This window comes from Xenopus tropicalis, chromosome 3 (genome assembly GCF_000004195.4).
Source record: "Xenopus tropicalis strain Nigerian chromosome 3, UCB_Xtro_10.0, whole genome shotgun sequence".
In the NCBI taxonomy this organism is placed as follows: domain Eukaryota; kingdom Metazoa; phylum Chordata; class Amphibia; order Anura; family Pipidae; genus Xenopus; species Xenopus tropicalis.
In genome coordinates this window covers 58,728,655-58,865,627 of record NC_030679.2, presented here as the reverse complement: position 1 = coordinate 58,865,627, position 136,973 = coordinate 58,728,655, and the positions used below count along the sequence as shown (strand labels likewise).

General features: G+C 39.0%; 3 protein-coding genes across 9 annotated transcripts; all 3 read right to left on the bottom strand.

The window, feature by feature from the left end:
• Nucleotides 1-866: 866 nt before the first annotated feature.
• lyz (lysozyme) lies at nucleotides 867-4,939 on the bottom strand. The gene is made up of 4 exons (XM_002938507.4): nucleotides 4,748-4,939; nucleotides 2,745-2,909; nucleotides 2,019-2,097; nucleotides 867-1,101 (listed from the first exon to the last, which is right to left on the bottom strand). Exons 1-4 carry the CDS (start codon nucleotides 4,884-4,886, stop codon nucleotides 1,023-1,025), a joined length of 462 nt encoding a protein of 153 aa, XP_002938553.2. The 5' UTR covers nucleotides 4,887-4,939; the 3' UTR covers nucleotides 867-1,022.
• An 11,071-nt stretch (nucleotides 4,940-16,010) lies between these two features.
• Nucleotides 16,011-42,902, bottom strand: nup107 (nucleoporin 107kDa). Of its 7 annotated transcripts, none has more exons than XM_004912941.4 (28): nucleotides 42,827-42,902; nucleotides 41,422-41,513; nucleotides 40,461-40,541; nucleotides 39,373-39,488; nucleotides 38,390-38,534; nucleotides 36,939-37,042; nucleotides 36,657-36,784; nucleotides 34,064-34,112; nucleotides 32,787-32,858; nucleotides 31,740-31,828; nucleotides 30,700-30,775; nucleotides 29,491-29,604; nucleotides 28,678-28,768; nucleotides 27,881-27,957; nucleotides 27,684-27,743; nucleotides 26,704-26,849; nucleotides 26,576-26,624; nucleotides 26,423-26,492; nucleotides 26,165-26,283; nucleotides 24,644-24,682; nucleotides 22,163-22,313; nucleotides 21,451-21,563; nucleotides 19,776-19,878; nucleotides 19,446-19,606; nucleotides 18,813-18,938; nucleotides 18,247-18,360; nucleotides 17,720-17,887; nucleotides 16,011-16,316 (listed from the first exon to the last, which is right to left on the bottom strand). In XM_004912941.4, exons 2-28 carry the CDS (start codon nucleotides 41,501-41,503, stop codon nucleotides 16,209-16,211), a joined length of 2,751 nt encoding a protein of 916 aa, XP_004912998.1. In that variant the 5' UTR covers nucleotides 41,504-41,513; nucleotides 42,827-42,902; the 3' UTR covers nucleotides 16,011-16,208. The 7 variants fall into 7 exon arrangements, with proteins under 7 accessions (XP_004912998.1, XP_004913000.1, XP_002938554.1 ...); XM_004912943.4 differs by having other exon boundaries at nucleotides 41,422-41,510; nucleotides 42,827-42,846; XM_002938508.5 differs by lacking the exon at nucleotides 42,827-42,902 and adding an exon at nucleotides 41,890-42,052.
• An 11,129-nt stretch (nucleotides 42,903-54,031) lies between these two features.
• Nucleotides 54,032-88,909, bottom strand: rap1b (RAP1B, member of RAS oncogene family). Its single transcript, NM_001008194.2, has 8 exons — nucleotides 88,824-88,909; nucleotides 68,784-68,870; nucleotides 61,986-62,054; nucleotides 60,189-60,245; nucleotides 59,620-59,760; nucleotides 57,637-57,780; nucleotides 56,039-56,154; nucleotides 54,032-54,974 (listed from the first exon to the last, which is right to left on the bottom strand). Exons 2-7 carry the CDS (start codon nucleotides 68,838-68,840, stop codon nucleotides 56,068-56,070), a joined length of 555 nt encoding a protein of 184 aa, NP_001008195.1. The 5' UTR covers nucleotides 68,841-68,870; nucleotides 88,824-88,909; the 3' UTR covers nucleotides 54,032-54,974; nucleotides 56,039-56,067.
• Between the last annotated feature and the right edge of the window lie 48,064 nt (nucleotides 88,910-136,973).

The window sequence follows — 136,973 nt, the reverse complement described above, 5'->3', positions numbered from 1 at the left end:
AGTAACTTTTTTATAAATGCTGTGAATTTTTTTTTTTTTTTACTTATTATTAAAAAGCTATATTTGTCTTGATTGAAGAGAGTTGGGGTTGCCTAGGCAGTAGACAAGCTGTCTGTAACCACAGCACAAATGTATCTCTTATGACACCTTCAGGTTGGAATCTAATCTTAAAGGAGAACTAAAGCTACAAATTTTGTACATTATATTTTGGGGTTTTCTAGAAACTCAAGGGCCACACAGCCCTTTTGCAGGGAAGATCTGTTCCTCCAAGTATGCCCCCAGTAACTCCTTACCTTCTTTTCTGCTGATTCACTGCACATGCTCTGTGCTGCTGTCACTTACTGAGTTTAGGGGCCAACTCACAATGTACTGTATATATAGAATGTAATTGTCACAATATAAGGCTGATTAGTAAATAATACTAATCAGAGTGGGCGGCAGCAGCCACTGGTCGCACTGATCACTTCTAACATATTCCAGTATGGTGACCCCCAGTGACAACTTTGAAGTACTGGATGATTACTACTATAGAGATGCTAAACCTTTAGGGCTTTGGCACACGGGGAGATTAGTCGCCCGCGGCAAAACTCCCTGTTCGCGGGCGACTAATCTTCCCGAGTTGCCTTCCCCTGCCATCCCATCGGCGACAATGTAAGTCGCCGGTGGGATGGCAGACGCGGCGGGGCGATTTCGGGAAATCGCCGAAAAAGACTCGCGAGTGGCACTCAGGGTATTTTAATGACTGGAGTGTTTAGATGTCACTGTTATGTGTGCTTTACACACATCATTTCCCTATAAGCACTGACAGACAGGTAGGTGCATTTTGACTCCTGCTGTTTTCTGCCTGATTACAGTCGTAGCCAAAACTTCCAGAATGCTATAACCCTATGGAAGCACTCCCAGTATTCTCCTGGTATTTCAAGAGTGGTAGCACAATTATATCTTAATGCTTATATGTATCTCCTCCCTTATATATAAGAAGCTTTGCAATCAGCAGCAGCAAGCCAGGCAGTTCAGTAGAGCTACGGAAGAATATCAAGTTTGCAGTCTTTAATCCACTGAGAAAGGTCTCTTCCTTTGCAATGATTTCTCCAGCCAACCCTGTGCATGAGACACACACGTTTAAATTAATTGGATTTCCATGCCTTATATTCATGATCCATTTTACACAGAAATGTACATCTGAGGTAGATGTTTAAAAATGAATATTTAGTTTTGTCAAACATATAAGTATTCACATGCATAGGTGAACCACTAAATGGCTGCCAATGAGGGCAGATTTTAGGGTAGAGCAAAGAGGACATTTGCTTCAAGCATTAAATACAGATACTTTATATATCCCCATACTAATAGAATTAGAATAGGATGTTTGGGGCCCTATCTCTTTTCTAACTTTAGACCTGCTCTTAACTGCTATCCTCACCATCAGGTGCACTTACGGATCAGTGTACTAATTTCCCTATGTTCTAATAGGTCAAAGCCATTAATATTGCTATGTTAACAAACCCTGCTTTCTGTATAGCCTGAGATTTTTAGGCAAGCTATACTGAAGTTGAAAGGTTGTGAAATCATGGCCATTGCCTTGCAGATATTAATGCAGCAAAACATTAATGGCAATCTTTTTATTGAGCTGGGGGGGGGGCGGTTTTGGGCCTTTGTGTACTTGAAATGCCTGGGCCTATTTTGAATCCCAGTCCACATCTTATTCTAAGCCTGCGGATCTGCAGGCTGAGAATCAGTCACATGTGGCATTAGCCTTAGATCAAGCAAAGAAGAGTAAAATCTGTGCATTCTTTACAAGAATTGTTGTTAAAGGAATGTAATAGGGTAGAAGGAGAGCAATTGTGGATGCTGGGGGTGGCTAAAATGTTCTTTACTTGCTAAGACAGTTTTTTAGTATGGAGTGATTAAATATTAGAGCAATAAAATAAGTACTTTCCAATTACAGATTTTCCCAATTTCAGAATTTCCCTATTTAGGACAACATATCTGTTACAATGTATGAGTTCATTACATACCATGCTTCCATGCCCTGTGGGTCTCTTACAACGCGTTTTGCACATATCACAGACTGGGTGATGTCATCACTCAAGAGAGCTAAAAGAAAATACATCATCATTATGAACCAGGGGATAAATTGTAAGGTTATTCCTACTTAAAAGGAAGTTACTTACATTTCTGGAAGCTGTTTCATTTAATGGCTATTCTACTGCAAACAGCAATTGCTTTTTCTGTTTTGAGGAGAAAGGTTGGTTGGTCTTAGGGGGTGGGCTACTATGTTACATAAATATGTTTAGTCCCTTTAGGCCAAGGACTCACAGATGGTATGGTCCGATTGTGTTTTTTACACAGGTGGAGACAAGCAAATCCGCTCCTATCCAATCCTTTAGATCAGTCACCAAAAATCAATCATGTGAATAGGGGAGATTACAAATCTGTTATGTTTGAATATGCCAAAATATTGGTGGGACATTGCATAAACATCAAATATTCAAAAACATAGTTGTTTCCAATGTATACAGGATATAGTAAAAGACTGTTCAACTTGAGGCATGTGGTCCAAGTGTGTAGTTTAAGGGATATTTATGGAACCTTTAAGCCCAAGGGCACCATAGACTGCAACATAATTTTAATATAATCCAGATCTCTAACATGCATATGACTAACAATCGGGCCACTACATGTAAAAAGTTGTATATATTGAATATAATACAAAAACCAACACATTTGTTTTAGTACATTACCTCTGCAATTAATGTTGCAAGCATTGTGACTTCCTGGAGTCTTGTTGTCATTACACCACCAACGACTGTTTATTTGGAGAATGCCATAATCAGTGCTGTTATCTCCTCTGTTGAAATTTGTACGGTCTGTATAAAATGAGCTCTCAAAAAAAGCTGTACACACCCCTGTGGATAGATTTTTCAGTTAACCCAAAGAATATTAATTAATTCATTTGCTTTTCTTGCAAAGCAATGTCAGCATGTACAATGCCAAACACCGACTGGTGTAAAGGTCACCATAACTGGAGAAGTGGAAACTACCTGCCTGAATGCATAATACCAACTGTAAAGTTTGGCAGAGAGTATTCCATGGTTTGGTCCTAGGTTTATAAAAAAATATATATACAGCATACAAAAAAATTCTTTAAAATCCTGTGTTTATAACTTGTGACAACAGTTTTGGAAAGGCTCTAAATACCCACCAGGCACTAAGTAAGGTATGTACAAAATGTAGGGATGCACCGAATCCAGGTATCAATCCTTAAAATTATGTGACTTACTAAAACAAAACAATAAACATGGAAGTTTGACATTTTTCACTGTGCGCTTTGTGTGCAGTTCTCTTTTACCCTTCCTTGTCCTATTTTGCATCCCCAACAAAATAGTTTGCTGAGACTGCCCTGTTAAGAGTCCTAACCTTAACCCAATTGAAGACTTGTGGGAGGAATTGAAGTGTCTACTGGCCAGGCCCTAAACTTCAATTTTCATGGGCAATGGGGTGCAGGGAAACTTCATAGGCCCTCTGGGGGTGGCCCATAATAGTTACACCACTGTTTGGGAAAGAGATGTTGGACAAGCAGGTGCTTTGATATGCAATTCAGTGATGCTGGGGGATTCATGGAAGAAATTAACTTGATGTAAAGTTACGGTATCTTTATTTTAGCCTAACGTAACTATGTAACAAGCCTGCGCAAATTGGGTAATGCCTTTGATGGACTAGTGGCTTCACCAGAATTCTAGTTTTTAAACAAGAACTTGTTTTTTTTTTTTACTTAAAAAAGTTGCAACAATGCTCTATTACAGTGTAGCAGTCAGGCATTTAAATTTCTTATTCTACCAGCACTAGAGCAATTAAAGACTGGTGTCACATTGACTGGGATAGAAAACTAGCGTATTGAAAACACAGACTGGGCCTATTTATCAAAATTTGAATTTATGAAGTTTTTTTCTACTTGAATGTTTTCTTTTTTATTAAAAAATATGAATATTAAAAACTCAACTGAATTAAAATTGTGTGAAATCTCAAATACCTTGTATGTGTGAGTTTACAAGCTCAAAAAAAAACCTTGAAAATTTCAAATTGAAAAATTTTTTGCATTTTGCCTAGGGCAACTGCCATTGACTGCAACATGAACTCACAGCACAAGTTTTTAAATGCCAAAGTTTTGTTTTTAAGTTTTTTGTGCTTACTATATAGCAAATATTTGAGTTTTTGAAAATATAGTTGTGCAAAAAACTTGAATTGTGGAAAAAACTTGAATTTGAGCATTGATAAATCACCCCCTTAAAGTTGGGGACACTTGATGTAGGCTATTTATAAGTGGAGTACCTAAACCTCCCCCAAGCAAATATATTATTAACAAATCAGACAAAAATAAAAAATACATAAACATATAGATATGTAAATAAAATACAGTCTTTCCAAGGGCTTTTTGAGAAAATGAGTTATTATAACTTACATTTTGGCTGGATATATGCACATAGAGAAAAGAACTGTTATCTCTTTTTTCATGAATACAGATAGTTAATACATTTAAATTAATGGAGCACAACATCACCAAGAATACTCAGCCATAATCTCCAGAGAAGTGATGCAATAGCCGCGGTATTGTGTATATTCACTACAAGGTAGGTGAACAAAACAACGATACATTTTCATAGTTTCAAAATCTTGTATCTAAACATTAACGGGGATAAAATGGGAAATTAACAAAGGGTATAGACCACAATTCAGGTTCACTTACAGTTAGGCAGGCTGTATCCTCGATACCCATCAAGTCCCATCTTCTTCATAATTCCAGCAAGTTCACATCTTTCGAATAATTTTCCATCTGTGACTGTAAAAATAAAAATCCCCCCCCAGAAAAGCACTGCAGAGTTCATGTCTGAGCTAGAGAGAGAAAATCAAGATACTCAAGGGCTTTCTGTTGCTGCTTTTTTTAAGTGGCAAAACTCCACCTCTAATCCATACTGATATCCAAGGAGGACTAGAGATAGCCTGACTCACTTTTAATTGCTTAATGCATTTCCTTTTATTTCAAAGTGAAATCAGCGCCAAAGAAAAGGTAGAAAGGCACTGCAGTAAGCTAATGGGCCTCTTTTAAGGGATCTAGCACATGGATCAGTGAAGTATCAACTATAACTACTACACTTAAGGGCTCTGGTACACGGGGAGATTAGTCGCCCGCGGCAAAACTCCCTGCTCGCGGGCGACTAATCTCCCCGAGTTGCCTTCCCCCTGCCATCCCACCGGCGAACATGTAAGTCGCCGGCGGGATGGCACACGCGGCGGCACGATTTTGCGCAAATCGCCGAAAAAGACTCACGAGGCTTTTTCGGCGATTTCCCGAAATCGCCCCGCCGCGTCTGCCATCCCGCCGGCGACTTACATGTTCGCTGGTGGGATGGCAGGGGGAAGGCAACTCGGGGAGATTAGTCGCCCGTGAGCAGGGAGTTTTGCCGCGGGCGACTAATCTCCCCGTGTACCAGAGCCCTTAAGTGTAGTAGTTACAGTTGATACTTCACTGATCCATGTGCTAGATCCCTTAAAAGAGGCCCATTAGCCTACTGCAGTGCCTTTCTACCTTTTCTTTGGCGCTGATTTCACTTTGAAATAAAAGGAAATGCATTAAGCAATTAAAAGTGCATCAGGCTATCTCTAGTCCTCCTTGGATATCACCACTGGCTTTGTCAACTGCAGCTGGTTTCTTTTTTTATATTTTTTAAACATTCCATTCATGTTTTGGTGCACTGTATAGTTACAACCCAAGTGGCAGCTTGTAAACATATACTTCACTGTAAATGGCTACTGGTTCATGCAAGAAAAATCGCAGTCTGCAGACATGTCTGGTGGAAGTACATTGATGACGTGTTCATACTCGGGGGGGGGGGTAACATTGAGTCATTGATGCAGTTGGTTGAATTTTTGTTTTTTCAATAACTGCAATACATACATAAAGTTTACTTTGCAGGCTAGCCAGAGTGAAGTGTCATTTGAAGATATTCTTGGCAGCAATAATGCCGACACTTTGATAACAGATTTTTGCAGAAAAGAGATGGGTTGTGATTCATTGCTTCAACTCATTGCTTCTCTTCTCAAGTTATCATCAAGTTAAGAATTGCTCAGAATGATGCTTTATGTGAGAGAAGATGCAATGAATTGGAAATATGACTTAAAGATAGTGGTTGTCCGACCTCTTTATGGCATGCTGAGAAAAGGAAAGTAATGAATTGTCTTGAAGACCAGTTTGGGTCTTGTTGTATGAAACAAATACTTCCAAGGATGGTGTTTGTCACTAATTTTAATGCAGCTGCCCAAAATGTAGCTGGGTCTATTAGGAAACATTGGCCCTTAGGTGTTTATTATTTTATATTATTTAGGCAAGCCTTTGAAAATGTTCAGTAGTGTGTATTAGCCCATAGACTATAATGATGTATATCTTTTTATCTTTACTATTATGATATGTGTATCATGTGACTATATCAGGTGACCATATTATGTGACTCAAAGGGTCTGTAAGGTGGGCTAATCAGACATTTATGGCTTCATGAAGGGAGTGGATGCTTCTGAAACCTTAACTTTCCTGCTGTCTGGATAATGTCCATTTTTTTGTCATGTGAATCTTTACTTTTCAGGTGCAGACTAATTGGAATTCCCTACAGACATTTACAGACAGAACCAGGGCAAAGTGTGCATCTGGTTAGTATTTTAAACATATTAATTTCACTAATTATAATATTCCAAGAGGATAAGCAGACATATTTTGAAATTTTAGGGCAAAGTAACTGTAAAATCCAGGAAAATGTTGAAAAAATCAGGGAAAAAGCACCCACTGAAATACATTATAAATTGGTGGGACCACAAAAAAGATTATAAAGTGGAAAACTTAAAATCAGGTGCTTCACTGTGGGTTTCACTGTAGTAAGCTCCTCTTTCACACAAGGCAAATCACGGTCTGTGGACACAAACTGCTTTGTTTATGTGCCCAATAATACCCACAGTAATAGCTGATAATAATAATAATAAATGATTGGCCACTACACTGGAGTACAATAATTGCTTCCAATCAGCTTAGAAAAGCTACTGCGCATAAAATGAACATGCACAAGTGCAAACAGGAAATTAGTCAAGGTACCATAGGGGTGCTAACTTTACTTGGCTATAATGCATTTAGAAACTGGTAGGTGGTATTGCAAGCTCAGATCACCTTTGATTGTTTTAATGGAATACTGTCATGGGAAAACATATTTTTTTTCGCGAGTCTTTTTCGGCGATTTCCTGAAATCGTCCCGCCGCGTCTGCCATCCCGCCGGCGACTTGTTCGCCGGTGGGATGGCAGGGGTAGGCAACTCGGGGAGATTAGTCGCCCGCGAACAGGGAGTTTTGCCGCGGGCGACTAATCTCCCCGTGTGCCAGAGCCCTAATAGAGCTTCTCCTGCAGAATCCAGTATTGAAATCAGTTTTTCAAAAACATGAACAGATTTTTTTATATTTAATTTTAAAATTTCATATGCCAAATTCTTAATTTCCGAGGGTGCCACAACCATGTGACCTGTGCTCTGATAAACTTCAGTCACACTTTACTGCTGAGCTGCAAGTTGGAGTGATATCACTCCCCTCCCAGCAGCCGATCAGCAGGACAATGGGAAGGCAGCAAGATAGCAACTCCCAGTAGATATCAGAATAGCACTCAATAGTAAGATATCCAAGTCCGGCTTGGGACTCCTCCAGTTACATGGGAGTAGGAGAAACAATAGGTTACCCGAAAGCAGTTCTAATGTGTAGCGCTGGTTCCTTCTGAAAGCTCAGACTCAGGCACAATGCACTGAGATGGCTGCCTACACATCAATATTACAAGTAAAAAAATTCATTTGCTGGTTCAAGAATAAAATTTTAAATGGTAGAGTGAATTATTTGCTATGTAAACAGTGCAATTTAGAAATAAAAAGTACCCCATAAAAATAATGACAGTATCCCTTTAATCACACCAGACAAGTCAAGATGATGGTGGAATTCCCTACTGTACTAAGCTCCTACTGTAATAAGCTAAATGTTTTTTTATATATTAATGGAAGGGTGTTATGTCTCCAAAAACTGCAGCCAGTAACTTTGTGTTTCGAAATGTTTATTGAGTTGTCTTAACATGACAATATAAAACATGAAAACTAACAGGAATGGTCAGTAATCCAGGGAAATGCAATAATAACATGAGCCATAGGTATATAGGCTATATAGTGTGGTGGGCTGGAGGGTCCATAGTACGTTATGCACTTTGTATGCACTAGTTTCCTTGTAGAAAGCCAAGATAGCCATGCTGCCAAATATTTAGCAAATTGTGCAGGTGCTCTGGCAGATAGTTCCTCAGTTCTGCATATTTTTATAAATTTCCAAAGCCAGCCTTTTATAGTAGGAGGTTGTGATGATTTTCAGTTCAGTGATATTGATAAATTAGCGGAAATAAATACCTGAGGTTTTGTGCTAGTCTACTCCCAGTATTCAGGCACAACAAAATAGGCAGCACTCACTCAGCTAACAAATTTGCCAATGGGTGCACAATCCAACAGGGTCCCTCCTCTCCTGTACATGTAGATCCAAACGATTATAGACAGCACTCCATCTATTTCATTAAAATGCCTTTATTGTCACAATAAAGGCAGCAGCAACCAGTCAAGCCTAATTGGCTCTTTATCAAAGTCCCAGTATTTAACCAGAGATTTAACAGACCTCCTCCCAAATGGGCCACATTGTAGCACATGTACAAAAATGTAGAGACTCTGTCCCTATTAGCAAAAACATTTTTGATTCAGCAAAACATGAACTTCTGAGTCTGAGCTGGTAACAATAATATAACACATAATATAACACATAATATATACACGAAAGAGGTTTTCAGTCTGTAGTTTTGTAGAGAGCCATGAGTGGCAAGTTTGATAGCTTAGACTGGTACTGGGCAGCATCTTACATGTAGTGGGCCAAACATTTATCCTACCATGTGTTCAAGGGCCAGAATTTATTAAAATGATGATGTCATATAAAGCCATCCATTGATCACTTAAAGGAGAAGGAAAGGCTAGTAAAGAGTTAATCTCAAGCTGCAGGCATACCTTCAGTTCTCACAATAGTGCCCTTAAATCTCCCCATATTTCACCTGTTCAGATGATCAGAAGCCAAACAGGAAGAAAAAACACTGAGCTCTGTAAAGAAAGTTCCCATAATGCCTCACTCCTGCATAGACACCCAGACCAAGTGAACATGCTCAGTTAGTAAGACTATGAATCAGCTTCCTGCTGATTGGCTCAGATCCACATTCCTAAGTGAGTTGGGAGTGAGTTCTTAGCATTCTTGAGGGAGGGAGGAGCAGGAAAGAGCAGAGAACAGAAAGCTGCGTGTTTTGGCACAGGAATTACAGACACCACTAACCTTTTTTCAGAGTGCTTATGGCTGTATTTACATAGACCTTTCTGCTAAAGCTTACTTAGTTTTTACCTTTCTTTCTCTTTTAAGCAGATTTGGGGTCATGCAAATCTAAAGGATTAGGAAACAGCACTCAGATTTACTCTAGTTCATTAAAAGGATGAAGTAATGTAACACAAAACTAAATAAAAACAGTTTATTGAAAATCTAAATCGCCAAACTGATTATCACAAAGTGTGATGGTAACAAACAATAACTGGGACTAGACCCCGCATAAATTCACTACCTTAAGGGCTCTGGTACACGGGGAGATTAGTCGCCCGCGGCAAAACTCCCTGCTCGCGGGCGACTAATCTCCCCGAGTTGCCTTCCCTCTGCCATCCCACCGGCGAACATGTAAGTCGCCGGCGGGATGGCAGACGCGGCGGCGCGATTTCGGGAAATCGCCGAAAAAGACTCGCGAGTCTTTTTCGGCGATTTGCGCGAAATCGCGCCGCCGCGTCTGCCATCCCGCCGGCGACTTACATGTTCGCCGGTGGGATGGCAGAGGGAAGGCAACTCGGGGAGATTAGTCGCCCGCGAGCAGGGAGTTTTGCCGCGGGCGACTAATCTCCCCGTGTACCAGAGCCCTAAAAGGTTTGTAAAATAATACAATGTTATCTCATTCATTAAAAAAAAAAGGTATACATAAAAATATACCTATATTTAGGGCCAGATTTATCAAAATTCAAGTTCATCGAAAAAAAAACCCCACAAACCCAAAAAAATAACCGTGACAAAACTTGTGTGACTTTCCTTCTCCAATGCTAGCTTAAGAAAAAAATGCAATAGAATATTCTCCCACATATTTTATTGTAGTAAAAAAGTTGCACACTGGCAAAAATCACATTGTTCCAATTATTTCTAATGAGGCTAAAAAACTCAAATGTTTTATTAAACTGGGAAAATGAATAAATAAAGTTAGTGACAACTGATTCCTATTGAAGCTTTTACTTGACAATTTTTCCTAGCGACTTCTCGCAGATTTTTCTTTAATAAATACCAACATTTCATGGTTCCAGTTTGACAGTTAGACCACTGGTTTTTAACTCCCTTTTAAAGGGAAAATATACCACTCTTTGTGACATGAGCTTATTCAGTTGGGTTATGTAAAAAAGATGCACAACACATCTGAACTTCCAGAAATAAATCTATTTTTACACAGATATATCTGATGCCACAGACTGAAGGGAAACCAAGTTACTCATTAGAACCATTTTTAAACCCCCCTTAGGCTCACAGTGTCATGCAACCCCTACCTCACCTCGTTCAACTGTGAAGTGATAGTTTCCCAGGACTAAAAGAGCAGAGGAGGCTGCATCAGGGCAGGGGGGCAGGTGAGTTTGCTACTCTGTGCCATGTCCCTCTGAAGATTTTTTTCAGGTCTCAGTGCAGAGTAGTTGTGCCACTGACCTTAAGTGGAAGTTTCTTAAACAAGCATAAACTCTGCTAAAGTAATCACTCAAAAACCAGTAGTACATTTCTTTGTAATGTTGGAAACTTTTTCAAAAACATTTTATTTACTGCACCCAAGTACTCCATTTTGTTGCTATTCATTTCCACAATATTATGTCAGTTTGCATTGCATCACACAAAAATAAGGGAAAAAAAAGTCCACTTTTACGAAATAATGCCAGAAACAAGTCTGGCTTCCCTTTCTAGGATTTTATTGTGAAATAAAACAGCAGATCTAAAAGTTTCTTGGAAATGATTTCTTTTATTTATTTAATCGTTGCTCAGGGTGCGGCACAAAATAACTGGAACAACAGATGTATAACTATGTCTGTGCATTTCAGTTAAGGGAACTTCTAAAACTAAAGTAATCATTCTATGGTTCTTAAAGGGCTAGACCTTAGTCAGAATTGTTCATTTACTTTCCTCAGTATATGAAAATGTTATGAATAGAAACCAAAGTTTTATAATGTTTCATTGATTTCTATTTTATAAATTATGGGCACAAATAAATTCTCTGTAATCTGAGTTTGTAGTTTATTTTTTTGGAAACACTTTTGTATTTTGTCTGTACTTTTCTCTTACATGCTCCCTGCGCTTCCCCTAGCTCGGCCTCCACAGTCTCTCCCAAGGCCTCATAAGGGCCAAGTAAGGTCCAAAACATTGCTATCTTTTGGATGTCTATTTTGAACCAATAAAACCAAACTGTGTAACCAAATACTGTATACAGATTCACAGTATCTCTCTGCCATTGGTCACAGGAAAGATCGTTCAGGGCTGAATCATCAGATATGGAGGTAGAAACAACAGAAATTCTACCTCCACCTGCCAATTCAGCCCAAAATGGAGATTTTACTCGGGGCCTGAGTAAAATCTTTTAACCTGCCCGATCGACGAGACGACAGCCTTTGCGATATCGGTCATCTCATCAAGCCACCATACACGCACCAAACAAGGTTTTGCACGATAATATCGGTGTGTATGGCCAGCTTAAGTCAGAAATCTGCAATATATAGGCTGTGAGGAACTGCAGCCATGTAATCATGAAAAGAGATTGTTCAAGCCATTTGGATTATTTAGCACAAAAGCAATGCAGTAAATGCTCCCTAATGCTCCTACCCTGACCCTAAATCTTCTGCAAGACAAATATGTTTACACACTTCCAAAACTTCACTTTACTTTCCAGTTCAGCTGCAGTTACTACCAACTCACCCCCAATGTCAAATTTTTGTGCTAATAAAGATACCATTAAGATGCCTGCATGCTGTATCAGCCTGATGCAAAGATGTGGAGTGGATTTTGTCTTGAAAATGCACCAAAATCTGTTATTTATGTCTCCACCCAGGCTAATGCAACTTCTGTGAGTGCAGACACACCAATCTACAGATCGAAGCTGAAGGGTGGTTTCTGCCCCATGTGGCAATAGCCTAAAGGAAATTGATTACCTCAACAAAACCCCTTCAAACTAGTAAACTACAACTCTGCTAAGTTAAGGATGATTTTAGCTGCCATACAGAGGAAAAATATCTTTCTTCAATACTCAGAGATACATTAACTCCATCTGAATTATTATTATTAACATTTATTTATAAAGCGCCAACATATTCCGCAGCGCTGTACAATAAGTGGGTTTCATACATTGGACATACAGAGTTACATATAAAGCAATCAATAACCGATACAAGAGATGAATCTAAAGCTAAGACAGATGGGGAACCAGGTAAGAAAAGTATGATATTGCCACAGTAAAAAAAAGATGAACATTTTAAAGAAATACTTTCATGGGAAAACATGTTTTTTTCAAAATGCATCAATCAATAGAGCTTCTCCAGCAGAATCCTGCATTGAAATCTGTTTTTCCAAACAGATTTTTTTTTATATTTTATTTTGAAATTTCACAACCATGTGACCTGTGCTCTGATAAACTTCAGTCACACTTTACTGTTGAGCTGCTGCTATCAACCCCCTCCCAGCAGCCAATCAGCAGAACAAAGGGAAGGGAGCAAGATAGCAGCTTCCAGTAGATACCAGAATAGCACTCAATAGGAAGAAATCCAAGTCCGGCTTGGGACTCCTCCAGTTACATGGGAGTAGGAGAAACAATAGGTTCCCTGAAAGCAGTTCTAATGTGTAGCGCTGGCTCCTTCTGAAAGCTCAGACTCAGGCACAATGCACTGAGATGGCGCCTACACACCAATATTACAACTAGAAAAAATTCATTTGCTGGTTCAAGAATAAAATTTTAAATGGTAGAGTGAATTATTTGCTATGTAAACAGTGTAATTGAGAAATAAAAAGTGCAGCATAAAAATCATGGCAGTATCCCTTTAAGGTCCCTGGTCAAGCAATTCCATGTGTGACATCTTCAGTTTCAGGCTACCAAATTTGGGATGTTACAACCAGAACTATGTGTTTTGGCAGGGTCGGAAGATGAGTGTTGGGGCCAGAATGCACAGGTATGGGTCAGGCGCAGATCTGCATTACTTTAAAAATAAAGTTCATTGTATAGCTATTTATCCCTAGACATTTCCTTTTTTTAACATTATATTTTATTGCTTTAAGGAAAACACAAAAACACAGTTTGAAAGGATGTTAAGGTGGTAAAAAAACATGGTAAGGCCCAGGTTATATACAAACAAGTAATTATATACAAACAAGTAATTAGACCAACAAGTATTCCATATAAAACAGTACCATGCAATCAGTATCAATAAAGTGAAAATGAAGCAATAAAACCACCTGCCTCGGTTATTTCTAGGAATATTAAGTAATTCTAAATAAAACAGAAGGAAGGGAGGGGACTGTGGTGGAAAGTCCCAACACTAGAAAGGAGAAGATATAAAAATAGGTCAGCCCTGGGCACAAGTAACATGTTTAAGCAATATCATAACAGTGAAATACCTGGGTTATAGGGTTCCTACATTCTTAAACATTTTTTGGGTGTTTGAGAGGACACTGGTCAACTTTTCCTTAATCATAATTAGGGATGCACGGAATCCATGTTCCTGGCTGAACTGAATCCAGGAATCACATGACTTTTTCTCATTTAAAGACCAATTTCTTGAACAAAAGCACTGTACTAAGGGGCACTTCCACCAAATGTGACGTTGCAGAGGAAGAGGTCTCAAAATTTGGGCACGATTAATTGAATCTTTACCAGTGTAATCCCATATATTCTGCCAGGTTTTGGGGTCAAGAGTTTCTCCCGGTTCCTGTTCCCAACACCGATCATAAGAAGGTACCATACTATCTGATGTGCCAATAAGCAAACAGTACAACAAAAGTTATAATTAATTTTAAAAAAAATGATACTGAGGGGGGAGGATGGTATTTTTGTTCAAAAGCATCCCAGGTAATTTTCCCAGAAAGAGTATATAAATCCTTTATGTAAGCAATGCAATTCTCCAGATTGTAATACTAAGACCAGGGGAATTGTGGGTTACCCAGAGAGGTATATGGGGTTTGCGGGGAGCAATCAATTTATCTTGTGCTTTAACAAAGTCCCAGGTGGTGACCGTACAGTATGTTTCAAAAAGCACTAAGATGCTTAGGCCTCTAATCAAGGTTGAGCCAAGAGAGCATGGCAGGGTAACTGGAAACATAAGTGCCTTTTCCATTTGATCCCAGATTGAAGGAGGAGACATATACAGGTGAGAAATAGGTATTGATTAATTAGGGAAACCAAAACCATTGCATCTTTAAGTTTTGTAAAGAGTGGCCTTGGATATTCTTCAGTACTCAAAACACCAAATAAATTTAGTATTAGTGTTCTGCCTGTTACAAAAGTTTCTTCTAGATAAAGGAATTGGTATGATGCATAAAAATACAGCATTTTGGCACCCCCAGACCTTTCAACATTTGTTTTGTTACAACCTGAAGTAAAAATGGATTTTATTGGAATTTGACTCTTGATTTACAATTGTAACACTTTGAAAGTACAAAAGTTTATTTACTTTTGCTTCTTTTAAAGGTCCATGCAGTTAGACAGCACTTATATGAGAGAGCAGGGCATACCTGCTTACTAGTCACCCTCAACATTTACAGAACATGCTTGGTAAACAGTTAAACCAGCAAACCCTGATAATATTGTCAAGATATTCCATATCTACTCAAAACTATACTAAACCAATATAGTCTTGTGTGGGTTGTTGGTCTTGGTAGACGATTGTCTTATGCCCACAAGGGCACTCTGTAGTTGTGGTCACACCCACCAACTGTCACCCAGCGGTCTCTCTGCCAGAGATGGAAACATAATGGGCTATCTGAAAGGTTTCTCCCTGCATAAAAAGTTCTGGCTGAAGGGACAATGGAGATAATCAGAGCTGTTTCACATAGATGAAGAAACACTATGACAATCTTTTTTACCTCAAAGTATTGAAATCCAGCTTTTAGGTAAACAAATAATTTATTACGTGCATATTTGCATGTATAGAATAACATGCCTAATTCTACAAAAAATAATATGTTATCATTTTTGGGTTTCTTTAACTGTGCTAAAATGTTATCTATTAAGCGGATTACACCAGGATTACAGAGTCGCTGGGTCTCATACAAATTTGGACCTGCTGGAAGCAATGTTTGGTACAGCATTGCTTATGTTGTCAATATTTAAACACACAGTGACTGCCAAGAGAGAAATAAACAAGCTTTTTTTCTGTCATGGAAACAAAAATTATAAGGGTGACAGTGAAACTGACCCAAGAGAAAGGGGGGTTGGGGAAGGGAACTACTTACTTTATCCCTTTATCATACTTATATAAAGACTGCCAATGAAGAGTTGTACTGTATTACCATTTCATTTTAAAAATCAATTTATCTGCAGCACTGATAAGAGTTTCACTCTGTTCTACTGCAGTCTCATTGCCTCAAGTGTGTGGAAGTAGTACTGCAACTAACATTCTATACAGATACTGTATATCACAAATGTTCCATTCTTGGGTTGATCTCATCAGCAAGGGCGAACCACGTCTTTTTAATCAGCCAAGAGCCATTTTTGTACTACCTTGTCTGAATGAATCAACTACCAGGCAGTTCAGTGACACACGAGTCCCTGCATAAGGCAATCCAATGAATGTTGTATGTGGAAACAAGAGAAAGACACATTCAGGAACAAATGATCTTTAATATTAAGTCTATTTTACATACAGGGCATGACAGCCTGCCAAACATAATGTAACTACTATTTAAGTAAAAAAAGTTGCAAAAATAGTAATTTATCTTTACAAATGAAAAAAAAAAATCGAAGTGCTTCCTTTAAAACACATCCAAAATAGCCCATGTGCTGTGATGATAAGTGGCCCTCAGGGCTGGATTTCATATCCCAAAGGATCCAGCTGTTGGTCCAACAACATCAAAGATGACTCTCTTAATTTCTGTAGTAGATTTCTCATTTCTGTCTTTGAAAATACCTGTAGAAAAGTATGGTATACATTTATATACACAGAATTGCTAACTACAGATAAATCCTATGGTCTCCTTGTAACAAGAGGGAAATCATGCTTGGAACATTAGCTAATCAGTCACTTCAAAGTTTCCACAAGTCTGTAACACAAATAAGATTCCTTGTTGGTTTGCTAAATATACCTTATATCAGAACAGAAAAAAAAAGGAAGGCACTCTGGTAATCCAAAAACAGCCCATTCCAATAGTTAAGAGAAAACTTTATTATATACTCATCTCAAAAAAGCCTGACCTAAGCCTAATCATAGGCTTAAATGTGCATACAAAAATGCATACAACAACATCAGTATTTAAAAGGTTGAACACCAATAGAAAACAAGATAAGAAGATAATAGGAAAAAGGGGAGGAGACTATACATCTTTGAAAAATTTAAAGAAACAGCACCTACAGTATGTAGAAGAGAAGGAGCATGATGAAATTGCATTTATATAAAGATATATATATATATATATATATAAATAAATAAAATAAATAGATACACTCAGAAAAAAAAAAGACATATAGACTTATCTTGTTTTCTATTGGTGTTCAGCCTTTTAAATACGGATGTTGTTGTATGCACATTTAAGCCTATGATTAAGTGTCAGATGGACACAAAACGCGTCAGGCTTTTTTGAGGCGAGTATATAATAAAGTTCTCTTTTTAACAATTGGAATGGCCTGTTTTTGGCTTACCAGAGTGCCTTTCCCTTGTTTTTTTCTGTTCTGATATACGGTTTTGTCCACTCCCTAGGGCTGGGGGTTTGGGGCAGGAGCACCTGGATTATCCTTTTTAGTTTGGTCAGCTTTTTACAAGCTATGTGTGCTGATTTTTTGCTAAATATACCTGTCAAGTAAACAATTACAGTATAGGCATTAGCCAATACCACTACAACTTTAACAGTGCCAGTGTTTAAATCCTTTCAGACAGATTTGATTTAGAATTCAACAGAAATCCAATTAGCCCTCTAGTTTCTGTAACACACTAAACAAGCTAATTTGAGGGCCACAGCAGAATCCTGTTAGGATATGTCAATTCTGAGACCCCAAAAGGCAAATACAGGCATCATAGAATCCCAATCACACACCAATAAGTGTTGCACTCTGCACAAAACTCCCACAAATACACACAACTGACAATAATAAAGAACTGTAGATGTCAAATGGGAGTATGGCTAAAAGCACAAGTCTCTTCCATGGGGTATGATCAAGTGCGGCCTTTATACTAGGTGTAGCTCAAGGCACAATGTGACTGCATCTGCAAGGTATGACCCATACAAGAAGGGGCTACAATTAGTGTGATACATTTTTAGTAACTATTTAGCTATTTATACAGCAATTCATACAAAGAAAATATGTGATGGTATATACCATGTAAAGCTTCTGATGTTCAGATGAAATAATGTCTGCCAGTCTAAGGCAGTCTTTGTACTGCTTTGTATTGTGTAGCACAGTGTGCAAGAGAAAGCACATCATTGGCAAGCACAGTGTCCTTAACAAGTTCATCTGATGGCTCCGCTCAGGGTCCTCTTCTGTATCCTAACCCAGAAAACACAATCATAAGAGAAATGACTACAAAATCTTCATAATTAAATTACAAAAGCTCAATACAACAGACACAAAAGCAGGACTGTATTATAAGCGATATGTCCTCTCGAGAAAGCCTGTGGATTAATTACCATCACAACAGGCCCTTTTAATAAGAGGAAAATAAGTTTTTTGTTTTTTTTCCCAAACACAAATAATAACATACATTATTAGGCAAAGAAATATTTTTGGGGTGGACAAGGAAAAACACAGATTGCATTGCTTAGTTCTAGGTGCAGGCACATATCTGACAGTGCTGGAGGTTTGTGGCCCCTTTGTGGTTTTCATGGACAGCAAATGTTTTATTATACCTCTCTGACGTCAACCATCCAGCCTCCGTCAACAAAAAGCAGAACATTGTAGATCTTCTCTTTTACTTCTGTTGTTAGAGCATCTAAGTGACCTTTCCAGATACCAAAATCCATCTGAAATAAAAAAAAAAAAAAAAAATGTATGTATGTAATTATGTGCTGCCACATACAAACTGAATAGGGGGTGTCAGGGTCCCTGAAAAGATAAATCTTAAAGGTTATACTATAGCCTTAAGGATCTTTATGGGATGAAGTACACATCCAATGGTACCAGCCATAAAGAATACTACAACCAATTCTCTTGCTCAGTTCTTCATGTCAGATGTTTGGCCAACCCACTTTTTGATGTTCAAGTAAAGGCAACAGAGCACCCCCTTTAACACATCCCCGTCACACACACTGCATCAGCATGACACCAATGCAGAAAGAGTTAAACTAAGCAATAGAATCAGGGGAACATACTTGGGGGTCTGTGCAGCAACTGAATGAATTAACACACATACTTATTCTGTCCAGAAAGAATGATTTCTGTTGCCAGTTGCACTACAGTACACACACTAACTTACCTCATACTTTTTCTCTTTATGCTCATAGGCCACTTTCTCAGTGAATGATGCTTGTCCAACCAAAGTTGGTTTTTGAGGAGGAGAATTAATGTGCTTAAACCACTCATTAAATGCTTCATGAGCTTCCTATACAAGTAGAGAAGGGGGAATTTTAGATTCAGTTTCTATGAGCTGGAGCTAGTTTCTTCTTTTGAGAAAGTCAATTAAAATAATTTAATAAAAATGTACAGTTGAATTATTTTACTTCATAAATATAAAACAGGTACTTAATCTTGTCCAAGTGCAAGAGACAAAATTGTAATTGCTGTACTTGGTGTCCATATACAAGTGGTGAACTGGCCATGATAGAAATGACATGGGAAGGCAGAACTGGGCTCTTACAAATAGGAAACGTGTAAAGCAATCACACAAAGTTACTGAAAAAAAATAGATTGTGCAGCACTTCTTAATGGAAATTCTATTAGTAAGCACATTGTTAGCCAAGTGCAAACAACTGACTTCTGCTCTCTTCTCACTTGAGTAGTTATTTCCTTGATACACAACCCTGCAGTGTAAGAAACCACTTGACTTATATGATAGATTACAACCCTAGTTAAACCCTGCATTCTGCCCACTCTTATTCAAATTCCTTACCAAATAGGCTCTGATGCACAAATGTTCCCGGATGGCATTATCATCCTCAGCTGGCAGAGCACTGTCCATTGCTTGCTCCTCCCACTGAGTGTAAATTTCAGCTATGGAATCCTGGGGAATCTTGGCAAATACTTCTTTAGCAGCTTCATGCTTTTTGGAGGCTAGTTAAAAAAAAAGCAACAAATAAAATGGGCAAACTGATAACATGAACAGGTCTAGTGCTGCATGAAGCAGAATGTTTTTACTGTGCAACCTCAAGTGTCAGGATTGTGAAGGAAATGGTTTAAAAATAACTTGCTCTAGAAAGATATATATACAGCCATAACATACCTAAGAATTTCCTCATGATGGCATTACTCTGCTTCAAAGCTTCCGCCCTCTGAGCAGGATCAAAAACCAGCCAATCAATCACATTGATCTTTGCTCGGTCCTCCTATGTGCAGAGGTGTGACAAGGTTAGTACAGTAGATCATGTCATTGTGCACCACAGAAAAGATGACATAATACATCTTACAGTCTGCTCTCATGATGTAGAGGTTAGGGATGCACCAAATTCACTATGTTAGTATCCGACTGAATCCCGATTTGGCCAAATACGGAACTGAATCTGAACCCTAATTTGCATATGCTAATTAGGATAAGGAAGGCTTTCGTGTTTATATGACAAAAAGTCACATGATTTTAAGGACTAAGAAAGGTTTAATCTTGGCTGAATCCCCAACCAAATCCTGGATTTGGTGCATCCCTAGTAGAGGTGAAGAGGTATAGGAGCCTTCAGACAACTGGGATTATTTACTAACACTGGGCAAAGAGCAACTATCATCACTGGAGAGTGCCTAACAATTTCCCTCCCCCAGTGCCAAGACTAGGTATGCACTGAATCCTTTTTAGGATTCATCCAAATCCCAAATATTTTACCCAGGATGTGGATGAAGCTGAACTGAATCTAAACCCCATGTACAAATTAGAATTCGGAATGGCCTGAAACCATTTAGGATTCCAATTTGGTCTGGCCAGGCCCAAACCTAATCCTGAATCTCTAATTTAGACAGTTAACTATGTACTTTGTTTCAAACTCCTTAAAAGCTTTTATTTTGTTACCATCCAGAACATGGGGAAATTCAAATTGTTGTCTGTCACTCTGTTCTGTTTCTTTCCTCATTGCTATATTTTATATAACGGAGTTTGGGCAGCACTCCAGATTAATTAGAAATGGCTTTATTACATAGTGACAATGGCAATAATTAGCCGCACTGGGTCCCTAGAGCTCATTTTTATTAGTATGAGACACTCATTTTAGATAATATTGGGGTGTGTTAATTTAAGAAAGTCGAGAAGCTCTTCGGTGCATCACTGGTCAACAAGATGAGGTAATTTACCACTCTTGAGGAGGACTAAAATTTCTGTTCAGTATTCATGTAGTACTGCATATTTTAAACATGCAATAGAAGGGAATACCACAGGAATTGAGTGGAGCCAAAAATCGATGCTACTCATGGTTTAAACTTAAAATAAGTTTTAACATCAGTTTCAGAAAAGCAATTTATTAAGTTTTGTTTTATGTCTGTAATTCTTTATATTTTACTTATGAAAATAAGTGAATTGGAGAAGCACTAAAGAATACAGCTCTGGGGAATATGTTACTGTGATAAAGTAACAATTAAGTCAATACATTGTCACTGCTATTATGTAATTTTGTAATAAATGTTAAAAGAAAGTGTTTGAAATTGACAAATCTGCTTTTGGTAAAGAGCCTAATGCTGTCTGAAACATTGCTTATGTCCCTGCTGTAAGAAAGGCATTTTAATAAACTTGGGGTGCTGCCCAAATTCATCTCAGTTGGAATGCTTTCCATAACCTTGGAATATGGGAGAGATGTGCACCAATACAATGGAAATCTCGCCTACTAAACAGCCTACTATATTCAGTGTTCCCTAATATTACACAGTGAGATCACAAGAAGAGTTAACCATTTGTAAGCAGTCAATTAGGCTACTGCACTCACCTCACTGGTCCCCGAATCTAAAGCCGGTGCAAGGTTGTGGTGAGCAAATTCCCCTGCATCTTTTTTGCGTGTGTTTTCAACAACTGTCTTTGTTATAGATGCAACATCAAGACCTTTACAAAAACAAAAAAGTACATCAGAACATCTACCAAAAGTGACAATAATAGCAACACTCAGTGCAGCTAACTATATTGATATATTCCCACTTGGCATGCATACTTGTCAGTCCTGTGACACTCCAGCTGTGGCACTGTATGTCTCTATACCATGTTAGAGAAGCACAATTTAATCATGTCAATGTGATGCAATGGGATAATTGGTTTATGTAGAACCACAACTGCCATCATATTTAGCCAGTCAATTTAGTTCAACCAGTGGGTCCCAAAATTATGAGACTGGCCTGCCTGGGGGCTGTGGAAGAAAAGTTGCACCCTGATGCATAGAAAGTGGGAGTTTGCAGGGTAAATGCTAACTATAGGAGAATGATTGTTACAGCATGTTTTTATAAATATATGAAATCATTATTAAACAATATGGGCCTGATGGAATATATATCCATAAAGAGAATTCAGAAGACTCTTGTATTGACGCAGTATGTCTCACAAAAGGTGGTTGGCGCTGCAAAGCTAACTATGTAATGCCTTCAGAATTCTATGTATGTTTAACAAAGGAAATTGGTAGCGCTGTCTGATTTGTTTCTTTACGAATGTACCTGCTTCCTTGGCAAGCTCTAGACACCGCTGCCGCTGCTCCGGATCAGTGACATTCTCCAGAAACACAGCATATTGTGAAATTGCAAGATCCTGAGGTAGGTGGCTAACATAAAAAGCAATCAGCTCAATCTGCTTCTCATTAATGAGCCTCTGAAATAAGAAAAGTAACAGGAAAATAATTGGCAGAAGCATAGGTCACTGAACTGTTATTAAAATGTGCTCTACAGATCTGAAAATCTAACATTAGGACGCAAAAATCTTAAGTCAAGACAAGCACTGAAAAGTGTATACTCTTTGTAAACAGGATTTATTTCAATTCACTTTCTCTGTAATGGTAAAAAATAAATAATCATGTACACCAAAAGGGGTCAAGTGTAGTGGGCTTAATGCAAATTTAAGCACAACTGCCGCATTTTTTACCAGCTTTTTAATTAACTTTCAATCAATGCTTATGGCCTGAACTCACCCCAGAAGAGAATCCTCCTCTATTCCGACCTCCAAAAACACAATGCAAACATACCAGTTATTCAAGATACATATTTTAAAGAGGGTGCAGTAACCAGATGGCATAACAAACACTTTCCAGAAGTATATATGAGTAAACCTCAACCTTTAAGAAGTCATGATACTCTTTTCCCACAATTATGAATTCACTGTAACAAAAAAAAAATGTGATACCATAGGTCGCTCCTTTTTGGGCTGCTTTTACATCTTTGATAATCTGTATATCCCCCAATTCAGATCAAGCTCAGCAACTCACATGCATAGTAGACTCATTCCATTCATTTGCTGAAGGAACCTAAGTGGCTGGAGGAGACTTGCCACTAGGCCTCCAACTAGACTGCTCATGCTAACACTATCTGCACAACTATCACGCTGCAAATAACTACTTCATGCTTTCCAACTAATGGACCCCTGGCGCATCTTATACCCCGCCGAGAAAGATTACCGATTCTATTCACATAGACACAACACATATTCGAGAATACATTACATCCTTCTCTCTTCCTAAGGAGAGAGCCAAAGGATTAAATTAATACGGCGGGCAAGTGTGCCATTGGACCAAGGCAGTTCCTGATCAGACATAAATTCAAACCTGCCCAATACAGATCTGGTCAATTTTAGGCCAGACATCGGCCAAGTAGGTCCACCAGGGGTGCCCATACACAGGAAGATAAGCTACCAAATCGGTCTGAAGGACCCGAATTGGCAGCGGAAATTTCCCCATGTATGGCCACCTTCAGTTACAAAATCCTACTAAAAGATAAAAAACAAGGTGGTATAGCCCTCCCAGACTGCCGACTTTACTGCTATGCCTCCATACTTGGACGAATCATTGATTGGTCACACCACGCTGATTAAACTGTAGGTCAATAAAGAGCAACAAGCCATCTTAAGCTACCAACTGCATTTGCCCTGGCTTGATTCAAAATGCATTAGATTTCAGGACAACCCACTCCTTACGCACACCCTCTCAGTGTGGGATAAATGCCCCCTATGACACAAATTCACTCAATACCCATTTCCTCTCCTGCCACTAATTTACAATCCAGCCTTTACCACAGTAATGCAGACAAAGTACTTTACTTAATTACTGCTCGAAGACAATTTACAACGGATTCATTTCATCACTAAATACAACACTTTTTTCAGTCTAGGCAGACCATCTATGTTGTGCTGTACATTGACCTCCTTTGAAACCCTTTGTGCTCCTGAGCTTTACCCTATCAAATACTGCACCAAAATAAAATATCCACTAAACCCACTTACATGGATTTTTGGTTTTGAGACCACATTCAATAAGAGGCAGAGAAGGTTAGCAACATGATGAACAAACTACATAACAGCTCCAGGCGTTACAGGATTCAAGAAAAACTATAAAATTGCCTCACCTTGGTATTACAACCCCTCTAAACTGAAACTGTATATTATATATTAGACCTTACTGGAACGATGTTAGGCTGGCAATTAGCCATCTCTAAGGACACAATATGCCAGACAACACCCTATACATTCTATATAATATATATATATATATATATATATATATATATATATATATATATATTTCTATATTTCTTAGCCACAATTAAACCCCATCTATTTAATGTAGCCAAAGTACGGATACCCCAAAAATGGAAACAAACCACAGCTTGTACTTGGTATAAATTTTTTTTTTTTTTTTTTTTTTAACAGTTATATATATCTTTCAAAGAATCAGAAGTATTACAAACATCCAACCTCTTAGTGACTATAAAGGCATATCCCCACCCGACCATTCTCCCTCCCACTTTATCTCCTCTTACGTTACTTAAATATTTCAATATCAATGGAATACAAGTTCAACAGAACGCCTAATGAGAATTGTCTTGTTTTCCTTCTAATTTCTATTGTGTTGTAAATTTAGAAAATGTAATAAAAATTATAATTGAAAAAAAAAATAAAAAATGGACTATATTCAAGTATATAACTCCTCTCACCTGTATGTAAGTCTTCAACACCTCCACAGAGACCTCCTCCTAAAAGATATTTCTTTTGTTGCAGATTAGTAAAATACATAGAAAATGCTTGTGGATGCATCAAGTAACAAACAGAAGGGATGGGTCAGCTGCAAATTAATTACTTTGTTGCTTCAGTACCTAGGCTATAGGTTTCTACCCCACATGAGGCTTTGTACATATCCATAACTGCAGGGACTGTGCTGCAAACTATTTCATTATTTATTTATTTTTTACATGTTTTGAACAGTGGCAATTTTAGAAGCGTCCACTCTTGAAAACACTCTGTGTCCACTCTAAGTTAGGACTTGCTAATAAAAACACATGCCGTGATAAGAGAGTGTTTTCTAAATCAGCGCTGTCCAACCGGTGGCCCGCCACCCCCCACTGTGTGTCCCCCCCACCTGTCTGGCTGTTTTGATGGCTTACCTTTGTGTAAGCTTTAAATGGTATCAGTATTGAGATAAACTGGTCCCCTGCATGGTTCACACCTCCGATTCAGGCTGTAATTCCCCTGTATTGTTTAAACATGTAATCCCCTGTGTTGTTCACACGTTTTACTCTCTGCATTGTTCACCTACTGCATTGTTCACACCTCAGGCTCAGGCTGTAACCACCCACATTGTTCACTTCTTCACACCTCAGACTGTAGGAACAGTGCCAGCATTGTGTCACTGTATATACTGTGTATGGCACATACACCGGCAGCATAGGGCAGACAGAGCATGGCACATACTAGCAGCATAGTGCAGGCAGAGTATGGCACACACAGGCAGCATAGTGCAGGCAGAGTATGGCACACACAGGCAGCCCTATCTGCCCTATTCTGCCTGCAGGAGGTGAACCTGGCAGAGGTTTGTTCTGGGAGTTTGTTAGTAGTTGGAAATAGCTATTAAATGGTCCCTAAGGTGTGTAATTATGTTCTGGGGGTTGCTGTGCTATCCACAGGGGAGGAGGAGGCATATGGACTTAAGTGTGTGTCTTAATATAACATAATATAATTCTTTTACATATGAATGATGATTGATATCCCCACAGTGAGCACCAACCATTTGGGTTTTTGCTGCACTACCACCATTAATGTGGGCATAGTCTTGTGATAACATGGGTGTGGTTTGAAGTGGGTGCAGTTTAAAAAAGGGGAGTGATCAAAACTGGCTTCCATTAGCGACCCTCCATTATATATGCTAGAGAAATTCCGGCCCTCGGCACAACAGAAGTTGGACAGCACTGTTCTAAATGGTACTGTTCAGCCAGCGCTTTAATATATTGTGTGCAGGGCCCAAAGATATATTTCTGAAGAGTAGTAAATGTAAATTACTTCATATGATGACAATATCCATTTGCCTTTTGTTATTTTCTATGCTACAGAATTATTGTTAAGCAGCAATAAGCAAATATTCTATAGAGAACGCAGTTCATGACTCAATATCTGATATACAGTCAGCTAAAATCAATATACTAAAAAAAGGCAGACACAGAAACTACAAACACAAACACTACCTTAGTCTGTAGTCCCAGAGTTCGGAAGAATAAAATCAGATGTGTCATGAATCTCAGAAGATGTCCCAGCAGTAATTTTTTTTCATTTGCCAACCACTCAGAGAATTCATCCATAAGACCTGTATTTAATGGAAGAAAGTAGTAGTTCCTGGGTTGGGGTGCAGGAAGTGTTGGATGCCAGACAGGGAAACTAGGAGTGCCTGAGAGATTTAAACAGGCATGTTTTTAATTTTTCTTTTTATTTAAAATAAAACTTACCATCTACATCTGCAAGGATAACGAACTTCTGAATTATATGGTAGTGTTCACGGTTTTCCTCCAATACCCTCTGAAAAGCAACAATACTTGTTTAAACCATATCATTTTTTAATTTTAATACGATTATCAAGAGGAAGGCATTCAATATTATACCCTTTTGTCTGTGGCTTGAAGCTCCTCAAAAACTCTCTCTAAAGTCCAGCTTTAAAAAAATTAAAACACAGTTAAAACTTGGAAGCCAGATACGGGTTTCAGACACATAAATAAAGAGCTTGACTTACTTTGCCTCCAAATACTCTCTGGGAAGCTCATTTGCCTCATTAATTGAGATGACAGATGCTCTGATCTCTTGCTCTACCAGACTGTCCACCATAACCTTAAAATGTGCCCAAACAGTGTCTTCCCAGGACTCACACACAGGAAGAAGCTGGGAACAAAAAGCACATGCAATTCAAAATACTGAGAAGCAAAATCCAGTTCATATTAAAAACAAAGCAAAGCAAATGGCACTTTTCATGCAATTGCAGAAAAATTAATCAATTTGAAAAGAACAAAATGTATGACTAAATTAACCAGCTGCTTGGAATAGCCTACTATTACCAATAAAAGAAATGTGTATTTAGGAATGGGTACTGGGCCATTTTTTGTGTTTACCACACAAACCCCATGTCTTATTAATAAGGCATAAGTGTTTGTAAGATTACTAGTGCAGCAGAAGAAAGAAGCAGAAAAAATGGCAAAGGACATCAGGGCCTGTATGTAGTGGAAGGGATGAATGCACAACTGGAAGAACAGTACAAGAGAAAATCTGTCCAGCAGTATTATTCCCATAGTGAAAGGTGTATATGTAACCAGTTTGGTATGTACAAAATCTGACTGAGTGGAACCCTCAATTTTAACTCCTTATCTGTCGTTTTAAGACATACTAAGTGCGGTGCAGTGCATTGCAGGCAGTGTACTTGTGTTTTACAGTTTTGCAAAACCGATTTGGGTATTAGCTAAAAATCACTGTCTAATGAAGTCCTAGATTTTTCACCTAATTTTTGTACTAAACAGCAAGTAAATCCTTTTCTTCCCATGTTTCGAGTGCTTAGTCACCTTCAAATAAGAATTTTTAGCATGGCGCCTGGTCTGGTATACCTGGCCCGGTATACCTGGCCCAATCAATTAACAGAAAGCATGTGTAAATAATATGCTTACATATGGACAGATCACAACAATAACTGCACTGTAAGAAGTTCAGACTGAAAACATGATGTACCTGTTTCAGATTTCCACTCAGTGTTGCATAGATGGCTCTTTCATATTTACTGAACTGTTCCTAAAAATAATGACAATATTTAAGATTTTTCACGTGAAAAGTGAAACCCCGTGCTCGCACATGTATAGGAAGGCAAGAGCAAGGTACTATATAAAGAACATTCTAGCAAGTTTAATATTTAGCATTTTACAACTTACATCTTCTGCCATGCGCCAACAGCAGGTTTTCCACACACATCTATATGGATTTCCCTCCACAGCTTGCAGTTCAGTTCCTTTAAAAGAGAAAATATAATTTTTTATTTTTTTTTAACTCTGTACTATGCCAACAAAAGTAGTTGTAATGAACTGGATGGGAAACAATGCCCCAACAGTCACCCAGTGGGTCAATCTAATTAACAAAACTCTTACCTATATCAAGCTCGCCTACCAGGCCCGAGGGTGCCCAGATAAATTTGATAAAATATGGAGCCCATGGCTTGATATTAACCAACTGTGTTTTCGGTCTCCTGAACATTCGCTTAATAAATAAACTCTATACCAGGATGGGATAGCACTTGTATGTTTGTACAAATGTAAGTTAATGTGATTACTTTGTGTATTTCTCCGATGCATATTTGCTTCCCCATTTTTTTTTTTTTTTTTTTTACTTTTGTTCTGTATCACGGAGACACCATGACTGTCAGTAATTGTGAACAATATTTATTGTGTGTTCTTTCAATATCTTTATTTATATAAAACAAACAAAAAAATAAATAAATAATTACCAAATATTCCTTTTACATGCTGTAAAACTAGAACTAAACCTATATCAGATAGGGTAATCAGGGAGGATGATCAGACAGTTCGCCTTTTGGCCCCATTCATGGACAATTAGTTACTGAAAGTAAAAAACCTTCAGTGGAATCACTGAATAGTCTCACATTGCGAATCTGAAAAGGAATAGGGGAGCCTGACCCAATGTTGCAAGTACAAATATATATTTCTACACTTACCTCCATTAATATTAGCATCATGGTACAACTTCCATCCTTCCAATGTAGCTGCTCTCCAGGCCTGCCCACATCGCTTACACAAACGCTGAGCCTGAAAGTAATCATAATTGTCATTTGCCAGATCTCTGCAAGGTTATCACTATTATCACATGGAAATGTTCTTAATAGGAAAACATACAATTTTCAAATTAAGTTTTGGTAACAATATAAATACACTTAAAAAAAGTAATGTACTGTGAGGACAATTGTGCTGCATGTCCCTTATTATTTTCTTCAAACTGCTAATGTGACAGCATTAGAAATAGATGGTAGTTATTCATGTAGCTCAGTGGTTCACAAACTGTGGAGCCAAAAGTAGTGTGAAGTGGGGCCCATAAGTAAATTATTTAGGATGAATGCTTATTTAATCCAAAACAAAGTTTCACTCTGAAGAACCCTATATATATTATATACTATAATAATATACATGTATAGGACCTATTATCCAGAATGCTCGTGATCTGGGGTATGGGGTCTCCATACCTTAAGTCTAAAACACATTTTTGTCTCAAATGTTTTGCCTCCAATTAGGATTGATTACATTTTAGTTGTGATCAAGTAGGTACTGGTTTATTATTAAGAAATAAGGAAATCAGTTTGAACATTACCCCCTATTTCCATCAAAAAAAAAAAAAAAAAAAAGGACACTACCATAACCTAAAATGACCTACCTGTACTGCAAAAATGTCCCTTTTTCAACTTAAGTGACTAGAAACTTGTGTAGTGTGAAAAAAGAAAAAACAAAAAAACAAAAACACTTCTAGCCCACCATACCTCATCTGTCATGCCAGCTCTGATAAGTGTGAAGAGGTACTTCAGCAGTCTTATGTCATCCTCACGATCAAGATCATCTAGAGGCAGCTTCTGTCGGATAGGGGCATCAGGGTCCTGTGAGGAAGATAAGAAGACAGATATATCTCCGATTTACTTTCTGCCATTGCCAACTCCCTCATCTCACACAAATCTGATCAATCTAGTCTGCATCAAAATACATTGTGGTCCTTAACTGAATTTAAACTTGACTGTCCCTGCATATATTAAAGGAACAGTAACACCATTTTTTAAAAAAAAAATATTTAATTCCCCCTAAAACACCTATAATAGGTAAAGCTTAGGTGCTTTAGGTCATCAGTGCTAAGCTGACTTCCGGTTCAGCCCATAGAGGAATTCAAGCTGCCGTCCCCTTTTTCCTAGGGGCACTTTGCAAGTCAAATTCAAGCTGAAAAAAAAAAAAAAAAAAAAAAAAAAAAAAAACCACAAGGGGAAGTAAGCCTTACCTATTGTTATAGCTGTTTTGGGGTGGAATAAAGTATTAAAAAAAAATTGGTGTTACTGATCCTTTAAAGGTCTGGTTCATCTTTACAGCACTATATACATGGAACTAAATGCATGGTACATATGCCTTTATTTGTTCAAAAAAGGTTAAATAATGAATAATTTCTATGTTTTTCTAGTAGCAGCAAGTTACAGTTGAACCACCATTTTCAGGGGACCAGAAAAAATGGTGTAAAATCAGGGAAGTTTATTATGTGTTATATATTAGTGGGACCACAAAACAATAGTGTACAATGCAGGAAAGCATCAAAGGATGTAAAAGTGAGTTTTCACTGTATATTTAAAGGAGATGTGTCCTCTGAAAAAATAGAAAGTAAAGTTCATCTAATATTTCTGTAACTAATTTATTTATTTTTACCGAGTTTAAAAATATAATTTGTTTATGGGGTATATTTGTCAAATAGTGAACTGACAATTTACCAGGAGACATCCCCATCATACTCCACTACTTGTATAGCACTTTGGTGTTCTCTTATAGCAAATTATCTTTTACATACAAAAATAATGTTAGAGGATTTTATATGGCTGCACTAAAAAGGGGATCTTTTACTATGGTGGGCACAATCTGCACCCTTTTAAGCCTGTGTATGTGCTAATTACTGAGTTTTAAACAAGTCCCTGGAGAAAAATTAATTATGTGCTACTCACCAATTCAGACACCAGTGGACGACCACTCCCTAAAGATGACATGCTTCTCTGCTTTAATGTGTGTAAAGTATTTTCCCTGTTTCAAAAAGAAACCCATTAATGTATTGCAGCGTATGAATGTTTTCCCGTACCTCAATACCAGACAGCTTTTTGCAGCTGCCAACATCTTTCATCAAACATAATTATAGTTTTGTTTTTTTTTTTAGAGCCAGTGCCTACAAATAAATTATACAGCAGCTCTAGCAGGATTTGCTGTAGTACAGTAAATCATAGCAATCAATAAACAGTTCACTTTTTATGGATCAGGTACATTAAGAATAATGAAAGTAATAATCACATCTACCAATGTGATCTAATGGACAAGGACAAACCTTTGCTCATGTTACTACACATGGCACTAGTCTGCACTTACACACACACACACACACGCTGTTTATGAGGTTTTAAAAATACACATTTTTTCACAAGAGAATTTGGGTGTTGCTGGTCATTTCTACAGTATTGGAACCCTTTACCGTGCACCCGAGGTATGATATGTAGCGATGTACCATCCTTTGTGTATACATATAATTATATGCATACTTTAAAAATTACTTTTATGCACATGGTTTATTTGGTATCACTTTCCACTATGCGTCAGTGAATGTAAAGTCTTTTGTTACTGTATAGTTTCTCTAGTATTTGGGAAGTTGAAACCAATATAGCATTGCAAAGGACCTTGTCCTAGCCACAATCATTTCTTTTTTCTATGCAGTGCACCAATTATCCCACACAAAGCTGAGAGCAATCTGTTAGCTCATAGCCTTTACAGTCAGAGAAAATGTCTATATCAGAAAGTTCTAAGGAATACTATGGTATGCTTAATGGCCTTTTAAAATAATATCTCAGAAGATATCATTATAGACCTAAAATTTGGTTTATGAAAATTAATGCAATTGGTGGATTGAGGAATCAATCTATAATAAAGCTAAAACTAATTAATGGTATTTAGTACTGTACTACTTATGCGAAATAAGGCATGTTTGCACCATTGCACTTACCAATATACAGATTTTGCATAATACTCAATGTTATCAGAGAAGTCCCCAACTTCATCCTTGGCTATACTTTCCAACCAGTCCACCACCAGCTAAAAGAAACACATTTTATTGGCATCTTCATGTGACAACAAGGGCAAATACATTAACAGATTCAGTTTAAACGTATTTCCTGATTACAGTGGACAAAATCTATTTGTCTATTTGGGGCAGGGTAGATTAGTAAGAGGCTCTTGGACTGTGATCTAAAAAATGGTCCCAAATAACAGTCACACCATAACTACATGTGACAGATGAAATGTACACTTTTGCCCTTATATTCTCCTCTAACATTTGTATATTTTATTTATGTACCCTATTGTTAAAGAGGCAGTATGCATTTCTCTTCAGAATGACTTCAATGAAATGGGCTTGTGTTTAGAATAATTTGGTTTAATTAAAGGGGACAGTCTTATTTTGCAAAAAAAAAAAAATGTTGCTGAATATATTAATGTAGCAAAAATTATTTTAATTCTAAAAATTAAAGTCAATGCTTAGGGCTTTTCCTTCACCACCTTAAAAAGGCAAAGATCAGCATCTGTAAGAAATTTTAAGGTAAGACAGCACAGCTTTAATTGCTACTGCTCATGTCTGGACCCTCTGTTACTGCCCTGCAGCCAATTGAGATTAATGCTGTGCAAGGGAACAAGTGTGTCCAGCCATTTGCAGTAGTGCAATAACACCATGCTGTCCTTCCTGATGATTCTTACCTGATGCCGACACCAGCATCTGTGCTTCATCCAGAGATTGGGTAAGCACTGACTTCAAAAAAGCATGTAATCATTTAAATAACTCTGCATTGATTTCTGTACACCTTTTCTTTTGTACCATCGCTGTTCATGTACTTATTTTAAAATTGTCTCAATAAAAACAATTCCTCAATGGCAAACAATTAAAGGTGTAACCAGTAGGGGAAAGGCTAAGGCAATATACAATGTCACAGTAAGTAACAGGAAATAATTTTTATCTTTATAACTTTTTACATTTTTATATTCATTCCCAATGTCTCACCTGACTTTGACGAACAAGTGCATCCCTTTGGAAAAGTTTGTCTACAACTGTCTTCTCACTGGCATTGGGTGCCTAAGCAGAAAAGTAGAACACTAGTTTTACAAGATTAAACAAAACTCAGGAACAATGTATGCTGAACACTAAATTCAGAAATTACATAATATTTTCTTCTTAGTGGTCTAAAGATACACATCATACAAGACTATACAAGAATACAAAGGTGTAGGTTGCTATACCACTAAGAAAAAAGTGGACATCTCTGCATAGTATACATATTATATTTGTGTGTGTATAGAAAAGCATACTACTGCAGTCAACTGGAATAATTGTGAAAAATCATAATTTATTGAAAAAAATCTGACGTTTCGGACACCAAATATGCTCTCTCAAGAATAACAAACCAGACTGTAACCAACGCAAACTGCTAAATACCCTTCCTCAAGTGTAAATGGCGCATAGCTACCACTGTAATCATGAGGAACTGTTTATTAGAATAGAAAAAAGCAAACAGCTGTGTAGGCCAGAAATAAAGACTTTGCTACTCTATTTGCAACTGGTTCTACATACATAGAAACAGTTGCAAATAGAGTAGCAAAGTTATGTGCCCAAGGACAAGTGCTGTTTGCAACATTGTATCCAATGTCTAGGATAAAAGTCCACGTAACTCCCACATATTCTTTAGATTTAAAACCAACGTGACAGCTAAGCACATCAGGTTTTAAAACATGAAGTCAAATTTGTGCATGCACCGTTGTAAGTAAGCATCCCAGAGATAACATATTAGTGCACTGTAAAGTGCACCATTTATGTGTGACAGGTTCTGGCTTCTGGATCCAGAGTGGTTCACAGAAGAGAACATTGGGATACCAGAGTCATTAGACGCTATAGAAGGAAGGTATCTAACACCAAACCCTGGTTTTTTTTTCATTTTTTTTATACTAATACACAGTTCCATGTCTTTGTTTACAGTGGCTGCTACGACTACCAGGGTTTTTTTTGGCACCATTAACACTCGTGGGGGGTTATTTACCAGTTTGTGTTGGTTATGGTTTAGTTTGTTGTCCATGAAAAAGAGCACAATTGTGGTTTGAAATGTCAGATTTTTATTATATATTTAGATTTTTCACAAGTACTCCTGTTGAGTGCAATGCTATGCTTTTCTATTTAACATAATTACCAGCACCTTGGCAAGCTGCTACAATAGTTTAAGAAGTGCTCCTCCATGGTTTTTCAATATTTTGAATTCATGGTGATCCAGTTAAACAGTTTCTACTTACAGCAATTTCAAACATATTTTCCTCTTCTAATGCAAACTGTATACGATCCCTATGAAAAAAATAGAGATGAATGGTAGATAATATAATAAGGGGAACTTTTATTATTACTTTAAATATTTCTAGGAACAAGGTTTTAAAAATAAATTTGTTTTATTTTCTTCCCTCTAGGTCACATTAGTCAAACACAAGGCCTGCGGGCCGAATCCGGCCCGCCTGGCTCTTTTATGTGGTCCACTGTGACTGTACCTGAACGTGCAGCACCTATTGCCTACCGCCAGGGCCGCCATCAGAAATCACGGGGCCCCTCACAACTTTTCTGGGCCCTCCCTCCTCCCACGCCCAATAGCCCCTCCCCCAGTGACCCCTCCCATCAATACAAACGATACAGAGACTTTGGTAGCCAGAGCCCCCTAAAACATTTGTGGCCAGGGGCTACATTTTGCATTGGTGCCGGAACATTGCTAGGCAGCCCAGGGCCCCCTAAAACATTGGTGGTCCTCCCCCAAATACTATGGCCCACTCCCCCCACGTGCATCCTTCAGCTCCCCCGCCAGTATCCTCCGGCTCCCCCATTTCCTCCTGCTTCCTCCAGGGCCCCCCAAGCATCCTCCAGTCCCCCGCCCCAGCGTCCTCCTGCCCCCCCAAAGCATCCTTCAGCTCCCCCCAACATCCTCCAGGGCCCCAAAGCATCCTTCAGCTCCCCCCAGGGTCCCCGAAGCATCCTCCAGTCCCCCCCCAGCATCCCCCTGCACCCCCTTAAAGCATCCTTCAGCTGCCCCCAACATCCTCCAGGGCCCCAAAGCATCCTTCAGCTCCCCCCAGGGCCCCCCAAGCATCCTCCAGTCCCCCCGAGCGTCCTCCTGGCCCCCCCACTGACATCTCCCTAGCCATGGCCGGGGTTCAGCCCACAAGCAGAGCAGCTAATGTCCTGTTACTCCTTACAGAGGTGCAGATTTTATAGCAGCCCCCCCTTCCCCCCATCCCAGCAAAATGTGAGATTGCGGAGCACATAAGGAAGAGAAGAACCACTTTTGGGGCCCCGCAGACCAGCGGCCGCTGTTTATGAGGAAGACTCCGCTATGTCCTGCAGCTCCCCGCTCCATCTGCGCCTATAAAAGGTTGTGCCCCGTACATGCGACATCACTACGCACGGGGCGCAACCTTATATAAGCGCTGATGTAGCGGGGAAAACCAGGACGTAGCGAAGGATGCCGGCAGTGAGAGGGCCCGGAATTGATTAAAGGGGGCCCGAGCTAGGAAAACTCTAGTACGGCCGGGCCCCCTTTAAAGTTAAAAACATCCGGGCCCGGGACGACTGTACCCCCTGTGCCCCCCTGATGGCGGCCCTGCCTACCGCACCGCTCCAGTCTCTGTGGTGCTGCACGGTCAGGCACAGTCGGCCCCGCGACTTGGCCTGTGTTTTAGATTTCGGCCTCCTTATGTTATTGAGTTTGACACCCCTGCTCTAGGTCAACATACTTCTAATCTGTTAAAATATGATACAAGAATTAATACAACAGTATAAAAATGCCTGCAACTAATGCATGAATTTTAACAGTTGCTCTGTGACAGTAAAGCTGCAGGGACCGTACTATGACATAATGTATCACCTACTGGAGTATAAAACTATAGATAGTTAGCAATTCGCTTTGCTTTGTTACTTTGAGACTTTCAGTATGATGTAGAGAGTGATATTCTAAGACAATTTGCAATTGGTTTTTATGTTATATTATTTGTAGTTTTTTTATTTTATTTATTCCACTTTTTGTGCAGCAGCTCTCCAGTTTCAGCTGCTATCTTTCTAGGGTCCCAATTACCTTAGCAACCAGCCAATGGTTTGAACAAGAGACTGGTATACGAATAGGAGGGAACCTCAACAGAGAGATAAGGAATAAAAAGTAACAATAAAATTGTAGCTTCAAGGAATAGTTTTTGGCAGCTGGGTCAGTGACCCCATTTTTAAAGTTGGAAAGTGCTAGTAGGGGAAGGCAAATAATTAAAAAACTACATGAAATAAATACTAAAAACCAAAAACATTGCTAGAAATGTTGCTAGGAATAGGACATTCTATAACATACTAAAAGTTAACATAATGGTGAATCACCCCTTTAAAATACAATAAACATGACAACTGGCAATAATGAAATGTGCACAAACTGTTGTAGGTACTGGGCCAGTAACAGGGCAGTCTCAGGCTGAAGGAACATAAGAAAGAATGCCTAATTACTACATAGTCTTTGAACTATAGTTGAATTACTAATACACCAAGGTTTTATATCTGTAGCCTTATTGTGAGCTAAGGAAGGGGTCCAAAGGGACCAAAGGTTGGACCTCCAAAGTGAAAAAGTTTTGACAACCACTAGTGTAGAGGAATATAGCAACTATGGGAAACCTTGTGGAGAAAACAACATTAGAGTAGGTAATGTACATTTGTTTTAAACGGCTCAGTGAATAGGTATGCAAGTTTACTGTTATATAGCCCTTCTCTGGTATAGCAATGATTTATGGAGCTTTAAATTAAATTATTTCTTTAAATTGTTCATTCAGCTATGCTTGAGCACTTGGTGATCCCCCAAGCACCCACAAAACCTACCTGTAGAGTGCTGCAATAAGCCTCCACGTTACCATTTCTTGCTGGAGAAGCCATAAGATGCTGGCAGTTTTCGAAAACTTCTGTTGCCCTGGCGTTACTCTTTTAACAATTTTTTTAAGTAAAGTAATCTGGAATAAAAGTGCAAACCATTATTATGGGGAAAACCGTGCAATGTAGCTTAACTGGCTGACTTACTAAAATCTGAATTTAGGAAAGTAAAATGCACAAAAAACAGCACAACATTGGCCCCATAAAAACACCAGGGAAATAATGTCTGGTTACCTGGGTATTGCACGTAGCTTCATAATGCTCTATAAGTTCGAATACAGCACTGGAAGGGTGTTCCAAAAACGATTTGAGAAAATCTGGATACATGCTCATTGTTGCTAAAAACACGCAAATGTACAGATGAAAATGACCAATGTGTCCACATTTTATATATGCATTTGATTTATCATAACTAAAAACAGAATTCCATAACTTTTAAAAAGAACTTGATGTGTCATTGTGCTTTTATAAAGTCAAAGAACTAGAGAGCTAAAATCTGATATCTTAATACATCAAAACAGTCCCTGGAGTGAAATAATGCACTAATTATTTATATCACAATGAGTTAATTCAACGACCGAAAAAAAGCCATCTCATGTATGTACTTTACTGCTTAGACCCTAATATGCAATAACCAACTATATAACAACTTTGCGGCGCTCCACACATCATTTACTGGTTACAAACAATTGCAAAAAAAGTTAAATCAACAAGTTGTTATATTAGTTATTTATATCAGTAAATCTATATATTCGTTATCTCTAAAAATGTTTCTGAACTAATTTTACCAATAAATACTTCAGGAAGGGAATCCTACTGCAAAAAACTACTCCCTTTCATCTCCTGAAAATGAAGTCTATTTCTACTACACTTTTGGAATGTTTACGTATGCCAACAAGATCTAGCTGTTTATTCCCAAAACCTGGGGCAGGCTCTCTCTGGTGAAAGGGCACAGCATAAAGGCCCTTTAGGGTAAGAATTACAGAGAATATATATTTTTTAAACACCAGATTTTTGACATTATTTATGCCATTTAAATTCCCACTTTAGAAAGTATGTCTGGATTGCTATCAAAGGACACACTTGAACATAAAAAATATAATATACGCTTCATCTCAAGGAAACCAACTTTCTAAATATAGTCATTTAAAAATTCTGTACCACTTCTGAAATAACCAATTACTCTTCACTATCCCCTTCTTAGCACTCAAGACTGAAGTACTTAGCCTGTTTAAATCCCTTCAGGTGTCAGGTATATAACCCCAGGAACTTTGTGCACCTTATTTCCCTTTCAGCAATCTGACTTTCTACATGCAGCTTTGCAGAGTTGGCTATATTAAAAGACAGTTGGCTCTGACAAATAATCTTTTCTAGGCAAAGGGAGCATGGACCAATGATGCAATTGACCTATCCATAAAAAACAGAGTCTGACTGCATGTAGAGAGACAGATTGCCGAGAGTTCGTGACAAATAAATGCTGGCTGGTACATTTTACACAAGAATTCTACACAGAACTGCCTAATCATTTTCACAGTATGATAAATAGGCCCCTATATATGGCTTGTTTAAATGGCCACTATGTGCTATTTCTCCGTATTATACTTGACCATATATTGGGATATCAAGGAATATTTTATTAGCATATTTCACAATAAGGCATCACAAGTAATATAATTTCATATTACCTGCTTCCCCAGGATCCTCCTCCTGAAGCATTACTGCACTTAGTGTAATATCTTCAGTAAAACTAGGAGAATCCAGAGTAGTATACATGCCAGTTCGCCCAGGAGAAAAAGTTGTTGTCCAAACACTGTCATCCGGATTGGACATCTAAAAGAGAAAATATGTTTTATATTATATATAACTCTTATTTATTTTTTTCACATAATATAAAATGGCATGATTTTTTTTAAACTATAGATTATTTGAAATATGCACCACTGCTGTACCATTCACATTTTCTGGAAAGTTGTGTGTGTGAGAATTTCCAGTTTGCAGATGGATAAAAACAAAACAGAAAAACTGTTGCCCTTTAAAATAATAGGGTTGATAAAAACTTGCATTTATAGCTATTTATCGTGCTATGCTTTTTCCTCCACATTTAACTTGCCATTAAAAATACATTTGGATTTTTAATTCTGTGCTGCAACCCTCCTGAAAATCTAGGCAATGAACTGTGGAAAATGAACTGTGAAATAGTGAAAGAACATGGAAACTTCAGAGAGACCTCATTACCATAAATCAAATGTTCCCCTAAGTTAAAGAACTGTTTTAATTTGATAACTTAGTTACACAAAATACGTATAGGATAAATCACATGAAAGAGAAACTGAAGACTAAAGGTGGCCATACACTGTAAGATTCACTGGTTTGGCAAGGTCACCAAAAGAGCGGATCTTCTTCCAATTACCCACCTTAGGTGGGCAATATTGGGCCAATTAGACAGTGCCGTCGGACCGAGGACCGCATCGGCTTGTTCATCCAATGGAAAAATCAAACCTGTCGGAATCTGCACAATTTTAGGCCAGATGTCAGTTGGCTAGGCTTGTCGGGGGTTCCCATACACGGGCAGATAAGCTGCCCCTAAGGCCTTAAGGACCTGAATCGGCAGCTGAAATCTGCCTGTGTTGTGCCGCCTTAATGCCTTCTGTAGAATGGATTGTCTTACCATAGACATGTTTGCCAAACGCCCAGGAGTCTGTACCAAGCGAGGTGATCGCCCTACAGTGCCCAGTATTGCCGAAACATCTGGTGGCCTTGAAGAATTCCAGGTTTGTGGCGTCACTAGGTAAAGGTGAAAAGTACATTTACATACCAGAAAGCAAAAAAAAAAAAAAAAGACTTTCACAGCATAAATACTATGTTCAGTATTACTTTTTTCTTATATCCAAACTGTAATAAACTGCAGCTCTGACAAAATCCTTAAGCCATATTTTGAAAAGAGAGATGAGCTTTCCATAGATAAGGGTTGTTTACTGTGGGGGATACGGGTTGTCATTCCCCCAAAATATCGTCAGAGGCTCTTGCATGAACTTCACGAAGGCCATCCAGGTGTAAACAGGATGAAAGCACGAGCTCGTGTTACAGAAGCACAAGCAGTACACTGACTTACAAAAAATTCTATATCTTGATCCAGGCCTGGCCACCACAGGTAACCACAAGCTTGTGCTTTCATCCTGTTTACACCTGGATGGCCTTCGTGAAGTTCATGCAAGAGCCTCTGACGATATTTTAGGGGGAATGACAACCCGTATCCCCCACAGTAAACAACCTTGATCTATGGAAAGCTCATCTCTCTTTTCAAGATATGGCTTAAGGATTTTGTCAGAGCTGTAGTTCGAGAGACCCTCTCTCAGCATTATAAATCTCATCCTCGCCCCCACTGTAATAAACTGCTGGCTAGCAGTGGGTTAATACTGCGGCTGTGTTAGTTCAGGTAAAGTAGTCAGATACACACTGGAACTTTTGGTATATTTATTAGAACATGGCAGGTAGATTTGGCCTGCTCTCAGCTTAACAGGAAGCACAAGACAGGAATAGGAATATCATCATCAAGAAATGGCAAAACAGCAAGAATGCCCTTAACCAAAATGTCTACACAAGCAGGTTACTATACAAACTCATCTGAATTTTATAATAACCATGACTGAATGCTGATATTTGTAAAACACAAGTCAGTGGGACAGTTTCTACAAGATGAATCAAACAAGCCCATGATTATCAACTGCAGACCCAGTTTATATATAAACATCTTACTGTGCTGTCGAAATAGTGTTTGTCCTGTTGTGCGAGATAATGGGCCTCTTGCTGGTGTTGCATTGCTCCAGCTCTCATCAGCTAGGCAAGACGTTAAGTGTGGCAACAAAAGCTTTTTCTGGAATCAGTTCAATATTTCCTCTCTAAACAGTACCAGGGAAACAAGCAAGCACCGGGAAAATATTAGCCGACTTTCCAGCTTAAAGTAACTAATCATTATTGTTGTTTGCGTTTCTTATTACACTGTAATTGCATTGCCCATGCATAGCCTCAGAACAAAAAAAGAACAAAAAAGTGCAATACTGGTTCTGTTGCATTCATGTAAGGCAAAAAGTCAGGGAGTCATGACGGGGAATGCCTAAGAGACAGGGTTAACCATGTTATTTGCTTTAGAGACATGTAGGATAATGTAATAAAGGCTTAAGTTTGGTCACACATATTAACCCATAGCAGTAAGTGCTACATGCTGATTGGCTCCTATGGATTACAAGACAAGACGCATTTATTAAATTAACCCATCAAAGACAATAAAAGGCCTATTACTGTGTTTTTGGTGCAGGTACTGCTATCAAACATCTGTGGTCCATAAACAGCCTGTTAATATTAATAAAAACCCACCCAACCTACTCCTACGATGGGTTATTTCCTTAATTAGAGTAATACTCAGACACTGCAAACTTAAATATACTATCACATTTAATCAACACAGATTTAAAAATGAAGCCTTAACCATTTAAAACAAAGGGGACTCAATAAAGGAGGGGCCCTTCCATTGATTTTAGAAAAAAATGACATGCAAAACATAAACACTAATCACAAAGAAATTATAGTAATAGATAAATGACAACCAAAAATTTCTGTTAACTTCCAATGTCATTTTTGTTTGATCAAAAGCCTTCCCGTTTGATATTATTGGGGACACCAGTGATTTGTGATGATAGTTCACATTACAAAAGGATACCAGGATTCCTCCTGTTGGAGCTTTGGCGGCGAGCTGCTCTAGAAACCTCTGCCTCCCGCACTACCGGCGAAAGCATATCCATGCTGGTCCTGCTGCAAGAGAGCACAACACGGGGTCAGTCCTTCCTATGTTCGATGTGTATTCTGTGAGAAAGTCCCGCTATGATGCACACAAGGTTGCAAACATGTAACAGAAAAGTCTAGCAGACCGATACATACAGGCTAGAGGGAGAACAGTCCTTCAGTCTACTCAATAGAACGGGACTAAAACTTCTGTGAATAAGCCAGAAGTACCGAAAGCTGCAGAGAGAGAACATGTAGGTACCGTAAGCTCCCGCCCTCCCATTCAAAGTGTGCAGCGTACTGACAGCAGGGACCCTGACTAACCCCTAACTGAATACTACCCAACAGTCCCGCTTGTCGATCCCGATTTTCGTAACACAGCCAGCAGCCGCAGATTGCTACTTACACCTTTGCTACTTACTCCTCCCGTAAAGCTGTTAATTGCAAGCTCCTAGCCTCCTGTCTTACAGAAAATCCCGACTCCACATGTCTCCTCACGCGAGACTGTGACGTACAACTACACGCAAGCGTCGTGACGCATCACGTAGCCGCCTTATGGGAGTGACGAGCAGAGACAGTGCGCTACCCAGTAAGGCGGCGTTACACAATTGGTAGCTGCTAATAAGTAGCTTGGATTTGTTCTGCTCGCACTTCCTACTTTTGTTGGAGAACAAAAAGGGAAAAAAAAGACTCTTCTTAGGAGGTGATTGCTCTCCTCCACCTCGAATCTCAATATTTCCTCCAAGTCAATTATCTTTTCTGCTCAGAGATCCTTGTCATTGCCAGGGAGCTAAAAAAGAGTTTCCTGGTTGCTAACGGTACCGGCTGCCGTCAGAACCTTTTCTCCCAGTCTGACCAAAAAGGGAAGAGTTATTGTGAAAACTAGGGCCAAGTGAAATGAGGTCATGTTTTTAGGGGTTTTTTTGTACTTTGAGGGTTCTGGTGGTTTTGTGCAAACTAAGGGCTGATTTAGTAGAAGACTTAGAGGCAGGCCAAGCTTTAAGCTGGCGATTGATGAGACTAATAACCTTATAAACTAATAACCCAAAGGCTGCAAAATCTACGTTAAAGGCTGAATCGGTAGATTGGATACCTCCATATCTGACAATTCAGCTTTGAATGAAAGTGGTCGCAGGAAATAGCATAATTGCATAATTGTATTGCCACCTTTAGGCAACCTGGCCGACCACCTCACCCCCGCTGCAACCCCATCTGTGAATGAATGCACGTGGACATTGTGAAGGGGGGGAAGTGCTGCGCGCAAGGTGTGCAGACTTTGTGGGGGTGGAGCATCAGGGGCAGGGGGTAAGAGATCCCAGACCAGGAGTTGGCAAAAGCAGTACCTGTAGCATTCATGTGTAGGGGATCAGAGAACTCGATTGGCTGGATGTCCCAGTGCAGTCTGGGAGGAGGTGTGCTTAAGTTTGGAGCCAAAAATCAAGGGGCGGGTCCAGCAGTTGATAAAGGGAGCCCCTGTTGTTTTGCTGGTTTTTTTGGGAAGAGAGATACAGAGTGAGCAGCCAGTACCACTTGTTGTTAGTTCAGATTGAAAAGAGAAGAGTCTGCAGGGTTGCCAGTGATTACAAAGTCCTCTGTGGAATCAGTGTGTGTCCCCTGGTGAGAACAGTTATTGCTTGCTTGCCTGCTACGTGGGAGCAGCAACCTTTCCATAGGGGAAGGTACTCTGGGGCAGGTAGTGCTACCTGAGGGGAACTCTTGGGGAAGGGACTGAACTGATTTAAGGGTTGTGGTCTATCCGGAAGTTGGGACTGGGCACTTACAGAGACTGTGCCAGGAGTGGATAGACTACACAAGTTCCTCAGGGCAGGAAATTCAGTTATCCCTAAAGTTGTTTTATATTCTATTTCAACAGTTATATAAAGTTTGATATTGCTGCAACTGTGTGTTGCATTCATGTGTAGGGGATCAGAGAACTCCTAGTGGAAAGTCCCTTGAGGTGTGTTCCTCAATGTCCACTAGGTGGAGGCACTGCGCTAAAATCCCAGTTCCCAGGATCTTTAGGGCTCTGGTACACGGGGAGATTAGTCGCCCGCGGCAAAACTCCCTGCTCGCGGGCGACTAATCTCCCCGAGTTGCCTTCCCCCTGCCATCCCACCAGCGAACATGTAAGTCGCCGGTGGGATGGCACACGCGGCGGCGCGATTTCGCGCAAATCGCCGAAAAAGACTCGCGAGGCTTTTTCGGCGATTTCCTGAAATCGCCACGCCGCGTCTGCCATCCCGCCGGCGACTTACATGTTCGCTGGTGGGATGGCAGGGGGAAGGCAACTCGGGGAGATTAGTCACCCGCAAGCAGGGAGTTTTGCCGCGGGCGACTAATCTCCCCGTGTACCAGAGCCCTTATAACTCAAAGAGAACGGAAATCTGCTAAAACAAGTAAACCGCCCCACAGAAGTGAGTGTGCCAAGAAAGGGTTAGACATGTTTCAATTATTTTTTTTTAGAAGTCACATGCTGCATTTTCTTGCACTTAGTTTAGATCTCGCAAAAATGCAATAAAACTTCATATAAACACAATATTATTATTAACATTTATTTATAAAGCACCAACATATCCCGCAGCGCTGTACAATAAGTGGGTTTCATACATTGGACATACAGGGTAACATATAAAGCAATCAATAACCGATACAAGAGGTGAAGAGGGCCCTGCCCAAAAGAGCTTACAATCTACAAGGAGAAAGGGTTGAGACACAAGGTGTGGGAATGGGCATGACCAGAGTTGTGAGAGGTGTGGCACAGGGTATTGCTTTTAGCAGCACACTGAGGTTATGTTAAACTAGATTAGGGTAAGCTTCTCTAAATAAATGCGTTTTATGCAATATTCTCATAAAAAACACCCAATGGCAAGACTCCTTACTCTAATTTCACATTCACATATTCACATTTCCCACCTGGTGCTGAAGTTATCATTAAAAGCGAGCTCAAATGCCCTCTTTACACTAGAACAGCTAAATCCAGTTTACAAAAATACATTTTAGCTCTTAAAGTTAACAGGAGCAACTTTTTGCCATCCTTGGAACCTGTGGGGCCACTGCCATCTGAGGAAAGTGTCTCATTTTGCCTCATGGCAGGAGCGCTTCTGGCTGTGTGAGTGTATATGTGTGTGTTTAAAGGGGGTGAGGGTCTACCTGAAGGCAAGATTGGCCAATCGCTGTGTCAATCTGAGTGAGTCCTGTCCAGTTTTCCTATTTTGGAAAACCAGGCAGGAGGTTTTGACCTGGACAGCTCTTTATAAAACCGGGATCAAAACCAGACAGATGGCTACCCTATAAAATGCAACTCTGAACACTTATGACTACAAACAGAAGGTAATTGAATCAATTAGCTGATGTGTTTAGATGTATTCAAATCTGCGTTTCAAACTTATTAAATAACCCGTGTGTGCAAGGGACCTAAGAAATATTATTGGAGTTGAAATAGAGTTAAAAGTACTTAGCAAAAAGCCTTAATCCATGTCCTTAATCAATTTCCCTCGGTTTTGGACACTTCAAAGTTAAATTGTCTGGAGTACAACTTAAGGTGCCCATACACCATCGCCAAGGGAGTGGATCTTCTCCCGATATCTCCCACCTACGGGAGAATCCAGGCTAATCCAATTGTTTGGCCCTGGGGCCAAACGATTGAATTATAACGACGGGTATAGGCAAAGTCGGTCCGGGGACCGCATCAATGAGCCGATGCGGTCCCCAATCCGACTAGATTTTTTAACCTTCCCGATCAATATTTGGCCGATTTCAGGCCAGATATCGGTCGGGCAGGCCCGTCGGTAGTGCCCATACACTGGCTGATTAGCTGCCGAACCAGTCTAAGGGACAGATATTGGACCTTTACTCTAAGTTCAAGTTTTTCATGTTTTTAATGACATTTTGCTTAAAAAATGTAAAATTTTGAAAGATGGAGCTAAAATGGTGAAATTGCTTTACTCTAACTTCTTGATGACAAAAAAAACATTTTGACATAGGGTGGTGTAAAAAGAATAATGTTGGTGCTCAGACGATTGTGAATTTGTTGTTTCATGATTTTCTGGCATTGACAAACATTTTAGGCCAATTTAACACCAAATTTGTGTTAACCCCACCTTAACTGTAGCAACATTGTACAGACCACAGAGCTGTTTCCTGGTGTTTACAATGTTTTATAATTAAGGTTATGTAATTGTTACTTAGCGTTTTGATACATCTCTGTCTTGCTTTCTAGATAGGGTTGTTTAAAAATTATTTCCCACTTGCTGCACGTTATGATAATACACCTCCTAGCTGGATACAGTGAATTGCATGTTGTTAATGATCAATTCCTGATGCCAGAGGGATTTTGTGCTACAAGGTACATACAAACTCTCCTACTGTCATATCCACTGTTTGTAGCTGTCAGCCTATGATATAGTTTGCAGGGACATCAATTTTCTAAACCAAGTAAATGCAACAACTAGCCTGCTTTAAGACAAATGTCTGCTACACTGTTTTACATAGGCTGTTAACAGCCTGGGTATTTTTTTTAATCACACTTTAAAAAATTAGGAATGCACTATTTAACTCCATTTGTTACCAAGGACTAATCTGGATATATTGTGGTAATTTTGTGGTTTATTGCATACAAATTCTGGTAGTTATCTATGTGGCGTGCAGTTTTGATCTGATTTAAAATGTAAGATGTAGGGCAGCTCTGTTTATTCTGTTGAACAGAACCAATTAAAATTACTGTGAACTGTTTACTGAGACTACTGCTCTGAGGTTTAAATTGATGGGTGCCATTACTTGCTACAGTGCACTATGATCTGCCTTTTAGTCATTAGACTATACCAGATTGAGCTGTATGGAAATTGCTTGAGCTGCACTTTGAAAGTCACAGGTGCTTTGAAAAGGCTGACAAAGAATTATTTATTTTATAAAACCATGGTTAAATGAACATTTCCCTTGGTAAGTTAAGCAGAAGGGCAGTGTGCACACATATTAATACAAATATTTAGAAAAATAATGGTGTCTGTCCATAATAACCTATGCCAACATAAGAAGCAATTGCCCCACACTTAATATAAAGCAGAAGTAACAAATAAATAAAGCGTTTCACAATTCTTCAGTAGAGGAAGCAGACTCTTCTACTGCTGGGGGTTGGAGGCATTAGGTTTATGGGCTGATTGACAATCCATTTCAATATACAGTATGATTAAGAAAAATGTCACATGCCCAAAGATCAGTGGTGAGTAAAAAAATGTTCCCTAGAGGTAGGCAGGCAAGGCATGTGCATTGGATGCAATTGGTGGGGGTGCAAGCAAGTAGTTAGAGTAGAGAGTTGCGGGATGCTGAGTGGCAGCGCAGGAGGGTGGGTGGGTGGGATTGGTGTGTAAACCAAGTGGTGAAAAGGGGGATAGTTGTAAGTGTCAAACTACTTGGCGCTGCTGTGCCCTAATATGGTTTTACAGTAGTGCCCAGTAACCTTTATAAAAACCACTATTTGCATTGTTAGTGTTTTCAAGCTCAACTTATGGTGACACTAAATGACTTTTTAAACAAAAAACAGCATTCTATGAGTCAGTAGTTGATAGAAGCACTTTTGGTTGCAATTACTGCAAATCTATAGGGTAAGTACATACCAGCCTTGCACACAGTTTGGAAAGGAATTTTCTCCATGTGGTTCAGGTTAGTTGAATGACACAACACTTTCAATTTCAAATAGTGCCAGAGATTTCCAGACAGTGTTGTTCTTGAGCCTTTCCAGTGTTAATCTGGCCTTGTACTTGGATCAATCACTGTCCTTCTGAGAGATGGACCTTCTCCCAAGATTCAGTTTTTAGCAAAGCAAAACAATTATTTTTTTAAGAGAATTTTGTACCTGTATTACCATATAGGTACCATACAAACATTCTAACAAGATACCTAGACCATGCTGTCATCAAAGTTTGTTCAATTTACATCAATTTGCAAACTGCACTTAAAGACAGTTAAAGCATGAATACATTTGTGGGATGACCCCAAAGCTTTAACAATTGATTGTTAGAGAGGTGAATGTTCTCATGTTCAACAATCTTGGATTTACATATAAAGTTTGCCAACAAGTGTGATTATTTGGATTATGAAATTGATCATTTTGCAGTGTGAATGGTCCTTGTAGTACAGAATATTTTACACATGGCACCTAGAATAGCTTACAAAATCTAAGGAAGGTGGTCTTTTAAATGAAAACTCTACCTCCAGAATGAATATTTAATCAACATATAGTTTATTTCATAATAAGTGCTCTTACAAAGAAACTTACCATATTGGCATACATATCAGTAAATGTTGCCCTTGTACATCATCTGACAGGAAATAATGCAGCTCTATCTAATCCTAATACAAATTGGTAATGCTCACCTATAACAACTGCTGAGCCCACTAACTGTAACAGAAAGAACTGTGAGAGTAAAAGACAGAACTTTGTCCCTTAATTGGCTGATGGGACCTAACATGTATGTGTGCCCTTGGTTTCTGTGTGAGCCTAGTGAATTGTATGAGCCATGGGGTGGTGGCCCTTAGTACTTAAAATGTAAATTTTATGGCATAATCCTATGGCATATACTACTAGAAAAACAATGATTAGGGATGTATCCTATTTTTAATTCTATGTCTTGACAAAGCTAACATTATAAGGCATTGATCCCCAACCTCACATGTTGCTTACTTACCCCTTTGATGTTACACCCAGTGGCCTGAAAGGGCCTTTTCTGACTTGGAGATAAGTTTTGGAGGCATAAAGACCATTTGTACTGCTAAACAGAGTCCCATGTAGTCTCCAAGTTCACATGGGGCAACCAAATAACCAATCACAGCCCTTATTAGGATTCCCTTGAATTTTTTTCATGCTTGTGTTGCTCCCCAACTTTTTTTTGTATTTAAATGTAGGACCTCTGTTTATATGGAAACGAGTTTTCAGCTGGTCCAACATGGGCCTTCTCTGCATCTGTTAAATGCCGAGTGTGCAGTCAGCATTTAAAGGAACAGTTCAGTGTAAAAATGAAACTGGGTAAAATAGATAGACTGCGCAAAATAAAAAATGTTTTCAATATTGTTTGTCAAAAATGTAATCTATCAAGCCTGGAGTGAACCGATGTCTAACATAATAGGCATGTCCCATATGGCCCCCCTTTAGCAGCCTGTGAATCACTAGCGTTACTTCCCATACAGTTAGGTCCTTTGTTTACTGTTATAAAGTAGTGAAGTGTGTAAAAAAAAAAAAAAAAATATATATATATATATATATATATATATATATATATATATATATATATATATCGTGGTCACTTGATGACAAGTGATTTAGGGCTCTGGCACACGGGGAAATTAGTCGCCCGCGACAAAACTCCATGTTCGCAGGCGACTAATCTCCCCGAGTTGCCATGACCCGCCAACATGTAAGTCGCTGGCAGGATGGCACACGCGAAATCGCGCCGCCGCGTGTGCCATCCTGCCAGCGACTTACATGTTCGCCGGTGGGATGGCGGGTCATGGCAACTCGGGGAGATTAGTCGCCCGCGAACATGGAGTTTTGTCGCGGGCGACTAATTTCCCTGTGTGCCAGAGCCCTTAAGGGGTAGACAAAATACTTAAATCACCAAGTATTAAGTACCAAAACACTACTTTAAGGGAGGTGACAGACGGGGAGATTAGTCGCCCCGCCACAAATCGACTAATTTTGCCGGTGGGATGGCATTGCGGGGAGATTCGTTGCCCGCAGCAAAGATTTGTCGTCAGGTGACTAATCTCCCGTCTGTCGCTGCCCTTAGGCCATTGTTCAAGAAGAAAAGCCTCCAATTGTTTGAGAGATGAAAATCTACTTTTGCAAAGACCATTGCTTGACTCCGCTGTTCCTATGCCATGATTTCTCCACCATGTTTAATATTTTGACAGACCTTGTGGGTTCATGGTTTCAAATGTCAAAAATAAAAAAAAACAAGGGAATGAAAGCTCCAAACAGTAACACCAAAACATGAAAGTGTTTTAAAGTAAATAAAATATAATGTACTGTTGCACTGCACTGGTACAACTGGTGTGTTTGCTACATAAATGCTACTATAGTTTATATAAATAAGCTGCTGTGTAGCCATGGGAGCAGCCAATCAAGCTGGAAAAAAAGGCACAGGTTACATAGCAGATAAGCTCTGTAAAATATCTGTGGTTTTCTGTTATCTGCTAAGTAATCTGTGCCTTTTTCCTTTGTATGTGTGCCCATATGGCTACACAGCAGCTTAGTTTATATAAACTATAGTAGTCTTACTGAGGGAAACACACCAGTGGTACCAGTGCAGGGCAACAGTACATTATATTGTAATTACTTTTATACGCTTTCATCTTTTGGTGTTACAGTTTCTTTAATCGGCACAGCATAGGCCACTAAGTTTGCCTGCCCAATAACCCTTAGCAATTGCTCAGATGTTCTCTTCATTATTCAAAATCTGAAGGTCAGTAACGGGGCAAACTAGAAAAAAACACTTTACACACCATTCTTGCAGCTACTGGTCATGTACAGGTCCATGGGCCCAACTGTCTTTCTTAAACAGGGTAATCTGGGTTACGCAACCAAGCATAGCTAAGCAGGTAGGCCAAAAAAAAAAAAAAAAAAGTATTCTGCATTTCCAAGTGACTAGGCTAGGAATTGCCCAGTGTGCCAATGCTATAAAATGGGGATTAAACATAAAAGCTTGCCATTTCCCAAGTAACTAGTAAGTGTTACAAATGGCACTTGCATAAGAATAACTTAATTTAGGTAGGTTTAGCCTGCATGCAGTGTAATGTTTCTCACTGCTCAATTAGGACAAAGTTTGCTGTAACCTAATAACCCATGAGATAATTGTTTTTCTCATTTGAACTCAACCATTACAAATTTTCATATTTTTGAGGCAACAAACCTCATTCAACTACTTCCCATAACTGTATTCAGTTGTTTCATTAAGGGAGCATTAAATAGGACTACCATACATCTGAAAATATACAATGAAACCCTTGAGTTTAGTTTCCTGCAATTATACACACTTTCTTAAAGGTCTCTTGGTGGCAAAACCCATGTCACTTTTCATTAAAAGAGAACTAAAGCCTAACTAAAGTAGGGCAGAAATGTTGTACTTTATGTTTTGGGCTCCTGTACCAGCCCAAGGCACCTATAGCTCTTTAGCATGATATTTGCCTCTGAGTATACCCCCTGTAGCTCCCAACCTTCTTTCCTGCTGATTCACTGCCCATGCTCTGTGCTGCTGTCACTTACCTGAGCTTAGGGCCCGATTCACAATGTACTGTATAAACAGAATATAAATGTTACAATATAAGGCTGACTAGTACTTAATACAGATAATTACTACATGGCAGCTCAGAAACCAGTGCAACTATCATCAGAATGTAATAATCAACCCTGTAGTATCAGCTTATGTGAAAGGCAAACCTCATTTACTGCTTGATACTTTGCAATGACCCCTAAGCTTAGCTTCTCAACAGCTGCCCAGAGCCCACTAAGCATGTGAGTGTCACAGACACTTTCCAAGATGGGGAGCTCCTGTACAAGATCAAAGTCCTGGATCATTGCTGCTATTGAGATGCTGAAACTTTAGGCTGGTGCAGTAAGTACAGTATTTAAATGGCATTTTTGTTCGATTTCCTTTAACACTTTTTAGACATTTGTTGTGGACAAAACTAGTTTGTTTGTAGGAGCGCCTGAAACGGAATTACAGTCAGACAATCATAAGACAAACTTGCAAAGAGAAGGAACTTAATTTTATTTGTGTCTGTGTATAAGCAGAGTTCAGACTTCAGAATGAATGAGAGAAAAAAAATATAGTGGTAAGTAGTCTGTGCTGAGTTTGTAGATAAATAACCCCTGTGAAATATTAAACAGTAGTCACAGAAAGGCCCAGTATGAAATGTAAGGTCTTCATTTTTCAGCATATTTTCTGGACAAAAAAAGCAATAGATAAGGGAAAAGAAAAGTGATTTTTAATGCACAATGTGATAACAAAGAGCTCACAGAGAAATCTCTCCCCAGACTTGCCTCAGATCTAACTGTATTGTTTAACAACTCTTACCATAACGTTTTTGTCTTCTCAAACGGCTACATTTAATTCTTAGGATAACATACTAAAAAAAAATGAGGTGCAGGAATTAGTCTGTAAAACTTACAGAACATTTTTATAGATGTCATAGGCAGGGGACTGGGAGACAGATAGGCTTAAATAAGCACATCTGGGGGTAACTGCCCAGGGAGGGGAAGGACAGGCAATTACAAATTTACTGGCCTTTGCCGAGTGGGAACCCTATATGTGTTTTAAGGTAGACTGGCACTGAAATATGAGAAAACTGGGCTGTGCTACTTTTGTATATAGCAATAGCAGTATTGGGGAGCTCAACCCTCTGTTAACTTACCCAAACGGGTATCAGGTGCAAATACTGGAAGAACCTCACCTTGCATGGGGGTCAATATCCAAGAGCAAAAAAATCCAGTAGCACACTGAAGATGCAAGCCGTGAAAAAATTGTATTTTATTTGCCCAAGTACATATAAACAAGCAAAGAGCAACGTTTCGGGACCCTCCGGACCCTTTCTCAAGCTCGAGCTTGAGAAAGGGTCCGGAGGGTCCCGAAACGTTGCTCTTTGCTTGTTTATATGTACTTGGGCAAATAAAATGCAATTTTTTCACGGCTTGCATCTTCAGTGTGCTACTGGATTTTTTTGCTACTTTTGTATATAAACACAGTCTGTTAATTGGAAATAACCACAGATAACTGCCTCATGAAAATAAACTTTCTAAACAATCAGTTAAACATTCTGTACGATTTCTAAAATAATCAATTAACTTTTTTATATCCCCCTCTCGGCAATCTCTGTCTCTCTACAATCTCTTTTCATGCTGGAGTCAGTTTGACTGACATCCCTAATACATCATCTCTCTCTTTTGCCTAGACAATGTCAATCAAAATCCGACTCGAGTCCTGCATGAAGAGAGACAGATTGCTGAAAAGGGGATCATTAAGATTACCTTGATTATTTCATAAATGATACAGAATTTTCGATATATTTAGAAATGTCTTAATTTGCATGAGATGGAGCTTATATTAATAGTTCATTTATATGATAGGTCCCCTTTAAGAAAGTTCAGTTTGTAAAGATTTGTAAAAGCTTATAGAAGAATAGAACTTGATAATTTTAGCAAAAAACAAATACTGGTGCTCAGCTTATCCGATGCCTTACCAAATATCTCTTTTGCCATGTTTAAATGAATGACTAGGTTTTGGCAATCACAAAACATCTTGGTGGAGGTATGTGGCTCCCTGCTCAGTCTTACAATTGGATGTTCCTTGTGTTGTTCAGAACACTACTGAAGGGACTGCAAAGAGACCAGATAATGTTTACCGTGAATTGTTCAGGAAGGAAATTAACAGCTAGGGCAAAGACAGACGGGACAAAAGTCGCAGAAGCCTGTACATTTTGCACCTGGCTGTGTTCTCTGTCACCGCAACCTGGGTTTAAAAAAAAAAAAAAAAAAAAAAAAAACTAATTGCCCCGCCTGCCTTCACCCTTTAAAGGCAAACAGAATTTGTTCTAGGCGGCTGCTGAGAAACTGTTAATGACTCCTTTACTAGAATGGAAAATATTCTAGAACATTTTATAATTTAATTCATTTACCTTAAAACCATCAGATGCACATTAAATCTTATGGTAAACCTGTTAATAATTTGGCCACGTGATTCGCAGACATCAAAGAAATTACCAATGCCTTTTAAAAGTGCAAATATAGAAGTGTGGGGCTCGTCCTCTGCGTAGTTAAGCGGTTCAACAGACCAACAATTAGTGCCTACTTTATAGCCTGCACAGCATTCCTTTTCTGCATATGTGAATTTATATATTTAAGCAGAACAAAATAATTAGAAATTGAATGTTCTGTTAAACTAAACTGCCTGAGTAACAAAAATCAACATGTGACTATCTCTACTTATGAATCAGGGCAAAATATTCTAGAGACAATTGTTACTGGCACACTTATAAAGGGATCTCCTCAAATCAGCACACTATTTATAGAGAGATACTCTACATGGAACGAATAGCAGTAGCTGAGAACTGCAGGTGCAAACCTCAATGCATGTGCCCAAAATAAGTCTACAAAGAGCTTTTAAAATATTAGGCAAAGTTTTATAGAGGAAGGTAATTATAATGCAAGCACTTGCATGACAATCCAAATTTATTGAACTGATGCTACATTATACAAAATTGCACCACTTTATTTAAGGCTTTTAAGTTTACATTTGGCCACCTCCAAGCAGTTGTAGCATTAGGTTGGTCAGCTGAATTTCTGTGGTTCCCTGTTGGATATATACACAATCTTTACACCCAAACATTAATGCATACGAAGCAACAAGGCATTGATAAATAAATGAGCAGAAAGGTTAATTACCGCAACTTAGGTATGGTGACCAATTACATATGATTTAAAATTACGTCCCACATTCACATCCACTGAACGCTTCCACCATTTAACATCTCAACCAAAACAATACACAAGAAACAAGCACTGACAGGAAAATGTACTAAATCTGTATATTTGGTATTGCAAACACATGTATGCATGAGCAAGCAAGGAGAGGGCTAGGGTGCACAGTGAGAATCTACAGCTGCAGAAGCCTGAAAATGATTTACAAAATAATCATAAATCATTAAAAAAACATCTTAAAATATACACTTCTTGTTGTAGACCCCCACTGTATACATATCTATAAACATTTTTCCCTATGTAAACAAACCGTAGAGTGGGGAAATAAAGACTGCAATTAATAAAAGAGCAGAAACCTAGAAGTGTCCTTTTGAAAGGATATGAAAGGCAAAGTGTTGACAAAGACAAGGTACAAGGAACAAAAATGATTTAATGACCCCATTCAGTGCCAGAAGGGGACAACACTACTCTCCACAGGACTCCCTACGAACTAATAAAGGAAAAGAAATGAAACCATTGTTATATTTATGAGAAGCACTGTGTACAATACAATGGATGTTGCTCTTGTACTTCTTTAAAAGGAAGGAAAAATAGTTACAAGGAGCTACAAATACCAAAGATGCAAGATCATCAGGAGTAGTCTTTACAGAAGCTCTTTGGACTTTCTCGTTTAGTAAGCTAAAATAGTGGTGCTTTTCATTGTACACTCCTGTAGAGAGGAGGGGCTCGTGAAAGAACACAGTACACGTTTTCAGACGTGCAATAAACATTGCTGGGTGAACAATGTCTCTGTTAGCAGTAATACTGGATGTGGGCTCTGCTGTTCCCGGTTGCATACGTGAAGAACATTTCAAAGCAGGCATCTTTCTTGTGATTTTGGGCAGGGTTTTGATGGTGCACAATCTGAGCTTGCAACTTTCATCCATTTTGTAAAGGGTACCACCACAGGAAAGTCCATTGAAATCGTTGACAGGGTTAATAGAGTTGGAATGCTGGCACTGTTGTCGGACAACAGTTCTTCAGACCTAGAAATATTCAGATTTAAATAAGAAATGAAAAATATTACATGTAATAATGTTGGAAGTGTAATCATATTTCCACTCAATCCTGATACACCGGTAGTATGCCATACTAAAAAAATACAGTGCAAGTAGCAAGCAAGCAAGTAGAGGGCTAGGGGCACAGTGAGAATCACTGCAGTTTTTTCTATACCCTAGCCCATATTCTGCTTCTCAGGCTACCCCTGTGATTTTACAGCAGCATATTTATATAAACAGAAGTGTTTCTGAAGCTAAAAACAGTTTTGCCAGTGCAGGGCAACAGTATATCATATTTTAATTACTTTAAAGGAACAGTAACACCAAAAAATGAAAATAAGCTGCTGTGTAGCCATAGGGGCAGCCATTCTAGCTGGAAAAAAGGACAGAAGGCACAGGTTACATAGCAGATTATAAAAAAAGTTCTGTAAAATACAATGTGGAATCTACACATCTTATCCGTTATCTGCTATGTAACCTGTGCCTTTTGCCCTTTCTTCAATTTGAATGGTTGCTCCCATACCTACACAGCATCTTTGTTTATATAAGCCAGTGATCCCCAACCTTTTTTTTATCCGTGAGCAGCACTCAAATGTAAAAAGAGTTGGGGAGCAACACAAGCATGAAAAATGTTCATGAGGGTGTGAAATAAGGGCTGCAATTGGCTATTTGGTAGCTCCTTTGTGAACTGACAACCTAAATGAGGCTCAGTTTGGCAGTACAACTGTTTTTTATGCAACCAAAACTTGCCTCTAAGCCTGGATTTCAAAATAAGCACCTGCTTTGAGGCCACTGGGAGCAACATTTAAACTTTCACTTAATTTTAAGCAAGTTAAATTTTCTTTAAACACCAGTACAAACTATAGGAATGTCCGATTATATAATTAAGCGGTCATAGCAAATGATGAGCAATCGCTCCTTCATTATTTATACAGCCTATCCCTTATCATTTCCCCAAGTTTACACAAATGAATACCCCCCAAAGAAAAAAACACAGATGATATGGTACTCCCTGCAAATCTGGATTTGCATACATACAAAGGGGTTGTTACCTGGCTCAGAGCTACAGTACATCTGTGTATTAAAGCAGATGACATGTTGACTTTTTGCGTGCCTTGCCTGGTACAGGAGTTTTTCTGTTAATCTGTCGCACAAGGTCATAAAATATCTGTAGATGCAAACAAAATCCTTTACTGAAGAAAAAAAAAAGACAACCTCCAGACTATACAATACAAATTGAACTCTTATTTATAATGCAATCTGAGGGCGAAAGCCCTAAAAATATTCAAGGCAATTAAAAAAAAAAATGAGCTCTGCCATTTCTGGCACTACAGATAGAAATAGTTAAAAAAGAAAAAGGGATTTTTATAGTGTACTTTTTATTTCTAAATTACACTATTTACACAGCAAAGAATTCGCTGTACAATTTAGAATGTTATCCTTGAACCAACAAATATATTTTTTTTTAGTTGTAATTTGTAGGCAACCATCTCAGTGCATTGTGCCAGAGTCTGAGCTTTCAGAAGGAGCCAGCGCTACACATTAGAACTGCTTTCAGGTAACCTATTGTTTCTCCTACGGAACTCCTTCCTACCTATTGAGTGCTATTCTGATATCTACTGGGAGCTGCTATATTGCTCCCTACCCATTGTTCTGCTGATTGGCTGCTGGGGGAAAATTAGAGGGGGTGATATCACTCCAACTTGCAGCTCAGCAGTAAAGTGTCACTGAAGTTGATCAGAGCACAGGTCACATGGCTGTATCTCCATGTAAAATGTCAAAATTAAATAATTAAAAAAAAAATCTGATTGCATTTTTGAAAAATGGGTTTCAATGTAGGATTCTGCTGAAAAAGCTCTATTAACTCATGTGTTTTTGAATTTCATTCTATACTTTGTGTTGTAGGTAAGTCTAGTTTGATATAGAATAACCAGAAACTAACAAATCTTGTTTAATTAGCTAAAAGAGCTCTACAAATGATAACTTTTATAAAAATATTAATATAGCCCTTCTAATGATGACTGGTGTCTACAGTATTACAAAGACCAATAGCTTGTGGATTAAACATCATAAGTCTTTTAGCTTTTGTTTGCCCTCAGGGTCTCTATCATAGGTAAAAAGTAGCCAAGCTGGTGACCCAAAAAGACATTTCATATAGGTTTCTGGAGAACAAAAAAAAGCTGAAACAAATTGTGGCAGCCCTTGACTCTAAATGGCCTGCTTTTATCTCCAACTAAAATACAGCAAAGGGAAGGAGGCATTAATTATGTTATTTCTTTTTGTTCAAATGAAATGCTGCACTAAGCAAATGGCTGTATAAATGCATAAATTTTCACTGCAGGTGTAAAGTTTTACTTTTTTTTTTTTTTTAGGAATCAACAGGTAAAATATTTTCTGCTTCTGTATGAAAATCATTGATGTACTTGTACATGCTTTTTTACATCAACATTACAAAAGTGTTTAATTACATAATACTGAGAATATATTCAAAGAATGCACTGTGTATTTTAAATCTCAAATTCTGCATAGACATGACAATATTTATTAATGTTATATAATATTCTCATATAGGAGCAGCTGTTATTTAGTGATTCAATGTGTACTTATTCATCAGTGATGTACCCAAGGAAAATAAACTAGCAGCCCATACCTCATTGACATTTATCTTTGATTTAGCAGAAGACTCCAAAAACGCACAGTTATTCCACTGTCTTGCTAGATTCTGACCTTGTTCTTTTCCCACCACTCTTTCATCTTCCAAGTCACACTTGTTGCCAACCAGAATCATTGGCACCTGACATTTTAATTGAAAAAACAAACATAAAAGCAAAATACAGTATCAGTATCCACATGTCTTTTACAAAAACATAAATGATTAAATAGCATGTATAAAGTATAACAGTGATGCAATGCAATGCATTTTTAATAGAAAATAAAAAGTAAGATACTACCAGCAGCCACAAACATGTTTCAAGAACTATATACATAGTAAATGTTTATTGGAATATTTTTCCTAAATAATAATAATAAAAAAAAAAATTAATGCATTGCTGTTTTACATTGTAAATGTTATTGATTTTATAAAAAATGAAAACCACAGGTAATGAAAAATGAAGTTTAGTTGCCCTGTCAGTGGGACAGTGGGATTGTAGTTTAGTGGAACATGACTAGCGTCAGGTTGCGCATACTGCCACTGGCTATAAATATGCATATTTCAGTATGAATCTAGAGTAAGCATAAAGAGGACATGGGTAATGAAAAGCAGCTTTCTTGGATCTCTGCCATATATTCACGGACATGACCATAAAGAGGAAATAATGTGCTATAGCTTACACAGAGGAAAGTTTCTGCCTGGCCTAAGGGTATTTCTTTTTAAACAGTTGCTCATGCTTAAAATGTTTTCACTCAGCGCTTAAAAGAACAAGTATAATTATAAAAGATAATTTATTTAAACACTGGTATACATGTGGGCTACAAAACTAGTGTAGTGTACTGCCTGACTGAACTTTGGTTGCAGGAATAGGCACTTTATCTCCTGGTGTCTTGGCATGCTTGGCACACCTGGCTGTCCGTAAACTGTTGTGTATCAGTGCCACAATTCCCTAGGCATGAATAATTCCTCCTGAAGAAAAAAATGGTAGGTCAAAACTTAATTTTATTTTGGATGGGGTGCTATAATTATTTGATCGGAAATAGCTTTATAAATAATGGTAGATGAAAAGATAAAATCTAATGTTGTGTAAAAGATTCAATTTAAACAGGCTGGGTGTATTGACTGAAGCTAAAAAAAAAAAACGTGTGGTTCTGCATTTAGTATTGTAACTCAAATATGCATACACATAGTAAAAATAATGACTAATGCCAGGAATCGATATAAAGCAAAATGTTTCACATGTATGCAAAAGTGGACAAACAAGGACAGAGATAATTAGTATATAACAACACCAGATTATTTCAAAAGATTGACACTTGCGCATTTTAGTGTTTTGTGCTGGTCAATCATAGATATAATTGAAAAAAAATGCCAGTTTTGTCTCAAACATGTCACAACCATTTTATAGCCACACATCCCAAAAATAGTTTTGTACAATTTTCTGTACTTCTATAGCAACCCACCAATCCCAACCAATATCAATCTATTATGGATATCTGTGTTTGACATATGTTTGTTACATATCTGTTTGTTCAGCCCCAGGGATGATTACCTGTATACCTAAGAGCAAGGATCCCCAACCTTTTTTACCTGTGAGCCACACTCAAATGTAAAAAGAGTTGGAGAGCAACACAATCATGAAAAATGTTCATGAGCGTGCCAAAAAGGGCTGTGATTGGCTATCTGGTAGCTCCTATGTGGCGGCCTAGAGGAGTCTCTGTTTGGCATTACACCTGGTGTTTATGCAACCAAAATTTGCCTCCAAGGAATACAAAAATAAGCACCTGCTTTGAAGCCACTGGGAGCAACATCGAAAGGGTTGGGGAGCAACATGTTGCTCACGAACCACTGGCTGGGGATCACTGCCTAAGAGGATCGGCCTGTGTACAGCCACCTTAAGTCTAACATTGAAACCTGCAATAATACATGACAGACATCCGTAATGAACCATCTTTTAATGTACTCCTACAAAATGCTTACATCATCAGTGTCTTTTACTCGGAGGATCTGTTCTCTGAGGTCCTGCAAGTCATTGAAAGTGGACTGTGCTGTTATAGAGTACACTAATGCAAAGCCCTGTCCATTTTTCATATACAGATCACGCATTGCTGTGAATTGTTCCTGGAATAAGAAAGAAAAAAGACAACAGTATAAATGTCTCATCTGTTAGGTAACGCATGCTACCTGCAGAGTAAAACATAGCAAAGCGTTATTCAATTTAATAAGCTGTTCAGGTGACGTAAGCTAAATTCAGTAATCTCCAAGGCAAAACTGGCTATAGTTGTGTAAAAAATGTTTAATGCAAACTTGGGTATAGAGGACACTGACAATTTGCTCATCAAGTCAACACTTGACTGCTTACCTGCCATAGATAGGTAGCCAAATGCAATAAAAATCTGTTAAGGATCAGGCTTAATTTTAGCAAAGATTCTAGATATCAGAGAGCCCAGTTTCATAAAGACAGATAATGCACCAATAAAAACTACTGTTATTTTTAAGCAGCACGGCTTGCTTTCTGCGTACATAAATTTTTGCTACATACAACATACCGTTCCTGCGGTGTCCAAGATCTCCAACATGCACTGTTGCCCATCAACTTCAACTTGCTGCAAAAAAGTTAAAGACAGTGTTACAAAAATTTCAGCAAAGTGTTGTCCTTAGGGCCACAGACATAGAATTTGATTCTTAGGTTAATATTCTCTCTCTGCTCTAATTATATAAAATGTAGCCTAAATGTCCAGTGCAACCAAATTCTGTTGTCTAATCAGAGACCTGCATTCCAGAAGCACTTACGGCTATACAACATTCAAGTATATGGACTCACACCAAAACTGCTGATCATGGCGTTTGCTATATAATATTCCTTTGTATAACATAACAAATTTAATTTTGCAAATGTGTTATAAAAATGCAACTGCAAAAGAAGTGTGCCCACAATCTGATATTATGTTCCCTATGTGGCAAGACAAACCAGTTAGTGGCAGACAAATTCCTCATGAAAACATCCCAACTACACTTTCAGGGATTTTTAACCAGACCCCAGAGACAGTAATGTTAATGTTGCTTTATAAGAGAAGTTTATTGAGACGTGTGACATAAGTGAAAGGCAATACAGGATCGATTCTGCTTAGTACTGACTATGGTAATTATATATATATTATATATATATATATATATATATATATATATATATAACCTAGCCAGTGGGACCCACAAAGGGTGGGGGGGCCTTATCTCACAAAGGGAGGACTGGCTTCAGGTGCCTCACCCTCTGCAGTGAGCGAGGGGCAGAAAACCAGAGCTTATGTATGCCTTATAAATACATATAGTTTTCATGTTGCTTTAGAAAGATTTTCAGCTCCCCTATCTATCTATTTGCACAAGGCCAGTTACATTCCATGTGAGGCACAACAAAGAACAAAATCACATTTTGGTCTAGAAGACACAGTGCGATTAAATATCTGATCAAGTAGAATATGAACATCTAAGCAATATAGTTATACCTGATATAATCATGTCATTTGGCCCTATCAGGGAAATAGTTGCCCTGTGATCCACATAGGTACCCACTTCAAGAATTGGAAACAGAAGTCACTATGCTGCATTGGGGCGAGGCAGAAATAATTTACAATGAAGCCACAGGAGGAAGGAACCATTCTGGATGTTATGAGATGGCTTAGACAGAAGTCAGATAATCCTGCGTGTCACTATATGACTTGCCTGTTGTATTTGCCCAACTACTGGCAATGCTGACTGAAATTTACCAAGCTCGGCATCACAATTACTTTTTATTCATGCTGTCACCAGAATTGGCTTATCTGAAAATGCTTCATGCATGCATAGAAAAGAAGCATCAGCAGATTGGCTTTTCTGCCTGGGCAAGCAATTGCACTCCAGAGGACAGCAGAACTGTCTGTCCATTCTGCCTCCCAAGTGGGCTAAACATGCACTGATGTATGGGCAGTAAGAACAAAAATCAATCAATGTACATATCTGCTGTACATATTTTAAGCACTCATCTAAATCGATAATTGAAATATCATCACAGCATTTTCTGTCCTCAAAATTCATGTAAATGGCAGATTACAGCAAATAATCAGCAGCATTATCATGTACTTCCTGCATATTACACAGCGATAGGGTTTATAGATTGTGTTGAGCCTTCTGTATCTACATGTAACAAAGGCTCATGTCTTATATGTCATCAAATGAAAAATACTGTGTAACAAATATTAAGTATCTGGGCAGCTTTATCAAATTCTTCAGAATGCAGATACAGTTAATATGGAATAGATGAAATTTAAGTGCAACTAATAAAAATTCAAAACCCTGAACAGAACACAAACCTTTCTGTATGAATCTTCTATTGTTGGATCATATTTTTCAACAAAAATTCCTTGGACAAACTGGACTGTCTGAAAAGGAGAAAAAAGTGTCAGCACTATTAGTTTAAACATAATATTGTGCAAATAATTAGAAAAGGGGTTAAACTAGAATACTGCAAAATAAAATTAGAGCTAGTTATTGCAATAAAGACTTAATGGTAAGAAAATGACACTATGATTTATAGACTAAAGACACTAAACCTGTTGCTAGGTCCAGCTGTTTATAACTGATCATACATTTTTTTTTAATAACAGATTTATTTTACAGAAAAAAACATTATTCTGATCAGATATTACGCTTTATTCCTAAGCTAGTAATCACATATAGGAGCAGACACGCAAGTTCTCAGGCGACAGGCTGCAATATGGGAAACTAAGGGTAATCTCATAGGCTGTCACAGGATTCCTACATAGGGAGTGAAGGCACATTATTTTTAAATATACAAACATACCCACCCAACAGCTGGGGGAAGCAATTTATGACTGAGCCCTTAAAGATGTGCTAATAATTAAGTACTCTTGGCTGTGTGCATTCCCCTATTTTATACTATGCTTGCACGCAACATGCTTAAGCATCATATGCAGCACTAGGATTGTATACTTCTGTAACAGAGGAAACAGGTAGGTAATAGCATTTAAAAATATGTGCACTCTTTTCCTGTACAGATGCAGCCAGCAAGTTTTCCCATTTTCACTCATGTCCAGGACACAATTTTTGAGTGTTAAATCCTGCCTCCAATAGAAAATGTCATAGCCCATGCGCCACCTGGTGGAGAATTTGGGTATTTTCCCCGTGTTAACTGAAAGAGACATACCCGACAACATGAATCCAATAATTTGGGTCTTGCTACCCAGTCTACTAAAAAAAAAAGTCTACTAAAAAATATAATAATCATTTAAACATTAGATAAACCCAATAGGATAGTTTTACCTCCAATCTTAGCTGGAATCAAGTACAAGGTACTGTTTTATTATTACAGAGAAAAAAGGAAAATCATTTTTACAAATTTGAATTGTTTGTTTATAATGTAGTCTATGGGAGATGGCCTTCCAGTAATTCAGAGTTTTCTGTACTTGTACTGCAATACAATACTACAAGTCTGAGTAAAGGAGCCCATACACAGGAAGATCCAGGGTGCTGAATTGGCCATTGGATAATGTATGAGCTTACAATGATGCACAAATTGAAGACATGCAAAAGGCTGTGGATGTGGCCCCAGAAATGCTTCTGTATTTCTATGGGTGGCAGTGCCAGGCATACAGATGTTTTTTTTAAAACATAAGTAAACCTTTAACATAAGTGGATGTGAAATTGATGAGAGTGCTATTCTAAGCATTTTTGAAATTTTCAATCATTTTGTATTTATTTTGAATTCTGAGATTTTAAGAAGAGTAAAGTACTGCTAATATAAATAGATTTAGTCACAACAGCACCACCTGCTGGTCAGTTTCCGGCCATGTTGCAGTCAGGAGAAAGAAAGAGAACTTTCCTAACCAAAGGAACATCAGATCAACTCTCTTTTTTTCTCCTGACAACTTCCTTGACAATGTTCTTGACTACTTTATGTTTGGAAAGTGACCAGCAGGTGGTACTATTATAACAAAATGCATTTATATTAACAGTACTTTAGCCCTTAATATATTGGAATTAAAAATGAATAATGAATGTAAATGGCAAAAGTGCTTAGAATAGCACTCTCAATTTTATATCAACTTATTTTAAAGGTTTACTTACCCTTTAAGGGCTGATGTTTTCACCTGAGCTGTGGTTATCAGAATGTATGCCTAAAATGGAAGATCTACTGATGCACTACTGATTACTATGGAAAAGAAATGTATTTTATTTTATCACACACGTATATATGAAAATATATTTTATGTTAGGTTTCTCATGCATTTTAGCGTTAGTTGCCTTTAAAACGTCCCAAAGCCTCATGTTACATTTTTATATTACAAAGAATACCAACGTTACTAAGCTCACACTAGGAAACGGTGAAAGGCAGCACAAAGAAACACCAGGTCAATTTGTTGGATAATGCGCCTCCTATACACAAAGTATACTTATCTAAATGTTTCAGGGGAAAAAAACCTTCTGCGGCATCTGTCCATTCAGATTAGTAGAACAGAGGTTAACAACAGCTGATATCCTTATTGACTTACGTGGGCAAACAGGCTCATGAGAGAACAGAGCTATTATTCAGAGTTCAGTTTCTGTGAGTGTGCTGTGCTAAAAGCATTTCCAGCTAGAAACAGAGTTTAAAATAACCGGTACAGATTTTTGAGAGTACACGCTTTGTACTGTGTCAAGTACTGCATGCTATTATAAGAGAAAGAAATCAGGACAAGAAGCTAATATTCCTATGTGGCAAGTGTTATGTACAACATTCTTCTGTGGATAACAACTCAATAAAATGTGTCGCTTGCACAACACATGACAGTCAATGTCACGTCCAAAGATGGAACTAAGCCAAGTCTAAGGTAACTGGGTTCTTGTCTGTGTTCTCTGACCTTCAGCCACTAATAGCTTTTCTACTTTTCCTGGGGGGGTGGTAGCACACAGTCTTCCAAACGTTGCTATTGTGAGAACCACAACTTAAATGAGAAGAAAAAGTCTTTTTGGCATTTTACTGCCAATAGATTCGCCACATTAGTGCCACCTAGAATGCTATATTTACTCTGCAGAATGCTTTAGTATACCTGAGTAAAGAGCCCTAGAAGCTCCCTCTGATAGCAGCTGCCATTTTAGCTTGGTCTTGGTAGCTTCCTGCTGCAGTTATTGCCCTTGGAAGCTCTGATCACACATTCCTAAGGGAGGGTGGACGGAGATCTTATGCATTCTTATGGGAGGGGAGAGTGAGAGAGGAGAGAACGGAGCAGACTGAAGCCCCAAACCTGAAGGAGCCCTAAAAGAGGAAGTCTAACACCATAGAACATTATCCCAAAAAAGGAGACAAGAAATCATGTGTTTCTTTTGATAGAGGACTCAGTGTAGCGCTTCTGTGAGTGCTTATGGCTGTATTTACATAGACCTTTCTGATAAAGCTTTCTTAGTTTTTACCTTTCCTTCACCTTTAATGCATTCAGTGTCTCCTGAAACTGTTTCTAAATGTGTAACCTTAGGGGCTACAAGCACAGAAAGAAAACCTGCTGGTGTGGTTAATAATTATGCTTTATTTATTCCTATATTGTCATCACATATTTATAAAGCACCAACATATTCCACAAGCATATACCATGAACATACTTATTACAAATAAAACAGGTAAAAAAAAAAAAGCCCTGTTCAAAAGAGTTTACAAACATATTTGCCCTTCAATTAGCACTTGTTTGTTATCCACCAACTTAAACTGGAAGCTCAGTGGGACAGGAACTTCCCTAACTACAGTGTCTCTTACCAGTCTGTGTATTATTTATAGTTTTATTTATTACAATGGTTTTCCTCCAAGTGGGTCATTTTCTACATTGTGCAGCACTCATGTCCTAGCAGCAGTATATAAAGTTTCATATACAAAATATATTTATATAGATGCATCATTTACATCAGTGCCTGCGCCTGCCCCAGTGGAGCTCTCAATGTAACCATCATATAACACACATGAACACTATTATCAGATTCATCAGTAGTCAGTCATCTAACCTTTCTGTATGTTTTGTAGTATGGGAGAAAACTAGAGTACATAAGCAAATAGCCACATAAGCATGGGAAGAAGATAAACTCCTCGCTGTGGCTGGAATCAAGCGCTGCAAGGCCACTCTGCTACCCCATCACAAATAATTTGACTGTAGAGACAAAGTCCTTATAAGCTAATACACTCAGCTGTAGATACTATATTTAAGAATGCACCAGAACATAAATATCTTCCGCTTTAACTTTGGAAATAACATTCTCTCTCTGTCTCCTAATATTTACAACCTTGCTTTGTTGTCCCAACCCCTTAAAAGCCTTCATCAGTCCCCTTTGACCCTAGACATTCAACCTGTGAGAACGGTTTAACCCATGCCGAATGTCCACTAAGATACCCAGTCATAACCATAAGCCTAGTGCTCAGTCTACACTGGCGGGCAAGCATATGGCATTGTGGTCAAAGAGACTGAAAGTTTAAATTCACTATACAGATGGGGCTGTGACACACACACTGTTTCTGCATTACCACTTTAAAAGAAACCACACTGAACAACTCAAAAGTGCAGATGTGTGCCAAAACATACAGATACTTGGCACAAATTTAAGGAAGCAGGAATATGATACACAGATCTGTAACAAGTGCTTATTGGTATTAACCTGAAATCACACTAATAGACTCTATCACTAAAATTGTTTTCATTAATCATTAAGTACTTGATTCTAGAAAAAAAATTGGTTCATGGAATTTTCATACTCTCCCAGCTTGTCTGTTTTAGCATTTTCTGAAAGCCGATTAAATAAGATTACAGGAACTGTAAATCCAATAAATAAATAAACTGCAGACAGGGAAGCAAGCCTCACACCAAAATGATTCAAACCTGCTTTGCACTAAAGTTGCGCTCAGAAGTTTGTGCAACACAAAAGCATGGGGCTTTAACAAACTATAAATTGCTGATGTGTCCATGCTGACAATTAAGCTAATGCCACACTGGCTCATATTTGCCTTCTGCGATTGAACCCACAGCCACTGTGTCGGCCTGAGTGCAAACACACAGAGTTGATTTTGTGCCTATACTCAGGCTGAGAAATAGCCCTGTGTGGCCTAACCATAAGGGTAATGACACACTAGTCTTTTCACAAAGCAAACAACTATTGTCTATAGGCCATACAAGCTAGGATTCCTTTCATATGGGCCACGTAGTTCACATGGGGGTGTCGTAGACCTGTAGCTAAGGGCGACATCAACAGCCTAGTGTCACCTTGGCAGCAAACTTTGTAAAAGTAAACAAACTTTGATTATATATTAATTGTCTGGGACATTATTTTGCTCCGATACAGAGGTCGGTAGGTTATTACTGTTAAAAGAGGTTAGAAATGCTGCACTATGATTTGGGCTTTTGTACCAGCCCAAGGCAGCACTTTAGTAGTGAACATCCGTGTCTCCAAAAACGCCCCAGTAGCTCCCCATCTTCTTTTCTGCTGATTTACTGCAAATGCTCTGGATTACTATAGGTTACCAGAGCATAGGGACCAATGCGCAATATACAGCATATATAAAACAGTCACAATCATCAGTATTTAGTTTAACTTTTCTGTATATGCCAGTTCAGAAAACAGAGCCTCCAAACACATGCAAATAATATTTTCTGCTGAGTTTAGCTGCCCAACAGCAGCCTACAGCACACTGAATAAGTGTCACTTCTAACAAAATCCAAGGTGGTGACTTTAGAGTACAACTTTGTACTAAAATCATTAATGTTGCCCCTATTTTAGGGTATAGTTTTCCTTTAAGCACCATATCTAATAATTTATCAAACCCTTACCATAACTTATATGAATATTTATTAAAGGAGAAAGAAAGTCATCAGAATTTTATTGCCAAAATGCATAATAGTGCAAGCTAGAAAATTATATTTATTCTGCAGAATGCTTTACCATACCTGACTAAACACCATATAATCTCCCTCTGTTTGTTTAAGATAGCAGCTGCCATTTTAGTTTGGTCTGACTTCACTTCCAGCCAGCAGCTTGCAGCTCAGATTACACATCAGAGATAAAAAAGGGAAGAGCAGAAAGGGGAGGGGGAGAGTGTGTGAAATTTCACTGACACTCAAAATATGGGATAACAGGATCAGATGATGGGGTGCTCCTGTGGATAACTGAAAGCATGACTCATTACTGTTAAAGGGCTGCTGAACCTCTGATATATGAAAGCATCACACATAAAATACAGGATTTCTACTTATATCTATTTTTAGGCATTAGTTTTCTAAATGTATGAAAAAAACAACTCTTTATGGGTATGGCTTTAAAGGATGGGTTTGTGCCTTAAAGTGGACCCGTCACCCAGACATAAAAACCTGTAATAAAAGCCCATTTCAAATTAAACATGTAACCCAAAGTCATTTTTTTATTAACATATCTATACCCATTACATAAGCATTTAAATGTCCCAGAGGTCAATCATATATTGCCTGACCTGCCTCTATGCCTTAGGCATAGGGCTGGGGCAGAGAGTTACTTTCACTTTCAATTCAGAACTTCTTAGATGTCACTGCCCTCCTCACATTCCCCCTCCCTCCTCACCATCTAATTGTGTAACCAGTGCATGGATATGGGTATCAGGTCCCCCCATACTGGCACAAAAACAAGATTTTAGCAGGATACACAGCTTGCCTTAAAGTTTAAAATAATTTATATAGTGTAAGGGAAGTTTATTTTGCTTGACTAACACAATAGAAAACAATTTGTAATTATTTCTTAGGGTGACAGGTCCCCTTTAAACAGCCAGTAGCTTGAACTATCCTGTTGGCTCTGCCTCTAATAAAATTTTGATGAACCAGTGTTTAAGTGGCCCTTGGTATCTGTCTGGCTGAGGCACCTGGTGCCTAGAGAGCCTCTGAATAGGGATCACCTAAATTATTGCTCATAAAAAGCTTTCCTCATTTAAAAAAAACAAAAAAAAAACAGTTTTTTTACATTTGATAGTAATTCACCAAGCAAAGTAAACCTGTACTTTAAATTTAAACCCCATCCTACCATTTTCATTACACATACACTTTTTTATAGACATGTAGAAACCTATTTGACGTCCACTAACATAATAAATCTGGTCAGAAGTAGAAAATACTTACCAGGGCAGATTTTCCAACACCACCCGACCCAAGGACTACTAGCTTGTATTCACGCATGATGCAGCCTTTAACTTAACACCTCCAAACCTAAAAGGTACAAATAAAATGTTTGTTAGCAAAGGGACCAGGAATTCAATATACACTTATAATGATAACAGCCTATATTACAGTGCTGTATGGATCTGTCAAAACAGCCCCCATACCCTAAAGTGTCAAACATGCTCAGATGTCAGGTAGCATGGTCTAAACCAGCCAAACTGGTGGAGCTCATTTAAAGGAGAAGGAAAGGCAAAGTCACTTGGGGGTGCCAAAATGTTAAGCACCCCCAAGTGACTTTAACCGCTTACCTTGTACCCCGGGCTGGTGCCCCTGTTCGGAGAAAATAGCACCAGCCCGGGGTACCTGGAGCGCAGCACTTCCTCCTTCCGCCTTCAGCTTCCTAAACTGCCAGTGGCCGGGCATGCACAGTAGAGCGAAAAAGCCGACTTAAATGTTTAAGTTCGGCTTTTCACTCTACTGCGCATGCGCGGGCAGCGAAGCCGGAAGGAGGAAGTGCCGACAGCTACCCCGGGCTGGTGCTGTTTTCTCCTGACAGCGGCACCAGCCCGGGGTAAAAGGTAGGCGGTTAAAGTCACTTGGGGGTGCCTAACATTTTGGCACCCCCAAGTGACTTAACCTTTCTTTTTCCTTTAATACAACTGGGCAATTTGATGCCATGGGTTACTGTAAAGGTGCAAATTGGCTTAGTATTGAAAAATTACACACACAACCCAGAGGTGTTAAAATGCCATCAATAATTACTTTAAATCACCCAGTGCAGGTAAAATCTCAGAAAAAGGAGACTGGGGCACTTTGACAAATGGCAGGTAAAACTACAGAAATCTCCTCTATTAGAAGAGTTAGAGAAAATAGTAATTACCAGCAAACAAATTTTTAGCACATTAAAAACAAATAGAAGTATACTGCAAGTGCCTATTCTTATAGATTGTAAGCTCTTTTGGGCATGGCCCTCTTCACCTCTTGTATCGAGTATTGGTTGCATTGTATTTAATTGCATATATCCAATGTATATACCCACTTATTGTATAGCGCTGCGGAATATGTTGGCCCCTTATAAATACATGTGAATATTATTATTATTAATAGATGCACTTGTGCACAGAAATACAATATACAAAAATTAAATCACAGCCAGCGCCAAGGGCCTTTTGGTTCAAAACCTTCATGTTTTATTGCAATTATATGTACAACCAATGTTTTGGGTTCCCTTGAAAAAAGTCCCAAAAAGAACTGTACCGTCGGTTGTACATGTAATTGCGATAAAACATGCAATATATTAGGGAGAAATGTTTTCTGCCCTTGCTTGTGTAAACAAAGTCTGCCCCTTGGATTTCTGAGCACAGTTCTCTCATGGAGCCTTTGAAGTTTCTGAGGATACTTTTTACACTAATACTACATCTTTAAAATCCCAAGGTGCATTTGCCATGAGCAGGCACATTGCGCAGAAATAAAAAAAGTGACTGTTCAGCAAGTCTGTGGCGCAAGGTGATATGAAGGGATGGCTGTGTAGCCTGCATGATGACTCAGCTTGGCTAATCAGTACTTTATATATTCTCCTCATAGAACGGATTCCTACACCCCACCTCTTGTGAAATCAGCATTTGGATAAGGGACAGGATTCCTCAGGGAACTTTAGAACTAAAATTACAAAGGGGACACATCCCGAATAATGTCAACCAGCTAATCACAATTTACCAAAATGATCAACAATGCTAAACTAAATCAAAAAAGGGGTAGCAATTAAAAAAAAAAAAGTCACAGCCGACTACAAGAATAGCTATTATGAATAAATGTTCTTAAAATTACACACATTAAAGATACTGCGGTCAAGTGCAGCCTCCCTGCCTCAGTGGCCCCCCACCATGAACAATAGTGTCAGTCAGCTGAAGATGGCATTTCCCGTGTTGTTCTGCTCTACCAGCACACACTTCCAGGCACAACTGGTGGAAAAACCCACACAGGGTACTATAAAACTGCAACACTACAATAAAACTAACTGTGTTGGTGTAAAACTGCTCGCGTTCTGCACTGAATTCTGCTTAGTGTGCCTGTAATGGGCCGAAGCAATGGCTCCGGGTGCAGGCACGACAACCACATTTCTGAAGTTTAGGGGCAGATTCTCACCCTGTGCTTATCTGCAGGCCAAGGATCTACCTCATGTTGCATAAGCCTAAAGATATCAGGTCTTGTTCCCACTAGGCAATTTACAGGAATTCCCAGTATGACAATCTAATAAACTGATTGTGTGAGTGTGACCTATTCACTTGCTCTTAAAGGACATGTAAAGCCTACATTTACCTACAATGTATATCAATTGGGCATGTTTCCTCCACCCAAATGGCATTATTTGTACTGCATATATCCCCTCTGCTTGCCATCATCATCACATTTTCCTAAAGCAAATAGCAGCTTTCACCCAGTGGCCATTTTTCTCTGATACATAATCAGGTACATTTAAATCTGCAAACAGCATACACACACACAGACCCTTATTCAGCATACATTTCACCAAGAATACAGGCTCACACAGGCTCAACTGTCTGATAAACGTTCTGCTTTGTTTGAGCTGAGCTCAGGAGAGTTGGTTGGGAGACAAAAACTGAAGCAGACAGCTAGAGCTGAGTTTCTATGGGAACCAGCAATGCCATCTCTTCACTGGCTGCTAGACTGGGGGGGGGGGGGGGGCATGTTTAGTAATCTGAGCTTAGAACAACTGAGCAAGCCCACAAGCCAACAGCCAAAGCAAATTCCTGAGGGTGGGGGCTGAGTGGGTTATAGGAGGAGAAGGAAATCTAAGTGATTATGGAGACGTTGCAGCCTTACTATTAACCCCGGGACAACCAGTGTAGCAGGTATTGAAAGATTTCAAAGAGGCTGTTCACTGATTCAATTTCTGTGTGTGGGGTTTACATGTCCTTTAAAGGATAATTAACTCTTTAATTTAAAATTCATAAAACAAGTCTAAATTATCACCAAAATTACATATTTTCCTTTCCTTCCTAAACCATGCAGCAGAAATAAATCACTTCCTCATCTAGAGTGAAGTTCAGCCCCTTTTACCTTTTAGTTTACCGAGCCTTTCTTCTCCTTTGAATAGGAAGTTTAGTGAAAGATTTGTGACAATTTGGAGGCTGTTTAATGTATTTTTAGGGATTTTAAAATAAAAGGTTAACTTATTCTTTAACCCTTTTAAATGGAAGAAGCAAAAAAAAAAAATGCCTACAAACTTTTAATTTTATAATGAAGAAAGCCTGGTGACTGCAACTCATTCCCACACCAGGTAGATGCCTTATAGCAGTGATCCCCAACCAGTGGCTCGGGGGCAACATGTTGCTCTCCAACCCCTTGGATGTTACTCCCAGTGGCCTCAAAGCAGGTGCTTATTTATGAATTCCTGACTTGGAGGCAAGTGTTGATTGCATATAACCCAGTGTAAAGCCAAACAGAGCCTTCTATAGGCTGCCAGTCCACATAGGGGCTATTAAGTAGCCAATTATAGCTCTCACTGGAACCCCTAGGAACTTATTCCATGCTTGCGTTGCTCCCCAAACACTTTTTCCATTTGAATGTGGCTCACCGGTATAAAAGGTTGGGGATCCCTGCCTTATAGAGTCTGCCCTATGAAGTTGGTTAAAAGTACCAGTGTAAATGAGGTACCATCAGCTTGCAAAACATGATTAGAGGCATGTACAAGTCTCTTCTGAGTTAACAACTGTGAGAAAACCATATGCATGAGTAAGTGCCCTAGCCCTCTAAATATTTCTATTCAAATTGCCACAAATACCAAAACAAAAAAACAAAATGTGCTTGATACAGATTTACATATAAAGTTTTATCTTAGTGTAAAAGCGGTTAAAGGTTAGGTTAAAGCTCACCAGTGCAAATGTGCCCCAGACCAAAAAAGCTAACCATAATCAGGAACTCACAGATCCCACAGGGTGGTGGTCCTTTATTACAAAAACAAATAAGTACTTTGCATGTGGCAACCCTAAACACAGGAGCAACTATCGTCTAAGACATTGTTGTAATAAACCTACCCAATGTGAAAGACTTTTGTGTACCAGCAATTCTTTATGAAAAATGCAAACATAAAAGCTTGTCTATCAAACAGAATACTTTGGTTTTGCATTAGAAAATGTAATATAGTTTTTTTTAAAAAAAATTCTGGAGAGGCTAAGCTATTCTAATTCTTCATTATTCTCCACCTATGCTGGAAGCTGAGTTGGTCCTTGTGATAAAAATTATTAACTGCAAATCTAAATGAACACCTATCATTCAAAAACTGGTGCAGGCTAAGAGCAATATGGCGAGCTCCTGGTGCATGTGGCCATGTTGGGACACTAAGAACAATGTTCCAGACTTTCACTTGTTATGCACAAGTGTGTCACTGTTATGTTTATTTGAATTGCAAAGAGCTTCCTTTGACAGTACTAGGTACTGCTTAGTGGGAGGGCAGGGTGCAATGCGAGCAAAATACAATAGTTTATTACACCATGCTTCCATTAGTAAAAGAGCCCTATGATTACTGTATGCAATTAATAATGTCAAATAATTGTATCTACCCATGATATTCTACATAACAAAATATTATAATAAATCAATATTTATTGTTGAAATACGTCATCGCAGAAACAATGAGTTTATAACTGCTCTGTGTTTATTCTAAGTATGTAAATTCTACATGGATGGAAAAAGCATTTCATAACCAGCAATAATTGCTGATAGAGTTGTGTGTAAATTGCAGGCATCTGGTAGCAAACACTCAATTTTCCCCTGACCCAATTACCACAAGCCTTGTGGTAATGCTGTAAGGATGTAATGCAGCGCTCACAATAAGTGATTCCTATTGTTACTGCAGAATTGCCTTGTAACTAATGGCTTGCGGTAAAGAGTAAAGAAATACTGAGGAATCAAAATATAATTTACACTTCAACTATTAAATTGTGTTATTTGGGATTCCGAAACTTCACATTTCTGTTTATGGCAAATTACACATTATCTCTTAAAATGGTGCTCTCCACAGATCCAAACAAATCTAGCATGAATACACGCTTGCATGATTTCCTCCAAATAAATCACAGATGATCACAGAACTGAGGACCTAAGCATAATAACTGCAGCAAATAAAATTATTTTACTGTAATAAGCATGCTTAGTATATTTATTATTAAACTAAATATGCAACTTAGCTTTTTATGGCTGTAAATCAATGAAAGCCCAAATTCTGTAGTATATAGAATGATAGTACAGGTATAGAACCTTTTATCTGAAAAGCTTGGGATATTTCCATGATTTAGATCTCCATACCGTCTGCTACAAAAACATTTAAACATTAAATAAACCCATAAGCATTGCTTTTCCACCAGCTGCAGCTTCAGGTGGCCATACACAGTAATATTTCAGCTTCTGATTTGGGTGTCTAAGACCGACTTGCCAGCTTATCTGCCTATGTATGGGGCCCTCCTACAGGCCTTCCCGTCAGATAACTTGCCAAAAATGGGGCAGATGTCGAGAAGACAGGCTTGATTTTTCGTTGGCCGCATCGACTCATTGATGTGGTCCTCGCTCCAACTTTTTGCATTAGCATGATTTCGCCCACCCAAGGTGGGCATATTGGGGAAAAGATTTGCTCATTTGGCGACCTCTTGTTATGGATTATATGGGAGGTGGCCTTCCTAAAATTCTGAGCTTTTAGGATAACAGGTTTCTGGATAAAGGATAATACCAGTACCTCTAAGCAGTTTGTATACAGTGCATATATTACAGCATCATATTTGCTAGAGACAATAAGGGTCCTTACCCACCCAAACAGAAGAAGAACAAGTGCATTAGGAGGGTATTTGCAGCCAAGTGAGAATACTCAACAATCATTAGCATCATATTGTAATTACTCAAGTGTCTCTCCAGGTGACAGTAAACAGACAGCATCTGCTGAGGAATATCCAGTAAATCATACCCTGGGAAAATGCAACCAATATTAAGGTATGTGTAAAGTTCCAAATTACACTGATCAATTCATAAGCCCAGGGTCTATTATTTAGATAAGTTGGCAGAAGTGAGGAACAACAATTTCTTCTGCGTCACTGGTTGGCCCAAATTTCTGCTTTGGCCACTAAACTTTGCTGTGATTGCACCCAAGGATTAACACCAATTTTTCCAGATAAATATATTTTAACAAAACAATAAATAAAAGGTGTGTAACCAGCAAACAAAAAACACTATACCAGTACAAAACCTTTAGGGTCATGGCAGACGGGGAGATCAGTCGCCAGCGACAAATCTCCCCGATATGCCATCCCACCGGCTTGAATGTAAATCACCGGTGGGATGGCATATGAGGCGCCGCAATTTCCCAAAATTGCAGAAGTTTCCTCTCATGGCAATAGTGGGACGACTAATCTTCCCGTCTGCCATGGCCCTTAAAAGGGTTTTACGACCTGCTTTCTTTTTTTTTTTACACAAATAATTTTCCTGTCTTTACAATTGTTTGTGCGGGATTACAACTATATGTAAATGCTTGGGACCAGTTTTTTTTTCATAATTTGAATCTCCATACCTTAAGTATATGAAAAACATTTAAACATAAAAACAAAACATGAGCTAAGAGCAATACCATTGTTAGCTAGAGAAAAATACAAAAAATGTGATATCGATGTTTATGACTAATAAAAGAAGTTATAAAAAAAAAACATTTAAACAATAAACCCAACATAATTGTTTTGCACCAAAATGGATTTATGCAGCTTAGTTACCATCAAATGTAAGGTGCTGTTTTATTACTACAGCGGAAAAAGGAGATAAAAAAAAAATGTACTAAAATGGGGGATGGCCTTTCAATAATTTATAAACAAATAAAACAGGTTTCCAAATGAGTGACCCATTCCCATAAATATATATTTATTTTTGGCAGCTGAGATGCTTATGCACCTTGTTTTGCTCAAGTCCAATGGAATGCTTCGTGTCAAATGGGGGTCGTTCCCATTAAGGTTATTAAGTGTGCCTTAACTACAGATGGAGGGGAATAGACGTTGTGGCCTAAGCAGTGTTGTAAAAACATTACATAGTTATATTGGGTTGAAAAAAGACCAGAGTCCATCAAGTTCAACCCTTCCAAGTAAACCCAGCACACACAACCTATACTAACCAATCTATACTATCACACACATAAAATAAATTATATATATATATATATATATATATATATATATATATATATATATAGCAAGACAATGAGCCGCACACGCAGGGACTTTGTTAGAAAACAAAATTTTTTTTAATGAAAACGATCCAACGTTTCGAGCACCAACTGTGCTCTTCCTCAGGGACAAACCAAAAGACAGTGCAAACCCCCCATGGGGGGTGAGGTTTGCACTGTCTTTTGGTTTGTCCCTGAGGAAGAGCACAGGTGGTGCTCGAAACGTTGGATCGTTTTCATTAAAAAAAAATTTGTTTTCTAACAAAGTCCCTGCGTGTGCGGCTCATTGTCTTGCTATAGATATTAGTATCACAATAGATATTAGTATCACTAGGAAGGGAATTCCCCAACCTCACTGCCCTCACTGTGAAAAACCACCTACACTGCTTCAAATGGAAGCTCCGTTCCTAAAAGGGTGGCCTCTGGTGCGTTGATCGCTTTTATGGGGAAAAAAAGAACACCCCCTATCTGCCTATCTATAATCCTCTCTAATGTATTTGTACAGAGTGCATGAACATTTTTAAAAGGAAGAATTTCCCTATTTCCTCCAACACCAGTATCAATGGGTTTGGTAAGATACAATAGTTATCAATGCAGCTTAACTGAAACCATGTTGCTAATTTGTAGCAAATAAAAAAAAATTATTCATTTAAGTTATATGAATATGCAATTTTAAAACTAGGCTTTGGTCTCAAACCATCACACAGTGCACACACCCAGTTCTGCAGGAAATAGCTCATGATTAAGAAAAAAATAATCTATATTTAAACATGGTTCATACATATACTTCTGTTTTTTTAAAACACTACAGTGAGCACACAGTGTGTATCCTCTACACAGTAATAATTCTTGGAGGTTAGGGAAAAAAGACCGCAGAATCAGGCAATTTTTGGTACATTTTATACATTTGATTTCGGGACCCAAATGAAGCTGAGAAGTATTATGAACTAAAAAATTGTTTCAGAAATAGTGATGCTCCTTGTTTTAATTACTGTTGTAGAAAAAGATTTCACTACATCATAGGGATCCTTGCTAATCACAGGTTAAGAATCAATGCTTTAGCACATCATCTGTTGTGGATCTAAAACACAAAGTATCCTTGGTGCAGTAACTGACAGGAAGCCTGCACCAGGATGGACTGGAAGATAAATAACACAGTGAGGGCAGTGAGGTTGGGGAATTCCCTTCCTAGTGATGTTGTAATAACAGATTATGTTTTTTTTAGAGGGGCCTGGATGAGTCTGAATAAAGACATAAGTAATAAAAAAAAAAACAACAACAATTTTTCTAATGCTAAAATTGAAGTTCATTTGGCCGCTAGGGTCAGTAATTATAACAACCACATAGCATTTTCAGCTGCAACCTGGAAAGAGGAAGAGGTGAAAAGCAAATGGTTAAAAAACCATGAAAAATTAAGACCAAATGAAAAGTCACTAAGAATAGTAAACTGAGAAGTGCATTTAAAGGAGAATGCAAGTCAAAATTTAAAAAGCAATAGTCCTCCTATTGTTTAGTAAAAACGCCACACTTTTGGCTCACCTAATCAAATATTTACTTAGTCACACTTACTTCACATTTTCTAGAACAGGCAGCCATCTCTAAAAAGGTATTCTCCCTTCCTTTCCCTCCTTGCTTCATACTGCACATGTGTTTCATTCCCCCCCCTCCCCTCTGCCAGATCCGCTTCTAATTGGCTGGTGGGCATGTGTTGCTCAGAACAGGAGACAGGATCAAGTTACACATGTTCAGAGAATAGGAAGGCTGCCGCTGGCAGCCTACAAGAAGGACAGAGAGATTTCAGTGATGTCACTGTAGTCTTCACACTGCTGTAGGCTGCCAGCACAAGTATCTCAGACAAGTAAGCAGGGATCTGGGAATTTAGATATGCAGTAAGTACTTAAAAAGAATGCCTTTAGCCTTACTTTTAATTTATATTAACCTTTCCTTGTCCTTTAAGAGATGTTCCACAAGCTTACATCCAGCCTTTGCTGAACTAAATATTCATTCACTGCAATACACATTTCTATCAAACATCAAATATTAAAATGTTTAGCACCTAGCAGGAAAAAAAACTTCAAGAAACAGCAATACCAAAAAAATGAAAATGTATCAAAGTAATTCAAATATAATGTACTGTTGCCTTGCACTGGTAAATGTTGTTTAAAAAGTTTGCTTCACACTAATATAGTTTAAAACAGGGGTGCCCAACCTTTTTTACCCATGAGCCACATTGTAAGTGTAAAAAGAGTTGGGGAGCAACACTAACATAAAAAGTTCCTGGGGTGCAAAATAAGGACTGTTATTGGCTATTTGGTAAGCCCATTTGGGCTGGCAGCCTACAGGAGGCTCTGCTTGGCAGTATACAGGGCCTTTATACCTCCAAAACTTGCCTCCAAGTCAGAAATGTAAAAATAAGCACCTGCTTTAAGGCCTCTGGGAGCAACATCCAAGGGGTTGGTGAGCAACATGTTGCTCAGGAGTCACTGGCTGGGGATCACTAGTTTAAAACAAAGCTGCTGTGTAGCCATGGAAGTAGTTATTGAAATTGAAATAGGGATGAACAGCAAAGGTCACACAGCAGATAACAGATAAGCTCTGTAAAAAAAAAACAAAAAAAAAAACACTGTATTCTATGGCACTTGTTATCTGCTATGTAACCTGCACATTAATTTTCATTTTTCTGTGTTACTGTTTCTTTCATGGTCAAATATGATTGGAAAATTCTGCCCCCGGAGGTATGGATTAATACAGTTTGCACTCCAACTCCAAAATACTATTTTGCCCAAAAAGTGCTCATAGCAATGCACCAAGACGGAGCACCCAATGCGGACAGCCATGTTTGGTGACATGCACTGCATAATGAGCTAGCCTGGAGACAAACATGGCTTCCTGCACAGAAAGCTCCGACCTAGTGTTGCCGACATAACGATCGCTATTTCAATTTCCTGTGAAAAGTAGTGGAAAAAACAGACTATGCCCACTTTTTAATGGCCATGGAAAGGCTGATTTAAGTATAACCCTGGCTTACCTACCTTGAGAACCGGAAGGACAAAAGCTTAAATGCAAAAATTGTTAATCATTTTCAATACAAGACAGTAAAGATTAAGGTTTGTATACCCATCTCTACATTAAACAGCTCTAAATTTTTTTTTTAATATTTTTTTTTTAGTTTTAGATAATTTACCCAAAAAACTTCTTCTAATCTAAGGGTTGGTTCGTTAGGTTGTTGAAAATAAATAAAAAAAGTATATATATATATATATATTTATTTATTTATTTTTGCCTCTTAGCAAAAGCGCTTGGGGGGGGGGCATACTTTAATTTGAGCATTTAATTCCCCCTTTAATATACATTGCAATTTTTTTTTTTTTTTTTTACTTAGAAGTGAACAGCTATTATCAACTATAATAAGCAGAATGGTAACACTGATGACTAAGGAGGCCAGGAGATGTAATTCACAACAGCTGGAGAATACAAGTTTGACATCTCTGCTATGAAAACATGAATCTTTTCTTTTTCTGCATTCTGTTTCCTACTGTGCTGTAAACGCCCTTTTTCATGCATTCCTTTTTTTCCTGTGTATTCTAACTTGAAATAAGTGGTAAGGATACCACAAGCCAAAACCTTAGATTCTATAACTCTTGGGAACTAACTTGAAGGAATGCTACCCTTTTTTCTGTGAGAATTTCCATCAGTTAAATTAGAAGTGTTGGAAAGCAGTCTTATCTAGAATAAGAGTATTAATGCTGCAGACCTAGCTTCTATGTGTCTTGCTATTGGGTATAGAGCTATTAGTGTAATACAGCCATACATTTTGAGGCCCAATTATTTACTAGTTATAGTTTCTTGCTGCATATTATATTGCTTCATACAGACTTTTTTTTTTTTTTTAAATTGCCTTGAAAAATAAGTACAAATTAATTTGAGCTTTAGGATAAGATAGTATAGTATAGACATTCTTTTCTGGAAGAATTTAATAACTTACACAAAAAAAGTAATCAAGTCTGGTGCACAGTAATTAAATGATGTCTTGAGAAGTGTGCCACTTGGATCTCAACCTCTGACCACTAAGAAATATAACAATAAATATATATTAAAGTTCACCTGAAATTAATCTTAATGTGATGTAGACAGTGATGTTCTGAGACAAATTTTGGGTTGGTCTATGTTTGGTGACTGTGCTTACTGGTTGCTGGGGTATGTATAGAGATAGAGAGTCTTTTCTATTGAGCCTTCCGACTGCCACAGTAGTAGGTCAGAATAGGTTTGTGTGTGTGCTGGGTTCACTTGGAAGGGTTGAACCGGATGTACTTTGGTCTTTTTTCAACCCAACTTAACTATGTAACTATATACATAAAAGGGCTGTCCAGATAGAGGAATGTGAATTAGCTTGGGGGTTTTTAAGGCCCCTATCTACCATGAGGTCCAGATATTCATGTACATTATGATTTTAAGGGCACTACATCCATCAGCTTGGTTGCAGGTACACGGAGCGGATTTCAGCTAGAAACTGTAAAATCCAAACTGCAAAACCAATCTGTGTACCAGTACCCGAGATGACGCATGGCTCCGGGTGCAGACACATCAGTAGGATTTTGAGAGCATGGGGCTGATTCTCAGCTGCGTTTATCAGCAGGACAAGAATCTGCACCATGTGTCAAGCCACAAACACGTATCCCACTATCAGTCCACTGTAAGGATAAAGTTAAAATGTACTACATGTTAAAGAGGCAGTATTCTCTATTTATCATGGTTTCAACATGGCTTGTGCTGAACAGACATTCTGCCTATTGTTTTAAGCTTTTGTTAAGTACTGTTATTTTTTTTAGTACTTTCACTATCCAACTTCAAAGCAACTGTATTGGGTGGATAATTAATAGACTTCTCCCAGTTTAACTCCTCTCTAAATTGGGCAAGGGATGGGATTATTAGAAACTATTTATAGAGACCTCATTATCTCTGTTGAGACAAACTTTCCTAAATGCATGGGAAGCCAGTCGGATGTAGTAAGGTTAAAAACAAAACAACTATGCCTTTTGATCAATAATAAAAGACAGACATATATTTTTTTTCATCAAAGAATAAGTAAACCTTGTATTTTAAAACTCTCTAAAACAACCCCCAAAATGACATACATCTCTCTCTACATTCAGTCTCGTCTTTTCTAAAAAAGAAGAACTCAGTTACTTCCTTATCTAGCATAAAGCTCTTCCCTTCTTCTTTGATATACTGAGCATTTCGTCTTCTTTGAGTAGGAAGTCAAAGAGCTGTCTACTGCGCATGTTTGATTGATTTCCATTGGAGCACAGGCAACAAGCTTGCACAGCTCTTTTATCAGCTTCCAATTCAAATGAAAAGAAAAGCTTAGTATACTAAAAAGGGCAGACAGAGAGACTCAGTGTAGGAAAGAGGTATGTCATTTTGGGGGGATGTTTATAGTCTTTTTAAGGATTTTAAAATAAAAAGGCTTACCTATCCTTTAAGAAGCATAATGCACTTTTAACACAAGCACTATTTATTTTGCTCATGTTATATTCATATTGTATACTATCCTTGTAACATAAAGATGAACATACTGTTTAACACAAGAGCATGCTTCCCTCTCTGATGACATATTGCTAACTTCTAAAATGTCCAACCTATTAAGAATGTCCAGTGTACAACACCATGGATTAAAAGAATATGAACTGACAACACAACCCCCAAGCCAATGCCTGCTCAGAGGCTCAGCAATAATACTGTGGGGCAGGCTGTTCATAACCAGCAGTAGCCCCTGGTCACGCCAGTGTGACAAAACTTTAGCAAGTGGAAACTCTTTGCAACCCCACCCCTGCTACAGCATTAGCATGCTATTTTTTCCTCCTTCCCTCTGGCAGCCACTAATTTATATACTTGCACCTACCCAGTGCTGGTTTTCTAAACATGGCGCCCAGAGCCTCCCCCCCCCCCTCTTCCAAGTGCAACCTTTTAGCTCACACACAGAGCACTGGGGACAGGTAACGCAGAAATTTCAGAGCACCCCAGTGCTCCGTATGTGAACAAAGTTCAGGTGCAAGTGGGCAAGGCCAAGGCCCTTCTCTTTGTGGCCTTGCACCTGCATCACCAGCCCCCTTCTGTGACATCAGAGATGGATGCGTTGACTATTTAAGGTGTATTTCCGTAACATTTGTGCACACAGTGGCCAACGTTATTGGTCAATTAACTTTTATTATAAATTTGGCATATTTAACCTTTGTAGAATTCTTAAATAATTAAGTTCTAAAATTTTCTCTGCCCCCCACACATTTCCAGACTCTAAATAGCAAGCTACTTTCTACCAAAAATATTGTCTTTATTAAAGACAAATATGAATGAATTGTTAACCTGCTTTGGGCCTCCAATTTCTCAGTGTAGCCGTATCCAATTAAAAGAGAGCATACATGGTGCTTAAGAGAGTAATGTTACACTTGGGGGTTTTTATGTTACACATAGGAGTCATGCCAATGCACAGAAGAAACTCCTGCATAATGGACTTATGATAACAGTCATAACAAAGGGAGAAGGGAGGGGGTGTTTACTGATAATCGCATAATCTACCTCACAAGGACGAAAAATGGGGTAATAAGAATAGATTTTCTTAATTAAAACAGGCAAAGAGTATGCTCAGCACAAACCCTATTCATTGTACTTATGTTCAATAAGGAGGAATAATGCCCCTTCAAGCTATGCATAGTTTGCAAGTTAACACTATTTAAAAGATTCGAATTACCAGCAGTAGAAAAAATTGACACGCAGGTGCCTTAGATAGAAATAGAAGTCCATAAAATGTTAAATGTTTCTCCAGCTCTCAGAAGGTTAAGAAGCAGCATGAATTTAGAATTATTCTGCCTTATTTGGTCATGCAGTGCATATTTCTGAGTTCCTACTCTATAGAGACCTCACAAGCACACATATTAGCAAGCTAAATTTGTAAGAGTTTCAAAACATCAGTAGAATTAAATAATTTTTACAACTTTTAATTTTGCTGTTAAAACTATTACCTTTTAGTAAGAAAAGCATGAAAAGCCAATGCAAATAAGGCCACAAACACTAGGATAGTTCTAAACAGTTTGCTTTTTCAAAGATAAGCAAATATGCAGTTGAGGTTTAGAAGCTCAACAGGAAACCAGGGCCATTAAACAAAATCAAATTGCAACACTGGGTTGTTAGTACCTTTACTGTAAGCATTCCCACCTAGTCTAACTTTATACAATAAGGGCTGGAGTATTTAAAACAGGAGGGAAGTGGCGAAACTACCACATCAACCTCCCACTCACTTGAATAGGAAACCCCGACACCACCAATCCACTTGAATAGGATATGTCTTAATTGCCTGAACTCACACCTATCAGCCAAAACATGCAATTTTGAACTAGACTTTTGGCAAGGTCAAACTATAAAATCACTACAAGGGGTGTCTCTCTTTACTACAATACATATCTTCAGAATACTACTACACAAAATACTGACTATTTTCAGCTGCTTGCTATATTCTTCTCATGTAAAGCTAGCTTCTTATTATGTATCAAAGGGTAACAGTGAAAGACTTTTTAGAAAAGCCCTGGAAGAAAGCTCAGCAGAACTGATAAATGGGCTAGTCCAATATCTGCTGGTATGGGTGGGTTTGGCTTAAGCCTGTACATCTACAGAGGGTTAAGGTTAGGCAAGGGTTACAATGCACCAGATGTAGTGCAAAAAATGAATGCAAACCACTTTCTCCCACACCTTGGGAATCTTAAATCTTGGTGCTCTTGTCGAGCACAAATATGCATTCAGTTTCATCAGTTCAAATAAAATTACACCCATATAATGTTAGCCTCGTTACAAGGAAAGCAAAGTAAAGTTGCTCTCGTATGAGAAACTTTTTGATAATACCTAAAATACTATTTTCACTTTAGCCACAAATCATCAGCTTTGTATGTGACTGTTTTCTTTTAAAACACTTTCTATTACTAACTCTAGATGCTCATATTCCACATCAGGCTGGTCACTCCTTAAAAGAGGCTGTAGGCTGTAGGTTACACAGTAGAGACCTGCAGCAGGTTGGGCACCCGCAGAACACCCGCAAAGCGATCAGGTTTCAGGTAGAAGTGTCTGATTCACCAACCAGGCGGGCGGTCTGCGGCTACCCTATCTGGGTATAGCTGTGGGTTAATTCCAAAACAAGAGTAATTTATACAAGTTAGATTTTTTCTAGAAATTTTGAATAGGCTTCTTATTATAATCTCTTGGGAACTGTTAACTGCATAAATCAATGTTTACAGCAATGAGAAAGACTGAGGCAAGCCTTTCTTTAAATCTGACATTCAAACAGCTGCCTAGTTGCTAGGATCATCAACATTATTAGCGCATTAGCTACCATATATATAATATATATATAAAAATAAGGGTGTCAGAGGACAACAAACCAAAGTTTTCTTAGACATTGCTCACCTAGTGCTTTTACACAGGAGGTGTGTATCTAAAAATGCAAGCACGGGATGTAAAAATACATATATTTTGACATCCTGTCATCCCGTTACATGCATTTAAAAATATACAACTATGGGGATTTTTGTAAAGTAAAGCATTGCACTGTTTTGTTGCACTATGAACAAGCACTGAACACATAAAAGCATGTTGCATTTAAAGGAGAAGGAAAGGCTAAGTCACTTGGGGATGCCAAAATGTTAGGCACCCCAAGTGACTTTAATCGCTTACCTTGTACCCTGTGCTGGTGCCCCTGTTAGGAGAAAACAGCACCAGCCCGTGGGTACCTTGATCGAGCGTTTCCTTCTTCCTCTTTCTTCTGCCGGCGCATGCGTATTAAGAGTGAAAAGCCGACTTTCTTGTTAAAGTTTGGCTTTTCACTCTACTGCGCATGCCCAAGCGCGAGAAACAGGAAGAAGGAAACGCTCGCAGGTCCCCCGGGCTGGTGCTGTTCTCTCCTAACAGGGGCACCAGCCCCGGGAAAAAGGTAAGCGATTTAAGTCAATTGGGGGTGCATAACATTTTGGCACCCCCAAGTGACTAAGCCTTTTCTCCTTTAAAACAAAAACAGTGTAATAGCTGTGCTAAAATACAGATCTGGATGTAAGTGTATACAATAAGATAAAATTAAAAATCGGTTCATTTGTGTTTTGGTGCACATAAAGAGTGACAAGGATGGCCGACAGTATGCCTAAAGTCAATGTCTAATGTACTGATCATTGCTATGAAGCCTGGTCCATACAGTGGAATATCTGGAATACTTGCTAATAACACTAACACCTAAGTTACTGAGCACTGAGTGTCTTCCTTATACTTTTTTGATTAATGCAGGGCCTCCAATGCCATTTATCTTTGGAGCAACCACTGAATCCATTTCACAGATATCATAAAAACACTGACCTCCAGCAAATTACATCAAAGAAAGGCTAAATGACTGGAGTAATCTACATAATTTAGCAAGAAAATAGACCCATATATAGATATATACAATATTTTTTCTTTAAGACTAATGGAAATAATCCAAGTGGTTGAAGTGAAATTTACAGCTTACTACACCTTACTGAAGTTTGTCATAAAGCATGTTTTAAACATTGCTGAAAAAAACAACACTTCTCTAATCTCTCTCAACATTTCTCTAAATCACTAGTGTTTGAGATAATCCTCAACATCCTTTGACAAATGTCAAAATAGATATAATCAGCATAGAATGAAATGGCTGTATCAAAAGACTAAAACACAGAAAGACTTCCAAAGAACGATTTCATCCAGGTTAGCAGTCACTATTGGTAGGTTATAGCTACTTCCTATAAAATTAGGGCAGTGCAAAGGCAGTATGTCAAAAATGTTATAAAAAAAAATAAATAAAGCTGTGTATTTTACATAACTAACATTCTAACACACTAAGTTGTTAATTATTGCCACATTACCAGGTATCATATGGCAGTAATCCTCAACCAATGGCTTGCAAGCAACATGTTGCTCACCAACCCTATGAATGTTACTCCCAGTGGCCTCAAAGCCATGTGTAATGCCAAACAAACCCTCCTGTAGGATGACAGTCTACACAGGGGTTACCAAATAGGCAATCACAGACCTTATTTGGCAACCCCCAGAACATTTTCATGCTTGTGTTGCTCCCTGGCTCTTTTTACATCTGAATGTGGTACACAAGTTTGGGACCTCCACCATATACTACTGCCTAGCAATCAAACAACACAAAAAATGACTATTACCCAAAGGAAATTATTCCATACTGACATTTTTAAAATGCGCATGAACAGTAATGCCTCAATGTCTTTATATAAAGCTCCATGATTAAAGTGAAAGGACACATGGGTTTATTTTTGTAGGAAACCACCCTACAACATTTATTGAAGAGCAAAGAGTGCTTTTGTTTTCTGCTCTTTAATAAATGTTGTAGGGTGGTATCGCACAAAAAAAGTCAATGAGCTCTTTCCATTTATCTGTGGTTCTCCCTGGCTAGAAACAGCTTGGGATGATGAGCAGTAACGTGGAGTTCTGAAGGTGTTTTTTTTTTTTTTTTTTAAGGTAATTGTCACTTTAAATGATTTTAATAGCAGTTGTCACTAGATAAAATAGGCACAAACATTAAATTGTGGCAACAATTACAGAAATGCTTTATCGGTTGGTAACTCACATCACAACTTGAAGGCTTCATGAACCGGTAGTGCACAACAGGAAGCAACCATAATGCTAATCTGATGTTCTCTCTTTACTTCTCAGGCAAGAGAGCTAAATCAATAAAGCCATCTTATTACATTCCCTTTCACAAGTTTTGACTTTACTTGCTTTCACACTTCCACATGCTGTTTTTTCTGCATATGTTGCTTTACTTAAAGGGGTTGTTTACCTTTTAGGTAACTTTTTGTATTGTGTAGAGAGTAATATTCTGAGACAATTTGCATTTGGTCTTCATTTTTTATTATTTAGTTTTTTAATTATTTCAATTTTTCATTCAGCAGTTCTCCAGTTTGGAGTTTCAACAGCTGGTTGCTAGGGTCCAAATTACCTTAGCAACCAGGAAGTGGTTTGAATGAGAGACTGATATATTTATAGGAGAGGACCTGAATTGAAAGATATGTAATATAAATTAACAATTACAATTAACTGCAGCCTCACAAAGTAATAGTTTTTTGCCCACCAGGATCAGTGACCCCCATTCAAAAGCTGCAAAGAGTTAGAAGGCGGCAAATAATTAAAAAACAATAACAAATAAATAATGTAGACTGATTGAAAAGTTGCTTAGAATTGGCTTTCTATAACATACTTAAAGTTAACTTAAAGGTGAACCACCCTTTTAAGCTTTGGAAATGGTGTAATGCAGTGTCTCATTTATATCAGCATTAATAAGGGATATAACTAAACAGTTTAAAATAATATGTGGACATAAACATGACAAGTGAGATACTACTTCCTGATATAACTAGCTGCCCAACACTTTGCAAGCCTGCCCTATTGAGCTAACCAGTCAACTTAACCCTTTCCTTGCAACAGCAATACAAAGCCACACCCCAAGGCCCATTTTGTTAGTTTCATCTGTGGGGTGATTTACAAATGGATCACTCTCTATACAAGAGATATTACTCAACTCGCTTAGTGGCCAGTTTATAGGAACAGAAAACAGCATTTTTCCTTCCCCATACAGACCACAAAAGGGCTGTTCTGATGTGACTACTGCTATCTTTCCTTACGAAAGATTTAGGTGGGGGCTTAATCCTGTTCACCACATTCATAAAGAGTTTAGCTTAAACACAGTATTAACTTAAGGCTATTAACAAAAAGTAATAACATTTCAAGTGTGCATTTATTAGGAATGTTCAACACGTAACCTACATCTCTGGTTAAACTACAAGAACCAAAAATTCTTCTGCTGTTCAAGAATGTTAGTTGCAGTTTAGTGTGGGCAGTATGTTCAATAGCTGAACACAACTGTCATATCTACTGATGGATGAGGTAAAAAAAAAAAATCTTTGTCACCACCCTGCCACCCCCCACACCCAAAAGAACACACACACTTATGTGTGGGATCTAAACAGGATGTTAAGATGTGGCACAGCTATTAGATTAGCCAGTCCCTTATTAGGGTCACCCATAACCAACATCCAACGGTAAAGGCACATGAAGCCCCATTGTCAGCGCTAGCTGTAACTCATACAGTGGACAAAGCAAAGTTTGGCAAACAGCCTGCAAACCTCCACCCCTGTTCTTCACTAAATGAACACATTCAAGGTATACATTCATGGTAATATGCTGTAAATTGGTAGGACATAATAGGAATCCCAGTTTTCTGCCATAAAAGGCATTTTATAATATTTCCAAGAAGGCATGTTGATCAAGGAGCAATCACTGTGACACACTAAACCAAGATCTGTCTGCCTGCGGCTATTTCTGAACGCCAACCCCGTTCCACTGAGAGTATGCTGGGAGTTGTAGTTTATCACATTAGGATCGGTATTTAACTTGCGGATATGGGTGCTGTGACAAGCTATTATCACTTCCATGTGCATTCTGGACACTGCCACAAGTCCGCCTGCACGCCCAAGGTCCACCAAGCGGCAAGTCCGCATCACAGTGCCTACTCTACACTGCCCTCGACTAGCCAATGAGAATTTTCCGCCATTATCCGGGAATATCTAGCACCCAGCCGGCCTCGGTAGAACTGCTGCTTGGGCCGGGCCCTGACTCCTTGCCCCTCTTCCGGCCGGTCATCCAACCCTCGCCCAGCCTTTCGTTTACACAAGCCCTAGTGCCTAAGTTAATTTCCCAGTATCACTGACCCGCTGTCCTCCTTCTCCTGGATGGGCCCCGGCTCTGCCTGGGATCCCCTGCCGCCCGCTTGTCCTCCTCTGCTCGGGACACACAGCGCCACCAACCCAGCCTGGGTGAGGCTCCCAGCTCGCCCGTGACGTCACTGCGCCGCTCTCGCTCTCCGCCGTACGCGCTCCCGGCGCCTTCCAGCTAAGCGCTGACCTGGCCCTTCCCTGGCACGGGCACGCGCATCATGGCTTCTCTTACCCGAGTCCCACCGACAAACCTTTGGCTGCCCGATGTGGCCGCTGTGCAACCTGTTGTGGCCAAAGGATTGATGGGCTCCAACGAAGGCTATAAACAGTTACATTTAGAAGCTGATTTGTGCTCTGTTAATAAGGGGAACATGTTCTGCTTCTAAACACTAGATTATATTTCTATAGGTACGATAAATATATGAAAATTAGACACATGGTTTTCAGATATAATTGTAGACTTAAATTACAAGTAATACGCAGGGACGCTTTGCTGGTTGTTTATCAATGCGACACGATCGGCTGTATAGGGGTATGATATGCCACACCCACTCTGTATAAACGAGCTACTATCGGGATTATGTTTGTGTGAAGCTGCTGTGAGCGCCTGTATAGCATGACCGGGGGTGTAATTACAGTGGAAGCCGAATGTACAATTGCTGGGGCACTTACCGATGAGCTGGTTATTAGAAATGTCTTATTACCACTGTGCTGGGGCCCAGTAACATCAAATTACACCACTGTCCCTAACCAGATGGGATATAGGGTAACAAAAGGAAGAACAGTTGGAACCATACCTGTGTAACTCAGGCGTTACCTAAATTTAAAGGAGACATATTGGATATATGGGAAAAACCCTAATTTTGTAGGCAATTATGAATAATATATGGTGCTGGTTTCCCTTTGGGCTAAACATTAATCCTATCTGTAATAATGGCCCCTTTATTGGAGCTCCCTATAGATCCTATCCCTTCTCCTAACGGTCCCTGCCAGAAGCACAGTAGGAGGGGGCATAGCCAATCACAGCCCTGCAGTCACACAAGCACAGACAGGCTTCAGTTCCCTATCAGGTCAGCCTAGCTGCTGATTGGTTCCTATCCTCTGTAGTGTACTGAGATCCGCCAGCTTATCCAGAGAATTCAGCCAGCAGGAAGTGGAGCGGATGGACGGGACTAGTGGGGTTTTGGTGGAATTTCTCAATAAATCAGTCTGAAACACAACTTTTTTCAGCACATTCCTTCTATATCTAGAGCAGTATAATTTACTGGTACATTCATCATTTTTATAGGATATGTTTCCTTTAAGGTAAAAAAAAAAATTGCGGAAATTTTTTATGCATGTGTGAGTGCCTGTTAATATTATGTTTTTTTGTTTTTATTAACTATGAAATATGTTCATGATATATACTTTACATTCGTTTATGTTAAATCCTTAAATTCTTTCCTTCAGGATGGGCCACCAACATTCGCTGATGTGATCCTCTGGTGCCAGTGGCAGATCTATAGCATATTGTATACAATGTGTCTATATTTGTTGCATTTATTTAGTTACATAGTTACATAGGGTTGAAAAAAGACCAGTGTCCATCAAGTTCAACCCATCCAAGTAAACCCAGCACACACAACCCACACCTACCAATCTATACACTCACATACATAAACTATATATACAACCACTAGTACTAACTGTAGATATTAGTATCACAATAGCCTTGGATATTCTGATTGTTCAAGAACTCATCCAGGCCCCTCTTAAAGGCATTAACAGAATCTGCCATTACCACATCACTAGGAAGGGCATTCCACAACCTCACTGCCCTCACCGTGAAAAACCACCTACACTGCTTCAAATGGAAGCTCCGTTCCTCTAATCTAAAGGGGTGACCTCTGGTGCGTTGATTGTTTTTATGGGAAAAAAGAACACCCCCCATCTGCCTATAATCCCCTCTAATGTACTTGTACAGAGTAATCATGTCCCCTTGCAAGCGCCTCTTTTCCAGAGAAAACAACCTCAACCTCGACAGTCTCACCTCATAGTTTAAATCTTCCATCCCCTTTACCAGTTTAGTTGCACGTCTCTGCACTCTCTCCAGCTCATTAATATCCTTCTTAAGGACTGGAGCCCAAAACTGCACTGCATACTCAAGGTGAGGCCTTACCAGGGACCTATAAAGGGGCAAAATTATGTTCTTATCCCTTGAGTCAATGCCCTTTTTTAAGACAGCACTTTATTTGCTTTAGTAGCCACAGAATTACACTGCCTGGAATTAGACAACTTGTTATCAACAAAAACCCCTAGATCCTTCTCCATTAAGGAAACCCCCAACACACTACCATTCAGTAGATAGTTTGCGTTTATATTATTCCTACCAAAATGCATAACTTTGCACTTATTAACATTGAACCTCATTTTCCAGTTTGCTGCCCAGTTTTCTAATTTTGTCAAATTGCTCTGCAAAGCGGCAGCATCCTGCATGGAACTTATAGTTTTGCACAATTTTGTGTCATCAGCAAAAATAGAAACAGTACTCTCTATGCCCTCCTCCAGGTCATTAATAAACAAGTTAAAAAGCAAAGGACCAAGGACTGACCCCTGCGGTACTCCACTAACCACACTGGTCCAATTAGAAAATGTTCCATTTACAACCACTCTTTGTAATCTATCCTTCAGCCAGTTCTCTATCCAATTACAAATATTATGTTCTAGGCCAATATTCCTTAATTTGATCATTAACCTTCTGTGAGGTACTGTATCAAACGCTTTAGCAAAGTCCAAGTAGATGACATCAACTGCCATTCCAGCATCGAGGTTCCTACTCACCTCCTCATAAAAGGCGACTAAATTAGTCTGGCAAGATCTGTTACGCATAAAACCATGCTGGCACAAACTAATAGTATTGTGAACTGCAATGTATTCAACTATCCTATCCCTTATTACCTCTTCCAAAATTTTTCCTACTACTGATGTCAGACTAACAGGCCTATAGTTTTCAGGCTGAGAACGGGATCCCTTTTTAAATAACGGCACCACATTAGCAATCCGCCAATCTCTCGGCACCATGCCAGACCTCAATGAATCCTGAAAAATTAAGTGAAGAGGTTTGGCAATCACAGCGCTCAGCTCATTTAATACCCTGGGATGAATCCCATCTGGCCCTGGACCTTTGTTTACCTTTACATGTTCAAGTCTCTTTTGAATTTCCTCCCGAGTGACCCATGCGTCAGTAGCTAAATTACTAGAACTGGGCATATTAAAAGGGAAGCTTTCATTATCTGGCTCCTCAGATGTATAGACAGATGAAAAATAAAGAGTTCAAAATTTCAGCTTTTTCCCCGTTCTCATCAACCAACTTACCCCCCCCCCCCCGTGATAATAAGGTTCCCACCCCTTCTTGCTTAATTTTTTTTACTATTCACATAATTAAAAAATAATTTTGGATTCTTTTTACTCCTAGCTGCAATATCCCTTTCCATTTCTATTTTAGCTTGCTTGATAGCTTTTTTGCATGCTTTATTTGCTTCCTTGTACCTGATGAAAGTTTCCGCTGTCCCAGCTAACTTGAATGCCCTAAAAGCACGTTTTTTCTTACCAACCTCGACACTAACACTTTTATTCAGCCATAAAGGTTTTGCTTTGCGATGCCTCTCCTTGCTTACAAGGGGGATATACTGTTGCGTATACCTGCAAAACAATGTTTTAAAGATGTTCCATTTTCCTTCTGTGTCTAACCCCATGAAAAGCCTTTACCAGTTGACACATTGCAGAGATGCCCTTATACTGGCAAAGTCTGCACGTCTAAAATTGAGCGTTTTAGTTACTCCCTTATAGAGCTGTCTCTGCAGCATTATCTCAAAGGAGACCATGTTGTGATCACTGTTCCCCAAATGCTCACCCACACAAATGTTAGAGATGAGTTCATTATTATTAGAAATCACCAGGTCCAAAATAGAGTCATTCCTAATAGGTTCTTGAACCGCCTGAAATAAAAAGTTGTCATTTAGCATATTTACAAACCTACTAGCTTTTTCTGACTTAGCCACCCCATTACTCCAGTCAATGTCCGGATAATTAAAGTCCCCCATAATAACAACTTGACCCAGTTTTGAAGCCTCCTCCATTTGCAACAATAGCTGGGCCTCATCCCCCTCATCTATACGGGGTGGTTTATAGCATACACCAATGACCGTTTTCTTTGTGACCTACTGAAATTTCTACCCAAAGAGATTCGACGTTTTCATTGGTAATGTCTTTATTACATGGCTTTAAATCTGACTTTACGTAAAGACAAACCCCTCCACCCTTTTTAATCTCTCTGTCCCTCCTAAAAAATGTATAACCATTTAAATTCACAGCCCAGTCGCATTTATTATCAAACCAGGTCTGAGTGATACCTATTAAATCATAATTTTCAATACATGCAATAGCTTGCAGCTCCCCTAATTTACCCGACAAGCTACGCACATTAGCCAGCATGCAGCGGAGATTACTACTTCTCCCTCTGATTTGCCTTGTTGATGTCCTGTATCTCTGAAACATAGTGCCAGATATCAGGGTACTCCAAATTAGGTCACCACACGGGTAGATAAGCTGCCAAATCAGCAGTTTAAATCTGCCCATGTATTGTCACCTTTAGAGGGAACATTAGGGTGGTCGACACATTTGTGTACAACACAACCATTTTGTGTCTGTGCTGTTTCTTCTATTATTTCTGAATATTGACTGAAACCATCTGAAATGAGAAGTGCCAGTTTAGTTTCACTTCAAGTTTCAGGCAGGGAGAAGAGCAAGTACAAACTGGGTGAGCAGCTGCAGTGATTCTTCCTTAAATTGTAGAAGTAAAATAAATCTGTAATCTGTAGCTGCTTGCCAGTATCTATAGCTTGCTATTGTATTTTTGTACATAGTTAATAATCTGTTTTTTTCCTTTACCCTAAAGTTGTATTACGCATATAAAATAATCTGGGCTTTTTATTTTTCTAAATCTGATAATTCCCATATTTTATGCAATTGGTAGTGTTAGGGCAGTGGCAAATGGGGAGATAAGTCACCCACAATAAATCTTCGGTATTGTGGGTGACTAATCTCCCCAGCATGCCATCCCACCAGCAAGAATGTAAATCGCTGGTGGGATGGCATACGAGTTGCTTCGGTTGACTGAAGTTACCCCCCAAGGAAGCTTCAGACACATGTAGAGACACATGTATGTATGTATGTATGTATAACTTTATTTATAAAGCGCCACAAGGGTACGCAGCGCTGTACAGTCTTACAGAATACAAAATTACACACAGGGAGGACAAGTGATATAATAAATAAATACAATAAATATATATATATATAAGTGCCATGTGGTATGAGACACAGTAGGAAGGAGGTCCCTGCCCCGTAGAGCTTACAATGTAGAGACAATTATCAGTAAATGATTAGGATTGTCTTCTACTAGTAGCTCAGCATGCCATCACCCTAAAGGCTCACCTTTTATTTCTTAGGGTGACAGGTCCCATTTGTATGATGAAATGGGACCTGTCATCCTAGGAAATAATTCCAAGTCCTTTCCTATCATGTTAGTTGAGCAAAATAAACTTTACTTACACTATAATAATTACTTACATTTTGTTTCTTTCAGTCTTGGAAATCACAATTACAGCAAGCAGACAGGCACCATTTTGTGAAAAATAAAGCAAATTTTATATCTCCCCAAAATCTTGTGTATGCACTACAATGGTGGACCAATGCCCATGCCCATCTACAGGCTACACAATTATAGAGCATAAGTAGGGAGGAGAAATGTGACATCTTAGAAGTGCTGAATGCAAAGTGAAAGTAATTGACTGCCTAGGCATTGAGGCAGGGCAGGCAATATATGACTGATATCTTAGATTACATTACTTAGATTACATTACAAAATAATTTTTGGGTTTTTGGGAATTTATGGGTTTCATGTTTAATTTGCAAAGGACTTTATTATACAGCTTTTACCCTATGGCTACAGGTTTTCAAATTTAAAAACAAAATTGTTCAAAAAATTTTTTTTGGCCACTTCTATCTTTATGTAAAAAAGTTGCTCTATGTTCAGATTAGTGCCAGGCAGCAGGGAGCTTTCAGAGAAAATTTGAAGTTGGCAGCTGGTTATTGAGCAGAGCACATCTCAAGTTGCTCTGATGACCCATGCCTTCCAGATTTCATATAAAAAGGTTAATTGGTTCCTTATAAAATTGAGTGATTGTGATAAGTCCTAGAGGTGGCCATACATGGTGCAAACCACTTGAAGAGGTCACCAAACAAGCGGATTGTCTCCTGATATGGCCACCTACAGTGAGCGATATCGGGCTAATTTGATTGTGTTGCTGTAGGGCCAAACAATCAAATTAAAATGGCAGGAATATGGGTCTTGAATAGAAAAAAAATGGCAGGAATATGGGCATTCGGCCCGAGGACCGCATCTCAGTCGGGTAGGCCTGTCGATGGTGCCCATACACGGGCAGATAAGCTGCCCAATTGGTCTAAAGGACCCAAATCGGCAGCTGAAATCTGCCTGTGTATGGCCACCTTAAGAGTCCTAAGACTGTAAGCACCACTGGGGCAGGGATTGATGTTAATTATGCATAATCTCCAAAGAGCTGCAGAGTATATTAGAGCTATATAAATAAAAGACAATGATCATGAATCATTACAATGTTTCAAAGTTTATTTACATTCTGTATACTATAAAATACAAAATGTTAATAATGGCTATAACTATGACTTAACTAAGAGTATAATAATACCAACCGTACAAGCGTTTTGATCAGTAGGCCTTATCCCATGCTAGCTCTAACTGGTCTCCTGACATTTGTATATTTTTGGCAGATAAATGGAAGTAAGTAAATTGACAATTCCTTTTTATTTGTGTCCACATTGAGAAAGGCAATTGTTTACCCAATGGAAAAATAGTTATACTTTAGTTATATTTAGTTATATTTTATTTCTTAAGTTCATTGATAATAAAAAACAAACAAAAAACTGTAGCTGCTTGACAGCTTGCTATTGTGTATTTGTAGATGTGATACATATGAGATGTATCACACACAGAACAGACGCTGATTTTTTTGTTAATCTGGTATTGCCCTTTTAAGCTGTAGGTTTTTTTTTTTTAACCCTTTAAGTGCCAAGGGACGTAGATTCTACGTCCCAGGTACCAAGGGACCAAAGTGCCATGGGACGTAGAATCTACGTCCAATGGCACTGTCGGGTTTACAAGCGCTGCGCTCGCTTTTAAAGCAGCGCAGCGCTTGTAAACCCCTCAGATCCCCCTAGGCAACGAGCAGAGTAAGACATACTCACCGATCCGGGTCCCCGAGCCGCACCGATCGCGTCGCCAGCCAATGACAGCAGTGGACACGCGTTGATGACGTGTCCACTGCTGTCCCTTTAAATAGCGCCGCCTACTGTCGGCTCCCTCACTCCTGCTGCGCACTTCGGACGAGATGGAGCTCCCCTGCTGCCTTCCTGCTGGATTGATCGCCCCTGATCGCCCCTGATCGTCTGCCTGCCTTGGGTAAGCTGAACTACAACTCTCTACCACTGTTTATTTTGCTTATTTCTATCTCAACTGTCTAAAAAATTTTTTTTTTTTTTTTTTTGCATTTTTTCTTCTATCTTTGTCATTATTACACTTTTGTACACATACACACTGATTTACAACTTTCCCAAGCACACACAGACACTTACACACACACTTACACTTACACTTTTTTTTTTTTTTTTTTTTTTTTTTTCTTTCTTTCTTTTCTTTTCTTTCTGTCTTTGCTTTCTTTGGCAGTCTTTTTTTTTACTAAAACTTTATTTCTGATCTTGCTCTATAATTATCTGATTTATTTGGTTGCATTTTAGTGTTTTTTTGGCATTTTCATAATTGATTTCTGTTTTTGAATTATTCTATTGCACTGTAACTTTTTGTATTGCTATTGGGTGCTGAATTTGCAGTGACGTTGGTGGATCCAGGGCTCTGACCACCGATTTCATTGCAATTATTGTTCTTCTGTTGGTTTAGGTGGTTTTATTGGATTTTACGGTGTTTTATCTTTGCATTGTTCTTTATTGTGTGTTTAGTGCCCCCAAAAAGGTTGCTTTTGCAGTGACATTGGTGGATCCAGGGCTCTTACCGATTTCATTGCAACTATTGTTCTTTGATTGCTTTTAGTGGTTTTATTCCATTTGATTTCAGTTGTTCTAGAAAGGTCCAGAGGTGCTAAGATTGTTCTGGTAGTTTCTATTGCCAAGGGTTAGGCTGATGCCACACGAGGCGTAGGGCTGATTTTTTCAGCAAGTGGAAAAACGCTTGCCGAAAATTCAGCCCTACGCCTGCTACTTGTTCCTGCACCCGAATGAATGGGATACGCTCGGGTGCAGGCACGTGTAGCCGATATACGCATGAAAACGCGAGACTTTGCATTCTCACGCGTTTTCATGCGTATATCGGCTACATGTGCCTGCACCCGAGCGTATCCCATTCATTCGGGTGCAGGCAAAAAAAAAGGGGTGCATAGAGTGCAGCCCCAATATTATGCATTTTCAGGTTTGGCGGCCTATGTGCAACCAGACATAGGTATCGTTTTATTCAGGGGAACTTGCAAATTGAGGTTTAGTAAGTTTTTGGTAGTTGCCATGGAGATTTTGGGGAGAAATCTAGGTTTTTATCTGGTTTTTCCTTGATTTCTGACCAAAATCTAGTGTTGTATCTGGTTTTTCCTTGATTTCTGACCAAAGCGCTGACTTCTGCAAGGGACTGCGGCCACAATTTTCCATGTAGAAAGAGAAGAGTGGTGTCTCTGAATAGCTGAAGGTGTGCACTTTTCGTAAATATATAGATTGTGGGGGTATCTCACAGGTAGGGGGGGTTATCACTGAAAAACTGCAGGTAGTGCACATAGAGCGCAGCCCCCAAAATTTCAACTGAAATTCCCCTTATGCATTGCCCCTGTTTTGGGGCATTTGGTGGCCACGTCTTTATGTGCACCCATACATATGGGGTATCGTTTTATTCAGGGGAACTTGCAGATTGATGGTTAGTAAGTTTTTGGTAGTTGCCATGGAGATTTTGGGGAGAAATCTAGGTTTGTATCTGGTTTTTCCTTGATTTCTGACCAAAGCGCTAACTTCTGCAAGGGACTGCGGCCACAATTTTCCATGTAGAAAGAGGAGAGTGGCGTCTCTGAATAGCTGAAGGTGTGCACTTTTCAGAAATATATAGTTTGCGGGGGTTATTTCACAGGTATGGGGGTGTTTAGACTAAATAACTGCAGATAGAGCACAGCCCCCCCTTATGCATTGCCCCTGTTTGGGGGCATTTGGTGGCCACGTCTTTATGTGCACCCATACATATGGGGTATCGTTTTATTCAGGGGAACTTGCAAATTGAGGTTTAGTAAGTTTTTGGTAGTTGCCATGGAGATTTTGGGGAGAAATCTAGGTTTTTATCTGGTTTTTCCTTGATTTCTGACCAAAATCTAGTGTTGTATCTGGTTTTTCCTTGATTTCTGACCAAAGCGCTGACTTCTGCAAGGGACTGCGGCCACAATTTTCCATGTAGAAAGAGAAGAGTGGTGTCTCTGAATAGCTGAAGGTGTGCACTTTTCGTAAATATATAGATTGTGGGGGTATCTCACAGGCAGGGGGGGTTATCACTGAAAAACTGCAGGTAGTGCACATAGAGCGCAGCCCCCAAAATTTCAACTGAAATTCCCCTTATGCATTGCCCCTGTTTTGGGGCATTTGGTGGCCACGTCTTTATGTGCACCCATACATATGGGGTATCGTTTTATTCAGGGGAACTTGCAGATTGATGGTTAGTAAGTTTTTGGTAGTTGCCATGGAGATTTTGGGGAGAAATCTAGGTTTGTATCTGGTTTTTCCTTGATTTCTGACCAAAGCGCTAACTTCTGCAAGGGACTGCGGCCACAATTTTCCATGTAGAAAGAGGAGAGTGGCGTCTCTGAATAGCTGAAGGTGTGCACTTTTCAGAAATATATAGTTTGCGGGGGTTATTTCACAGTTAGGGGGGGTTAACACTGAAAAACTGCAGGTAGTGCACATAGAGCGCAGCCCCCAAAATTTCAACTGAAATTGCCCTTATGCATTGCCCCTGTTTTGGGGCATTTGGTGGCCACGTCTTTATGTGCACCCATACATATGGGGTATCGTTTTATTCAGGGGAACTTGCAGATTGATGGTTAGTAAGTTTTTGGTAGTTGCCATGGAGATTTTGGGGAGAAATCTAGGTTTGTATCTGGTTTTTCCTTGATTTCTGACCAAAGCGCTAACTTCTGCAAGGGACTGCGGCCACAATTTTCCATGTAGAAAGAGGAGAGTGGCGTCTCTGAATAGCTGAAGGTGTGCACTTTTCAGAAATATATAGTTTGCGGGGGTTATTTCACAGGTAGGGGGGGTTAACACTGAAAAACTGCAGGTAGTGCACATAGAGCGCAGCCCCCAAAATTTCAACTGAAATTGCCCTTATGCATTGCCCCTGTTTTGGGGCATTTGGTGGCCACGTCTTTATGTGCACCCATACATATGGGGTATCGTTTTATTCAGGGGAACTTGCAGATTGATGGTTAGTAAGTTTTTGGTAGTTGCCATGGAGATTTTGGGGAGAAATCTAGGTTTGTATCTAGTTTTTCCTTGATTTCTGACCAAAGCGCTGACTTCTGCAAGGGACTGCGGCCACAATTTTCCATGTAGAAAGAGAAGAGTGGTGTCTCTGAATAGCTGAAGGTGTGCACTTTTCAGAAATATATAGTTTGTGGGGGTTATTTCACAGGTAGGGGGGGTTAACACTGAAAAACTGCAGGAAGTGCACATAGAGCGCAGCCCCCACATTTTTAGCTGTAATTGCCCTTGTGCATTGCCCCTGCTTTGGAGTGTTTGGTGCCCATGTCTTTATGTGCACCCATACATATGGGGCATCATTTTATTCAGGAGAAGTTTGTCTTTCAAATATGCCTTTGTTAGAAAATTTTTATGAGATTTTTTTTGTCAAATCCACATTTGATCATGCGTCCAAGTTTACGTTTTAGAAAAAAAAAAAAAATGTCATAAAAAGTTCCAAATTTCACAATGCACTGACAAAAGGTATTTGGCTTTTGAGTGAAAACTACATTGCACCTAGAAACCTGAAGGTCTGTAGTTTCTAAAGATACCAAACATGAGGGGATATTTTAGATTTACATATAAGTTATGCTGCATTAACTGTTACAAGCGCTTTTCTGCTTTGTTCTGGTGTGATATTGTACTAAGTATTGCCTTAGTTTGGGGGTTACTTCTGGACAGGAACTGTGGGGTACCACCACATATTTGGTATCGTTGGAATTGGGAGTATCAGGGCTTTTACAAACAATAAAAAAAAGTGAGTAAAATTAACTTTTCTATGGAAAAAAACCTCAAAATATACAGAAATTTTTCATAATTTTATTTTTTTTTTACATATTTCACCCAAAATACACATCATATCTCCAGAAAAGTTATAAAATTTGGTATGTATGTCGAAGCCCAATTAGTGACGAAAAAAACGATATATAATTTCCCTAGTTTCGTGGAGGTTTTCCTACCAAAAAACATTGTTAAAGTGAATGAGTACAAAATGCTTAAAAAACGTCTGGCACTGGGGGGAACCGAAATGACGAATTCGGCTGGCACTTAAAGGGTTAAACATGTTGGGCCGGATTCACTAAAGGGCGATAAAACGTTCGCTATTTTTATTGTGCGCAAAAATTTTTACCGCGGCTTAATTTTGGCGATTTTTCGCACGATTCACTATAAGCATACTCGCGCTTTTTTACGCGCGATATTGCATGCGTTATTTAACTCGTGAAAGGCTATTTCAATGCGGTATTTACCGGTACATGCGCTAAATACGCGAATAATCGCCGCATATGAATAAATGGTATCATATAAATAGTAGATGCTTATAAATAGTAGCCACTAGTGATGAGCAAATGTGTTCTGGTTATCTTTAGTGAAAAATTAGCAAATCTTTCGAAAGATCCACGAAACGGCAAAAATGTTGTGCGGGCAAAAAAATTGTTGCTGTGACTATTATTTTTTGACACTTGTATCAATTTTTGGATGTGCGGTGAATTTTTGCGTGGCAAAGTTTTTCATGCGTTTTGCCATTGGCAGATTGTTTTGAGAAAAATCCGCCACGAAAAAAATTCAACGCACGCCCAAAAATTCGCTGTGAATCCATGCCTGGCGAAACATTTCATCACTTGTAGCCAAATAGAAATAGTCGCGCAAATGAACGCACGCCATGTTAGCCATACACGCCAATACTTGCAGAAAGCCCGGGCAGGCACATGCACTGTATAGATAAAAAGCGAGTATTTTAAGTCTTAAGTTTGGCTTTTCACTCTACTATGCTTGCGCCTGCCCTTACTGGAACAAAGAAAAGATGGAAGAAACTGAAGAAGAGCTTATACAGAAATACCCTCGGTCAGTACAGTTTTTATCAAACAGGAGCATCGGTACATGATTATAATCACCCTAGTGTTTTTCCATTTTGAAATAATTTAAAATACAAAACTCTATGTAATGTTTTGTGCAGGGTTATTGCTCCTCCATTTGTGCGATTCTAATGCTTCCTGCGATTCTAATGCTTCAATTCTGTGTGACTTGCATGCATCCTGACTACATGTCCTATTGAAAAAAATGTCAGAATGTTGTATGGAATCATACATACATGGTAATAGCATGTGACTACACTAAAATGGTGACCCATATGGGCATTTGTAACATAAAGTACAGTTTTTTTTTACAGGAAGTTTAACCTTTTTTAATGCAGTTTTGGTCTACAGGATGGGTACCAATGCCATGCCAGTGTTTGACAAGCATTTATACAATTACTCATACGGACTGAAGGATCAGTCCATAAGAATTGCATGGAAACACAATTGCAGTGTTTGCAATTTCCTTTTTCTGGTTAGACTTTTTCACCTATAATCACTTGGAAAACATGTTTTTATCAAAACACATCAGTTAATAAAACTTTTCCAGCAGAATCCTGTATTAAAATCTGTTGTTTTTTTTAAATGCAAACATATTTTTTAATATTTAATTTGGAATTTTTACATGGGGCTAGGCATATTCTTCATTTCCCAGGGTGCCACAGCCATGTGACCTGTGCTCTGATAAACTTCAGTCACACTTTACTGCTGAGCTGCAAGTTGGGGTGATATCACACCCCTCCCTTTCCCCCCAGCAGCCAATCAGCAGAACAATGGGAAGGTAGCAAGATAGCAGCTCACAGTATATATCAGCACTCAATAGTAAGAATTTAATGTCTGGCTTGGGACTCCTCCAGTTACATGGGAGTAGGAGAAACAATAGGTTCCCTGAAGCAGTTCTAAAGTGCAGCCTTGGCTCCTTCTGAAAGCTCAGACTCAGGCACAATCAACTGAGATGGCACCTACACACCAATATTAAATACTAAATAAAAATATATTTGTTGGTTCAAGAATAACATTTTAAATGGTAGAAAAAGTTAATTGCTAGTAATTTAGTTACTGTAGTTGTTATGAATATTCTTTTTACACAATAAAACACAAAATAAGAAAATATAATTAAAGAGGGCACATTTCATTAAAACAATTAACGGTGGACATTCTCTTAGAGCATCTGAAAAAGACATGTTTCCTCTACTGAGCAGTTTACAGTCTCAGTTTACAGTTTGCAGCTTTACAAAACCATATCATGTGGCACTGTTTCTTACAAAAATAGAAAGGGTCTATTGCAGACACCTCAATTTGCTGTTTGGGGGATAAGCGCTATTTTGTATGACCCCGTGTTTCTGATGAATATATATGAGGAAACCTTTGCAAGTTAATTAATTAATAATTTGTCTAGAGTTTAAAAGGAAACAATAACAGGCCTTTAGCTCCATAGAAATTGGGAGTTGAAGATTCAAAGCTAATGGGGACATTGATATTTTTTTAGTTTATGAAAGCTACCCCTTGAAAGGTATGGGTTTTTACACAGGAACTTTTATACCACAGTTGCCTTGGACCAAATTTTGACAAAATGCCTTACATTAAATCACTTCCTTCTCCTCTTAAAGACATTCCTAAGGGCAATGGCACATGGGGAGATTTGTCGCAAACAGTAATAATGTGCTACTGCTTGTAAAAAACCTCCTGAAAATACCAGCCCCCTTCACTAACATTTGAAGCTCCACAAGTAAATTACATTACTCGCTGCGATTTGGCTTAATTATGTAAAAATGTGAAAGACAGCATTTCCCTGTGATTAAGCAAGGCAACACAAATTCTGTGTGGCCCACCACCTTTCTGGCTGCTGTGACTGCTTACCATGTGTAAGCATTAAATGTTATCAGTACTGAGATTAGCTGGCCCCCTTCATTGTTCTCACCTCAGATTCAGACTGTAAACCCCTGTTTTGTTTAAACATGTAATCCCCTGTACTGTTCACACCTTTTAGTCCCGGCATTGTTCATAACTCATGCTCAGACTGCAAGCCCCCACATTGCTCACCTGCTCAAACCTCAGACAGACTGTAGGAGCAGTGCCAGCATTGTATGTACTGCCTGCCCTAGGTTGTTACATAACAAACGATTAACTTAATTTACTATTGAAGGATCTGCTTGTGTTCCCAGAGTTGTAATCTCATGGCGCTGCCATTTCATTTAGGCACATAAATGGTTACGTTACAAAGAAGCTGAATCAGCTGTGAAAATACTGCTCTTCCAACTTTCTCAGATCTCTCCCATGTCTGTTATCAGTGCAAGCAGTAAAATCTTGGCTTCTGTTTAAGTTAACATTTTTTTTGACTAAGCAAAATTACATTGCCATTAAATTGCAGCAAAATTGCTCCTACGCAGTTGCAGGGGCTGCTGTGTGCATGTGTGTAAGCCGAACCTAATTAATGGGACAGGGTACAGTGCAACATGAGTTAAATAAATAAGAGTAGCACATATTTTTTGCTTAATGTTTTCATTAAGACAAATCCGTCACTCTTTTTTTCAAGCTAAATAGGGCAAACAAAAAAAAGACTGTATTAGGGCCGTGGCAGACGAAGAGATTCCTCTCAAGGCAACTTCCGCGGTTTCGGGAAATCGTGGAGCCGCATATGCCATCCCACCGGCGATTTACATTCGCTGGTGGGATGGCATATTGGGGAGATTAGTCGCCCGCAATAAGGGAGATTTGTTGCGGGCGACTAATCTTCCCATCTGCCACGGCCCTTAAGGTGGCCATACACGTGGCGATCCGACGATGTTTCGTACGACCATCGGTCGCACGAAACATCGTAAGATCCGCCACACACCATTCAGGGCTGAATCGGCAGGTAAGGAGGTAGAAACAATAGGATTTCTACCTCCTTCTGCCGATTCAGCTCTGAAGGGAGAATTTTGGTCAGGCGCCTTCTATGGCGCCCGATCAAAATTTTCAAACTTGTCCGATCGGCGAGTCGTCCGATATCGGCAGCTTCCTGCGATATCGGTCGACTCGCCGACATGCCATACACGCACCGATTATCGTACGAAACGAGGTTTCGTACGATAATATCGGTGCGTGTATGGCCACCTTTATTGTCTAGTTCCCTTGTGAGCCATTGTGGGAGGGTTAATAGGGAGCTAATCAGATTACCAGTGCACAGATAACCCTGTGCATAATGGACTTCTGCTTATCTGTAAACCTTAATAGTCATAGAAAACAGGGGTAGGGAGAGGGCTGTATATACAGATCTCATAATATCTAATTAAATGACCTCTGCTCATTACAGGGAAAGTATATGTGTAACAATAATGTATTATTTTTTCAATTCTTTATTTATTTGAATTTTCCAATAAAATAGGGGAGGGGTGGGTACAGAAAGAAAAGTGAAGAGATCATAATACCATTCTCTATACAGTAATATAGTGAACGATTGCATCACAAACTGACAGCAGGTCTTTCCTATACAGGCAGCCATTAACTACATGAGGGAATTTCAAGGTTCTTTCTGTAGATGCCTAACAATAATCTATTCTTTATTATAAACAAAAATACATACAGGGGCACATTCATCAATGTATGATTGAGTCAGAATACAAAAATACAGTTTTAGAACTGTGCGTATTTTCTGCGATTTTTTCGTTAATTTGTGCAACTTTTTCATATTTTGCGACAAAATCGTATTTGTTGCAACAAGCACAAAAGTTTCGGAATTCATTCAAGCTTTGGTATCGTGACTTTCCTTGGGCCAGCTTGGGCATGCTGAGTGCCATTGAGTCCTATGGGAGGCTTCTAAAATGCACTGAAGGTTTAAAGTCAAAAAAGGTTTTTGTGCTGTTTACGATCGTTCAGATACGAAAATTTGTAACTTTTGGATTGTAGCACGATATTTTCTTACAAGCATGACGCAACTTTTCTCAAACTTAATGCACATTAGAAATTTTTAATTTAATGCGAATTGTCACAAATCGTACTCGTAATTCGCACTTTAGTGAATCTGTGCATTTTATTAATTAGGAATAAGCAGACACATTTTTAGCATGGGATATTTAGGTGTAATCTGCCCCTTTTAACAGTCTGCTACAAGTTAGAAAAGATCTTGTGCAAACAACTTTTTTGATCTACCCTTGAAAGGGATTGGGATGTCCAGTACAGTGGCAAATACGATCTGTGGTTTATAGGTGGTACGAGCAATGCTGAAGGCTGTATAGATAAGGACATTGGATGGCCACAGCTTAAAGGAACAGTAACACCAAAAAATGAAAGAGCTTTAAAGTAATAAAAATAGAATGTACTGTTGCCCTGCACTGGTAAAACTGGTGTGTTTGCTACAGTAACACTACTATAATTTATATAATAAGCTGCTGTGTAGCCACGGGGGCAGCCATTCAAGCTGGAAAAAAGGAGAAAAGGCACAGGTTATATAGCAGATAACAGATAAGCTCTGTAGAATACAATAGTGTTTTATCTGTTATCTGCTATGTGCCTGTGCCTTTTCTCCTTTGAATGGCTGCCTCCATGGCTACATAGCAGCTTATTTATATAAATTATAGTAGACTTTCTGAAGTAAACACACAACTTTTACCAGTGCAGGGCAGCAGCACATTAAATTTAGTTACTTTTATACACTTTCATATTTTGGTGTTACTGTTCCTTTAAGAACTAATGCTTAACAAAGAACTAGGACTGAAGATGCTGCAAAGACCCCTAAGCTCAGCTTCTCAACAGCTGCCCAGAGCACACTGAGCATGTGAGTGTCTCTGACAAATTTCTACCCCTGTTTGTTTTTAGCATTAAATTTACCTTTAAGTTACTTTTGTAGTAAGCAAAATGGCAGCTTCGATATAAACAAAAAGCAGAATATACATTTAATTTATTTTGATTTTTGAGACAAAATATGCACAATTCGTGTTTATGTTGCTTCTGGTACAATACTATGCAAAATTAGCACAATTTTTTCGATGTGCCAGATTCAATTTAACATCTTTAGGTTAAATGATCTTGTTTAACTGCTATTTAGGTGTATTTCGGGCATATTGAGCTTTTATTAGGGTTTTTTTTGCTTTGTCTATGTAACCTACTGCTAACTATGGGGCAGATTCATCAAAGTACAAGTTCGAATCCCAAAATGGGTAAAATTGGGATTAGATACAATAATTTCTGATGATCGGAAATGTCGCAAAAATGCTTACAAAACAATCGTAATAGTCACGTTAATATTGTATTGGCGATCAGAAAGTCACAAAATTTTCGTAATCGTAAACGGCGGGAAAACCTTTCTGACTTTGAACCTTCAGTGCATGATTTTGGAAGCCTCCCATAGGACTCAATGGCACTCTGCAGCTCCAACCTGGCCCAAGGAAAGTCTCCCATAGGACTCAATGGCACTCTGCAGCTCCAACCTGGCCCAAGGAAAGTCTCCCATAGGACTCAATGGCACTCTGCAGCTCCAACCCGGCCCAAGGAAAGTCACGATAATAAAGCTTTAATGAATCCGAAACTTTCGTACTCCTTGTGACAAATACGATTTTGTTGCGTAAAATTTGATAAATGTGCCCCTATATGTCAATCATAGCATTGCAACTTTCAAGAAAAAAAATCATGTAAACTTAATTCTGGTTTTCCTCTGATTTTGTTTCTTTCAGCTTGTATATTATTAAATATTTTTTTCAGTACTTTTTTCTATGGAGTGTGTTTTCTGCTCTAATGGATTTCATGGGCCAAGACTCCATCCATGGCTCTAACTTGAAGTCCCAGGCTACCTCTCCTCCCACCCATGGGGGATGTCATGTGACTTGTGTTTCTACTTATTATTATGGGAGTAATGAAAAAAATGTAATAATAAATGTGCTTTCTTTATCTTTTTAGGATCCTAAATTCCTGGTATGCCTTCTGCCGCATAAAACAGATTTTGCTCCCTGGCAGGTGTAACTTCCTATTGGTAATACTAATATGTATGTCTCCTAATATAGTTTTGGCTACAAATTACCATTAATTAACACATACAGTGTATTTCCATCAACACTAACCTTTGCCTGCACCTGTCAAGAAGTACAAGAGGTTAAAAGCATGTGAAGCTGGGCTCTGACTTGAGCTTTATTTCCGGTAACCTTGGCCACTCTTTACTGTATCTCAGAGACCAAAACCGAGATGGAAAAAGAATAGAAAAATATTCATGCCATGCTCTGTTGAGTTATTAGAATGTATTCAAAAGCCTGGATAATTAATATATTAAGAACCTTACTGCAAATGTGCTTCCAGTTCTGTGTGTTGGTAATAAAAAAATAAAAACAAGAAATGTGTCTGTTTTTTTTCAGCAAGCGGGTATTATTAAACCTGTTTATGTTACTTCCTTTCACACACTATAACCACACTCCCTGCAGAGTTTTATATAAAATGAGCTGAAACATAAGGTCATCTATGGCGGTAGTCAAAAGAAAAGAGGTAACACGTCTCTAGATTTATTTATTGGAATAGTTTAAAATCACTTAAGTGAATTGCTTCATAAACATGTGATAGGCATTTAGTTCACTTTAAGAATGCTTTATTGTACTATTTTTTTCTTTAAAAAACATTAATTCAACCAGTCACCTAACCTGCCAAATCATAGACTTATAATTATAATGTACCTTTGGTTTGAATTTATTTAGTATGACATTTCATCATCAGAACTCTTTGGAAATGTCACATATGCACATTGGGGGAAACTTTAAAATATTTGGAAGCTTGTCAGAGAAAGGACTAAGGACAGCCTACTACTTTGCAAATTGGGGAGCCAAAGTTCCTCTCAAGGCAACTTCCTGAAATCGCGGTGCCGCATATGCCATCCCACCAGCGATTTACAGTACTTTCAAGCCGATGGGATGGCATATCGGGGAGATTAGTCGCCCGCGACAAGGGAGATCTGCCCTGTCTGCAACGGCCCTAATACAGTACTGTAAATTTGAGACTCCTCTTTGTAAGCCTTACAATAAGGGTAATGTAATCATAGACTGAAAATGTATTCCTGTTTTAATCTCCTATAGCAACCAAACACAAGGTATCATATAATGGTCTGCTGTTTGAACATGTAATTAGTTGCAGTTGTGTAACTATAATACAGCATACCCTGCAGTCTGTGGGGCCTGGAGCATGGGGTCTAGGGTCATTTTAATAAATAGGGGGCAAAAAGAGGCAATTGCCCAGGGCCCACCAGGTCTAGGGGCCCACCATCAGACATTGTATTTGCTGTAACTTTTGACTGAAGCATCCTTCAGAAATGGCATTGTATATAAGAACAAATCTTCCTAAAGGATATTTTTCATATTTGTAATCTAATATTTATCTTTTCCCAAGACAGTTGGTACAGGCCGGTAAGCCTTAATCTCAGGTGTATTTCCTGCCTTATTGTATCAAAGTTCCTTTGCTTGAAGGTAGTCATATTAGAAATTTATTGGAGCAGTTGTGGGGGCCCACATATAAGATCTTTGCCCTGGGCCCAGTGGTACCTAAAAGCAGCTCTGGCAGGGTCTGTTGTATAAAAGTCCTCCCTGCCCAGCCCCTCCCCTGCCTGAAAGTTTGCTGGCTGCCACGAGATAGCGGCAGTGGTAAGGTATGAGGGGGACAGTGCACACCCCCCAAAGATTTTTCTTCGGAGGGTGGGTGGCGCCATCAAGTTACGCCACTGATTGGTTGGCTTTTTGTTAATTCTTTTTTTGTAAGAATAGGTAACAACTGTTTTTTAAATGACACTGGGATTATTACTTTTTTCCCCTCATTAGGTAAAAAATGGCACCAGCTTGCATACATAAGATGCTTGCTACATCTTCCCCACTATGCATGAGGCTTTAGCCAGATGGGGCTGATTCTAGGCTGTGATCTGATTCCGCTTGCTCCTGTGTCTGCACTGAAAGGCACTGTGTCACCTTGCAGGCACACAGAGCAGATTTGTGTGAGTATGTATTTTAGCACCCTTTTGCACCCTATTTTGTGTCTGCACGCAGAAAGACCCCAGGTTTCCTGGATAACACATCCCATATCTGTACTTCCATCTGTAACCCTCACATATTTCCCTCTATGTGAAACTACCTTTAGCCAATTTATCCTACCTCCTCCAAGTCAATAATCAGCTACCCCACTTAGCTACTTTAATTGTTCTAACTGCTGCCATGTTTCTGCAACTACTGCTTTGGAAACTCAAACATTTGCAGTAAGATGCCCATTTAGTGGCTTTTCAGGCCAATTGACATTAAGCAAGAAACAGATTTTAGTTCATTTATTAAGCCTAACTGAGCCTAACTTCCTTGATCTTATCTCACATCGTTTTCACTCACATGCTTTGACACACTGCCAAACCCACATGTTTCAAACCAGCTTTATAAACTGCTTCTGCGATGTTTATACCAAATTGAGGCTTAACCAAACTGAGGACTTTGAAGATTAAAAAACTTCTGTGTCCAGCCACTCCCACACCAGAGACAGAAGCTGAAATCAGCAACATTTCCAGCGCCTGATAGCTGAACACAGAAATATAATCACTTTAATGACATGTCAGTGTTGACATATTGCTCCCAGTGGTTCAATAGCAGATACTGGGCCTGGCAGCAAATTAAGTAGTGGGTTGTGTGGACACCTTCACCATTAAATTGAATAAATATTGGGTTTATGATGGCCTACAGGTTGCAGATACAACTGTTGCACATCAGATCACGCTGAATGCTTTTTTGCGGTGTTACAGGGCAGATGTGAGTCCACCATATTAGACCCGGACAGGTCCCTTATTGGATTTGTAGCTTTTTTATATGTATCCCCAGAGCCAAATGACCGAATTAGCCTAAATTCCCGTTATCGCACACCAGTAGATGGGGATATCGGGAGAAGATCTGCTCACTTGGCGAAAACGCCAAGCAAAAGGAACTTGATATGTATGGCCACCTTAAGGCTGCTGGTGAAAACAGTGTATTTTGCATGCAGTAGCTTCTATGAGTCAAAATAGATAGTTGATAGATAGATAGATAGATGATAGATAGATAGATAGATAGATAGATAGATAGATAGATAGCGAGAGTGATAGTGAGAGTGTCTGCTTTTTCTGTAGAAATGCTAACAAAACTCACTTGTAATTATTCCAAGGTCAGGAAGGAGGTAATTTTCTTCCCCGGGGAGCTGAAGTTAGTTAGTCTAATAGGGGGATTGTATTTGCCTTTATCTGGATAAACTTGGAGGGGGCTTGAAAGGTTAAACTTGATGGACCTTTCAACACTTATAGGCTATATACTATATAATTATCTTTTGAATGCATATTCAATTTTCTACGTGTCAGAAAGCCTCCTACACCACAACGCAAGGTAATGTCTCGCATTATTTAAAAATAATAAGGTAGAAACAAATGTATATCCTACAGTATTAGCTTAAGTAAGGAAAATGCAGATTTTCTCTTCTATATACTGTTCCTTTCAGACCATTTCAAAGGTCTTAGGAAGGAAATTGTAGTGAAAACTTATCTGCTGTCCTTGATATTTTTGGAACAATGGCAGCCTAGGTCATACAAGAATTTGTATGTATCTTTGACAGTAAACTAAAATATGCCCTAACTTAATGCTGGATCTCAGATGGTGGGTTAAAAAAAAGACAGAAAACCACTCCTAAAGATACTCTAAAATAGTAGCCAGCCTTTATAACTAAAATTTCTGGAAGTTTGCTGGAAGCTTGTGGATTCTGAAGGCTGCTGATGCAACTGGTTGTGGCAGGACAGAGGTGCTTGGGAAGAGAGAGATGCGCAAAGGTGAGAGTGTGAGAAAGTGGTTGCACAGTGGTGTTGGGAGTAATAACTGCTGCTATATGTCAACAACATTGCAAATGTATTAGAAAGTATGACCCCCAGTTATTTGACATCTAGGGGCACATTTACTAAGACACGAATCTGAACCGAATTGGAAAAATTCTGATTTGAAAACGAACATTTTGCGACTTTTTCGTATTTTTTGCGATTTTTTCAGCGTCTTTACGACTTTTCAGAAATTGTCGCGACTTTTTCGTTACCAATACGATTTGCGCGAAAAAACGCAAGTTTTTCGTAGCCATTCCGAAAGTTGCGCAAAATCTGGCGATTTTTTCGTATCGTTAAAACTTGCGCGAAAAGTTGCGATTTTTCTGTAGCGTTAAAACTTTCGCGAAACGTCGCACCTTTTAAGTTTTAACGCTACGAAAAAGGCGCAACTTTTCGCGCAAGTTTTAACGATACGAAAAATCGCCAGATTTTGCGCAACTTTCGGAATGGCTACGAAAAACTCGCGTTTTTTCGCACAAATCGTATTAGTAATGAAAAAGTCGCGATAATTTTCCAAAAAAATCGCAAAATACCGATCATTACGAAAAAAACGCAATCGGACGCATTCGGCCCGTTCGTGGGTTAGTAAATGTGCCCCCTAGCCTGATGCCAGTAATAGTGTTAGGGGCAAAGAAAGCTGGACCAGACCTAAGCTCAACAATTTCTGCTGTGAATATATTTGATAAAAATCAATTTTTTAAAAAAGTGGTTCCCAAACCCTGGGGTGGCTTGGAGCAGTGCCATGGGGGACAGCCTGATGGCCAGTGATGTTAACTTGTATATGTGATTCAATAAATCTTGTTTTTTTCACCTGCTAAGAGCGCTAGTCTAGTTGTATCTATTTTATTTTATTTTTTACCTTGTACTTTGAAGAAGTAGATGCACTTAGCTTCAATAAGTCCAGGGGCCTCACCAACATAGTTCAGATTGGGGCCTGTGTGATACTAAAAGCAAAGTAAATATCTTTCCAAGAATTTAAGAAGGGGTAACTAGTTAATAACTTAAGTATCCAGTGTCCATAAAAAGTACATTGCTAAGAAGCTTAACAATGCCAGGAATGCCAACAAAAATAAACAGAGCTACTGTACTGTGTAGCCATACATTTAAAATAGATATGTACTGTAATCTGATATCCTTAACAGTTTAGTAAAACTTCACCCTAAAGTAGGCTCATAGGCAGGACTATTTGTACTCACATAATGGAGCACAAATTATTGTACTTCTCTTTGTATGTATAACTGCACAGGGGCTAGGAGCAATTGCTTTGTGTATGTGTCTCTAGAGCGCAGCACAAAGGACTACAGCACAGGACCGGAACTACGGGTATGCAGAAGAGGCATGTGCCTAGGGCACAAACATGGGGGGCAATAGGCACACCCCTAGTCTGGACCCTCATTCCCCACTGCCACTGCTTTCATTCCCCACTGGGTGCTGCTAAAATGCATGTTCCAGCACTATATTCAGAGAGGCAGGCTGGGGGTCATTCAATGCTGGGGGTCATTTAACGCTCACACTAGCGGCTGCAGGGTGCAAGGAGCCCTGTTCTTACTACTTGGCCAATGGTAGGAAGTAACCTCCCAGTCCTATGCACTTTGCACCTCAGAACCTAGCTGTGGCCTGGATGCAAGTGCTTAGTGAATGAGCACTGAGAAAGTGCTGTTTTGTGCACCCTATTGCTCAGGGCATTAATAAAGGAACCCTTCTAATTCATGTAAATGTTACATAGAATTGAGGTCAGCAGCTGATAAGCTACATTTGCTATTTGACAAGGTTGATGTCATAAAATCTTCTATATATAAACTAATTATTAATGAGTATTAATGAGAATTATAATGAGCTGATAACTTTCAATTAAGACACTTGTTATTGGAGGTTTTGCTCTCTTCTTTTTGTTTAGTACTTAGATATGCTATCTACAATCACCTCCAAATTCTCCCCACAGAGACCTTATGAATATTTTGCCTGTGGAACCCTTTAACACACCGAATTCTAGTGCCTGGTATTCGGAATTAGAACTTTACTAAAACCACTGTAAGGAAAAAAAAACATTCTACATACCAATTCCAGCCCACCCAGGAAGAGTTAGAGCTGCCTATGCATGAGAATAGTGTGCAGGGAAGCTGAAGGTTACTCCAACTTGACTGGGGAGGCATGTTTTCTTGAAAGTGAGACTTTCTTTAAGACTTGAAATACAAAAGGGACAGTTTGCTTTGCCTTATAAGATAAGGTTAGCAGATAATGTAGAAAATCTAGCTGGAAGACTTTCATTGATTTAAATTTATTTAAATGCAGTTTACAATGAGTGCAGCCAAGACACTTGCATTATTAGAAGTGTCCCTGATTTTTCATTAGATATGGTGGCTATACAGGTATGGTACTCCTTATCCGGAAACTGGTTATACAGAAAGCTTTGAATTAGGTGAAGACCATCACCCATAGAGTCCATTAAATTCTAATGATCAAAAACGATTTAATTTTTCTCTGTAGTAATAAAACAGAACCCTGTACTTGATCCTAACAAAGCTGCATAAATTCATATTGGTGATATATTAATTTCATCTATATATATATACAGAGAGAGAGTGTGGGATTGGGTGAGTGCTACAGGTTTTACCTATTTATATGTTGCTTTTAAGTGTACATATGGTCTTGACAATGGTCTTAGGAGGAGACCAAAACGTTGGCCTGATACATTTTTTAAATGACTTAAATAACATAGTAACATAGTAAGTTGGGTTGAAAAAAGACATACGTCCATCAAGTTCAACCATAATGCCTATATATAACCTGCCTAACTACTAGTTGATCCAGGGGAAGGCAAAAAAACCCCATCTGAAGCCTCTCTAATTTGCCGCAGAGGGGAAAAAATTCCTTCCTGACTCCAAGATGGCAATCGGACCAGTCCCTGGATCAACTAGTACTAAGAGCTATCTCCCATAACCCTGTATTCCCTCACTTGCTAAGAATCCATCCAGCCCCTTCTTAAAGCTATATAATGTATCAGCCAGCACGACTGATTCGGGGAGGGAATTCCAGAACTTCACAGCTCTCACTGTAAAAAATCCTTTCCGAATGTTTAAATGGAACCTCCCTTCTTCTAAACGGAGTGTCCATTGGAAGGACCTACTGGTAAATAAAACATTAGAGAGGTTGTTATATGATCCCTTTATATATTTATACATAGTTATCATGTCACCTCTTAAGCGCCTCTTCTCCAGTGTAAACAGACCCAACTTGGCCAGTCTTTCTTCATAACTGAGACTTTCTATACCCTTTACCAGCTTAGTTGCCCTTCTCTGGACCCTCTCTAACTCAATAATGTCCCGTTTGAGCACTGGAGACCAAAACTGAACAGCATATTCTAGATGGGGCCTTACCAGCGCTCTATAAAGGGGAAGAATAACCCCCTCCTCCCGTGAATCTATACCCCTTTTAATACAGCTCAAAACCTTGTTTGCCCTTGCAGCTGCTGCCTGGCATTGCTTGCTACAGCCAAGTTTATTATCTACAAGGACTCCAAGGTCCTTCTCCATTATGGATTTGCCTAGTGCAGTCCCATTAAGGGTATACGGGGCTTGCATATTTTTACATCCCAGGTGCATGACCTTACATTTATCCACATTAAATCTCATCTGCCACTTAGCTGCCCAGATTGCCAGCTGGTCAAGATCCTGCTGCAGGGATGTCACATCCTGGATAGAATTGACTGGTCTGCAGAGTTTTGTGTCATCTGCAAACACTGATACATTACTCATAATACCCTCCCACAAGTCATTTATGAACAAATTAAACAAAAGTGGACCCAGTACAGAACCCTGAGGGACCCCACTGAGGACCTTATTCCAAGTAGAGAATGTGCCATTAACAACCACCCTCTGTACCCGATCCTGTAGCCAGTTTTCTATCCAAGTGCAAACGACTTCACTTAGACCAATAGACCTTAGCTTAGAAAGCAGTCGTTTGTGGGGAACGGTATCAAATGCTTTGGCAAAATCCAAATAGATTATATCTACTGCATCCCCACTGTCCAGCTTCTTACTTACCTCATCATAAAAAGCAATTAAATTGGTCTGACATGACCTGTCCTTCATAAAGCCATGCTGATTACTGCTCATAATGCCATTCTCCACTACATAATTTTGTATGTGATCCCTTAACAAGCCTTCAAATAACTTGCCCACCACGGATGTCAAACTTACAGGCCTATAATTGCCAGGCTGAGATCTTGCTCCCTTTTTAAATATGGGAATGACATTCGCCTTCTTCCAATCCCTAGGTACCATACCTGATGAAAGCGAGTCTGAGAATATCAGAAACAAGGGCCACTGTAATTCTGCCCCTAGCTCTCTCATTACCCGAGGGTGTATTCCATCTGGCCCAGGTGCCTTGTTTACATTTATTGTGTGTAACCCTTTAAGCACCATATCCTGTGTCACTGTGTAGTTGGAGCTGAGGCAACAGTGAAGCTATTGGGTGGGACTTGGCCCACTGGCTCCTCTACTGTATACACAGAAGAAAAGAACTGGTTAAGCACTTCTGCCTTTTCTGTATCCGCTGTAACCATATTGTTATTATAACTCAATGGGGCCACACCCTCAACCTGCATCTTTTTACTATTAATATACTTAAAAACTTTTTGGGGTTAGTCTTGGCCTCGGCCGCAATGCGCTCCTCATTTTCTATCTTTGCCTTCCGGATTGCTGTTTTACAACACTTGTTATAGTGTTTATATTCATTAAACGCAGCTACTGTCCCCTCTGACTTATATTTCTTAAAAGCTTTCCTTTTTCTCCCTATTAACTTCTTTACCTCAGAGTTAAGCCACATAGGGTGATTCTTAACACTTCTACTTTTTCTTATTAATGGAATGAATTGAGAACAGTAATGATTTAATATCATTTTAAATGACAACCATTTCTGCTCTGTGTTTTTATCAGAAAACATAATGCCCCAATCTATGCCCTGAAGCGCTGCCCTTAAGGAGCTAAAATTTGCCTTCCTAAAATTCATTGTCTTTGTTGCCCCCGTGTAAATTTGTTTCCTGCACCAAACATCAAATGAAATAACATTATGGTCACTATTACCCAGGGGTTCAACCACTTGCACATTTGCTATACGTTCTGGGTCATTAGAGATCACTAGATCTAGTATAGCATGGTTCCTGGTTGGCTCCTCAACAACTTGTGACATAAAGTTGTCATGCAGCAAGTTTATAAACTTGTTCCCATTTACTGTCCTGGCAGTACTATTGCCCCAGTCAATATCAGGATAATTAAAATCCCCCATAACTATCACTTGCCCCAAACTAGCAGCCTTTTCTATTTGCAACAGGAGCTGGGCCTCCTCCTCTTCGCTTACATTAGGGGGTCTATAGCATACCCCTACAATTAGTTTGGTAGATTCTTTACTATCTGTGAGAAGCTCAACCCATAAGGATTCAGCTCCCTCTGTTACCCCCATCACTTCCTCCTTAATATTTGCTTTTAATTCCTGCTTAATGAACAGACACACTCCTCCTCCAATCACATCATATTTCCGCTCCAACGCCAGTACCTCCAGCTCTCCCATTTTACCAGTCAGACTCCTTGCATTGGTAAACATACATTTAATACTGGTTCCGACGTGAGAATGACATGTAAACAACTTATGGGCCTCCCTGCCATTATCAGTATCAAGATTCTTTATCAGTATAAAGAATCTTGATTTTTATTTTTAAAGGACAAGGAAAGGTTACTATAAATTAAAGGAACAGTAACTCCAAAAAATGAAAGAGCTTTAAAGTAATAAAAATATAATGCACTGTTGCCCTGCACTGGTAAAACTGGTGCGTTTGCTACAGTAACACTACTATAATTTATATAATAAGCTGCTGTGTAGCCACGGGGGCAGCCATTCAAGCTGGAAAAAAGGAGAAAAGGCACAGCTTACATTGCAGATAACAGATAAGTTCTGTAGAGTACAATAGTGTTTTGTGTTTTATCTGTTATCTGCTATGTGCCTGTGCCTTTTCTCCTTTGAATGGCTGCCCCCATGGCTACATAGCAGCTTATTTATATAAATTATAGTAGACTTTCTGAAGTAAACACACAACTTTTACCAGTGCAGGGCAGCAGCACATTACATTTTAGTTACTTTTATACACTTTCATTTTTTGGTGTTACTGTTCCTTTTAAAGTAAGTCTAAAGGCATTCTTTAGTACTTACTGCATATCTAAATTCCCAGATCCCTGCTTGCTTCTCTGAGATATGGTGCTGCCTACAGCAGTGTGAAGACTACAGTGACATCACTGACATCTCTCTCCCCTTCCTGTAGGCCAATGCACATGTGTGTAACTTGATCCTGTCTCCTGTTCTGAGCTACACATGCCCACCAGCCAATCAGAAGCGGATCTGCCGGTGGGGGGGAGGGAATGAAACACGTGCAGTATGAAGCAAGGAGGGAAAGGAAGGGAGAATACCTTTTTAAAGATGGCTGCCTGTTCAAGAAAACAGATAGAAAATGTGAAGTAAGTGTGACTGAGTAAATATTTGATTAGGTGAGCCAAAAGTGTGGCGTTTTTACTAAACAATAGGAGGACTATTGGGCAGTATGCTTTTTAAATTTTGGATTTTTGGATTTTTTGGATAACCTTGCATAATCTGGTAGCACCCAGGTAATTTGGTCTGTTGGTGTGCTGAAAACCTATGGATTGTAAATAAGTTATACCTATGCGGGGTATTATTTTTCATGCACCCACACTTTTGTATTTTTTGTCTTAATTTGGACTTTAACAGGCACCTCCAATACACAGATGGAGGAATACGTGGATCGAGTTATTTGTTCTACTGGCTATGCAGAAACTTGGCACATTACAGATGCAGATGCAGATCGTGTGCTGTGGCAAAATACACACACTGACTTACCATGCAAAATGAGCAACAGAGACATTGCGGAAGAATGGGAACGCCTGAGGAACAAGGAGATTGATCTCGACCTCCATGGTCTTTTCCTGTCTGATTACTACCGGGCGAAAAGAATCCCACGTGGCTTCCGTATTCACAATGTGCCTACTATTGGATGCTCCAATCTGGAGTTTTGTAAGAAGTGAATTGGAGTACTGAATCGCTGCTCCTTCGATTTGATGATCCTTGTAATTGAAGAAGTATCAGGGGAGCTAAGCAAAGTGCAGAAGTCAACTGCTGCGTTTGAAGTTGAACACGTGGGAGTTTTGAAGGGGGATCCGCAGCCAGACATTATGGTTCGCAGATCGATAAGTATAAGCAGTTTAAACGTGAGAAATTGAGACATGTCAATGAAGATTATACGAACCATAGAGTGTATAGTTGGTTAAACGGGGAATGGCAATCTATACAGTCCTACACATATAGGAGGTTCCCCCGGCCCAAGCTCACCAAACCGCTTAATACTGTGGATACCAGCTCGGGTGATTCGGACAGCGAGGAGAGTTCACAAAGTGCTACACAGGCATTGGATGCTTCATCAGGTACTCTGGATATCCCTAATGCCCCTTTTTTTAGAGGATCCCCCTGCAGTGACCGACAGACCCCCTTCAGGTCGGGGTCGCGCAAAAGGTACCCAACGAGGAGGGGGGAGAAGGGGAAGGGGTCACAGGGTATAGATATTCCCATTTTCAATCTGTCCCAACATACACTGACCCTGGCTGAAACTAGCTTGCTACATAAAAGGTTATTTTTTGTACCCATGGGTTCTTTTGATTCACTAGACTGGGAGACTGACTTCTTCAAATTTTGCCGCTTACTGAACTTGAAAGATCACTTTAAAATTTCCCCTGAGACTGTGAATTATGGGCCATCTTTAAAACTGAAAAGCACCTTTACCCCACCCATTATAAACCCTGCAATTAAATTGAACAAACAAGCTACTGAAAGGGAAGGCATCAATAAAGTGTCTATGCATGAGTATAAGGATAATATTTCATGGGGTGAGCGTTCAGCTATAAAATCCCTTATGGATGATACCAACATTGTGATCCGCCCCGCGGATAAAGGTGGGGGTATAGTCATTTGAAACTACTGTGACTATCAAGATGAAATTATGCGCCAATTAAATGATCAGCCTGTGTATAAACTCCTATCAGGGGATCCTACTAGGCAGTTTATGGCACAGGTATATGAGCTTTTTCTGTAACATGCTGTTTTTTGGTCAGTAGGACTATGCACTTGTTTTTATGACTGGCGTGAGAGCGTGGGATTGGGTGAGTGCTATAGGTTTTACCTATTTATATGTTGATTTTAAGTGTACATATGGTCTTGACAATGGTCTTGAGGAGAGAGACCAAAACGTTGGCCTGATACATTTTAAAAATGAAGAATCTTGATTTTTATTTTTAAAGGTTCCTGGAGTGCACCTGTTTTTTCCTGATTTTTTGTATAACGTTGCATAATCTGGTAGCACCCAGGTTATTCGGTCTGTTGGTGTGCTGAAAACCTATGGATTGTATATATCAATATAGGCCAAAGATGAATTTAGCACTCAAAGGATAAGAAAATAAAAAATCCCTTCATTAGTGCAAAATCAATGTTTTTGTCACAAACATAGACCTTTATCTTGATAACGTGTGTGTGACCAACAAGTTAATTTTGCACTAGTAAAAGGATTTTTGAAATTTTCTTATCAAGTCCTGTGAGTGCTGAGTTCATCTTTAGCTGGTATTTTACATTCTTTGGCACCCACATAGGACTTTTTTGATGTGTGTCCTGGTTCTATTATGTTAGATTAGACAGGTAGATAGATAAAAAGTAGTTATATTTTACAGTATGATATTATATCTATCATCAATATAATCATCTCTAAAATATATCCTTATGTTTGTCAGAGTTTGACATCAGAAAATGACAGTACTCTTCCCAGGTTTAAGTGCAATAATAAAGTTAGAACCATCTCGAGATAGCTCTTTTCCTACTACCTGATAAATGCCACTGCTAATGTAATCTACTATGATGCCATTTATTGATGGACACCTTTATATGTTTAAGAGAGAGGTCCATTTTATACCCACTGACAAATTATAGTTTGATGTGGAAGCCAAATCATAAATATATATCATTTATAGGCCATTTATTTGCTGCTTTTAACACCCTTTTTTGAAAGGCAATGTCAGCAGCTGATAAAAGTGCTAAAAATCAGATTGTAGCTCAGAAGTTTTATTTTGCAATTACATATTTTAATTGTTTCCGAGAACAGGTTTCTGTGTTTTCTAAGAAAATGCATAAATTGCACTAATTGGAAAAAATGCTAACTACTCCTACACAGAGATGCTAAAAATAGCTACAGAAAAAAATACTTTAACACTGGGTATAAAACTTATAAAAGTAAAAAGCTCTATATGTGACAATGCTGAAGTCACTGATATAAGCAATCTTGAATTATCTGCAGAGTGCAGCAAGGGCAGGCGCAAGGCCACAAAGAGTGTGGACCCCTATATGTCTCCCCCACCCCTCTTAAATACAGCTCTGCCAAATGCCTAATTACCATGAACAGGTACCATGAGTAAAACAGGAATAATTCTTCTTAAACTGGATACACATACATATTTTTATACCAACAAAAAAACAGGTTGACTAAGGAATGGGAGTGGAGTTTGTATGAGGTTATTGGTAGCCAAAATAGTACCACACAGGGATGAAATATAAACTGAAAGACTTGATAGAGAACCTTACTTTCTGTATCTTTCCAGCAAGAATCCCAACCATTCTCAAGGATTCAATTTCAATGATTCAGTCAAAAACCTGGGCTCAAGAATTTCATTAGGACTCTTTAGACATCGCCAGTATATTACAATTTTAATCACACTGGGCAGGTTTATTTGCACACATTGAACATAAATCACTGAACTGACAGAAGATTCATTTTATTAATTGTGTGAATAACAACAAAATATTAAATCATGGGGATTGATCAGAATCTAAATCCATGCAAAATAAATCCATGCAAATTGATTTGCTCATATGTAGCCATCTATTTTATTGTTTAGTTGACAGAAGTCATAATCCAAAAAAATTTATACTAATAAATGAAATCCTTTTCTCAGTTTGGGCCTTAAATCTTTTCAGACTTCTTCATCTACTCTGCTGTTAATTGAGTCCAGGAATGTAGGTGCCATTTCACTATTGGAAATGACAATATTGTCTTAGATTGGTGGTTGGTTGACCTGGAAATCCATTTTGGAGAGTAGAATCATCTGCTGGGGTTATCTTGGATTGGATAAATGAGAGACTTTCAGTTTGTATTTACTGGATTATTAGAGAGGAATTGTAAGAATGTTTCTACAGAAGAGATTGGCTCCTCGCATTTTGATTTGTGTTTTGACACAGTGCCAAACAACCAAAGTGTTACACTCACGCATTTCCAGCAGCAATAAACATCACTCTCTGCCTGTAGTTACTCCACATTCATCAGCATGATAAACACCTGCTGTGTGACACACTGTATTTCCTTTAAAGGAAAACTATACCCCAGAATGAATACTTAACCAACAGATGGGCTGTGTGCTCCCTCAGAAATCACATGACCAGAAATAATGCAGCTCTAACTGTAACAGGAAGAAATGTGGAAGCAAAAGACAGAACTCTGTCCATTAATTGGCTGATGGGGCCTAGCATTGTTTGTGTGCACTGTGAATCCTATAATCTCAGGAGGCGGCCCTTAATTCTTAAAATGGCAATTCTCTATTTAGGAGTACCCAATAGAACATACTACTAAAAACATTTTTATAAAATGGTTTATTTAGATGAAGCAGGGTTTTATATATGAGCTTGTTTATGCAATATATTTTATAGAGACCTACATTGTTAGACCTACATTGTTAGGGGGTATAATTTTCCTTTAAGTAGGCAAAGCCCTGTACTGTGGAAATCAGTATTGTCTGGGATGTGCCATAAGAAATGGCTGCAAGTAGAGAATGCCATTTTGATCACCACAAGCCTTAGAAAATCTCCATGTACATTAAGTAGACAGAATTTAGAAGATTACATGTAAAGAATAGTTATTAATGGTTCTTTTTTGAACTAATCCATTGGATATACTGTATTTTTACATGAGCTTTTCTTATCTACCAGTATAAAAGGGGTTAACTTGGAAAGTAAATGTAAACAAATCATCTGCCATAACAAAAATATAATTTTTTTAAAAATACAAAATAGACACATTTCCTTTTTTCCATCATTAGTCTGACACTGAACATAACGAGTACATAACTCCCATTTAATTGCCTTTTATAATAAGATTGAAGTGTGACTCAATTAACTCTGTTGTAACAAATCAGTTCAAACAAATATATTTTCTTCATTCTGTTCTAAATGGTCAACCTGGTTAAGATTTAAATGAAATAAGCATTACCATGGTTATACCAATCAAGTTGTTGAAGTGCAAAGCAAACTAATTACATCTCCTCTAATTACTCTCCGTGGAAGTTTACCTTCAAAACACTGCTAACAAATATTCATAAATGTCTCTTTTATGATGCCTAGGTTAATTTTCAGATTCTTCCCTTTTTGAATTGGGTCAGAATTTGAAATAAATATTGGGTCGTTGTGCAAATGATATAGTGCATGTTTTTAGCATGTCCAACTAAGGGGTTTTACACATGGTTGTTTCACCCTGCATTCCCCTGCAGTGGATTTCCCCTGTGTTCAACTACGGGGGAGCACAAGCCAAAATGCAAGTAATTCTTTCTTATCTGCCTGACTGACACAGGCACCAATACCACTCCTTTATGGAGTCCCAAAAAATGGGCACAATCATTGTTCCTGTGACCTTCTATATTTTTGTACCAAGCGTCAATGCACACACCCAGTAAGTACATTAATTGATGTGAGGGAACCCTGCAGCTACTTTTAACCTAAACCTTCAGGGTTCCCACTGTGGGCTACGTCAACAGATGCAACAGACTTGCACCAGAGGAATCACACACAAACATCATATAAATACAGAGTCTAGAAAATGATACAATCCCAGTATCGCTAAAATGGACATAAATATTGTGCATAATGGCACCGTTCATTAAACATTCTTGCACTGAAACATGCTCCTTGGACTTCCATAAGTTCCAATGCACCTACCAAGTTTGATGTAATGGATAATGCGCAAGTGTGTCTAAAGACGCAGGGAAACCCTGGATAGTTCCGGGGCAAATTGCATCAATAAATGCACCAGATTTGTGGTAAAAGAATCCAATTGCTGGAAATGGCGTAAAACACATGCAGATGCAACTACCTGCACAACAACAATTACTCTGGAATTGTTGGGGCAATGCTGCATTGTGGGTAAAAACCACAGTTATTTATATCCAAAAATATATTTGCAATTTTGGGGCAGAAACACAAGGGTTTGTTTATGATCGCTAAGTGCAGTTGCAGTACAATTATAATACCACAGTTAGTCGCAAGAAACAATTCCATTCTGTGAAGGTACTGCAAGGAGTGCCTTTGATGCACCTTGCACTTCTGGATAGTATGATCGGTACTGCTTGGTCCGTACTGCCCCTCTTGTGAATTGCACACAGTGTGCCCATTGACAAAGGGGAACCCTAGAGTTACCGCACAGTATACTTGCATCTAAAGAATCAGACACAGTTTTGACAACATTAGAGATGAAATCTGAACACTAAAAATGTTATCAACTGCATTCAATTCACTTTGACGTGAATTCTCAAGTGAATGCTGAACAACTGAACCCCACCTTGTGACAGTAATTTCACTGAAGTGCTACACTGGGGGTAAAAATCATTAAAATTGCATTCTGCACATTACACTGAGCCTTATTTTTTCCTAAATGTACTTAATTAAAGCATTTAGGAGGGAACATGCGAAAAAAAGCAGACAAAAGCTCTGTTTCTAATGCCCCGTACCGACTGGTGCAACTGTTTGTGCCCTGTATGCAGCACTGCATACAGGATGGGTAGCACATGGGAGTAAATGAAGGAGTGCCACAGGTACAAAGTGCTCCTAATGCAACTTCTTTGTCCCACTGCAATGAAAAAGTCTTGATGGATGCAAATTTTGTGCTATTCAGCATTTGCGCTTGCTGTTAATAAATGGTGTTTTTTGGACTGTCTACTTGTAAAGAAAAACATAAATTGGCGGCACGCCGCGACGACGCCATGTCTGACACGGTTGCGCGTGCATTTTGACGTATGCATCATTACTGACGTACGCTTCGTCGCGTCTTGTCGCAGGATGCCTTAAAAGGCATCTTTCTCGGTGTACCCAGCGTTTACTACTATTAGAAATCCTGTTATTGACTCTTGCCTGTTACCTCGCCTGTGAACCCTGCTGCCTGCCTCGACCCGGACCTGTTTTGACTACTCCTTCGCCTACTCCACGGTACTTCGCTAATCGGCCTTCCAGCCTCTCTCCACTGCTGTGCTTCCTGTCTCATCTTCAGGTTAAGCCTCCAGCCTAGTGTGAGGTGCTTGTGGGTGATATTCTCGTCGGACCAGCTCGGCTTGACAGTATATCCGAGCCATGGAGCATGAGGAAGATTCATCTCCTCTTACCACCCTGACTCAACAGATTGCAGCCCTCACCCACGCTGTTAGAGAACTTCAAGCAAACTACAACCAAGTGCAAGAACAGCTACAGGCCGTTCAGTTTCCTACTCTGCCTCCGGCTCCCGTGGTTTTGCCTCCGCCTCCTGTGGGTGCCGCAGCCAGCCCTCCAGCCCCTGAGCCTAAGGTCCCGCTGCCTGATAAGCTCTCGGGGGATCGCAGCACTTTCAGAACTTTTGTTAATGCCTGCAAACTTTTGTTTATGCTCCAACCACAGACTTACTCCACTGAACAAGTAAAAGTGTGTGTGGTCATGTCTCTACTACGAGGGCAACCCCAGTCCTGGGCCTTCCGGTTGATGGAGCAAGAAAACCCAGATCTCCAACTGGTGGGTGCCTTTTTCCAAGCCATGGCTGTGCTGTATGATGACCCTCATCATGTAGGTACAGCTGAAGCAGCCTTAAGAAACCTCCGACAGGGAACCCATCCGGTGGAAGATTATACCATGGACTTTCGTAAATTCTCTGCTGATACCGACTGGAACCAAGCAGCTCTCAAACATAAGTTCTGCCTTGGTCTCTCCTCCACCCTAAAAGAAGAACTGGCTAGGGTAGGCGTGCCAGACTCATTGGAGGATCTTATCCAGTTATCCATCCAGATTGACCAACCTCTGAGAGAGGAGGAAAAGTCTAGCCAGTTTCAGTCGTCCTGCGTGTTACCTAAGGTGTCACCCCCGATTCGGGTAGACTCCGGGGCTCCCACATCTCCAGAGCCAGAACCCATACAGATTGGTTCTCTTTGACCGTCTCTGTACCCCGAGGAAGGTATTTGGCATAGGAGACTAAACCTTTGCCTTTACTGCGGGCTGTCTGGTCATCTACTCAGCAGTTGTCCAACTTGCCCATCTCCTCCTCGTAAGGGTCCTTTCCTAAGCACCTTCGCACCCCAGCTTCATTTCTCTCCACTGCTCACGTTTTCTCTATCCCTACAGTGGGAAGACAAGGTCCTGGTGCTTCTGGCCATCCTGGACTCCGGGGCTAGTTGCTGTGTTTTGGACTCTAAGATCGCAGACTGTCACAAGATTCCTTTACTGACCAAGCAACTTCCCATCCTCATCAGAGTTGCTGATGCCTTGCCAATCAGTTCTCGCCCTATCCTAAAGGAATCCATTCCCCTACATGTTTGTGTGAATAAAATCCACTTTGAAGTGTTAAGTTTTGATGTGGTGACTTCTCCTCTCTCGCCTATTATTATTGGCTTACCATGGTTACGCAAACACAACCCTGTAGTGGACTGGGATAAAGCCAAAATTAAAATTTCTTCTCCTTTTTGCAGCACTAATTGCCTTCATATCTCTCTTCCTGATCGCCAGAAGTGGTGCTGTATCTCCTCTGAGTCCTTCTGAGAGATTTCCCAGTTTACCTTCCGAATATTACGTTTTTCTGGACGTCTTTGAGTACCCGATGAGATTATTTCGGATAGAGGAACTCAATTTACGTCTCAATTCTGGAGATCGTTATGCCGGGCATTACAGATTAGGGTGACCCTTTCCTCTGCTTTTCATCCTTAATCCAATGGGCAGACGGAGAGGACCAACCAAACCCTAGAGCAGTATTTGAGGTGTTTTACTTCTTATCGCCAAGATGATTGGGCTTCCTTATTACCCCTTGCAGAATTTGTCTATAATAACAGTTTTCATCATTCAATTCAATAATCTCCCTTTTTTGCTAATTACGGAATGCATCCTGCCATCTTCCCTTCCTCCTTTAATGAGATTTCGGTTCCTGCTGTGAAAGACTGATTGTTATTTTTAAGGGATAACTTCAAGATCCTTCAGGAGTCCATCAAGAAAGCCCAGCAAAGCTTCAAGACATATGCAGATAAGAAAAGACGCAGAGGTCCCAAATTTAAAGTAGGTGACAAGGTATGGCTTTCTTCTGCGAACCTAAAATTGTCTTGTCCTACACGGAAGCTTGGTCATCGCTTTTTTGGCCCTTTCAAGATTATCAAGCAAATTAACCCTGTTAACTTCCAGTTAGAAATTCCCAACTCTTGGCGTAATCACCCAGTTTTTCATTCTGCTTTGTTAAAACCTGTGATTGCTAACTCTTTTGTTGGGGGCGAGCCCCTTTCCCACTTCCACCTGTCCAAGTCAACGGTCAAGAGGCGTTCGAAGTTGAAGATATCCTTGACTATAGACTGAGGGGGGACAACACCAATATTAGGTTAAATGGAAGGGTTACTGTCCAGAAGACAATTCTTGGGAACCGGCTTGTAATATTCATGCACCTTAATTACTACAGGATTTTCACCAGAAACATGATTCTAAACCCAAGGTTCGGGTCCGGAGGCTGCTCCAAGGGGGGGGCAATGTAAGGCCACTCACCGGGCACGAGGTCCCCGACGGGTTCTGGTGGAACGCACATGTCGCGTGCCTTTTGACGCATGCGTCATTAACCCTGCTGCCTACCTCAACCCGGACCTGTTTTGACTACTCCTTCGCCTAGTCCACGGTACTTCGCTAATCGGGCTTCCAGCCTCTCTCCACTGCTGCCCTTCCTGTCTCATCTTCAGGTCAAGCCTCCAGCCTAGTGTGAGGTGCTTGTGGGTGGCATTCTCGTCGGACCAGCTCGGCTTGACATTATGGCTTTAATCTGCTCTTCAGCAGTAGCGAACTCCTGTCTGATGAAACAGAGTAGAGTGATGTAAATGTAGCAATCACACAGGTTTTTGGTTTGAAATAGATGAGGTTTAACTTAGATGCTTGCTATGTAGGGTTTACAATTCAATGCGGTGTGCAGTATAACAAATCATAAATCAGCTATGTACCATTGGTTTTTATAGACATCTGTTTAATCTACATACAGGGTGGGTGAATAGTCAGTAGATTCAATTTGTACTGGAAATCTAGAGTGCATTTAAGACAATAAAGCTATTCTTTCAGCATGAAGGTTTTATAGACACTGGCATTCTAAGAGATGAAAAGCAAACCAAGAAAGAAGAGGATTCTAGATTAGCACACATATAAATATTGCACTGCAGCACTTAATAATTGATTATGATTGATGTATTAGGGGTAATAGCAGGCTATATGAAAGATGTAAGTAAGCCTTATGCATGTTATTCATCATATCTAGCCTAATTCTTTCTTGGCCCTTGGCCCTTTCTTGGATCTCTTTAAAGTGATTTGAAGTATTTATTTTTCTATCATTGATAGATGTTTTTATGTTCTTCGGGCCATTTGGGCTGATTTGGGGACCCACCTTTACAATTAAAATTTATACAAAATGAGAACATTTGGAACGCTAACAACCAGCCAAATGTTGCACTAATGCTTTAAAGAGGTGCTCACCTTAAAGTTAACTTTTAAAATGTTATAGGATGTCCTATTCCTAGAAACTTTGCAATTGTTCGTTATTATTTAATTTTCATAGTTTTTTTATTATTTACCTTCCTCTCCTACATCTTTCCATCTTAATATCAGGTCTAATGCCAAGGGCGCCTTACCTCTACCTCAACCACATAACTTTCGCTCCCTCAACCTCTTCCTACAGCCTGCACCGCCACATTCTTTTTTTAGCTGTTTCGTGTGTCACTCAGCGGCCATTTTGCCGGGTGACGTAATCGAGTGCTCGGTATATGTTCCAAATGCGCATGTGCACATAGCCCCTCCTGCCTGACCTGCCAGGTTTTATTTTTTTGAACAAGCTTTATTAAAAAACGCCAACGACAAATATCGGTTGCCCTGCAGAACATGCACGCTCATTAAAACGGATTGGCAGTGCGCATGTGCATCACGCCAGGCAGATAAGCAGAATTCTGAAGGGAGGGGACAGAGGGAGTTACTGAGCTGTGTAGTGAGAGAAACATCAAGGGATCGCTGCAGCTTCACTGTTTGCTTTTGAGGGACTGGAGTGGCAGGTATTTAAAGAGTGCTGTGAGGCTTTTCACTGCTAAAATTATTGGTTGGGGGGTTGACATGTCCGTTAATATGATTCCAAAATATTATTAGTCATACTATACTCTTTACCACTGGACAAACCCACCATATATGACACATTGTTCCTGGGGTTCAACAGCCACAAAAACTATTTGGTGAGAGATTAGAATACCATTTAGGCAACCTTACAGGCACCTTATGCCAACATAATAGCACTTTAAATTAAGTTTCACATAAAATCTTCCTGAATAAATTGAATTTTGTACCCACAAAGTTTACCTATAAGTTATAGCCAAGGATTTGTGTACTCCATTACTAGATATTGGTCTTATGTAGATTAGATAATATTATAGAATATTATTATTATGTAGATTAGATAATATTATAGAAATGAAAAACTGACAGCAATTATTAATAATAAACTAATTTTATTAAAATCTGGATACCATAGTAGACATAACATAAGACATTATACATAATAAAGACACATTCATAGACATTTGAAATTATAAGAGACCAATGATCGAATCAATCTGCAGGCCTATGGGATCTGTTGATGACTGCAGCATTGCGCCAAAGCAGTCCTCTTTTTTAAAGAAGTGTCTCAGTTGTTGTGTTTCAGATTTATTGATAAATTCCTCCAAAACCACTAGTCCCACCCATCTGTTCCACTTCCTGCTGACTGAATTCTCTAGATGTGCAGGGGAGCCGGTGGCTTTGAGTACATGGCACTGTAGGATGTCGGATAGGAACCAATCAGCAGCTAGGCTGACCTGATAGGGAAGCCTGTCTTTGCTTGTGTGAGTGCAAAGCTGTGATTGATTATCCTCCTCCTGCTGTGCTTCTGGCAGGGACCATTAGGACACAACCACCTTTCATTTCAAACACAGAGAACTGATAGGATCTATAGGGAGCTTCAATAAAGGGGCCATTTTTACAGACTGTATTCAATTTTAGCCGAAAGTGAAACCAGCACCATATATTATTCATAACTGCCTACAAAATTAGGGTTTTTTCCATTTATCCAATATGTCTCATTTAAGAATTTTGGTATGAAGCATCTTAAGAGCGGACACTTGTTGCAACAAGTTATATCCTTTTTCATTAAATATTCCCAGCAGGGCAGCTGGCCTATGACACCCTCCTATAAAGTTTGTATTACTGGTGGCTTCAAAAATATGTTGTTTTTTTTGCTTCATAAAGAAAAGGACTGATCAACATCAAAATGTTGAAGATTTGCCTTATTTATTGAGATGCAGATGGGTGCAGTGCAATGTTTGAGGGAGGACTATGCCAGCTGACAGGCACACTGTAAGGGGTAGATTTATTAATGCTCAAGGCCTCTGGGTTTGAGCAATCGGTTACAAACCATGCGTGAATTCTTAAACTGGCTTGCTGCTGATTGTGGTTTTTAAAGAGAAAAAATAAATCGGTTTGGGGGAAAAAAAATGCACTTTGTAATTGGATACAGAAACCACGCATGAGTTCAGGAACTTACATGTGGTTCCAGTAATCAATTGCTTGAGCTTGGAGGTTCAAGCATTAATAAATCAGCCCCTGGCAGTTTCAGCTGTCTGCATTGTATTTATAAATACTACTTTTAGGAGCCAAATACTGTTCACCTCACATAACACATGTAAATATGTGTACAGTACAATATTGCATGGTGTTTAAGCATAATCATTGACAGCATTGTAGTAACCTGCACTTCTTCTGAATATAAACTAATTAAAATGGTTTTACTTAAAGACTATCATTCACCTTCTAAAAGCACAACAGAACAGCTGACTGAAACATCTTCAGAATATAAGTAATATGTCTGAAGTAATGGAGAAAAGTCCTTTACAGAGGAGTTTTCTGACTTATTGAACATTCAAATCATGACAATAGGAAAGCTAGAAGCTAGCTACGGAGAAAATGTTGCCTTTGGCAAACATTTGAGAGCAATAAAAGCTTTGAGACAATAGTATTCCAAGACAAAATTAATGGAGTAGTTGGTAATGGAAGTATGTCAAACGTAAGAGCACATCAAAAAAACGACATTGAACTTGATGGTAATTAGTTGTGGTGGCTAAATAATAAAAATATTTTTTAAATATGAAAAAGAACACAGCACTTACAGGACTTAGTAAACCAGAAAAAGAGTCTCCTCCAACATAACATTTTCATAAGCATGTCCAAATTAAGCTGGCCATATAGATCCACTCGTCTGGTGAGCCAAGCAAGTGGACATTTGGCTGATTTTGCAGGGCAGCCCTGATCACTGGCTAGGGGGGCAATAATGGGATCACTCTGGGGATCTGTTGAGGAGGTCCATTGCACTGATTTGGTCCTCATCCAATAGGATTAACAGAGATCTGGCCTTTTTCTGGCAAGATCAGTTGGGCAATCAGAAAAAAGGGCACAATACATGGGTCAATAAGCTTTTCACATGGTCTGAACAGGCAGTATTTGACTTGTTCTATTGTGATGTGTTCATAACTATAATATTAGATTATAACCCCACAAGCAGACACCATGGGCAAGTACATATATTTACATTAAGTTGCACTAGTGGACATCAAAAGTCGTTTATTTGGATTGAAAAATCTAATGTTAGGAGACACTGTAGGTACTGCACATTTTTTCCATGCTTCTGGTGCACACTGTCCACTTCACACACACCATCAGTTTTTAAGAGTTGGTAGAAATAACATGCTGCTGGGCCTAGGCACTGTTCTGGAACAACAGCAAAAAAGAACTCTATGACATGCAACAACAGTTAGGCTAATGGCAAATAGGATGCTTTTGTATGCTTTGCAGACCACATTTTTAAGCAGGTTGAAACATGGCACCAAAGAACTTGAAATCTCACCCCACTAACATGTAACATTTATCAAATGGTGAACTCTAATTTTCACCCATTGAGAAATACGCTTCTAAAAATTCTATAGGAATGAATAAAACGTGGGTGAGTTTTTGTGTATTAAGCTCTAACTCACATTTTGATAAATCTGCCCCTTAGTTTTTATTAATATGGAGTTTTTATAATGGCAGATGTGGCTCTTTGAACACTACATCTTCAAGCAGCCTGAAAACACTATTAAAAATAATAATAAAATAAAATCTATTTTAAGTTATTTAAAGGGCATTAAAAATCTAGCTGCCTAGAACTGCTGGCAGTCATTTTGCATTATAATGAATAGGAATTGCAATGCTTGTGGCAAGTATTTTTTTTTCAATACTTTCAGTGTGTTTAAGACAAAATTTATACAATGCATATTAATTAAAGGGGAAATAAAGCCTCTCCACCATTTTTATTAGCTAGCCCCATGCAAGTCTATCCTGCATTCTCCCCAACTGAATTGATCCTAGTGCAGAGCTGTGCAGTGTGACTGAAGGCTGCCATGTTTAGCAAAATCATTTCTGCCTTACAGGTTTCATGGCTGTGATTGCTGAACAGGAGTATATGGACTCCAGATTAGCTCGCAATGCTCATGATCCTTGTTGCCTGTGGAACCTTGGTAGAATTGATGCACCCATGCATGGCAATCTTGAATTTTGCTGAACAGCTCTGCATTTGGGCAGCAGATGAGGTGGAACAGTTGACTTTTTGGCAGCTGGGTTGATGCAGTTAGGGATGGGTCGGGAGAACTGTGCAGAGCCAGTGGTACAACAAATAGTTCCTTTTTAATGAACAGAGATTAGGATACACATTAAGTTATCCAAATAATATCAAATAAGTTAGTTATTTTGTGTTTTGGTGTATTAGTTGGAGAAAATACACTTCATGGTTAGATATCCTCTTTATTGTATTGTAGGAATGCTGGGTCCCGCGTCAGCCACGAGAAGGCACTTCAAAGTCAATCAAGATAAGTGTCACACATTCACAGGCAAGTAGGGTAAGTTTACTTTATAATTTGTACCTGTTAACCATCATTTAAAACATCCAATTAAATTACAACATAAGGGATGCATTACTACATTAAAATTAACTAAAGATTGCAGCTGCAGTTGCTTATTGGCTTTTCAGTGCAGTAGGTGTGTCTGAAACTATAGATAAGGAAATAATGATTTATTATGCCTACACAAACCCCCATATGTAATAAAAGGCACTAAGTTTGCCCAGTAGCAGTAACCAATAGCAACCAATAAGATGTTTGCTTTTAAACAGGTGACCAGTAAATTCCTGTTGATTTGTTGCTATAGGTTACAGCTTCTGGGTAAACTTAGTGCCTTTTATTACATAACCCCTATAGACTCTTCCCTAGCAATGGAAATTAAAGGAATCAAACACTGTAGTTAACAACATCTGTAACCCGAGCAAGCATTGTAACCAGCTAAGAAACACTATCTGATCAGAATATGCACAAAGAGTTTCCTGTTTGATTTTAAGATTCTACAGAGAAAATGTAATAAAAGTCAGAAAATAAATGCAAATTCCTAAAATTGACAACAAACAATTGCAATCCGCAAACTAATGTTCTTTATTAGACTGATCAGTTGTTTGTGTTGCACATATTATATACAAAAACAACGTCTTATAATAAAGACACATGAAAAGAGCCAACCTAGATTTTAATAAATCCATTGTATTGGTCAACAGAAATATTAAGAAATGAAAGTTAAATTATATACTTATTACAGGGCATTATAAATATAAGATAGGTGTTTGCGAATAATGGTTTGTATTACATTTTTTTTCCATTTCTAACTATGCCACCTTGTCTATGATAATTCTTATAAGGAACCATGAAATATCTGAAAGCACAGCTGAAAATGGGCATACATAGCATACGGGTAGAGTATGAACAGTATTTGGAAATGGTTATATAACACGTATATTGTGAGTTTCAACTGAATGTTGAACTATTTTTGAATAGTATTTTCTCTAAATAAATATAACAATAAGATTTATGTTTATATATGTAAAGTTGGGTAAGAAAGTGATTATGATTTCTTTGGTTTGGTTAGGGATGAAAAATGTATAGAACAATGAACTTATGTAAGACTGAAACTAGCAACAGAGTCAGTAACACCTTTAAAGACACTAAGTAAACAAAAAAGAAGTAAATCATTATCAGCTCTTAACATTCCCTTTAGGCAAATAAAGAAAAATAAAGGTTTGGTCAGAAAAACATATTTTTTTTTCTTTTCAAGAGAAATATAAGCTGTCAGGAATAAAGATCCTCTAATTTTCCATTTGGTGGGTCTAACACTTGTACAGTATTATAATTATTTCCTTATAAATAATGCAGAGATGAAGGAAGAACAATCCTGCCAGAGTATTATTACTGGACAAGAGCCTATACAAACATGGGTGGGTAATAAAGCAAGAGCTTTCTTTCCAGTGTGGACACTAACATGTTTTACAAAGAAAGAATTTGCCATGGGAGTGTACATGACCCAAATAAAACATAGGGATGGACAGAACTGAACAAAGACACAGAACCAGTTAAACTAGATAGATCTCTAATCATAAAAAAGGTATAATTTACAATACTGAAACTCTATAGAATACTCACTGGTGCATGATTCTGATAGACAGAAAAGTGAAAACATTACTATATTAAGGATCTTAATTAGGGGTGGTGGAGTTAATGATTTCTTGATCTGTGTAGTAGAGTTCAGGAATGTTAATTATTTGAACTTTCCAACTCAAGTCTCTCCTTTGATCTATGGTAAGACTTTGTAATGCATCAGCAAGGGGCTTGACTATTACATTTATTTAAGAAAATTAATGGCAACCTTTATTCGGAATCTAGGGGTTCTATTTGAAATTATACAGTTTAGGAACTGTTCAAAATTTGAAATCTTGGAACAGTTTATGAACCTTACTCTCTGTGTCACATTCGGCTTCAAAAAAAGTCCCCCATGGTCTTTTGAACACTATCTATAACACTTCTATCAATCTGAAATTTCTAGGTCTAGAAGAAAAATATTTGAGGCCACACTTTAATTGTGGGGTGACTTACCTCCTCATGTGTCATTACCCTTAGACAACTAGTGGGCTGTTGAGTCAACAAGGAAAGACTGGTTCTATAGATCTATAAGTAAGTATCCTTATGAGCAATGGCAGTACCACATGACAGGAAAAGTGTTTCTATCAAAGATCGGATAGGACGATAAATTAGGGAATCATTAACACAAATCTACCATCAACATCCACTCGATACAGTCAGATGTAAGAATAGAATCACTGTCATAACAAGTGAACCTTCCCATTCAGTTTATGGTTTATTCATATGGCATAAGCCCAAATACATTCTCAAGCACAGAAGGCCTGAAAGCTCAACAGAAGCAAGATATTGTTTAATAGCTTCTACTCAAGAGCATTTAGACTAATTGCTTATGCTTCCTGACAAAAAAATAAAAAAATCCATTCACCTTGAACTCATGTTTCTTTCTTAAGTTTTTAGCGTATAACCTTCTGGTCTGTTTACCCATAGCTGCCTCTCCAACCATTTTGGCTATATAACGCTATCTAACACCCTGATCACTAAACGTCTGTAGTCAATATGGATATGTTTTATGCTTAGCTTGGTATGATATTATTGTTTTACTCATTATATATTACTTACAAATAATTATCTAATGGTGACCCACTAAGCTGCACAGGAATTCCCATGTATTGTTGCGCAATTGGTGATAAATTCCTACTTCACTTAACTTGACTTGAGGTCTAAAATATCTGACAATCAGACAGCAATTATTTTAGTTCATTTGACTAGTGAGTGAAAATGAATTTGTTACTCTTAACTTTCTCAGTGTAACACCAGCATTATACAATGAGTAAAGACATATCAATAAATGTGTTTCCAAAGCCAAAATGTTGTTTTTCATAATGAATATGCTGATCAGTTGGAGCTGTAGTAGCTCTGCATATGAAAAGAGTCAACAAAGGGTGTTTCTCATAGCTTTGTGGCTGCAGGCAATATTGTACAGTCAAGCACTGAGGCTTTTACAAAGATGAATATCCCAAACATTAACAGGGCTTGCAGCTCAGTCAGCCTAATCCAGTAAAAAGAAACAGCATTAAAAAAAAGAATAAGCAGTGTAATTACATGCTTCTGATGGATTGCAAGAAATCTGGAGCTAGCTTATCTAGGGTGATTTTGTGGGAGAATAAAAACAGGAAAGCATTTAGATTTCAGTATCTCTGCAGGAAAGAATAGACTACATAGCTAGATTAGTTAACCTCTCACTGCTGCAGGGTGCATCTGTGCATTTCACTGCAGCATTCTGCTAGCAGGCAAAATAATAATAATTCATGTAGAAAATTTTATTTCTCACGTTATCCCTCTGCAAATTGTTTCTACTTGTCTGTATTGTTATCAAATTAATGTAATAAACCAAATTGTTGCCTCGCAACCAACCATGCACATTCTGACCATTGTTAACCCATTTTATTCTCTTCTTTTTTTATAGAAAGTAGCACTTTAGAAACTAGTGGGTGTCATCACACAAAATATGACTGTGTAAGATCATTTGTGTGTTGATGTAAAAAAATAACAAATGGCTTTTCCGTCAGTAGTGCACCAGAGCCAATATAAAGTGCATTTGAAGCATACCATTCATATTGGCTTAACAAGCCACTCTTATTATTGTGGAGCCTATTGATTTAGCATATTTGTATTTCACTAAGTAATCAAGGACCATTTTATTTATTCCCTATAATGCACTGACCGGCCAGTTGCAAGGATATCACAGATATCATCAGCTATTACTTATATTTCCTTTACCAAATACCAGCCTCTTCTAGACTATTGGAAGTAGCATGCTTCTTTGCATAAGCATTGGCATTATTAATCCATATTGCTGATTGTACATATTTCTTAATTTCAGTGTCAGACTGGAACACAAAGGGCCCCCAGAGAACCTGATATGAAGGGCCTTTACTTAGTGAGAAAATCCCTGTCACCCTTATGCTTGAGCCATTTATTGTTCAATTGTAATGATTAATATAGCCTAGAAGGCAATGTTTTTTGCCCACTAGATACCAGCTCACTGAAGTCTATGGGAAAAAATTTATACATAGAGATTTCACAGCAACCAGAGTGTCTTATTCTAAAAACATATGTTCAGGACTAATGTGGGCAGCTCTCCTGTGTGTTCTGTTTGTTGCATTATTGCTTGTAGAAGCTGTGTGTGGCCCCAGAACAATCCCTCCTCTGCCAGTTCTATATAATTACATGCCTCCATGGATTCTCTTGCTTATCTGGGGCAATAGATTTGGCCTCAGTCACTCCTCTAACCCCATCACAGACTTCTACACTAATGCTTTCTGCAGAAAGTGCAAAAGGCCCACTAAGGTCAGGGCTCACTAGGAAAAGTCACAGTTTCCCGATAGGACAGCCTGACCCTGCTTTATTCTTTAATTATCTGTGGTTTATGCTGACAGCAGTCAATCAGTACTCACCA

Bases quoted from the DNA above. Each gene is read 5' to 3' on its own strand.
- lyz (XM_002938507.4), bottom strand. From the start codon at position 4,886: ATGAACTCTGCAGTGCTTTTCTGGGGGGGGATTTTTATTTTTACAGTC. The intron at 2,910-4,747 runs GTAAGTGAACCT...ATCTATCCACAG, and splicing joins AGGATACAGCCTGCCTAACT to GGGTGTGTACAGCTTTTTTT. The intron at 1,102-2,018 runs GTATGTAATGAA...TCTCATGCACAG, and splicing joins CCACAGGGCATGGAAGCATG to GGTTGGCTGGAGAAATCATT.
- nup107 (XM_004912936.4), bottom strand. From the start codon at position 41,737: ATGTTCTCTCTCTGCAGCTTTCGGTACTTCTGGCTTATTCACAGAAGT. The intron at 32,859-34,063 runs GTAAGTAGAAAC...TTTTCTGCTTAG, and splicing joins AAAATATGTTTGAAATTGCT to GCACCCAATGCCAGTGAGAA. The intron at 27,958-28,677 runs GTAAGTGTAGAA...TCTCTTTTAAAG, and splicing joins TGATGCTAATATTAATGGAG to GAACTGAACTGCAAGCTGTG.
- rap1b (NM_001008194.2), bottom strand. From the start codon at position 68,840: ATGCGTGAATACAAGCTAGTAGTCCTTGGGTCGGGTGGTGTTGGAAAA. The intron at 62,055-68,783 runs GTAAGTATTTTC...TCTCCTTTTCAG, and splicing joins GTGTTGGAAAATCTGCCCTG to ACAGTCCAGTTTGTCCAAGG. The intron at 59,761-60,188 runs GTATGTTGTATG...TTCTTATTCCAG, and splicing joins TCTTGGACACCGCAGGAACG to GAACAATTCACAGCAATGCG.